At 51.9% G+C, this 142,102-nt stretch overlaps 2 protein-coding genes across 3 annotated transcripts; one reads left to right on the top strand and one right to left on the bottom strand.

The window, feature by feature from the left end:
• Positions 1-54,427: 54,427 nt before the first annotated feature.
• CITED4 (Cbp/p300 interacting transactivator with Glu/Asp rich carboxy-terminal domain 4) lies at positions 54,428-55,757 on the top strand. The gene has a single exon (XM_068537901.1). The coding sequence runs from the start codon at positions 54,671-54,673 to the stop codon at positions 55,214-55,216; it is 546 nt and encodes a 181-aa protein (XP_068394002.1). The 5' UTR covers positions 54,428-54,670; the 3' UTR covers positions 55,217-55,757.
• Positions 55,758-76,117: 20,360 nt separating this feature from the next.
• Positions 76,118-130,805, bottom strand: KCNQ4 (potassium voltage-gated channel subfamily Q member 4). 2 transcript variants are annotated; one of them, XM_068537899.1, is made up of 14 exons: positions 130,492-130,805; positions 98,075-98,165; positions 97,291-97,417; positions 96,908-97,083; positions 96,140-96,265; positions 95,617-95,727; positions 95,339-95,434; positions 92,356-92,444; positions 90,454-90,615; positions 83,417-83,637; positions 81,595-81,694; positions 79,314-79,445; positions 76,905-77,034; positions 76,118-76,330 (listed from the first exon to the last, which is right to left on the bottom strand). In XM_068537899.1, the coding sequence occupies exons 1-14, from the start codon at positions 130,803-130,805 to the stop codon at positions 76,118-76,120; spliced, it is 2,088 nt and encodes a 695-aa protein (XP_068394000.1). The 2 variants fall into 2 exon arrangements, with proteins under 2 accessions (XP_068394000.1, XP_068394001.1); XM_068537900.1 differs by lacking the exon at positions 90,454-90,615.
• Between the last annotated feature and the right edge of the window lie 11,297 nt (positions 130,806-142,102).

Genomic DNA, 142,102 nt, shown 5'->3' with positions numbered 1-142,102 from the left:
TCCCGAGCGGGAATGGTGAGAGGGGAAGTGGAGTGAGGGTACCAAATGACTCATCAGACCTGGGTGTGATTCTTGGTCCTGCCACTTACTAGCTGTGTTACACGGGGCAAATCAGTTCACCACCCAGAATCTCAGCTCTCTCATCTATGAAATAGCCCTAGTACTTATCCCAGAGTTGTTGGGAGGATGAAGGTTCCCCAAAACACCCTACCTCTTATGCCCACGTCCAAAGACCTGCAATGAATGATCCTGAAACAAATGAATAAATAAACCAAGTGATTTCCTACATTCTTTGAACTCTGGTGGCAGAGGAGTGCTGTTTTGTGTGTCTTTACATGGCCTGCATGAAAATGATAAAGCCTAGCATTTACTGAGCATATAATAGGATCTAGGAACTTTTCTGAGTGTTTTACAGACTGCAGCTGTTATGGACCAGAGCCAGGATTTGAAACCAGGCCATCTGGCTCCATGGCCCATGCTGTTAACCCTCCACTATTTCATTCAGGAGGCTCAGTATAAACCACTCTGTATTAGACTGTGAGATCCCAGGGATCATGAACGATGTCTTCTACAGGATCCAGGAGCCAGCTCAGGCCTAGCCCTGAGTGAGTTTCAGTGAATTCATTCATTCATTCACTCACTCATTCATTCATTCAATAAGAATCTACTGAGCACCTGTGATATGTCAGGCACTGTTCTAGGAGCTGGGGATACAGCAGTGAAGAAGGCAGAGAAGACCCCCTGTTCCCATGGCAACTATATTCTAGTGGGGATCCAGGTACTAATTAGGGAAACAAATGCACAAGCAAGAAAAATATCAGCCAGTGATTCATGCAGAGTTAAAATAGGATTATATGGCAAACAGGACTGGGTGGCTGCTTTTGATGGGTGGTCAGTGTTAGGCATTTTAGCTGAGCCCTGAATGATATGCGGGAACCAATCATCTGGGAACTAGGGAGAAAAGCATTCAGACAGAGGGAACAGCACATGCAAAGGCCCTGAGACGGGAACAAACTGGGCGTGTTTGGGGCACAGAGAGAAGCCCAGTACAGTCAGTGAAGGGGAACAGTGACACAGGGGCCACATCCTGAAGGTTTCATGAGCCAGAGAAAGGAGTTTTATTATCTTTTGTCATTTATTATTTTTTTTCAAGGTGTAATGGAAGCAGTTAGAGGGTTTTGAACAGGGAAATGACATGATCTGATTTTTTTTTCATTAATTGACTTTTTGTTTAAGAGTTTCAGGTTTACAGAAAAATTGAGTTGAAAGTACAGATAATTCCCATATATCCTCTCACCCCCTAACTCACGTGGGTGTGCACACACACACACACACACTTTCCCGTATTATTAACATCTTGCATTAGTGTGATACATTTGTTACAATTAATGAGCCAATATTGATACATTATTTTTAACTGAAGCCCATCCTTTACATTCCGGTTGACTCTTTGTATTGCACATGGGTTTTGGCAAATGTGTAATGAATGACATATATTCACTGTCACAGTATCACACAGAATAGTTGCACGGCAGAAAAAGTCCCCTGTGCTCTACCTATTCATCCCTCCCTCCCTGCAAAAGCCCAGCAACCACTGATCTTTTTACTGAGTTTTGCCTTCTCTGGAATGTCATGTAGTTGAAATCATACAGTATGTAGCCTTTTCAGACTGGCTTCTTTCACTTGATCTGATTATTTTAAAAGATCATGTTGGCTGGTTTGCAGAGAACAGATTGGAAGGGAACAAAAATAACAGTAGGCAGGCCAGTCAGGAGGCGAAGCAGGGGGCGGTCCAGGGGCTCAGACAAGCACGTGGCCAAGCTGGTGTGCAGAAGTGCATGGACTCGGATACCTGTGGAGGCTGGGCTCTTGGGAGCCGCTGATAGACTGACTGCAGAGGGAGGGTCAGGAGAGACTGAGGATTATACCACAAGGGTTAAACCAGGTCATAGTGGTGCAGAGTTTTCATAGATATGGCTGTGGATTATTTAATTACTTAAATATTCTTGATTTTCTCTTAGGACGGAAGAAACTGGTCCAGGGAGATTTCCTGGGGTGCCAACGATCACACAGCAAAGCGGAAACCAGATCTGCCTTGGATGGCGGACCTCCAGCCTCTTCACCCCAAGTTCCACCATCAGCTGCCAGCTCCCTGGTCCCTCTAGTGACTTAAGTATTTCCTCTGCTCAGTGGTCATTTTGTTGCATAATCAATAAACCACTAACAGACGTAAATGGCTTCCAGATTTTTACACTGCCTGGAAAACCATCCCCTTTGTCCTCCCTAAGACCCTCCTGGATTCTCATGGCACCCGGGGGAAAAAAATCCACCTGGAATCCACCTGAATTCAATTGAATCTCAGCAAAACTCATCCTGATCTTGAATCAGTTCAGCTTATTTTGGTGTCAAGTAGCTACTTTAAGCACCCCCCCAAAAAAAGGTGGAAGGGGGTTTGATGGATTTCTTGGGAGGCTATGGAGGCACCTCACAGATGGAAAGGACGAGGAGTTGAATAAACGATCAATAGGAAGGGTGGGTCCAGGATGCGGTGGAAGTCTGCTGCCCTCAGGGGACAGGCTGCCGTGACTCCAGATCCTGTGTCTCTCCACTCCATTCACGTGCCCAGAAGGTACTGGGTGCTCCTGGCTTGAGTCAGGAGTGCTGACTCACCCTTGCTCAGATCAATCAGACCTTGGCACAGGGGGACACTGCGCCATGTGGAACAAATGGGGCAAAATCCTCATGGAAGATGGAGCTGCTAACATCCTGCCAGGCAGTGTCGGCCATCCTGTCCCCAGTAATCCCATCACTCAATCACAGAGCTGCTCACACTATGTTGCCATCATTTCTTGACATGTGTTTCTCTTTCACTGACAGCGGGCTCTTCAATGACCGTGGCCTTGACTTACTTATCTTGACATCCTGCAGCAGAGGTCCCCCAGCTGCTGTCCTCCCTTCTTCTACATTAGCTAGAATTTTTGGCTAGGCTCATGGCCTCCCAAAGTAATGACATGTCCCATCTCCCTGGCGGCTAGGGGTGACCAAGTGACAAAGTTCTGACCGATGCATAAGAACGGGGTGGTGTGAGCAACTTCCAGGCACACCTTTCCTGGGAAGGGGCATGCCCTCCCCTCTCCATCCTGGTCCTGCTGGCTGGAATGTGGACACGGTGGTGTGCCCTACTGGACCATGTGGAAAAGGGTAACTCCCTTGGAATGGCAGAGTAACCAGATAGAGAGATACAGGGTCCCTGACACCCTGAAACTGCCACATCATCTTTGAATTGCTTACCCTCAGAATATTCTGAGAGGCGATAAAACCTCTTTTCTCTTTAAGCCTTCCTGCAGCCTAATGTAACCCACACTAATAACCACGCTTAACATGGTGACTGACACTTAGTAAGTGCTCAATAAATTATGGTTGAATTATTAATTCAGTTGCAAAAAGAGAAACCCTCAACTCCAGCACTTAACACATCGACTGTTTGCATATTCCCTCGCTGCTCTTCTCTACATGCAGTTGATATTTTTAATAGAGGTATAATTAGAACAGAAATAGAATTTTATATCCAGCCTTTTCCCTTTAATAGTAATCGCATTAAATATTTTCCATGTTAAGTCATGTTATCATCATTTTAAATGGGTGTGTAATTTTCTACCAAAGATCAACCATAATTTACTTAACCACTCCTTTACTGTTTGATGTATACGTTTGCTACATTTCTTGTAATTACAGAGAATGTTGCAAGGAAGTTGCTTATGACTCTAGTTTTTGCCCCTTCGTTTTGACAATTCCCTTGAGAATGGGATTGTTGCCTTTTCAATATCTTTGAACACCCTCTACCTTCACTAGCCACTCTCAAGCTTTATAATTTCCAATTCAGTTCTGAACAACGATCATGATGAGACTAATGATCACAGTAGCAACAGGTGCCCATTTCTGAGTGCAGACGACATAGCTCTGCCATACTGAGCACCTGTCACAAGTACGTATCTGCACATCTATATGCACTTTATCGAGTGCTTGCTACATGCCAGGCAAGGGGAATGGTGGTGAAAAGTGCAAATCCTAGAATCAGACTGGATTCAGCAAGACTTCTTCCTAACTGTGAGATCTTGGGTGAATTACTTCACCTCTCTGTGCCTCCATTTCCTCATCTATAAAATGGGGAGAATAACACTTTCCTCATGGGGTGGCTGTGAGGATTAAATGAGATAATAGTAACAGCTGGCATTTCTCCAGTGCTTACTAGGTGCCAAGCACTGTGCTAAAGGTTTTGCATTAGTGACCCCATGTGTTCTTCGCCAGAGCGTAGGACGGAAGTGCTTCTGACCCCATTTTGCAGACAAGGCACCTGAAGCCCAGAGCACAGACACACTGCACGGAGCAGAGCGATTCTCACACGAGTTAGTCTTTGACTTCAAAGCCCACGTTCCTTCTGAAAGGGTTTTTCTCTTTACTGTGCTCGTCAAGCCAGAGCCAGAACCTCAAAAGCCCAACTTCTTCAGCATAACCTCTCCCTCTGGGACCCCCATACCCACCCTACCCCACGCAGGCTTCTTCTCAGGCCTGCTGAGCAGGTCACAGTCACGGTCACCATTGCAGCATGGAGTACCCCGCAAGCTCAGTCAGAGACAATAAGCACTTATTGTCTTCCTCTGGGCCAGGCCCTGTGCATGGTGCTTTATGTCATTATTTCATTTAGTTGCAGTCCTCAAAACAGTCCTACGACATAAGCACCATTACCCCTGCGTTACAGGTGGGAAACCCAGGCTCAGAAGGGTAAAGTGAAATGCCCTGGATCACGGGGCTATTGGATTCAAGAGCTGAGAGTCGCAGCCAGGCTGGGAAAGGCAAGCCTAGCGTCTTGCTGTCCTCATTCGTCATCCTCGCCTGGGATGGTGGTTTCCAGGGGGTGGGGAGAATTGTGCTGTGATGGGCCCAGGTTGCCGCTGCCTGTCCCAGGGGGTGCCAGCACCGGGCCCACCAGAGCCACCTGGCCTCTCAAGGCCCAAGGCACAAAGGCAGAGCCAGGAGCCAAGATGGAGCTGTTGGGTGAGCTTTCTGCACTACCCCTGCAATAGCCCAGCTCCCCAGCTCCTGCTCTGGGAGGCGGCAGGCGGATCCCGGAATAGTTCTTTCCCACTGCAAGGTGACCTAGTTAGCAGGTTCCTCTTGTCATGTGAGGTTGGCTGAGCAAGACATTCACCTGCCTCTGCCTGCTCAGAGAAAGCCTGATCCAGCTCTTTCCTCTCCCCCTTCCCCCGTGCTGCTCCCGATTCTCCCGCTGTCCACTTATCCTAGATGGCTGGGGGATGGGTAATTATACCCTGAGTGTGGTGCTTCACGGCCTCAAAACATGTTCACAAACCTCACACTTCCTTCTCACAGCAGGTGGGGAGGACTTATTATCATCCCATTTCACAGCTGAGGAAATGAAGACGCAGAGAGGGTAAGCAATGTAAGCAAGGACACACAGCTGGGAGGCGGCAGAGCCAGGAGCTGCCTGACACCAAGACCAGTGTCTTTGCAGTGCCCTGAGCGTCCCTGGCTGCAGTGCTCCTCTCTAGGAGCCCCAGTAACTATGCCTTCCTCACCTGTCCAGTGCCTGGGATGGGGCTCCTGAAACCCGGAGGCAGACTTGGGTTGCAGAGGCTGAGATCGAGGACTTTGAGATCCGCCAGACCAGGGTTGGGGCTGGGGTTTGAACTGCAGCATTTATCAGTTCTGTGACCTCTGGTGAGTTTCTTCACCTGTCTGAGACTCAGTTTCTGAGTCTGTAAAATGGGAATAATAATCACACCTGCATCCTAGGGTTGTTACAAGGAATCAGTGAGATAATGTACACAAAATGCCCAGCAGGTTCCTCTCACTTTGCACGTCCTTGATAAAGTAACTATTATTGTTTTTTACTATTATTATCACTGACATCCCAAATTTAAACAAAAAGGAAAAGTTTAAGGCTGGTTGGTGCCAGTGAAGAGTTACCGTAACAAAGGCCTTTATGGCTTTTCCCACACCATCATGCCACATGCCTGGGAGAAACAGTTGTATTTACAATAATACAACCCTAGGATGTGGCAACTTTTCCAAAGTCCTGGGCCCTGGTTCTGCTATATGACTGAGTGGTCCTGGGGTGAGGGTGTTGGTTAGAGCGAGGTCTTTCCCTGACTCTCGTGGCAGGAACCCATCATAGGAGGGGAGAGAGGTGTAGGGGGCAGTGCCCACCCTTCGATGCCCCTGTCCCAGGCTGACACCTGTGGGGTGCTCATTACTCTGTGAGTGGCAAGGAATGCAGAGAAGGGCAGGGTGCCCACCCCGATGGTCCCTGGGAGGAGAGGGTCGCTGGGGAAGAGAAGATGGGGAAGGAGATCAGGGGCAGGTGTGGAGACCCCTGATTACCATCACCAAGCACCTCAAAGGAGAAGTAGCTCTGGGCCAGTAAGAATGGAGCTGGACTCGTGGAGTCAGACGCTATCCATTCAAACCCTGCCCCCACCACTCCTTCAATGTCAGGCCACAGATAAGTTGCTGAACCTCTCTGAGACTCAGTCTACCTATCTGTAAAACATGGGCATAATATGAACCTCACGGGGAGTTGGTGAGGGTTGGATGAATCACCCACGTGCAGTACCTGCATGGAGCCAGGCACAGAGCCAGTAATTGTTTGAGAGTAATTGTTTGCTGAGTAATTGTTTGAGACTCTGAACTTGAACAGTCCAGACAATTAAGCCTCAATCCCAGAGGTACCGTCTTAGGAATTTGGAAGAAGAGATGATTGTGGGCTGGAGGAAACAAAGAAGACTTCAGAATGATGGCGAGATTAGCACTGGGTCCTGAAATCCAAGTGTGACAGATAGCTGGAGAGGCTCTGGGAGTGCATGTCAGGCACAAGACCCACGGGACAAAGCCTGGGGTCAGGAATGAGCATGACACAGTAGCTTCCCATCTTCTCTGCAGAAGATGTCAGCTCTTCACTATGGCCTTTCCTCTGTGACTTCAAGTCCCACAGATTCCGTCACCAGCCCCATTTCACCTCAGTGGCAGCCTCCCTGTTACACACACACATCCCCTTAACTTGCGTGATTTTCTTCAGAGCTCTTATCACACTCTTTGATACTACATAATTTAGTCATTTGGCTCTTGTTATTGGCTGTCTACCCTAAAGAGACTGTAAGATCCCTGAGGGAGAGGACTCTGCGTCATTTCCTGGAGCATCCCCAGTTGCTAGAGCAATGGCAGCACATAGTATATGCTCAATAAACAGGGTTAAAGCAGGAGGATGAATAAACAGCAGAGAGTCCGGGCCAGGAGAAGGAGGGGCCGTGCAGGAGGCGGCTGGGTAGGTTGACTCCACACAGAGGAGGGCTGTGAAGCCCAGGCTAAGGAGTTTGGGTGACTTTTCAAGAAGAATCAACAGAACTTGTGACCAACCAGGTATCGGGTTGGTCAGGTTTCAGGCCGGTGACTGAGACTCTGAGTTGTCTCTTCTAGACCAAGTTCCAGGTGGGGCACAGGGGTACAGATATTGACAAGCCACGTTTCTTTCTCTTGACAAGCTCCCGTTCTAGGGGGGATTCACAGAGTAGCTGGTAGTCAAGCAGTGCCTGGAAAGGTGAGGAGGATTTTAACACTGAGAGATCTGGAACTGGCCCTCCCCTGAGTAAGGGCAGGGCGACCAGGGTGATGGGAGAGTGTGCAGAGAGCTTGTGAAGTGACAGAGAGGAGAGAGGGTAGGATGTGGAGGCCTCCCCCGGGGGCTGGGGTGGGAATTTGTCCCTTGCTTCCCTCTAGGGACCCTGGGGAAGGAGCTGTGGCCAGGCTGCTTCCTACCTGAATGCCTCTCCTGTGGGCAAGGACACAGAGAAGAGAGGGGCGACGTGCCCAGCAAAGGGTCATTCTTCTAGCCATGACCCAGAGTTAGTAGAGGCTTGTTTGCCTGCTGTCTGGGAAGCAGCCAGGCATGCTGGCGAGGGGACCTGGGCAGTGGGGTGGGAACATGGAGTCCTGAGCTTGGCCAGCCTGGAGCATTGTTCTGGCCCCGGGAGAGCCACACCCAACATCTTAAAAAAATGGGGGAGGGAGGTGCTCCAGAGAACACCCAGGGCCATCTTCACCTGCAGGTGGGGCTCAGAGAGCATGCCTCGTCCACAGTCACTCAGTGCATTTGCTGAAGGGCCTAGTTTATCCAGAGCAGCATCAGCTGCTTGGCTTCGGGAAGAGCATCGATTGGATCAGGAGCAGAAGACCTGAGCTAAGTCTCGGCTCTGTGATCTCTCCCAGCCTCAATTTCCTTATCTGAAAGATGGGACAAATAATACCCCCAGCACAGGAAGGAATGGTTGGGTAGATCCAAGGAGACAGTGTGAGTAAAAGCGCTTTGGAAACTGCAGAGTGTCTGCACAGGTTAGGATGCTGGGAAGAGGGTGGCCACTGGAGGACTCTGCAGAGAGGCTGAGCTTCTCGGCCAAGCAGCAGAACGGGGTCCGCACAGACCTGACCCATGTTGAGAGCCCGCTGCTTAGGGGAAAGGCAGCAAGAAGACAGCCCACCTCTCTAGTCCCATCTTCTCTCCTTGCTCCACCAGCACACATCCTATCTCTGATCAACGCTCCTTCTTTCCTGCACTGGCCGTTTATTTCAGACTGAAACTTCATAGGGTTGGAAAGAAACAGCCACCGCTATGAGAGTGCGCCATGCGAAGCACTTGGGGAGTGTGAGCCCCCTGAATCCCTGCAGCAGCCCATGCGCTAAGTCCAGTCGCTGTCGCCGTCTTACAGATGAGGAAACTGAGGTTCAGAGTCGTGAATGAACTTGACGGATGTCCAGCTAGAGAGTGTCTGTGCCTGGAACGAAACACACATCTTCAGACTCCAAGGTCGGCTAACGCAGCTCCTCCCCGTTCCAAAATTTGTCCCTCCCTGCTCACCCCCTCTGAGCGGCCAGCTCCAGAGAGAAAGCCCGGGCTTCCTCCCAAGGCAGCCTGTTTCACTGTCAGGGACCCAAAATCCACCCCTGGAGAGGACACTTGGCTCAGACAGAGGGTGTGACACAGGAGAGGGGAGGGGCAGGAGGAGGGGGAAGTCTGCAGCCCAGGCCAGCAGGGCCCACTGAGGGTGCTGAGGGAGGCCAAGGTGACCTTTACCTGGGCATCCACCTGCTGTAGATGCACCTGCATGGGGGGCTTCCTCTTCTGTCTCCCCAGAGGATGGGGCCCTTCTGGAAAAGCCAAAAAGGAGACAGAAGGACGTGAGGCTGGACTCACCCATGCTGATCTGTCTCACTTTCATTCATGTTCGCTCACCCCAGGTGTGTCCTGGTGCGCCTGGCAATGCCTCCACGTGTCCCTAGATCAGCCACTCACCCAGCTGACTACTTCCTACCTTCTACTCAAACCTCAGCCTCCTCGCCTAGTTCACTGTGAACACAAAAGCTAAAAGAAGAGCCTGACCACACCAGCATATCACCCCCGCCTGCATCTCTGCTCGTAATCTTAGCCTTCCCTCCTTCTGGGATGAAATTGAGCTCCCACAAAGTCAAGCCAGTCCCTGTGTCGACTTCAGAGCCCACCTTCTCACCTACACAGGGACACCCCTCAGTAATCCCCCTCTCTCTCCAGAGCATCTAATTTCCCCCCTTGACTGGGACATTCTCATAAGCCTACAAACAAGCTATTGTTTCTCTCATCTGCAACAAGGTGACCAACCATTCTTGATCCCACTTCTTTATGGAGACCCCTTGTTGGGGCCGATCTGCCCTTTAGGTCCACAGAGTGATCTACACGGGCTATCTCTAGTTCCTGCCCTCCTGCTCTCTCGAGCCCCCTCCCAGCAAGCTTCTGCATCCATCCACTGAAATACCCTTGTCTGGTTGTCAGTGACCGCCACATCGGCAAGGCCAGTGGTCAGTTCTCAGTCCTCACCCCCTCCTGGACACACCTGCTCCCCTCAGCCTCCTGACTGGTTCTCCTGGCCAGGTTGTGGGGAAATGGCCACCAAACGCTGGGAGGCTGCCCCTCACCCTAGTGCCCACCACTGAAGAGGGACCACTCCCTTCTTTGTGAAGGACCCTGCATGGTCCATCCCGGGTCAGGGGCCCACCTCTGCACCAATCATTTATTCCGGGGACAGGAACACATGAGACGATGTGGCAAACGAAGTCATGCTGTCAGCTGTGCTGCCCAATAAGGGGCAACTGCAGCCAAGAAGGCGCCCTATCTGGTGTCTACTACACCAGCACAGTGGACCCGTGAGAGCGCAGCTGGCCTCTGGACCAGGACTTGGGTGGTGGGTGGGGAAGGGGAGCAGTGGGTGGGTTCCAGAGGTATTTAGGAAGCAGACATTACGTGACTCAATGAGGGTTAGAAGAGGGGAATGAGGTTCAGAAAGGACCCCTGCCACTTCCCACCACATGCCTGACCAGACCAGGACAGCTGAGGTGAAGTGGGGACCCAGAAGGAGTCATCCAACAGCTCTGGGCCCATGATCAGCAATGCAAAATCCAGGTATGTACACTGGCCTGGGGGCAGCACCCCTGGGTTCAGTCATGCGGGTGTGGGGGATTGTAAAGGGGGGTAGCCTGAGACCAATCACTCAGCTTCTGGAGGCCTCAGCTTTGTCCCCCAGTGCTAGGCACTGTATCACCTGCCCTCCCAGGTTTTAGGGAAGGATGGCTGGGATAAAAAAGGCTTTTAACAATAGCGGCGATTGTTATTCTTCTTGACACAGTGATGGCTTTCTCTGATGCCCAAAGGAGACCTGCCCTGGGAAGACTGGGGCCTCTGCCTTGGCAGGAGTTCAGTGGGATCCCCTACCCACTCCAACACACCTCCGCTATCTCTTCCTAAAGTCCCCAACTCTAGAAATCAGTGTTCTTCTATGTTCCATGAGCACAGTACCTGAATCAGAATCACCTGTATTGCTCATATGAAAGGCAGATTTCTAGGCCTTGACCCAAACCTGCAGACCCAAAATCGCAGGGCCTGCTCCCGGAACCTGCCATCTGGTGCCCACTGGAGCATGAGGGCCAACTGCCATAAAGCCTTTCGCATCACACTCAGAGACCAGGGTTAAAGCCCACAGGCTCCTCAGTGGATGAATGTGGGTTGAAATTCGCATTCAAGTGTAAATGGCTGACAGCTGATCCTTTACCCAGACAGGATCTGGATAAAGGGGGAGAGGAGGGCAGATGGAAAGGAGGAGAACCTGAGCAAGGTAAAGGAAAATGACTCAGGAAGGGGAGGAGGGGAAGGTGGTAACCTCCAAAGGCTATTTACCTTCCCCACAATTTTGCCAAGGCTAGTGGTATCAAGAACTCGGGTAAGGTTTTGATTTCTTTACACTTCCTTGGTGCCTTCACGTCCATTAACTCATCTGACCCTCACCACAACCTTGAGAAGTAGACAGGAAAGGGATTATTGCCCCCTTTTACAAGTGAGGAAACTGAGGCAGAGAAGCGAGGTGGTGTGCCCAAGAGCATTCGTCCAGCAAACATTTGTTGACACCTGATCAGGAGCCGGTCCTGGGGCACAGCTGAATGAGGCTGAGCCTAGGTCACTAGACAGAAGCCAGGAGCCGGGCCCACTTAAGAATCCTGCTGTATGCTGGTGGAGGTCCTGTGCATGCCTGCCAGGTCCCACTTAGGCAAGAGATTATCAATTAATTCTCCAACCTTGCCTCTTTTGCCATTTTCTTCTGCCTTCAAATTCTAGACTCTGAGTTCATGTGTGATGCTTTGGGGGGAGAAGTGACATTTGTGTTTATAATGTCTAAAAAAGGGAGTAGAAAAAAATCTCCTTGAAAGGGAAAAATTATTTCTTTACATCTGCCGCAGCCCAAACCAAGAGAGTAGACTCCAAGGCTCCTAAAGAGGGTCGTCTGGAGGGAGGGGTGACGCTCACAAAGTAGGATGAGCCAGGTGGTCTCCACTTTGCTTTGCCCACAGGAGGGAGGCCAATGGGAAGACATGGATGAGAGTGTGGAGTGCAGCCAGGGGCGAGGGGGCAAGAGGAGATGGGGGCCGGCAGTCAAGAAGGACATTCTGGGGCAGGAGGAGAGGACAGAAGAGTCTACTCAGCATTTTTACCGAGCTTTGCTCTGTGGTGTCCGTGCAGCCCTATCTTCCACCTTCAACGAAATCTTCAGTGAAACTGACTTTACTCACTGAGGCTTTGTGATGTACTTGGATCGGCTTTTGGGGTCTTGGCTAAAGTGCTAGGCTCTCCTCAAGAGTGGATGCAAGTTGCCAATAGAGGCTGTTCTCTCAAAACAGGTTTCCATCTCCAGGTAATTTAAAAATGGCTCAGCATAAACCTGAACAGAAAGATCTTTTGTCTTGAAACACAATGAATAATGAAAGTCCCATTGTGTCCCAGGAGCGATCGTCCAATGTGATACCGCTCTTCCACAAGACTGGAGCTTTTTGGTGACAGGTTATTTTTCCTCCTAGACCTTCTATTTTTGCTGGCTCCAGACTCATCAGTAGAATTACCTCTCTCTGCTAACTCTGAGGACAGTGCCAGCCCAGGCCCTTCCAACTGCCTGGGCTCCGGCTCACCACACACAAAGGGGCTTTGTGGGTTCCTGGTGAATTAAGCCCAATGGGTGATGGGGACAAGAAAAACTTGGTGACCAGGAGTGCTGAGTCTTGCCAAGTCCCCATGTGGCAGGAGGCCATTGTTATCCTTCTGTAACTGGGAAGGAACTTGTGGGGTGTTTTAAAATTTTTTATCCAAATTGAATTTAAATCTTCTTGAGCATCCCCTGGCTAGATTAGCAGAGAGTCTAAGATCACCCTTTGTGGACAGTGCCTCCCCTCTCCCACCACCCTGACCTCTTTGAATCGTTCAAGAACAGCTAGGGCTTCTAAAATCCAAGAGAAGACCTGCTTGACTTTCACTCCCAAGATGGGGACGAGAGTCTTAAAGTCCAAGGGCATTCGTGTGATGCCACCATTCCTGCCAGGCAGCACTGCTCCTGGATACAGTACTCCCATTGCACTCCCTCTCTGTTAGTGGCTCTCGGTCCCTGCTCCAAGCACTGAGAGGCTGTGGGCATCACTCCGCCTGCATCAGGCCAGCCCCATCACCTCTCCGGCTGTGCCTCTTAGTGTCCCTGGTCATCCACTGTCTGAATCAACCACTTTCATTCTCGATCCCAGACCCCAACGATTCAGGAAACTCCTTTTGAACAATAGATCTTGAATTGCCCCGAAGCAGGGCCAGAACTTAGAAACTGAAAACAGTTCACTTGTGGGAGTAGAGTAGGGGTGGGTCGTGGAGGAAATACCTCCCATCCCACCTCACCCTTTGGAAGAGAAACAAGAAAGAATTTTTGACACCTTTTATGCTAAAGCAGAAAAAAAAATGTTCTCAGCATGTCACTCCTAGTTTTATTTTTTATTCAAGAGACGCCCGGTTTTTACTTTTTGCCCAATAGTTCGTTACCTTCAGACTTTTAGAAAGTTTTGTGAAATCTGAGAAAGTGGATGACTGGGCCGTAAATCTCGAGCGGGCACCCTGAGATCATATTTTGGGAAGAAGCACTGTCCATGACTGTTTCTGAACTGTTGCACTCTGCCTGCCAAGTATCATAAGACATTCAGTGTTTGTTTCTGGGTAACTGCGTGAATCTCTGTATCTTTTTATCTGTCTTCCTCTTGCTATAAAGTTATCAAAATAAGTACCAAAGCCTGCTGATGTCAGAAGTGTTTCGTAAGAAGCCAGAGGTCTTTCTCTGGTCTATAGCAAGAGCTCCCTCCCTGTGGGCTGTAGATTTCTGGAAGGCTTCAGAGTTATTACAAGGGCTTAGTGGGTACCCATGTCCCGCGTGTTTATCACAGAGGTGTTGATGTGAGGTTGCCTGTGTTTGAATCTCAGCTCCACCAACATTTTATCTTGCGTGAACTTAAAATGTGTTACTTGAATTCTCTGAGCTTCAATGTCATCATCTATAAAGTGGGGGGTGATACTAAAGGCACCTAACTCACTGTTATTGTAAGGATTAAAATTAATTCATGTGAAGTGTTGAGTTCTGTGCCTGACATAGTAACTTGTCAATAAATGTTTATCATTATTATTAATAGTATTACCATTTACCAAATACCTAGTATTTTCTAGGCACTGGACTAAAAACTTCCCTTCCATTATCTCAAATCCTTATAACACCCCTACTACTTTATATAAAGTGAGGTTCAGTGACTTGCCTGATGGTAGACTGTTCCAGAATTTGTATTCAATATCGGTTTTCAAAACCCGCTCTTTTGGGGTTTTGCAAGCTCTCAAGCCTGCTTTCTCTGAACTGAATTAACTGTACCTGAACCAAACTGTAGACTGATTAATATGTCCTGTGTAAATACACAAAACTTGGGTGCTAGTCAAAGTATTTAATAACCAGCTCAGCACAGGGCTGACCTTCAGAATGGAAGCTGTCTAACCCCAAGCTGGGAGAGAAAGGGGAGGAGAGCTGCAGTCCTGTGCCGAATATTAACACTTCAGTTGCTGGATAGTGTCAAATAAGCAAAATTGCCTGCAAAGCCCATGCTCCCACCCTACAGACAACCAGACAATATTCTCTTTTTCTTGCCAATCTAACAATAATTATTCCAGTCATTCTCTTTTCCCATAAAATGTCCCTTCCAGGAGTGAATCTTTGAATTGGCCTGCTAAAGACTTTTTCCCTTGCAGCAAGATTGTAACAAAATTTTGAATGTACTCATAACCAAAATGTCTGGAGAGTTTTGCTTTTTTTGTTCTTTTTTTAACTGTGGAGACATGAGGAGAGGTTTCCAAAGACTTGGGAAGGTGTGGGACTTGGAGCAGGGTGGAGGCAATAACTATTTACCAATGAGGGCAAAAGGATTTTAAAAATTCAGAGCCAAGGTGACTGCAGTGGTGGGTCCCAGCTCTGAATCAGCCCTGAATACAATAAGGTTTAAATCCATCTAGACCATGGAGATTTTATTGTGGTTTATACAATACAAAAACTGATTTCACAATAGCTTACTGACATTATGGATTTTCTAAACAATGGACACCATGGTATTCTTTATGCTGAGAACTGTTCTTCTATAGCACACTAATACTTGCTGCAGGCCGGATCCACTGATAAATGCTAAAAGAGTGGGTAAAATTTTAAGGAGAAATAGAATATTTCCCTAGCCTCAAAGTATCTTCTTCAAAATACTAATTACCATAGTGGTTTAAACAGACGTCCGCAAATTCTTTGATATTCCTCCCTCTGGGAAGTGGAGCTTAATTCTCTTCCCCTCGGACTGGACTTAGTGACTCGCTTCTAAAGAATGGAAAGTGGAGAAAGAGTCACTTTACAGTGAAGAAACCTGGCAGACATTACCTTAACCATGTGATTAACAACAAGGAAGGCATGTTGATATCACATGTCTCCAGATACGGTGTGAGGAGAAGGCCACCTCACCTCTGGGGTATTCTTCCCCCAAATCCATAACCCCAGTCTAATCATGAGAAACATCTGACAAAGCCTCAGGGACATTCTACAAAATACCTGACAAGTGCCCTTCAAAAGTCAAGGTCATGAAAAAACAAGGAAAGACTGAGAAACTGTCACAGAATGGCGGAGACTAAAGAAACATGATAACTACACGCAATGCAGGATCCTATGTGGGATCCTGGAACGGAAGACGGACATGAGTGGAAAAACTGGTGAAATCCAAATAAAGTCAGTAATTAATAGTGTTGTGCCAGTGTCAATTTCTTAGTTTTGATGAATGTGCCCTGGTTATGAAACTTAGTGTAACATTAAGGGAAGTCGGTGAACTCTGTACCATTTACAACTCACCTGTAAATCTAAAATACTTTCCAAATAATAGTATAAAAAAAAAACAAGGAGAAGGCTAAAATCACAAAGCCTTCAAAATTTCTCAAACAAGCAGAAGTGTTCATACAAGGATTGGGAACTGCAGCTTACATAACACTCAAATAGCTGAAGGAAAGAAAACCACAATACTAGCTAAAAGCTATAGGCTGTGTAGATGGTTCCAACCATCCCGATGGATGCACTCTGAGTGCAGTGGTGGTCCTCTTGTGGGTTGGCATTATTCACGCTCAGAGCTGTGACCTAGGGGTGGGGTCCAGCATGTACAAGACAGAAACTGTGAGTTTTCCCAGTGGGGCTGGGTGGGAGGAGGCAGAATATCCCAGCATGAACGGATGGAGATTGTGGAGACTAAAATAATAAACACATGTAAAGTGCTCACCCGTGTGCTTGCCCGAGTAACTGGCCAATAAACATTTATTATTATCATCATTATTATTGTTATTAATAGCATTACCATTGATCACATATCTATTATTGTCCAGGCACTGTGCCAAAAACTTCCCATCCTTTATCTCAAATCCTTACAGCATCCCTACGTTATGTAAAGTAAGCTCAGGGACTTGCCCAATGCTAGACTGTTCCAGAGCTTGTATTCATTACTAGTTTGCCTCGCCCCCACTTAGGCCTCAGTTTTCCAAAAGGTGAAAGGATAGAACTGAGCCCTGAAAACGATGTAGCACAGTGGGAAAAAGCTCAGGCTTTGAAGTCACAGAGACCTTTGCACTTTGCTCACAGGGCTGTTGAGAGGACAAATATGATGACGGCTGCTGAACTTAGCATGGCGCCAAGCACATAGTTAGTACTCAGTTCATGTTATTGGAGCAGGATAATATTTGGGGTTTCTAAACTAAGAAATGTTTCTTGCTGTTTAATGGCCTCATTGTTGAGGGGACGGTGGAGAACAGCCTCGGAGAAAGAAGTCATTGTTCAGCACTGAATATCAAACTGGACTCTTAAAAGAGTCCAAAGCAAAATTGTTTTGAAGGACCAGGCTTTCAATTGCAAGAGTCAACATGTATAAGAGAGAAAAATTTTTTTCCAGAATTCTAAAATCTTCTCTTTAAATAAACTTTAACATAAAACTTTAAATACAACTTGGGCAACCCAGCGAATAAACGTTTTACTGAAGTCATAGAGCAGGCAGTTTCTCGTATCAGATGAGGAACTCTTCCTAGCTGGATGGAGAAACTGAGAGAAAAAAAAACAAGAGCAGGGGATTCAAGTCTGGGAACTGCCCCCTGAATCTTCTGCCCAGGGTGCACGTCCAGCGGAAACAGATAACAGCAGCCCCCAACAGTTTTGGGACCAGGGACCAGTTTTGCGGAAGACAATTTTTCCATGGACTGGGGGCGTAGGGGGATGGTTCATGTAGTAATGTGAGTGATGGTTCAGGCGGTAATGCCAGTGACGGGGAGCGATGGGGAGTGGTAGATGAAGCTTCTCTCGTTAGCCCGCCGCTTGCCCCCTGCTGTGCAGCCCGGTTCCTTGTTCCTGCTGTGCAGCCTGGTGGGGACCCCTGAGACAGACGACCCCAGAGCAAAGGGGCTGTGCCTCTCTTCCCCCCAGTACTAGAGAAGACCCCTCCTCACAGAGGGCCCTGTGGGGGAAGCCCACACAGGAGATGCAATGGCTGTGGGCTTATTTAGGGAGAGAGAATCTCACGTTCCCTCTGCCCAGCTCCAGCCCATATCCCACCCCTCTCCCAGTGCCAGTCATTAAGCCCCAAACCCACCCTTCTATATTCTGTCTTGGGATGCTGGGGCTGGCACTGTGCCAGCTGTTTCCATGGCTCTGTCCATAGGGGGCACTAGAGAGTGCAAGACGGGACCAGGAAGAAAGGACGTCAAGCTTTCTGCTTGCTGTTCCTTCCTGGCAGCATCACCTCACAGTAGCCCTTCGCTCTGGCAGAAGCAATTGGTCCCGGTAGCAACTGGTTCCAATTTCCAAGTTTTATCCACATTCCCAGAACCAGCCTCAGCATGGCCCCTCAGGTATATCTGCACCAACCCCAGGCGTGCCCTCCTCAGGGGTCTGGGTCCCCATTTCTAGGTTCTAATAACCTCCACTTATTCCCTTGTCCTCCCATCCCTAGGGGTGGTATCTGTTTCCTGCAGTTACTACCTGTGATATCTCACTGTCTGCTTTATTACTTGTCAAATACGGCTTAACCAATTCCTTATACTAAATTTTCTCCCTTAAAACAACCCGTGTGATTTCTGTCTTCCTGATGGGACAGAGTCACGCAACAACCTGATTCCCCCAAGGCCTTTGTGGGTCGTGGTAAGCATCAAGATTTTCCAGTGGGGGCAGATCCAAGCACTGATAAGGCATGATTGTGAGAGGTTTGGGGTCAGGATGGGGAGGGCTGGAGGGCATAGGCTTGACACCGGAGGCCGTGACTGCAGAGTCATGCTCAGGCCCAAAGTCAGGCTAAACCAGTTACACCAGCAGAGAAGTGATGCGGAGGGAAGCTGACGCCAAAGACCCAAGAAGACAAGGCAGCCAGCAGGGCCATCAAGCCCAGAAGCCTAGGCCCGAGGCCATGGATGTCATGGAAGGCTCCTCTGCCACCAGATGTCATCCTGAGGGGTGGGAGGCGGGCACCACCATGAGTCGGAGAAATCCTAATAGAGAATTTGGATCCTGATTTGATTATTTTTCCAAAGGAGAGTAAATTTTTTTACTTAAATAATTTGTTTTTGTTTTTGGCTGCACCGTGCAACTTGAGGGATCTGAGTTCCCTGACCAGAGACTGAACCCGGACCCTTGGCAGTGAATGGGCCAAGTCCTACCCACTGGACCACCAGGGAATACCCTTACTTAAATTTTTTGCTTTGACAACATTTCAGATTTACAGAAAAGTTACAAGAATAGTGCAAAGAATTCCAAGATACCTTTCATCCAAATTCTCCAAATGTTAACATTTTACCACATTTGCTTTATTCTTCTGTGCGTTTTTTTTTTCTGAAATGCATGTGTATTTTTTTCTGAAATATTTAAAAGTTGCAGACATGGTGCCTCTTTACCCCTAAATACCTCAATGTGTATTTCCTAAAAACAAGGACATTCTCCTATATAACCACAGTAAAATTATTAAAATTGGGGAATTAACATCATATGGCACTATTATCTAAGCTATACACTTACTTCAGGTTTTACCAATTGCCCCCAAATGTCCTATATAACAGAAGAAAATGCAGGATCAGGCATTGCATTCAGTTGTGAAGAGAATAACTTTTCACCCAGAAATAAAAGGAGAGGGGAAAGGGAGCTGTGATCAGTTGGGTTTAGTTGCAGAAGAAATGTTTTATTTCTGCACATCTGAGCCATACAGTATAAATGCTGAACATGTTATGTTAACAATTAATAGTAGTGTTAATGATATTAGTAATAGAGTTCATGGCCCTCTCCATCCTGGGTCTTTCTGTCTTTGAGACATACCTGTAGTCATTCCGTATCAGCCAGTTACTCCATGAAAAAAGTTTTCCTTGAGACAGTGTAGCTTAGTGGAAAAGGCAGGAGTTCTGGAGTTGGACAGACCTGAGTTAAAAACTAGCTTTGCAAGAGTCAAGTACCACAATGTTCATTGCAGCTCTATTTACAATAGCTAGGACATGGAAGCAACCTAAGTGTCCATCGACAGATGAATGGATAAAGAAGATGTGGCACATATATACAATCGAATATTACTCAGCCATGAAAAGGAACGAAATTGAGTTATTTGTAGTGAGGTGGATGGACCTAGAGTCTGTCATACAGAGTGAAGTAAGTCAGAAAGAGAAAAACAAATACCGTATGCTAACACATATATATGGAATCTAAAAAAAAAAAAAAAATGGTTCTGAAGAACCTAGGGGCAGGACAGGAATGAAGATGCAGATGTAGAGAATGGACTTGAGGACACGGGGAGGGGGAAGGGTAAGCTGGGACAAAGTGAGAGAGTGGCATGGACATATATACACTACCAAATGTAAAATAGATAGCTAGTGGGAAGCAGCTGCACAGCACAGGGAGATCAGCTGGGTGCTTTGTGATCACCTACAGGGGAGGGATAAGGAGGATGGGACGGAGACGCAAGAGGGAGAGGATACAGGAATATATGGATACATATAGCTGATTCACTTTGTTATACAGCAGAAACTAACACAACATTGTAAAGCAATTATACTCCAATAAAGATGTTTAAAAAAAAAAAAATCTAGCTTTGCCACTTGCTGGTGGTGTGAACTTGGGTCCAGCTGGAACCTTCCTGAGTCTCAGGTTCCTTGCCTTTACCATGGAGGTGAGGTCAGCACAGCGGGACCTGGAGCCAGACAGATCCAGGTTCACATCTCAGCTCAGTGCTACTAGTTTTGGGACCCCAGGCTAGTGCCTTCACCAGTATGGATTTTGTCTACTCATCTGCAAAGTGGGGAAACACCAACAAGGCATTTTTCTGGGCTATTGAAAGGAGGGATCATTCTTGTATGGCATGGGCCTGGCTCGTAGCAGGTTCTCAATGAAAGCTTAATTCCTTTCCATCAGCCCTTCTGGATTTGGGCATGTGATTCTTTCTCTTGGGGCCTCAGTTTCTCCATCTGTAAAATAGAGCCAGGGGTACCATCTCTGGTTCGTGAAGAATGAGAACTGCAGGTGGAAAGATTTAGGACTCTGGAAAGCCCAGTGCCCTGTGGCCTTGGCAGAGCAAGCGATTGGCTGACAAAAACAGAAAGTGCTTTGGAATCCTGAGCCCTGCCAAGAATGCGGGCAAACCTGCTCTTCCACTTCCTGGGGCTCCAGACCTTCCCATCATCTCACCCCAGCTAGGTTCCCTCCTCCCTCCCCTGGTGCATCTGACACAGGGCTTGTCCTGCCTGCCTTCTTCTAGGAAGCCAGTCAGTCCTACCTCTAAGAAGGGAGGAAGGACATCGCCCTGTCCTGGGCAAGTTGTTGGGCAAGAAAGGGCAGCTCCAGCGCTGACCCACTGCTGGGAAGAGAAGAAGGAACCCGCAGCCCTGGCAGGTTTTCCCCAGAGGAGTCCCACTGGCTCCAGCCCCGCCAGTCTCCCCCTTGCAAATACCAAGTTCAAGGTCAGATCAGGAGAGCAGAGAGGCGTGGTGGAAAGGGCTCTAGCCTGGGAGGGAGGATGTTCACCCACCATAGCATTTGTAGGAACAAGAAAGGGCTGGGACAAGACCTCTTGGGGCAGGAGGCCCTCAGCCAGGGAGCCCACGCCACACCAGCCAAGGGAGGCGAGAGGGAGAGGTGGGTGTGTCCCTGGTGGGGAGCTGTCCAGCTCCTCCACCTCCTGCCTGGATGGTGGGACCAAACTATGTGCCAGGCCTTGTGCCAGGCTCTTGACATTATCCTTATACTAGTTATGGAAACCTCATAAGTCCCGGGGAGCTTGGGGTTACGATCATTTTTTGATAAAGAAGAAAACCGAGGCCCAGAATTTGAAGCCACCTGCTCTAGTTGCTCAGGGATCCAATGGATCTGCTTGATTCCAGAGCCCATGTTCATTGGGTTTGCTGTGGGCCGGAGGAAGGATCTGGAGCTGGGCCCAGGGCTGCCCTTACCTTTAAGAACCAACACCTCTCCGGTGCAGCCCTGTGCACCCACATTCCTTTCCTTGGACTGACACACTCTGGGGATTCCGGATCTGGCAGGGGCTGGCCACGTCACCCAGCACTGAGCAGAAGTGGCTGTCATCATGTTATACGTGCCTTCTCCCCCACCCCACTGAATGTGGGTTATTCCAGACACTGAGTCCAATTCCTCTATCTGCCCACATGCCAAGCAAATGCCAGGAAGGTAGTAGGGGTTCAGTAGGTGTTTATTGGATGCCCAAGGTCACTTAGGCCTGTTCGACTTCCATCCAGGGTGAAGTCCCCTCTATTACTCAGTCCACAGTTTTGCCAACAAGGACTGCATTTGAGGTTCAGAAGTCAAGAACCCTTCTGGTCCCTCAAGACCCTCCCCTCAGTAACATCAGGGACAAAGCCCCAAAGGAGCTGGGCAACTGGACCCTAAGACACTCACCTTAAAAGGTAGACTCAGTTGCCCCAAGGCTAGAATTTACTGACCTGGAAAATGAGAACAGTGTGGTAAACAGTTTCTCTTCCACCTAGTGACAGGCATAGTGCCCATGGAGGCTGGGCCTGTGATGATTCTCTGATTTGAAAGGCAAGGTCTGGGAAGTAATTCTGAGTCTACGAGTGAATGAAACCCAAAGATTCCACTGTTGCCCATTATCTATTCATTTATTCATTCGTCCGTTCACTCACTCACTCACTCATCTGTCAGTATTGTGTTTCCTAAACTTCACTCATTCCCAGACTACTTTCATCACTTTGCCTTATCCACTACAACCTATAAGCCTGTTTACTCCATGCTTGTCTATATTTGACTATGTTACTTCAGTAGATTTAGCTTCGGCCTAAGCAATAGTATAGTTCATTTAAATACAGTTACGATAACCACGCATTTGACCACGTGACCTAAAATCCTCTCCCGTGCACCCTCGGGTAACTCTCCTCTCTGCATCTCAATTTCTGCATCCAAGAGGTAGAGGGCATTGGGACACAATGACTTTCCAGTCCTGACATTCTAGGAATCTATGATTCAAAGAGTCACACCCAGGGAAGGAAAACACTGAGACCAGATGGAATCAGCGGGAGAGGGAGCTGGTCAAAAGCATCATGTTTATCTGTCATGTTTCCAAGGCTGAGCAGAGATTCAGGAGGCAAGACAGGAAATTCCTTGGGATTGGTCTGTAAACCACTGTTCAGGGACTAAGAAAAACAAGTAGGCAAGTCCCCAGGAGCCTTAATCAGCCCCCAAAACATGAGCTACACACTCTTCACTAGACTCTTCCAGAATTTTCTGGAATTTCCAGAGGCACTGGGATCCCAGATAGAGGAACATTACCCCTGAAGAAGTTTGACACTGAGAAATGATTGGCAGAAAAAATGACCCAGCTGGCCTCCTCTTAGTCTCCAGGGCAGGCAAGAGGAAAGTAGATTCTTTTTTGGGGACCTTCTCAGTCCACAAACCCCTTTTTGACCCTGACCCAGGGGGGTCTTGGGCCCGTCTTTGTTCTCTGCAGCCCAGCCCCTCCTTGACCAGCTGATTGGCCAAAAGTGGGCACCTGGCCAGATGGGGACAGTCAGATTCCTGAACTTTGGAATTAGGATGAGAAGAGCCTGGTCAGTTAAGCATGGGTCAGGCAAGATAACAGACTTGCTGAGGAGACCCACTTGGGACCCAGGTCTGAGAGAGAGGAAGGAAACCAGGGCTCTGAGAGAAGAACGGAGGCGGGGTGGGGGAAGCTGGGCACTCCCAGAGGGCCTTCCGTCCTGATGCCTCGCCAGTCCCAGGAGTGACGTCTTTGGGTCACTTGCCTGTCCTTGAGATCTGGAGATAGCCCTGACTCCTGATATTGAATTACACTTTTTGCTTAAACTAGTTGGAATTTGTTTCATGTAACCAAATCAATCACTATTATGGTGACGCTGGTTCTTCAGTCTCCTGAATTAGACTTTGCAAGCCAAGGTAACAATAATGATAGGAACGACTCCCTGCACACTGGATTGGTGCTTTATGACTGTAAAAGTCCCTAACTTGTGGGTCATCAGTTACAGCCTGAGGGGACTTGCCCCAGACTTACTCATGCCCAAGATTCCTCTCCCAAGAACATAGGGGGAATAGCCCAGGTTTGGAGCCAGGCAGACCTGGGTCCTGGTCCCTACTTATCCATCGCTTACAACCTGTATGACCCTGGGCAAGTTATTTAACCTCTCTGAGTCTTGCTTCCTCATTTCTACAAACTGGAAAGCAGGACAGTGTGGGCACTGGAATCAACTCCTCCTGGTTCTGCCACCTGCCGGCTGATGACCTTGGGAAAGTGATGTCACTTCTAAAAGCCTCAATATCTTCAACAATAAAGTGGGGCCAGTAAAGCCTATTTTAAGTGGTTGTTGTTAAGCTTGAATGAAGCACACCAAATGTTTAGTTCGTGAGGCCTGATCAAACTGTGCCTCAAATCTTACAATCCCCAGACATTTGAGTTACATGAGCCAATAAATTCCCGTAGCATAAAAAAAAAAAGTTTATCACAATATCTGGTACTTCGTAAAAGTGCTCAGTGTATGGTAGCCGTAACAGTAATTTATTATGCAAAGTACCTAGCATGAGTCTTGACACACAATTATTAACCAAAAGTTATGTATTGTAAAGTGCACACTGGTCAGTACAGAGGGTTTGACTGGACTTGGCTTAGCAGGATCACTTGCAAAACAAAGGAGTTTCAGTTGTTAGCAAGCTTTATGCGCGTCAACAGTAATTACCACAAAGCTAATGTAATCTTGGGCCATATTAAGAAAAGTATTGTCTCTAGAAGATGGGAGGTGTTTGTCTTATCTAGAAACGGGAAGAGGGTGGAACCTCGGAAGGGGGCATGTAACCTCTCACTTTCCAAGGATAATAAAAGATCTTCCTTGGCAAGTGTGCTTATTTAAAAATCTCTCTCTCTCTCCCCCCGCCCCCTCCCCCCCCCCCCCCCCCCCCCGCTTATCAGTCAGTTATGCTTTTGTCTTGGAGTACTTACAGTATGTTACAATATTCAAGGCAGTGATACTGGCATAAAAACAGACAAATACATCAATAGAACAAAATTGAGAGTCCAGAAATACACACATATGTACAACTGATTTAGACAAAGACGCAAAGGCACATCCGTAGAGAAAAAAGTCTTTTCAACAAATGGTGCTGGAACAATTGTTCATCTATACGTTAAAACACACACACACACACACACAAAATCTTCAATCTACTTGTATCATATATAAAAAGTAACTCAGAACAGATTCATAGACCTAAATGTAAAACCTAAACCTATAAAACTTCTAGAAGAAACATAAGAGAAAATCTCTGTGGTCCTGGGTTAGATAAAGATTTCTTAAATATACCATGAAAAGCATGGTAAATAAAAGTAAAAAAAAAATGATAAATTGGACTTCATAAAAATTTAAAATGTCTGCTCTTTGAAAGACATTGTTAAGAGAATAAAAAGACTACCTATAGACTAGGAGAAAATGTTTGCAAATGATATATCTGATAAAGGACTTGTATCCAGAATATATAAAGAACTCTCAAAACTCAATAATTAGAAAACGATTAACTCTGGGAGTTCCCTGGCAGTCCAGTAGTTAGGACTGGATGCTTTCACTGTTCAGTACCTGGTCGGCAAAATATTTGGACAGACGCTTCACTAAAGAAGATAAATGGGTGGCCAATAAGCACATTAAAAGGTGCTCAACATGATTAGTCATTAGGGAAATGCAAATTAAAGCTACAATGAGATGCCACTACATGTCTATGACAGTGGTTAAAGTTAAAAAGACTAAGCATACCGAGTGTTGGTGAGGAGGCAGAGGAACTGCAACTCTCAGATGTTGCTGGTGGGAATGTAAACTGGTACAACCCCCTTGGAAAACAGTTTGGCAGTTTCTTAAAAACTTAAACATACACCTACCATATGATTTGATTGTTCCAATTCTAGGAATATACCTAAGAAGAATGAAGGCATATGTCCGTAGAATGACTTGTACATGAATGTTCATGGCAGCTTTGTTTGTAATAGCCAAAAGCTGGGAACCCAACTGTCCATCAACAGAGGAGTGGGTAAATTGCAGTATATTCATGCAAAGGAATCTATTCAGCAATAAAAACAGAAAGACACTAGTAGATGCAACAAGATGGATAAATCTCAATATAATTATGCTGAGTGAAAGAAGCCAGACATAAAGAACATTTATTTATTGCATGATTCAATTTATATACAAGTGTCAAGGGCTTCCCTGGTGGCGCAGTGGTTGAGAGTCCGCCTGCCAGTGCAGGGGACACGGGTTCGAGCCCTGGTCTGGGAGGATCCCACGTGCCGCGGAGCGGCTGGGCCCCTGAGCCACAACTACTGAGCCTGCACGTCTGGAGCCTGTGCTCCGCAACAGGAGGGGCCGCGATAGTGAGAGGCCCGCGCACCGCGATGAAGAGTGGCCCCCGCTTGCCACAACTAGAGAAAGCCCTCGCACAGAAACGAAAAATCCAACACAGTCAAAAATAAATAAATAAATAAAGTAATTAAAAAAAAAAAAAGTGTCAAAAATGGAAAGCAGATTGGTGGTTGCCTGAGGACAGGGAAAAAGAGCTGGAGGGAGGGATTATAGAAGGAAGAGAGAAGTCTTTTGGTGGTAATGAATATGTTTGTTTATTATCTTGTTTATGGTGATGGTTTCACAGGTATATACATGTATCAAACATAAAATTCTGCACTTTAAAAACATGCAGTTTATTATATGTGGATGTAACACCTCAATAAAGCTGTTTTTTAAAAAACAACACAACAACCAAGGGCTTGCCCTGTGCTTCTTCTATCCAGGGCTTGCCACAGTTTCCATACTACATCCTAATATACCCATCTCATTGAGCGCCATTGTGTGCACTGGGTCAAAAGCCCCACATGGCCGAGTTGCCTGAACTGCAGCCTGCCCCATCTGGAAGCTTCTCTTCCTCTGGACCCCACTCCAAGCAGAAGCCTCGTGGATAACTTAGTCAATGGGTAGAAATAACACACCCAAATATGGAACACCATACCTCTAAATTCCATAGGCCCACCAGTGCCATGCTCCATTTTTAGTGGTAGGGATTATGGTGCAGCAACTTGCCTTTCACTTTGGAGGAGAGAATATGACATGCCCCAGACCTCTAGTCCTCCAAAAATATCACAAGGTACCAGCCCCTGAATTTTTGTGGCATTGACCTCCTAGCTCCAGCGTGCATGTAACTTACCAGGGAACTTAGGGTGTCTGCTACTTCCTGCTCAGCAAGTCTTATTGCATGGTATCATTAAGGTGGTGGACCAGCATGGTGCCCTGTGGGGTGGTGAGAAGATCAGGCTCTATCACCCTGACTTGTGGACCAAAGTGTCACCGTGTCTCCAGGGACTAGTGTTAACCTCAGGGTTAAGCTATCCCAAAGATCTGGATTTTTCCCTTTCCCCCCAGCACATTCACCCTAGTTAATTGTCCCAGTTCCCTCTGGGATGGCTAGAAAGAAGATGTAGAGCAGACGCTTGTGATGTTACTTCAGGGTCCCAGCTCAAGGGTACTAGGCCTCCCTTGAATTCAAAGAGCTTTTAGTCTGTGACTGATCTGATTCTAGAAATTGAGTGAAGGGCTTTGATTCTTATCAAGGTGACTCAGAATTACACAGCACTTAATAAACAGAATAGGGCAGAATCTGCTTAACAACCAACACCTACATGGCACCCACCATTTTCTAAGCCCTTTAGACCCATGACAGTTCATTTGGGCCTCATGAACCTCTATGTAGGTACACTTATAACCCTTATGTTATCCTACACATGAAGAAACGGAATGAACTAGAACAGAGAGGCATGGGATGGACCAGAGCAGAAGGAATTAGCAGAGGAGAAGCAGCTTGAACCCACAGCACAAGTCAAGGTACTTCAAAGCCAGCCCAGGTACAGGCCTGGCCAGGCCACTGTTAGTGAGGGTTACCTTGACCAGGAGTGACACAGGCAGTGTGCAGGGATCCAGCCAGTGGTAGGGAAGCTCATCACCTGCACAGAGCCCTGGGAATGCTCAGCAAATGACCCCCACCAAACTCCCACTGGCAGGAGTTTCCCAGTGGCAGTGTTTCCCAAACTGGGAAACATGGGAGAAGGGGACAAGGTAGTGGGATGAGGAAGGAGAGACAGGAACTGAGGTAGGGGTGGGAGAAAAGAGGCAAGAATTGCTCCCCACATTTTACCTCTGAGGGATCTGAGGGTCAGGGAGGACCCAAGACCTGCCTGGGTACCACAGCCTGGGAGAGTCAAGGTTTCCTAAATTAAAGCCCTGAGAATCCCTCCAGAATTTGGAATCTGGGATCCAGGCTTCAGAAAAGTTGCAATTTCCAGAGGTGAACTGTAGTGGGTGGCTGTCCCTGGAGTGCCAGGGCTGGGCACCATTGGAAACCTTCTACCAGGAAAGCCCCCATCCACTGGAGGAATTTCCCCAAAGAATATGTCCCCTGTCTTGGGTTTGCCAAGTCACTGAGCCCTTGAAAAGCTTTTGTAAATTAAATCGGGTGAATTGGACTTGGGTCCTGTGTCCAGCGGGAGCCAGAGATCCAGGACAGCAAGAAGAAGATGCAAGGCTGCGCCTGACCTTCCCTCAGAGGTCACGCAGCACCACTTCCATCACACGCTGCTGGTATCAGGGAATCACACTAAAGCACATTTCCTTTTTCTGAACTGACATTTTTGAGCACTCATTAAGCACCAGGCCCTCCAACCAGGCTCTCCAGGACTTATTAACTCTTCCTGCGATGCCCAGGAAGCAGTAAAATTTGCAGGACTGTGATGTGAAACTCAGAAGCCACTCCATCAGGGTGGACACCCCTTTCCTTCTCTCCCTAACCTGGGACCCTTCCTTTCCTGGATCAAGGGACTTGGGAAGGGAAGTCTGAGAGTTCCTTGATGATAGTGGGCAATGGAATCACAGCAAAGGGGAGGATCATCTTGAGGGAAATGTCCCCCACCCTGCCTCCTTCAATTCTTACGACAACCCGTATATCAAGTAAATATCTTTAGTTACATTTTACAGGTAAGGAAAACTGAGGCTCAGAGAGGTTAAGTAACTAGCCCAAGGACACATAGTTTGTTAAACTTCACAGAGTCTGGAATCCAACTTAGTCTGATTCCAAAGTCCACCATGCTCTCCTGCCTTCCATTATAAACTGATGCTCATTGGAATTACATTTCTGAACCTTGACTAAGGGAGAAATTCTATAATTTTTACTCTTTCCTTCCCAAATGTTATTATTCATTAAAAATCTTCTTTTGATTTGTTACCAGCTTTAACAAAGCCAGCTAAATAAACACTCCCTCCTGTCCTACAAGAAGCCGTCTCTGATTCCCCAGCACCCTGGGCTCACCCAACACAACACCAGCCCACAGTCTGTAATCGCCTGTTGACCTGTCTGCTCCCCTTTGTAGAACAAAATCTATGTCAGGGGCATAGTAGGTGCCAGTGAGCGTTTGAGGAAGGAGGAAGAGAGAAGGAAAGATTCTAGGGAAAGAATGTTTAAAACCCATAATAAGAATGAATACCATTTATTGAATGTGTACTCTGTGTCAGACACTGGTGTTCTACCACAGGCATGACCTCCGGTAAAGCATTCTCGAGCTTCACGTTCAATTTGCATTAGAGCAGAATAGGGTTTAGAGAGGGTATCTCCTGCCCAGGGCTGCATAGCAAGTAAATGACTCTACAGCCTGGGTTCCTTTTTTTTTTTTTTTTTTTTTTTAAACATCTTTATTGAAGTATAATTGCCTTACAATGGTGTGTTAGCTTCTGCTTTATAACAAAGTGAATCAGTTATACACATACAATATGTTCCCATATCTCTTCCCTCTTGCATCTCCCTCCCTCCCACCCTCCCCATCCCACCCCTCTAGGTGGTCACAAAGCACCGAGCTGATCTCCCTGTGCTATGTGGCTGCTTCCCACTAGCTATCTATTTTACATTTGGGAGTGTATATATGTCCATGACACTCCCTTACCCTGTCACATCTCACCCCACCCCCTCCCCAAATCATCAAGTCCATTCTCTAGTAGGTCTGTGTCTTTATTCCCGTCTTGCCACTAGGTTCTTCATGGCTTTTTTTTTTTTTCCTTAGATTCCGTATATATGTGTTAGCATACTGTATTTGTTTTTCTCTTTCTGACTTACTTCACTCTGTATGACAGACTCTAACTCCATCCACCTCATTACAAATACCTCCATTTCATTTCTTTTTATCAGCCTGGGTTCTTAATCACCACTTTGCAACCGTGGGGCCACTTCCCTGTGCTCTCATAGGAGCAGAGGAATTAATCAACAATGTTTGGCAAGAAATTCTAGATTGTGCCACTCCAGGTCCACTTGGCTTCTTTGGGGTAAAATCCTCAGTCTTTCGGGATTTTTCACTCCCCTCCCTCCCTTCTCTAGGAAGAGGCAGGGTAGAGGGGAGGGCTTGGATAACCTCACGGTGGGGGAGGGTACTTCTGGTTCCAGTGTTGCCTCTGGCCTCTGCAGCTGTGGCTGATGTTTACACCTCACCTGTCCTCTGGGCTGGTCCCCTGGCATCCACTGCCCGTGACTGCTCCTGGTCATAGCTTCCGCACCTTCTCCTCTGACCCCGGCTCTTCTAGCCCACTGTCCTCCTGGACATTTCTACAATACACCCCCATCTCCTGGAGTCCCGGAAACTCTTGGTTGCCCTCCCTTCTCCATACCTCCATCCTGGAGGAGGTGGGCTCTGTGAGGCCGCCCTGCATGGCTAGAGAAACATCCTTTACATCAGGGCTATTCAAAGTGTGGTCACCATCACCTGGGAACTTGTTAGAAATGCATCATCTCAGGCCCCACCTAGGAGCTACTGAATCACAAACTCTGGGGTTGGGGCCCACACAATGTGGGTCTACCCATATTGGAACAAGCCCTCCAGGTGATTCTGATGCCTAGTCAAATTCGAGAATCACTGCCCGACCTCATACCTTCCCTCCCCCTGGAGCTCATCGTGAAAAGTCCATGGTCTAACTTGGCCAGATTCCAGGTCTTGACATGTAAAAGGAAGCTGGGGGCAAGGGGGCGGTTCAGAAAAACTCTTTATCGCTCCCAAGTGTGTAGGTCTTTAAACTGAAATTGTGGATTCTGAAACTGTTATGTTTGTTCTACTCTTTCAAAATAGCCATTTAGAAAATCAAAGCTGAGGATTGTCAGCTGCTGAATCTCTCTCCCCTCTCCCCTAGAAGCAATAGATTCCTCAGTTTCAAGGGTGAGGAAGGGCAGGTAAATTGCTGGGAATTAAAAATTCATGGGATAGCTTTTCAAAAATCTTTCTTTTACTACATATACAATGTATTTTCCTTTTTTTTTTTAAAGAATCAGTTATTTATTTATTTATTTATTTTGGCTGCGTTGGGTCTTCATTGCTGCGCACGGGCTTTCTCCAGTTGCAGAGAGCTGGGGCTACTCTTTGTTGCGGTGTGCTGGCTTCTCATTGCGGCGGTTTCTCTTGCTGTGGAGCATGGGCTCTAGGCACGCGGGCTTCAGTAGTTGTGGCACGTGGGCTCAGTAGTTGTGGCTCTCGGGCTCTAGAGTGCAGGCAAGGTAGTTGTGGCGCACGGGCTTAGTTGCTCCGCGGCATGTGGGATCTTCCCGGACCAGGGCTTGAACCCGTGTCCCCTGCATTGGCAGGCGGATTCTTAACCACTGCACCACGAGGGAAGTCCCTACAATGTATTTTCAATTCCAGACTGATTTAAGCTTCATGTCAACCCTGAGAGGTCCCACAATATCAAGTTTACCCCCTGGTGCAGCAGTCAGCCCACGGACTCTGGAGCCAGCCACCTGAGCCCATCGGGAGGGTCCTCGTTTTCATCCATCCCTCTTCTCCATCCTCGCTGTGGTCATTGCCCATATTCTGGTCTCATCAGCCCAGCCCAATCACTTACTAGTGTGCGGTCTTGGGTAAGTTACTTAACCTTTTTGTGCGTCAGTTTCCTCATCTGTAAAATGAGGATTCTACATTCGATTTCAAAAACAATTTATTGAGCACCTACAATATGCCAGGCACTGGAGATATGGCAGTGAGGCCAACAAAAATCCCTGTCCTCATGGAGCTGACATTTTAGTGTGGGGATAAGAGTGCCTGGGCAGGGAAGGAAGGAGGGTTTTTAGTTTAAATAGGACAGCTAAGGAAGGTCCCACTAACAAGGTGACATTTGAGCAGAAATTTGAAGGAGCAAACTACCTGGATAGCTGGGGAGTCAGCATTCAGGTGGCGGGAAGGGCAAGTACCAGAATGCTGAAGCAAATGGGGATTTGGAGAGTTGGAGATTTGGCAAAGAAGTCAATGTGGCCAGAATAGAGTGAGGGAAGAGAGCATGGAAGAAGTCTGATAAGGAGCTGGGAGAGAGGGACGAGGTCATGGAGGGATCTAGCTGCTCTTGTCAGGACCTTGACTTTGATGCTAGGGAACTGGGGGCAGATTTTAGCAGAGGAGGGACCTGATGTGACTTTGTATGTTAAGGTCACACTGGCTGCTGTGTGAAGAATAGACTGAAGGGGCTGGAGCAAGGCCAGAGGCAGGGAGACCAGTCAGAAATGGGGCCACTGCCATAACCCAGGCAAGAAAGAGTGGGACCCAGCCCAGCAGGCAGCAGAGGGGACGTGAGAAGCCGTCAGACTGAGGAAATGTGCTGAAGTCGGAATCGACAAGATTGGCAGCTAGATTGGATGTGAGGAGGGAGAGGAAGGGTGCCAGGGGTGAGAGTCGGGCTGGGGGCAGAGTTAGACAAGGATGACTCCAAAGATTTTAGCCTGAGCAATTGCAAGGATGAAATTGTCATTGTTTATCGAGATGCGGAAAATGCAGAGAGGAGCAGGTTTGGGAAGATCCTTTTTTGACACGTGGAGGTTAAGATTCCTATTAGACATCCGTAGAGAAGCTAATGCTCTGTTGGACATATAGGTCCAAGAGAGGGGAGGTGCAGGCCAGAGATAGACCTATGGAAGACTTTCACGTATAGGTTGTATTTCTAGAAGGTCATGAGAGCACCTGCTTTGTATGGGTGCTGTGGGGATTAAGTGAGTTAAAACTAAAGGTCAGCATTTGGAACAGCACCTGGCACGTAGCAGGCACTCAGTAAAGGTTGGCTGATCACCAACATCATTTGACGTCACTTGTACTCCCCAGCTAGCTTCCCAACAGGCCTCCCTCTGCTTCCCACCGGGGCTACCTCCGTGCCATCCTCCACACTGCTGGTCAGAGCGATCTTTCTAAAGCCCGAATCTGACCATCCCTCCCTGCCCAAGCCTGCCATGGCTCCCTATTGCCTACAAGAAAAAGTGCAACAGCCAAAGGCCCCTCAAGGCCTTTCCTTACCCAGGCACTGCCACTCTCACCAGCCCCAATTTCTGCCACCACCCCCCACCTCCCACTTTGTCTTCCAGCAATAATAGGGAACCCTTTGTTCACAGCCTGATGTCTTTGAACATGCAGCTGCCTCTGCCATGACTTGTCCAGCAGCAGACTCCAACTGATTCTCACATCCTCTACGAAGCCTCCCTCCCCACCCAGGGGGCTGCCTCCCTTCCTTGTGGCCCTGCCTCCTACCCTCACTGGTGTTCCTTGCCCTCAAGAAAGATTGTGTTCCTTACACACACACACACACCTGCCCTGTTCCTTCCATCCCCATTCCTGCAGCGTTGAACTACAAGCCTGAGCTACAGAAAAGGGGCTTGAAGGAGGACAATTTTCCATGATGGGTTTTATTATTGTTACTATGTTTTAGATCAGCAAACAGAGGCCCAAAGAGGTGAAGTCACTTGTGCAGGTCACTCAGCTGGAAAACACTGTGGCCAGGAATGGCCTCCAGGCTTGTCTGATTCAAAGTCCTAGGCTCAAAAGCATATGCACACATGTCACAGACACACTGAATTAACAGTCTCAGGGCACCTAGGGGGTGGGGGAGTGGGGTAGGTTCAGGGTCCCTTGGTCTGTCAACTGTTCCCTACTTGGGAAGGGATCTAGGGCTAGGCAGAGGGTTAAAGATTTAGGCTCAGAATAGGCCTTCACTTGTTTATTCAATAAATTCATTCACTCATTCATTCTCTCACTCATTCATTTACTCCCTCATTCTCTCATTCATTCATTCACTCACTCATTCATAATCAGTTAATTGGTTCCACTTTCAATTTCTACTCCCAGCAGGCTCTGATCCTACCCTCTAAGAGCTCAGAGTCTGTGGAGAGCCTGGCCAGGGGACAAGATGGCACCTAAAGGGCTTGCAGTGAACCTCAAAAGGTAAGAGAAGTTTACCAGGTGGCCCTGGGAAAAGGACAGCCCAGCCTGAGGCTGCAGCATGTGCAAAGGTCCAGAGGCTTGAAGTAGCTGCTGGAGAACTTCAGCAGACCTTCCAGATGTAGGGTACCTGGGGGAGGGGATTAGAGGGTTGATGGGGGTTAATTGAGAGAGAAGGTTGAAGGCATGGGCAAGGGCCAAGGTCAAGATTAATCTGGGAGTTAAATGTAGAGGAGGGCTAAAGTATGGGTTGGGAGGAGGTTTGGGTTTAGGATTAGAGTGAGCTTGAAATTGAATTATTTCTTTTTAACTGCCTTTCCAGAAGGATTCTCTGTAATTTGTATCAGTGGTAAGGATGGTTATGATTAGGGCTGCCAAGAACCTAAAAATCAAGGATGGGCTTTAGGGTTGAGACTCAAGGTGCAGTAAAATCGAAGTACTGGAGGAAGCAAAACCAACATTTGCTGGGCATGGAGTCTTCATTTTCCTGCTCCCTGAAGCATGGATGCACTGGCTGTGAAATACTGGACACAGTCAATTAACCCCTCTGGGCCTTCCAATTCCCACCTATTAAACTGCTGGGCGGATTAGGATACTATGCTACGTTCTGAGCATCTTCTCTGGGCCAGGCACCACTGGCGGTCCAGATGTTCTCATCTGCTCCTGACAGTAGCCGGTGTTGCGCAGGAACGGGACCGCCTAGCCAACCACAGGCATCCAGTAGGTGCTCAGCAAGGCTAGTCCTCTTCCCTTCCCTCCTTTCCCCAGAGAGCAGACCTCAGGAGCGCCTTCTCGGCCCAGGCGGCCCAGGAGTGCTGACAACTCTTCTGGAGGAATGAGCCTCGCCAGGGGCTGGGGCGCCCCCCGGCCTCTGCCCCTCCCCGCAGCCTGGGGTCCCGAGCAGCCGCGGTTGGGGAGCCGCGCAATTACCCTAATTACAGCCCTGCCTCCGCGGCGGTGGCGAGCGCGGCTAAGCGGTCCCGAGAACGCCCCCAGCCCGGACCCGAGCGTGGGAACCTCCATGCCCTTAGCCGGGGCAGCGGCAGCGGCGTGGGGAGCCCGCCCGCCCGGGAGGCCGCGATGGCCGATAAGCCCGCGCGCCGCTCTCCCGCCGCTGATTACTGGGCGGAGCTGGGCGAGCTCGCGGCTCCTTTCAAGGGCGACTCCGAGGGCCCCGCGCCCCGTAATGCACATCCCCACACCTGAGCGGGGAGCGGCGGCGAGGCGCCGGGCCCCGATTGGCTGGGAAAGGCGAGGGGCCAAGCTCTTAGGCGGGTTCCCACGCGCCATTCATCCATTCATTCATTCACGCACCCACTCCCTCCCCACTCCTTCGTTCACTTATTCACCAAACAGACGTTAGTGGAGTACCTTGTGCTATGGCTGCCTTTTCAGTAAAATGGGAATAATAATGTGTCTCACGGGAAGGTTCTGAGGGTTAGGGTGGGCATGGAGAGGAAAGGGACGGCTCGTTAATTAAGAATCTATTCTGTGCTTCACCACTGCAAATACACACCAGCTCACTTAGTCCTCACAAACACCCAGAATGGGGTAAAACTCCGTTTTACAGACACACAGACGGAGGCACAGAGAGGCGGTGGGATTTGCGGAGGTCACACAGTAACAAGAGTGTCAGACGTCTGTCCTTCAAGGCATCTCCTAGGGCTCCACCACACAGTGAGTAGTACACAACCAATGCCTGCGGTGCCAAATAAGAAAAATTACAGCAGCTGACGTTTCTGGAGCACTTCTTCTGTGCCAGGCCCTGTGCTAAGTGCTTTCTGTGCATTATCTCATTTAATCTTCGCAACAACCTCAGACACTGGGCATTCGTATTTAATTCCCATGTTACAGATGAGGAAACTGAAACTGAGAGAGTAAGTCACTTGCTCAAGGCCACGCAGCTGAAGTGGCTGAAGTGAGGTTTGAACCCACCAAACCCAGCAGGGACACCAAAGCTCTCCACTGTGGAGCTGAAATAGAGCAGCCCATCTTCTCCCTTGTCCTTTCTAACCTCAAGTTCAGGATGGGCAAAATCCACTGAATGCCTTCTCTGTGCCCAGCTGCCTCCCACCCCAGGGACCAGCTCAAAATACTCAGGGGACAGTTTAGAGGAGATCTGATGCTGAGGAAAAGGCATGAGATATATACCAGCAACCTGAAAGTTTACACTCTCTGGGCCTCAGTTCCTCATCTATAAAATGGGCACAGCAGTCCCCATTCTGCCCCCGTCCCAGCACTGCTGCTCATTTGTTGTTCTTGAGTCCATTGATTGTGTTCATTCACTTAGGATACTTCTTGAGTGCCAACTACTGACTTCGTGCCAGGGCTAGAGTGATCAAGGGTGCTATTTGCCCAGGACAGAGGGATGCCCAGGCTGCAGGACTTGGAATGCTAAACTGAGATAGTCCTGGGCAAACCAGGACAGTTGGTCACCCTGCCTGTGCTGGGTGCTGGGGATTTGAGCCACATCAGAGCCTGGCCTGGTCCCTCTGAGAACTGGAAAGGCTCCTGCCCGTGGGGAGGGATGCCCCATGAGCTGTTGGCACTGGAACAGGGTGAGGGTGAGGTGCCCTGGTGAAGCGCCGTGCTCACCTTTTTCCCAGTTCCCTGGCGCCAGGTGCAGGCAGATACACCAAAACAATCCTACCCATTGCCTGGCTGGGAAAGCCAAGGCTGAGAGCCTAGCAGTGGCTTTCCCACAGCAGCTGCCATGAGTCAGCACCCAGGGGCAGGGGTGTCAATCTCACCTCTCTCTACCCACCCCCTCACTGTATGACCTTGAACAAGCCACTCTACCTCTCCGAGCTGCTTCCCATCCTCACCTTGGGGTGGGGTGTGGGGGTGACGGGGTATCTCCAAGCCCAGTGTGGGTGGTGACTCTTACAGGAGGCTCTTCTAGGTACCCTCTACTTCACCAGGAACTCCCAGTGAAGCAGGCCTCCCCAAAGGCGGGGGTACCTGCTAAGAACTTGGTCACTGCTGGGTTCTGGGCAGTAGCCAGGTGAGGATGTCCCAGGAAGAACCTAGAAAGATTGGCCTTTGAAATAGACAGAATGAACCTTAACCCCAGCAGGTCATTGGGCCTCTCTGAGATTCATTTTCCTCACCTAAAAGGGCAGAAATATCGCCTACCTCCCGCCATTGGTGTTGTGAATGAGATTCTGACCATGAGGTGCTCAGGACACACCAGTTCCCTTCCTGCCCCTTTTACTGGTCCCTGTACTCCCTGGCCCAGCTGGTCTGGACTCAAACTAATGTCCTCTTTTTTTTTTTTTTTTTTTTATTAAATAATTTTGTGTTACAAATCTCCAAATTCTTTTTTTTTTTAATTTTATTTATTTATTTATGGCTGTGTTGGGTCTTTGTTTCTGTACGAGGGCTTTCTCTAGTTGCGGCAAGTGGGGGCCACTCTTAATCGCGGTGCGCGGGCCTCTCATTGTCGCGGCCTCTCTTGTTGCGGAGCACAGGCTCCAGACGCGCAGGCTCAGCAATTGTGGCTCATGGACCTAGTCGCTCCGCGGCATGTGGGATCTTCCCAGACCAGGGATCGAACCCGTGTCCCCTGCATTGGCAGGCAGATTCTCAACCACTGCGCCACCAGGGAAGCCCCTCTTTTTTTTTTTTTTTGGTTGCGCCGGGTCTTAGTTGAGGCAGGCGGGCTCCTTAGTTACGGCATGTGAAATCTTAGTTGTGGCATGCATACTCTTAGTTGCGGCATGCATGTGGGATATAGTTCCCTGACCAGGGATCGAACCCAGGTCCCCCCGCATTGGGAGTGCAGAGTCTTAACCACTGTGCCACCAGGGAAGTCTCCCTAATGTCCCCTTCATCTGCTTCCCTCTTTCCCCTCCATCCACTGGGTACCCACCATATGCTGGTCTTCTTAGGACCTCAGGTGGGGCAGATATATAAAAAATGGAGTCCCCCTTCTTTCATGGGAAGCCATGGCAACTCCTAGGACCCCAGGTCGGGGGGAGGAGAAAGAATAACAGCAGCTATTGCCCCTGGGAAAACAGAAGACCAGCTCCCTCACACCTCCCCTCTTTCCGACTGTCACCCTCTGCCTGAAAGCTCTTTCCCTTCATGCCCTGCCCCCCATCATCCCCACCCCCCCACCGAGTTCCACCGCTCCTCTGCCTCTGTCCCACAGGAAACCTGTCCTGGTTGCCCCAGGTAGAGTTAACTGCTCTTTCCCCCAGGAAGTCTGACCTTTGTTTTTGTTTAATTTATTTTATAGAAATGTGGTTGATTTACAATGTTGTATTAATTTCTGCTGTACAGCAAAGTGATTCAGTTATACATATATATATCAATATATATCCTTTTTCATATTTTTTTCCATTATGGTTTATTACAGGATATTGAATATAGTTCTCTGTGCTATACAGTGGGACCTTGTTGTTTATCCACTCTACATATAATAGTTTGCATCTGCTAATCCCAAACCATGCTTCCTCCCCAACCCCACACCCCCTTGGCAACCACAAGCCTGTTCTCTATGTCTATGAGTCTGTTTCTGTTTTGTTGATAAGTTCATTTGTGTCATATTTTAGATTCCACATATAAGTGATACCATATGGTGTTTGTCTTTCTCTTTCTGACTTACTTCACTTAGTATGATAATATGTAGGTCCATCCTTGTTGCTGCAAATGGCATTATTTTATTCTTTTTTATGGCTGAGTAGTATTCCATTGTGTGTGTGTGTATGTGTGTGTATATGCACACATACACACACACACACACACACACACATATATATATACACATATATGTACATATCTTCTTTATCCATTCATCTGTCAATGGACATTTAGGTTGTTTCCATGTCTTGGCTGTTGTGAATAGTACTGCTATGAACATGGGGGGGGTGCATGTATCTTTTTGAATTATAATTTTGTCTGGATATATGCCCAGGAGTGAGATTGCTGGATCATATGACAACTCTATTTTTAGTTTTGCGAGGGACCTCCACACTGTTTTCCATAGTGGTTGCACCAATTTACATTCCCATGACCTATCTTTTATCTGCAACCAAGCACAGGGTCTAACTCATTGAAGGCAGCAATATGTATGAAAAGAAAAGAGAAGAATCAGAAGGGAGGGTGTGGGCCTGAGTTTATGTTCAGGTTTGAGGGGTCATCAAAGGAATTCCTGCCCACTCTGTGCCCAGACGTTCCCTCCAGAACAGGAGAAGGTAGCAGAGGAGAGGATGTTTTCCTCCTTCCAGGGTCTTCCCGCCTCTCCTCTTGCCCCTGTTTTACACCTTGATGGAGGCTGTCAGCAAACCATCTCCACAGGCAGGGGGCTGTTGGGATAGGGGAGTTATCTGACCCTGGGACACAGACACCCAGGTGTGGACTTCAGCTTTGCTAGGGGCCGTAGGTCACCTTGCGGAAAGTCATTTCCTTATTTGTGACGGGTGTGACTGGATGACCCTGAAATCCTTCCAAAGGCAATCTTAGGATACAAAAATTCTGAGACTTCCAGGTCTTCGCATCCAGAATCCATGGTGTAAAACTGCTCTGTCCAATGTGGTAGCCACTGGCCACACGGGGCTACTGAGCACTTGATGTGTGGCTCATCCAAATTGTGCTGTAAGGATAAAAATACATCAGATTTCAAATATTTAATATGAAAAGTGTGAAATACCTCACTAATTTTTATACTGGTGACATGTTACAATGTAATTTTGGATATATTGGGTTAAATGAAATTTGTTATTAAAATTCATTTCACTTGTTTCTGTTTCCTTTTTAAAAAAATGTGGCTACTAGAACATTTACAATTTCACACGTGACTCACACTGTATTTCTATTACACAACTCTGGATAAACAGCTGGTGGTCACAGCTTAGCCAAGATTTCCTCCCTGGGCACCAATCAGTTCTGGAGTTGCTGGGGTATATTCTCTTCCCAGGAGGGAAGAATCAGACCCTGATACCTTATGAGACAGTGCTGTTTCCTCCCCAAATGGAAGGTACCTCAAGTCTCCTGTTCTCCCTTGAGCAGCTGTTTTCTGGGAAAGTGAAGAGCCCAGCCCATCTTCCAATGGTGTGCTCGCTCCACAAGGAAGACAGAATTAAGACATGACTGGGAGGGCTTCCCTGGTGGCGCAATGGTTAAGAATCTGCCTGCCGATGCAGGGGACATGGGTTCGAGCCCTGGTTCCGGAAGGTCCCACGTGCCGTGGAGCAACTGAGTCCGCGAGCCACAACTACTGAGCCCGCGAGCCACAACTACTGAAGCCCATGCACTTAGAGCCCCTGCTCCACAAGAGAAGCCACCACAATGATAAGTCCACACACCGCAACGAAGAGTAGCCCTGCTCACCACAACTAGAGAAAGCCCGCGCACAGCAACGAAGACCCAATGCAGCCAAAAATAAATTAAAAAAAAAAAAAAAAAGACATGACTAGGAAATTCCTTTTCAGGCTGGCTTCCAGCCCAGCAAGAGCCAGGCCGACCCACCCTGAGGAAACCCCCAGCTGCCTCTTCCTGCCTGGCCCAGCTTTGTCCCCTAAGTCGGAGCCAGGCTCCGGGGGGGCCCCCTATCCCATAGTCTCCAGCCAGGCTAGGGATTCAAGGGGGCACATGACTCTCCCCCAGGGAATTTACACACCAGCCAAGGAGGCGGGTCACACCCACAGGGTAACTGGAGATGATCACAGCAGCCTCCATCTGCTGGAAAACAGCAGATCTTTACTGAGATATGGGCAGATATAGGCCCTGTTTCTCCAGCCCCACCCCCACCAATATTCCGCTCCACATTTTGAGAAGGAAATTAAGAACAGGACACAGTGGTTAAGAGTGAAACCTTAGCACTCCTTCAGGGATAAAGCCCAGTTTGGCCAGGTGCTTGCTGTGTGACCTTGAGCAACCTCCCTGGACCTCAGTTTCCTCATCTATGAAATGGGAACAATCCTAGTACATACCTTGCACGGTTGTTGTAAGAACTGAATGAAATAATGCATGTGTGGGGCCTGACAGAGAAAGGGCTCATAAAACATCGGCTACTGTTACTATTATTAATAAAAACAGAATCCTTCCTCATTCATAGACTTCTTTTCATAAAATCAGCCAAATCAAGGCTGCCATAAGGGCTTCTCAGGGATTCTAAGAACCAGTTGTTGGAAAGACACAGTTTTGACTGGAAAGGGGTTTTGCAGGGTGTCTGGTCCAGTCCTTCTTAAAGACCAGGCACACGAACCTGTGACAGTTTGAACGTCCCCTCTGCTGAGCGTTGGCAGGCCAAGTCCTCAAGCAGCATAGACTGGGGTGGCAGCAGGGCGAGAAGGACCCTGGCCCTCAGGCAACCCCTTCCTGTGCTCCCCCTCCCCCTAGCCCCCAGACAGCAGGGTCCGGCGGGGTGGAGTGATGCTGAAGGGAAAAGGGGCTGGAGAAACCCAGAAGCTATTTTTTCCTTAATTCCCCTCAGTTCACCGGCAAAATGAAATCACTGGAAGGGTATTGCTTCCATTTCCCTCAATATTCCTGCTTAAAACAAGATTTTCAACAATAAGTGGAATTTTTTTAAGTCCCCAAACGAGTCTGTTGTCCTAGCAATTCCAGATCCTCAAACAGAAAAACTCGTATCAAGAAAACAATCATATTAGCACATAATCATGTTGGACAAAGTGTTAGGCCCTAATTTTTCTGCCTGTAGATTGGTTTTTAATAAGTCCTTTGTTGGTCATGTTTATGCAAATTTGTCACCTGCTCATCCTTGAAAGAAAACAATAGTTTATTCTGAGATTATGTCTGTTTGGATTTTTTGGTGTTGAAATGGCTTCCCTTTTATGAAGTGGTGAAGTGGCTGGCCGGTAGTTGCTATTGGTTTGTTTGGCTGGCTAGTTGGGCTGTTTTATGTCCTGACTTGGCAAAATAAAAAATTAGCCACCTTACAGCAGTTGCTGTAATTTGGAAGGGGATGGTTTACTGATCCAAAGATCTGGGAACCACTGAGCGAGTCCAGCCTCCCACCCCCCAGAGCCTTCCTCTTGTCCTGCCCAGGCTGTACCCTCAGGGGTACAGGGACGAGAGAGGGACAGCGGGAGTCCTCGAAACCATTCCCTTGACAATGGGGCTCCTCCAACTCCTGGCAACGAGGCACTCACATTTCCAGAAGCTACCATACTACCCTCAGACACCTCTGACTCTAAAGAAGTTCCTTCCACTGAACTGAAACCCACTTCCCAGTAGTCCTAGGTTCATTTTCAGCGGTCACCCAGAATGTTCCACTCTCACTACCTAGAAACAGCCATTTTGAGACCGGAAGACAGTGTGATTAAGGCCTCCTGGAGGCTTCCCTTCTTTGGGCCAAGCCTTCCAGTTCCTTCCTCGGAGGGCCTCCACCTTGCCCACCCCTCAATCCTTTGGATCTCCTCAGGAGCTCAATCTGAGAGGCGAGTAGTGTGGTTGATAAGGGTGTGGGCTCCGGAGTCAGACAGTCTTGGTATGAATCCTGGCTACACCTCCTTCTGGCTTTGTGACCTTGGACAAGTTACTCCAGCTCTCGGTTTTCAGCTCCCTCTCCTCAAAACAGAGATATAACAGCTCAGATAGGATTGTCCTGCCCTATAATAGTGCTTGGCCCCACCCTGTGCTCAGCCTGTGTCATCTAGATGTGCTTTGTGATCTCGCCCTCCCCATCCCATCACTGGGCGGGGGTGGGGCTTGACCCAAGCTGAGCCAACTGGTCTTTTCCCAGGGACTTGCAGACTCAGGGAAAGCAGTCAGTTTTCCTCCATGAGCTAAAGGCGCAAGGTATAACACTCAGCTATATTTTCTACACCATGAAGAAAATCACTGTGTTGTGAAAGAGAAAAAAGGTAACGTTTAGAAAAAACCAAAGACAGGAGACACAGAGAGAGAGTGCTAGTTCCAGTTGCTCCTAAGACCAGCTCCATCCCAGCCCTTCCTACAACTTCAGTGTTTGTCTCAGTAACTTAGTATCTTACCTAGTAATTTAACAACTACCTCAAAACTTAGGGTTTAAAACAGCAATCATTTATTAGCTCCTGATTCTATATGCTGGGCTGGGCTCTGCTGGCATCTCCTGGGCCCATTCATGCCATTGCTGTCAGCTGGTAGCTTGACCTGCTTGGTCCAGGATGGCCTGAAGGTGACCTAGCATTTACTAAATGTCCGCCATATACCAGGCACTGTGAGAAATACCAGAGTGGAGAAAATCAATATTCACTGAGCTCCTACCTTGTGTTAGGCCCGTGATGGAATTTTAGATATATTATCCCACTAAATCCTCCTGACTGCATGATCACAAAGTTGTTATTATTACCACCCCCATTTTACAGATGAGGAAACTGAGGCTCGGAGAGGAGGAATAACTTGCCTAAGATTTCAAGACCCAGAGGGGCAGAGATGGAATTCAAACCAAAGACTCCTGACTCTCTGCAGAGCCCACGCTCTTGCACTGCACCATACTGGCCCATCCCCCATCACAGAGTAAAACTGGGCCTTACCCTCATGCTGCTTTAAGTGTCATCAAGGGGATCGAGTGGACACAATGTCCAACAGTGTAAGATTCAATGCCATTCATTCAGCAAAAGTGCCCCCATACCTCTTTTGTGCTGGGAACCATGTTAGGTACAGGGATGTGGAAATGACTCAGACACAGGATGCAGTGGCAGCAGTGTGGAGAAGGAAGTGATTAATCACACCTGCTTTGAGTTCAGCAGTGGCTCTTTATCAGCCTGATTCTTAAGGGATGGGCGATGTTGGTAAGGAAGTGCCACTGAGGCCAAGCTCCCCTTCCCACAGATGTGCAGGGTCTCAGGGTCCCACTTACACAGCAATCACAGGTCAAGGTCATCCTCAGGGGGACGGTCCAGGGCTCTGTGGCCATCCTTTGATCCCGGCTACAAAGCTTGGTACAGGCCATGTGTTCACAGGATATCTGTGGATGCCAGGTCAGAAGTAGCAGGTTCCAGGGTGAGGGGACACCCTTGCCACTTTCGAAGCAGCTTGGGAACTCCTGAGCCCAAGGAAGCAATTTCTGCCAGCCCAGAATTGGGATTCTCAAAGATGCAGCATCCACGTGCCCAGAGCCCTGTCCCCAGTGGGCAGGCATGAGCAGTGGAAGGAACCTGACCTAAGAATGAGCCAGACCCCGCGATGAATTCTAGCTGTGCCAGTTTCCGGCTGTGTTCTGGAAATAATAAGCTGGCGATTATAATAATAATATAAATAAATAATAATAATAAGCTGGCGACTACCCTTCCTGAGTATTCTTCTCATTCTCTGTAAAATGGGGACAACACTCCCCATCTGACTCAACACTTTTTATGTTTCTCGAGCTAGCTTAAGCAAAATCAAGACTGTCTCAGGAGACCAGGGCACCTCCTGAAACCCCAAGGCAGAAGGACACATGACACTCCCCCTGTAAAGCCACCAGAAATTCAGGCAAGACTCCCTCCCCATCTCGCCTCTCATTTCTCTTCCCTCCATGCTTGCTTCATTTTTCTCCCTCTGCAGATGGGTTTCCTCCATTTATCTGGTGCCTGTAGCCAAAGCTGGCTGCCCGCAGAGCTCACTCAGAGGTTTATGTGTGACAGTCCCAACCTCATTCAGTCTGGCTGCTGTCTTCGAGTTCCAATTCCAAACTACTGGGAGAAAGAATCTGGTCCAGCTGGGCCTAAGCTCCACCGCTCTGGTCTACGGCATAGGGGGCTCTGTCCAGCAAAAGTGGGTCATATAGCATAACGGGGACCCCCATGGGTAAAATGAGGAAGGGGGCACTTCTCAGAGGAGTGTCCCCCCAAGGGTTATTGTGAGGATTAAATAGGACAATGGACCTCAGCCCCCAGCACCTAATAGGCATGCACTTCAAGGGAGGGTCTTAGGTCAGATCCCCTAGAAGCTGAGCTCTCAGGAGAAGAGGAGTGAGGAAAAGAAAGGAGGGTTCACAGAAAGCTGGAGTTCCAACCTGACTCATGGAGAGCGCTGGGGCCATTGCCCTACAGAGTCAGTGTCACATTGAGGCAAGGAGACTTGTCTATTGTACCCTCATCAGTCAGTCCCTAGGACTGGTGGGGGCTGGAGTGAGGGAGGAAGAGGCTTCCATTGGACTGAGGGCAATTCTCAAGAGAAGCAGGCCGCTGTGATTATTAGCAGCCCACATCCCGGCAGCTGGCAGGCAGGTGCGCTAGCCAGGAAAGGGGATCCACGCGGGGTGCCAACAGCATCCATTACAGGGAGTCTCACGCCAATATACATGGGCACTAGTTGACTCTTGCCTTTACTTCTCCCTTTTGTGTGTTTAAGAGTAATATTAAATTATATTTTGAATATGTGTTTTTTCCAAAATGCATGATTTTTCATACACTGTATGTTACTACATATAGTACATACAAATATACCTATTATTATAAAGATTGAACATGCAAAAATGTACATGTAATAAGTTCCACAGGGGATCCTTAAGAACTACACGTGATTTTTGCCTTACATGTTGATTTTAGAACTTAATGGCCCCGCCCCTATTAAATTTGACTCCGCTATAAGTGGTTGAGCTCTCCCTGCTACCAATCCGCCTCTTCCACAGGGTCACAGGACTCTGGTCTTGATGGGGCACCTCCTGGCTCCAGTAACTTCCCATCCCACGTGAAACACACCCAAGCCCTTGACTCACCTCCTCAGCTGACCTGACCCTTGCCAACCTCTCTGATCGCTGACCCTCGGCTCACCAGCGTCCAGCCTCAGGGCCTTTGTTCAGTTCCTCAAATGCACCAGCTCTTTCCCACCTGAGCCTTTGCATGTGCTGCTTCTTTGCCCAGAACATCTTTCCTCTGTTCTTTGCAGAGTTGGCTCCTCCTTTTTATCAGGTTCAACCTAACGTCCCCCGCCCAAGAGGCAGGCCCTGACCCCTCTTCCTAAAGTAAGTTCAAATCACCCTGCTTGTTCCCCTCCTAGTCCTTGACAGTTTGTAATCATTTTGTTTTATCACTTGGCTCTTGTCTCTCCTGTCACTAAATTGTAAGCTCTATGAGGCCAGGAAGTACCTGGCACAGAGTAGGAGCTCAGTATTTGTTGAATGAAGGAATGAATGAGTGAGTGGCCGTGCCCCAGCAGTTTACCTCAAATCCATCCTTGTCCATTTCCACTGGCAAGAGAGAAAGTACCAACAGGAGGATCATCATTCCCCTGCTCAGAGCCCTTCCATGGCCCCTCCCTGCACACAGAGTTGCTGACAATCCCTTGCTTAAGCAGGCAAACATAGGACAGAAGTTAAAAGACCCAGGTTCAAGTCTCACCCTTGGCACTTGCTAGCTATGCAAAAGTAGCCAAATTGATTCCCCTCTCTCTGTCTCAGTTCCTTTCTGTGTGAAACACCTCCTGCCTTTTCTCTTTCTTGGGTTGTTGTGAGAAGATATAGAAACCTCTGCACAGATGATTTTCAGTATTATGAGTGCCGACTTTCAAGGGCCTTCATCATTCAGGTCTGATCTCTCCCTGTCCAGATACAAATGACCATTATTCTGGCCCCACCCAGCCACCTGGTACTTCCTGAACTTCACTGTGTACATTCATGCTTTGGTGTTTCCATTCAAAAGCTGTGCTCTTTGTCAAGAAAGCCCGTTTCCCTGCCTTCTCCATCTGTCCAGATCCAGCCCATATGAGAAGGCTCACTCCTCCATGATATCTTCCCCCACCTCACAGATCACTGCATCTTTGATGTTTGCTTTACACCTGGGACCATCTCCCTCCTGCACTCCAAGTTCCTTTCCCTGGTCCAAACTGCTAATCCCAAAATCACACTGCACTATTTTGTACAGACCAGGCCCTGTAGTGGGCAATGGGGCTTCAAAGTGGAGGGAGACCCCATCTCTACTGTAGAGGAACACCACCAAGTGGGATCAGAAGGACCAAACAGCCCTTGATAACTGATTTGCAGGCTAAGAGAGCATAGACGTTAGGTGCACTTGCACTAAAGTCAGATACACCTGACTCTGAATCTCAGGATGCCTGGAACAGAACCCTAACTACAGTGGCTTAACTAAACAGCGCATATTTTTTTTCAAATAGTAAGAAGACCAAAGTAGGGCTTTCAGGACCGCTACAGAGGCTCCATAGTACATGGAGGGCCCGGGCTCCTCCTAGACTCCACTCTGCCATCCTTAGCATATGCCATCATGTTTCTTCTTTGTACCAGTTTTCTCATCTATAAAAAGGAATAACTACCTTCTGTATAGGGTTGTTGTAAAAGTTAAGTGAGTTGATATATGTAAAGAGCTTAGAACAGAATCTGGCACATGTTAAGTGTTCTATAAATGTTAGTTGTTGTTGTTGTTGTCATTGTTGTTATATCCTCATGCTGAAAAAATGGCTGCTGCCCCTCTAGGCATCACATCCTCATCCCTGGCAGGAAAGGAGGAAAGGCAAAGCACAAAAAGTGAGCACTGGCTGAATCCATCTGTTTTTTCTTTTCCAATGGAGGTAAAATTCATATCACAAAATTAACCATTTAAAAGTGAACAGTTCAGTGGCATTTAATATACTCACCATGTTGTACACCACCAACTATCTAGTTCCAAGGAACCCTTGTACCCATCGAGCGGTTGCTGCCTAGCCTCTGGCAACCACCAATCTTCATTTTGTCTCTGTGGCTTTACCTCGTCTGCATAATTCCATCTATTTTTAAAGAGCTTTCCAGGAGGCCCCACCCAGCCTCTTCTGCTTATAACTCATTGGCCAGGAATGTGTCTGATTTTTGACTGGGCACATTGCTGCTCTCAACAAAATCAGCACTCGGTCATTTCATATTCTAATACTTAGCACCTACAATCATATTTTATTGATCTTCAGACACATGAATTCTTTTTTTTTTTCATGAATTCTTTTTACACATTAATTTTTCCAAAATAAGAATCGTCTTATATTGCTAACACAGTCGGCCTTCTATATCCGCTAGTTCCACATCTGCGGGTTCTGCATCTTTGGATTTAACGAACCACAGATTGAAAATACTTTTTTTTAAAAAATTAATTAATTAATTAATTTTTTTTTGGCTGTGTTGGGTCTTCGTTTCTGTGCAAGGGCTTTCTCTAGTTGCTGCGAGCGGGGGCCACTCTTCATCACGGTGCGCGGGCCTCTCACTGTTGCGGCCTCTCTTGCTGCAGAGCACAGGCTCCAGACGCGCAGGCTCAGTAGTTGTGGCTCACGGACCTAGTTGCTCTGTGGCATGTGGGTTCTTCCCAGACCAGGGCTCGAACCCGTGTCCCCTGCATTGGCAGGCAGACTCTCAACCACTGCGCCACCAGGGAAGCCCGAAAATACTTTGCTAAAAATAAATTTATTTATTTATTTTTGGCTACGTTGGCTCTTCGTTGCTGTGCACGGGCTTTCTTTTTAGTTGCGGCGAACAGGGGCTACTCTTCGTTGGGGTGTGCAGGCTTCTCATTTAGGTGGCTTCTCTTGTTGCGGAGCACGGGCTCTAGGCACGCGGGCTTCAGTAGTTGTGGCTCGCAGGCTCTAGAGCGCAGTCTCAGTAGTTGTGGCACACAGGTTTAGCTGCTCCGTGGCATGTGGGATCTTCCCAGACCAGGGCTCGAACCCGTGTCTCCTGCATTGGCAGGCAGATTCTCAACCACTGCGCCACCAGGGAAGCCCCTGAAAATACTTTTTAAAAAGATTCCAGAAAGTTCCAAAAAGCAAAACTTGAATTTGCCACATGCTGGCAAATATTTACATTGTATTTACAACTATTTACATTGTATTAGGTATTTTAAGCAATCTATGATGATTTAAAGTATATGGAAGGATGTGAGTAGCTTATACACAAATACTAAACCATTTTATATAAGGTCTTGAGCATCTGCAGATTTTGGTATTCACGGGGGTCCTGGAACCAATCCCCACGTGGATATGAAGGGATGACTGTATCACATTTTTTAACGAAATATAATGTCAGGCACTCTTCTAGGTGCTGGGGATAAATCAATAAATGAGACAGACAAAATCCCTGCCTGTGTAGAGCTGACATTCTAGTGGTGAGGAGATAAACAATTAAATGTAATAAATAAGAGTATTATTTAATGTGTTAGAAGATGGTAACTGCTTAGAAAAAATTAAAGCTAGAGCAAAATCAGGCCCATTTGGTAGATGGACAAGGAACTGGCTGCTGTAATAATGTATTAGTTATCTATTGCCATGTAACAAATTACCCCAGAATTTAGGAGCTTAAAACCACAGACATGTATTATCTCAGTTTTTGTGGGTCAGGAATCCACAACTGGCTTATCTAGGTTGCAAACAAGATGTCAGCTGAGGCTGTGGACATCCAAAAGCTGACTGGGGCTGGCGTGGTCCACCTCTGAGATAAATCACACATATGGCTGTTGGCAAAAGGTCTTAGTTCCTCACGAGCTGTTGGCAGGAAACCTCAGTTCCTTGCCATGTGGGCCTCTCCACTAGGGCTGCTTGAGTGTCTTCATGGCTTATCAACTAACTTTCCCAGAACAAATGATTCAAGAGTGAGAGCAAGGAGAAACCCACAATATCTTCTATGACCTAGTCCTGAAAATGACACTGTCATTTCTGCTATATATTCTATTTGTTAGAAGTGAGTCACTATGTCCATCCCACATTTAAGGAGAGGGGAATTTGAGACGGTCTCTTAAATAATTTGTGGAAATTTTTGGAAACCACTACAATTAAATGGAGTAGTCAAGAGAAAGGTAGTATTTGAGCAAAGACTCAAAGGAAGTGAGGGAATTAGACATGCAGATATGGGGTGAGGGAGCAGATTGTTCTGGCAGAGGGAAGACCTGGAGCTGTCGCGGCAGGAGCTTACCTGGCATGCTGGTAATGAAGAAAGAGAGAGTGACACTAGGAGGAAACTAGTGGCACTGCCACACTTCTTTCCTCCATTACTAGCTGTGTGACCTTGGGCAAGTCACTTCTCTGTGAAATGGGAATGATAGTAACTACCCACAGGTTGATTATGAGGCTTAAATAAAATACTACATGTAGGGACTTCCCTGGCAGTGCAGTGGATAAGACTCTGCACTCCCAATACAGGGGGCCTGGCTTCCATCCTTGGTCCAGGAACTAGATCCCGCATGTATGACGCAACTAAGGAGCCCTGGAGCTGCAACAAAGGAGCCCATCTGCCACAACTAAGACCCGGCACAACCAAATAAATAAATAAATATTTTTAAAAAAATACTACATGTAAGGCATCCAGTTCACGTCTGGTACATAGTAAACACTCAGTACATATTAGCTAATACTATTCTTGCTATGATCTGGTGCAGAAGCCACATTCTCATCATCTGAGCATCTAGTAGTGGTGCAAGTCACCATCTAGGGGCTCTTGGAGGACATGGCCCTTAGGGCATCTGCAGAAATATCTCCCCTGCTCTACAACCTTGAGGAAAAGCTGCAGAAGAGATGAACTTTGCCTGCCGGTCAAAGCCTGAAGCTCAGGTCTCAGAGCAGCCACCGTGGTTAAATGCCAAGTCTGCCAAGCTGCCCGGCGGGGTTGGGGACCCTGCTCAACCAGGGACTGGGGAGCCAGCTCAGAGGTTCTAGAGCGAGGTCTTCCCTAGGTACCACTCCTGAGCCCTCCAGTCTCAGGCAATCTTTGCCTCGGGTGCTAGAAAGGGGGCTGTCCGCAAGAGTAAAACCCAAAAGTTCTTGCCAACCAGCACCTGGGGTCTTTGAAACAAGTTGAAGCCACTTGGGGTGGATCTTTCTATAGCTCCTCAAGAAGAAGGACTGGACACAAGGAAGAAGGGGAAGAATTGCATTCTCACTTGGTGACACAAGATGGTCCCTAGGAGCTACTAGTTCCTTCTACTGGTGACCACTGACCAGTGCCCAAGTGGGTCAAGGATTAATGTGGCCCTGTCAACTCATGCCAGGTAGACTCAAGGGCTTTTCCCCCTGCTCCCCACCATGGGCTCATGAAGACATGGCTTGGGGTGAAAGCAGCTTGGATCAGTGGGGACTGCCCTGCTCCAGGACTACAAATGTCCCTTCCAGCCCTCACTCCACCACACACACCTTGTGACCTTGGCCAACTTCCTGAGTTATTTTCTGTGCTTCAGTTTTCTTCTTTGTCAAAAAAGATAATAACTTTCACTCTGCCTAATCTATTCATTCAATGAATACTTCAGTCCCTCCTATGTGCCAAGCACCATTCTAATGCCTTACAAATACGGTGCAGAACAAGAGAGGCAAGGCCTCTGCTCTCAGGGGCAGGGAGAGAGCCTTTGAAATAATGCCAAGTGGTGGTAGGTGCTGAAAAGAAAAGCAGAACAGGGTGAGGACATAGAGTGGGATAGAGGTGGTCAGGGAAGGTCCCTCTGAGGGGGGACATTTAGAAGGAGATCAGAACCAAGGGAAGGAGTGAATCCTGTGGATGTCTGAGGGAAGAGCATCCCAGGCAGAGGGAACAGCATGAGTCCCGAGAGATGAATGTGCCTGGGCGGTCCAAGCAGAGCAAGGAAGCAATTCATGGAAATGCTAGAAAGAAACCAGGTTCAACCAGTGCAATGCTTTCACAGCATAAGTTAGATCACGTCACTCCCCTGCCAAAGTCCTTACAGGGCCTAACAGGGCCCTTTCAAGGCCCCACATGGTCTTCTTCCCTCTGCCCTCTTTGACCTCCCCCACCCCAAGCTTCCTCTGCTCCAGCCACCCTCCCTCCTGGCTGTGGCTCACACCTGCCTCCAGGATTTACCCTAACTCATGGGTTCAGAATCACCTGCAGGGCAGATGGAAATGCAGGTGACTGGGCCCCAGCCATTTCTGATTCAGGTCTGGAGTGGGGCCCCAGATGTGCATTTCTAACAAGGTCCCTGCTGGTGCTGATGCCTCAGTCCCTGGTACTACAGCTTTAGCAGGTACACTCCAGTTGTCCCCTCTGCTGGAACCAGTTTGCCCCAGATACTGCTTGGCTACTGCCCTCTCCTCCTCCAAGTCTTTGCTCAAACCTTATGGTCTCAATGAGGCCCACCCTGACCATTCTGTGCAGTACTGCACGCTGCCCCCTGTACCCCCAATCTCCTCCCTAATCTGTTTTTCCTTTTTTCCATAGTGTCTACCACTTTCTAACATGTGAATAACTGTTTTACTTAGTTTGTTGTTAACTATATGTCCCCAAGTACCCAAGAGTGGTTCTAACCCAGACCCCATGAACCCCTGAGGACCCCCTGGATCCTCCAGAGATCAGCTAACTGCCAAATTTCTATGCAGTAGTTTGTGACCATGATGTCTGTAGTGCTAACCTAAAACAACAAAACAGCCAGTCATTTTACCAGCAAAACAGGTTTATTCAGGAGTAGCAAAGAATTGTAATTTGGGACATACAACTATGGTGAACCACACACAAGTCCAGGTAAAGCAATGGAGAGGAAACTCTTTTATAGAGGAAGAGGGAGGTTGGAAGTGTTGTTATAAACAAAAAGTCCATTGGAGGAAACTAGGAGTTTGAAGTATAGCGACTTTTCATTGGCTGACTTGTGACAGTCTCCAGTTGGCTGAGCTGTTACCAGGCAAGGAGAAAAATCTTTCTTCCTCTGCTGGAAAGTAGCGTCGCTTCCTGCTGGAGATGCAAGGTAGGTCTCTTCCTGTTAGGATCTGTATTGATGCCCCAGTGGTACCTTTGTGAGAGCTCCCCCTTCTGGGCTCCCAACTCCATTTTAGTGAGGTTTCCCTTTATTAATTTTCAGTCAGTAGCTTACATTAGATTCTCAAAGGCTTACTTGATCCCCAAAGCTTGAAAACCACTTGTAGATCAATATCTGGCATAGAATGTGTGCTCAGTAATACTTGTTCACTAAATTAAAGACCTTTTAAAACATGATTCACGCACACACACACATTTTTTTGAAAAAGGAAAACTGTTCAGTGGCACATTGGCTCCCAAATGTTGGTGTCCTTAGACAACTATGTCAGAATGACAGGGTTGCTTTTTAAAAATACAAATTTATGATTCCAAATACTCTCAGAGAGTCTGAGTCAGGGGTTTGGGTGGCGCCAGAAATTCAGTATTTTTCAAAGCCTCCTGCTTCCCTCCCACCTCCACCCCTCCAGGTGAGTCTGAGGTGCAGCCAGGTTTAGGAATTTCTGTATGAAATCTTTATTGGAGAAGGACTCAGGAGACTCAGTTCCCATGTGCAGCTTTTACACTTTGCAAAAAATGTGATCACACCCATGGTCACTTGTGACCTTCTCACAAGCTCTCAGGTGACCCGGCAGGGACTACAATCTCCCTTTCACTGAGTAGAAAGCTGAGGCCCTGGGGAACCAAGTGACATCCCCTCGTGACACCCAACGGTCATACTGCCTGTGGGTGGTAGAGATACAATTAGAACTTGGGCCCCTGGCCTCTCACTCTAGGGTTCTCCCCTCTGCACAAACTGGATAAACCCAAGTTCCAGGAAATCCCAAGAACACTACCAGGGGAGGAGAGCCAGAGAAGGGAGGGGCAGAGTGGCAAACACATGGAGGGCACGGTTCAGGAAGTTGTCTCCTGGCCACCAGGAAAGACTCCAGCTGCTCTAAGGACACAGGCATTCACATGCTAACTCTGGTTGTGTATGACCTCAAGACACTCACTTTCCCTTTATGTGCCTCAGTCTCCTTATCTGCAAAATGGGGCTGATAATCCATGCCCTGCCTCCAGTAAGATGCTTGTAGAATATATAGCATTCTAATGCCCAAGTTATAACTATTCGTATCAAGGGAAGGTGCAACATCCCCACTCAGAAGAGCTCTAGGGACAGAACTAAATCCAGCCTTTCATTCATTTGAGGTACATTTTTGAGCACCTACCATGCACCAGGCATTGTGCTGGACACTGTGCACGCATCACCTCATTTAACCCTCACCACAAGCCAGTGGGATTGGTGCTGTCGTTGTCCCGTTTTACAGATGAAAAAACTGAAGCTCAGGGGAATGAGTTGCAATTCATTCCATCATCTGTTCATTCATCCAACTTTTACTGAAAACCTGCTCTGGGCCAGGCTCTGGGCTACGTGCTGAGGACATGAAGATGAACAAGTCCTTCAGGAAACAAGCCCATAAATTAGTTTAATGACAACTCAGTACATGCTTCCACAGACAAGTGAGTGAGAGCCGGAGGAGGAGCAACTGGCTCTCCTGGGATTATGGGGACGGGCAGCTGATCTTCCGCGGGACCCTGCACCACCAAGGTGCCTGTGCCCTGTGTAGAGGTAGCAATCAAAAGGCCTGGGTTCGAGTCTCGCTTCTGTCAAGGCTTTACTGTGTATTCCCAGGAAACCCCTTCTGCCGCTGAGCCTTGCCAGTTTTCTTAATCTGGAAAATTAAGAGGTTAAGAGGTTGGGCTTGTGATCCTGCAGTTCTGGGGGCCTAAACCTCTGGCCCTCCTACTCCACTTTCTGGTACGTGCAAGCTTGGCCCCAGCCAGCCCCGAGACTAAGCGTAGGGCAGCCAAGACCAGACCATTTGAAAAGTGCCAAACACCCCGCTCCCAGACAGAACTCAAAGCCGGAGGCGCGGCCTGAGGGCCAAAGGGCGGAGCTCTGACAGAGGCGGGGCTGAGGCCTCCTGGAGGTGCGGCGCGACCCTCCCAGGAGCGTCTCATCCAGCCAATGAGCGCCCGGGACCGGGGCAGCCCCGCCTCTGGGTATAAGAGGGCGCCGAGTCCGGGGGCACGACGCAGAGGTCTAGCAGCCCGACTGTGTAGGTGTGCAGGGTCATTTCAGACCTGAGCTGGGGTGCACAAGAGCTCTGAGTTCGGTGTGTCCAGGGCTGCGCAGGAGCACAGGTCGGGTTCGGTTTTCCTTTGCCCGGCTGAGGTGCGGAGAAGGCAAGGGGCTCGGATCCCTCGCTGCAGAGGAACAGCTGGCCGGGACCCGGGGACGCCCGCGCTGACCATCGGCCCGCCGCCGCCGCTGCCGGCAGTCGTCCCGCCGTCATGGCCGACCACCTGATGCTCGCCGAGGGCTACAGCCGGGTGCCGAGGCCGCCGCCTGCCGCGCCCGCCCATGGCCCTCACGCGCTTCGGACGCTGCAGCCCTACTCGGGCCCGGGCCTGGACAGCGGGTTGCGGCCGCGGGGCCCGCCGCCGCCTCCACCGGGGGCCCTGGCGTACGGGGCCTTCGGGCCGCCGCCTGCCTTCCAGCCCTTTCCGGCCGTGCCACCGCCGGCCGCTGGCAGCGCGCACCTGCAGCCCGTGGCGACGCTGTACCCGGGCCGCGCCACCGCGCCCCCCGGCGCCCCGGGAGGACCTCCGGGCCCGCAGCCGGTGCCCGGCGCCCCGGCCCCGCCACTGCCGCCGCCCGCGCACGCCCTGGGAGGCATGGACGCCGAACTCATCGACGAGGAGGCGCTGACGTCGCTGGAGCTCGAGCTCGGGCTGCACCGCGTGCGCGATCTGCCCGAGCTCTTCCTGGGCCAGAGCGAGTTTGACTGCTTCTCGGACTTGGGGTCGGCGCAGCCCGCCGGCTCGGTGAGCTGCTGAGCGAGGCCGGGCGCCTGCTGGCGTGCCCGAGAGAAGGAGGCCGGCCTGCCCGCCGGACTCCGCACCCAGCGCCTGGACCCCGCACGCACCCTCCGTGAGGGTGGAGGCAGCAGTTAGTGCACCGAGCCGACGCCGGGCTGGGACGCCTGGCCTCACTCCAGGCCCTGCCTCCTGCAGAATGACAGTTTGGGTTCATCTCTGCCCCAGAGCCTCAGCGGTAAAGTGAAGGGGACTGGACGCCCCCTTCCGGACTCCCAGTTCTTAGATTCTGTGTCCTCTCCTCTCAGACCCTCCCCCGCCCCAACCCCCAATCTGAGCCATCCCAGGCCTCTGCCTGATTCCCCCTTTCCTTGTGCAAACCACTGTGGTCACTGGGTGCCTGGAGCCGCCCACCCGCCAGGCCCCCAGCCCGCTGCCTGGGCCCTGAGGTCGCTGGGCCTCCCGCCCTGGGGAGGGGCAGAATGTACAGCCCTCACCCCTGCGGAGTGGAGCAATACCCCATCTGACCTCCAGCACCACAATAAAACTGGGTCACTTTCCAGTCTGGTGTTTTCATTTCCTTATAACTCCAACTATATTTGGCTTCTAGAGTCCTGAGGCTGTTGGAGGCCCTGGGTGGGATGGAGGACACAGCCCCTGGCGGTGGTCAGGAGAGGAAACTGACAGTTTCTTTCGAAAATATCTGTGAGTTGCGCAATTGTTATGTCATAATCTGGAAGGCAGAGGCTGCCGCCACCGGGTGGCAAGGTAACCCAAAGGACTTCCCGGCTCCTGGGAGGGGTGGGGGGAGCTTGGGGGTGCTGCCCTCACTGTTTGCTCAGCATGGAGGCTAGAGGGGAGCGGGGTGTACCTGAGGGTTCAGGTTCTGGCTTTGAACCGGAGCTCTCTCTCTTGTTCAAGACACCATCCATTGATATTTCTGAAGCCATTTCCTCAGAGACAGATGGTCCCGGTCTTAGGTGGTTGTGAGGATCACATGCAACGTGAGGCCTTTAGCACAGTGCAAGACACCTAGGCAGCCCTCAATAAGTGATAATGATGATGATTCTACAATAATAATCATGCCCTCAAGGGGTCACAGTCCAAGTGGGAGTAGGGGGTGACAGGCCTGGAAATCAACTCATCTTGGTACAAGTAATAGCGGGATGAGGACTAGAAAATAGGTAGGACGGCCTAGTGGGCAAACCCAGAGGAGGAAGTGGTTTCAGCTGGTGCAAGGGGTCAGGTCCGGTCAGGTTTCAGGGAGGCAGTGGTATTTGATGTGGTGAGAAGAGCCTTGAATGATGAGTACGTCTTTAGGACTTGGAGAAGATGGCATGCAAGTGGAGAGCCCACTCAAAGGCAGGGAGGCATACAAGTACAGGGCCTGTACGGGAAGGCATGGGGTCTCTAGAAAGGTCTATTGGCTTTATGGGGACTTTGGGAGGTAGGCACCGTCCCTGTTCTACAGACGAAGGATGTGGTGCTGGCCCAGACCTGGTAGCGTGAGCTCTTGGCCACCCTCTGCTATTGCCTCTCTCTGGAAAGATCCCTAGGTGCTTCAGGGGTGTGGAAGAAAGGCAGGAAGAGAGGAAAGGAAAGCATGGAGGAGAGGCTGAGGACCGGGCCAGAACAAGGCAGTGGGGATGGAGAGGAGAGAATGAATTCCAGAGACCCTGTGGAGAGGAACATGGAGCTGTGACCTTCGGTGCCCCATGGTTGGCCTCACCCTCATGCCGAGCTTGTTGACATGCCTTTCCCTCCAAGCCTGTGAGCTCACCCAGAGCACACTGTCAGCACCAGCTCCCGAGCCACCAGGACAAGCATGGAGTGGGCAACAGAGGTGTTTGGCCAATGAATGAAGGTCTCCCCTAGGATACTGGAGGTATCCTCAAACAGGTCGGGGAGCAAGGGCAGAGAGGCTTCTGAGCAAGAACTGACCCGAGCTCTGGGCTTAGAACAGCCAGTGTTTGCTCCACTTTGCCCAAGATCCCAGGCCAGAGATAAAAACCAAATGGTTGGATTGGGATGGGAGGGTCTGGCCCTGGTCTGGCCTCAGTTTCTCCACCAGTAAAATAGGGCTAATAACCCTGCCCTACTATTTCACAAGACAATAAGCCTCATAGTAAGTGGGGAGCAGATTCAGGGGTGGGAGGATAAGCAGTAGGTAAGCTCTGAAGTGCTCTCCATATGGAAGGGGTTACAATGGAAACCCAACACCCGCCTCTTCCTAGAATTAAAAAGAGTAGAAGAGGGAGTCCAGCTCCTGAGCTATTTCCCACCCACCATCCCTCCCAGAGGGGCTGCTGACTAGTTGGATAGCAAACAGATGGACAGAGGAAAAGGCAAGTCTGGGGCAGCCCACCACCTGGATCCCCAAATCCCTGACACTTTGCAGGACTCTGACCCTCCCAGCTGGAGAGGAGGATGGAGTGTCCATCCTGCCAGGAGGCTTGTGGTCTGATAGCCTCGGGGTCCATTTCCAGAAGCAGATCCTACTAGCTGCCTGACCTCAAGTAAGTCACTTACCTTTTGAGTCTTGTTCTGCAACCAGCTTCCTGTGGTTTCAATAGGTACTTTTTACCTCTTACTGAGGTTACCTCTTAAAATAACCCATTGACCTCCCTGTCCCCCAGTCCTGTGGATTTCATTCTCCTACCTGGTCTGGGTCTTTGGGGTTGGGCGTCAGGCTCCCTCGGGGTTGGGAACTGAGTCATGGGACTGGCAAGACATTATTTCATCTTTTTTTTGTTTTGTTTTTTCCTTTTCATATAAAAGTTTCCCCAGGCTGAAGTTTGTTATTTTGAATCATCTTTCGGTTGACTGGATTTTATTAGCAAGTAGTTTTTTCCAACTATGACTTCTCTCAAACTCATCTACAGAATGGAGATGCTAATAGTACCTCTCTCATAGAGCTGCAGTGGAGATTAAATTAGTTAATTCCCATAAAGTATTTAGAACAGTGTAGCTTGTAGTTTACCATCTCTGAGCCCTGGCTTTCTGGCGATACTTTATATTAGAGTCTTTAGAAAGGCTGTGTTGTAACCAGCTAGGAAGAAGGGTTACTCCAACAGTAACACTGTTGCTGGTTGCCTGTAGCCAACTCTGAAATGATGTTTAGCCTGCAAGAATTTTATTAGGGAAGGAAGGGTCCAGAGCAGAAGCTAGCAAAGGAAGCTACGTGGCAGACCCATCAAGAGCCTTGGCCAACCCCACAGGGAGATCTGGAGTTGGAAGGGCCTTTCAGAGTTCTCCCGACCATTATACTCCTTTTTATTCCTTCCCCCAGCAGTCATCAGATATGGCTGCCCAGGGAAGTGGGGTGACGGTGGGCAGGGCAGCTCTCCCCTGCCGGAGCCATCCCTGGGGGAGTTGTGGGCGGGTGAGGAGGGGAAGACCGTCTGCCGGCAGCACTCCCAGCAGCCCAGGGAACAATTTAAAGGAAGCAGGGACTGGACAGCACATCACAGTGTCCACCACAAGCACTGGAGTGGGAACTAGGGTGAGGCGAGTGTCATAAGAGTGCCTCTTTAACTTTGTCTCTGGCAGCTTCGTTCGCCTCTCCCTAGTCCCAGACCTGACTAGCACCGTCCCTATTAGAAGGAAAAAAAAAAATCTTTTTAAGGAATATCGACCTTAATAGGGTTGATGTGCCGAGAGTCTATATAAATACCTGGTACATAGTCGATTCTCAATAGAGAGCTGCCATCATCATCATCATCATCATCATCATCATCATCATCATCACCATCACCATCATCATCGCCATCATTCCAGCTCAGCTAAGTGTTCAACAGTCATTTGTTGAGTAAATTAAGTGAACAGTCTGAGCCTGGTCTTTTCCCAGGAAGCTTAGATTGTTTAGCTGATTACTATGTAATCCTCTTGAATTCCTTAATCCTTCCTTGCCTAACTCTTTACGCCACCACGCTGTTACAAGTGCTGGGTCAGGATTACGGCTGACTGTGGGACTAAGTCAGACTTATTGAGTGCCTACTGTGTGCAGGCATGATGGGACCTAACAGCACACAGTAGGTGCTCTTTCTCTTCTAGCCCCTCCTTAAACTATCACCCAAGCCTGTATATAGCACCACTAGGTGGTTTTATTCCCATTCCAGATGTCAGAAAATGGGCTCAGACAGTGCATTACTCCTCTTAAGTCACACCCCAGTAAGTGATGGGGTGAGCATGCCCACTCCCATCTATCCAGGGCCCTTTCCCTCCCCGGACTGGGGCTGGCCAAGGACCTGAGCCTGAATGAAAGAAGAGCAGAGTCCCAGACCTGGTGCTGCTACTTTGTGTCCATGCGATGCAGAAGTCACACTGAGCCTCTTGCAGCCTCAGTTTCTTGTTCTGTACAAGGGGGAGAATAAGCCCACCCTCCGAGGTATGTGCGCAAGGATTCAAATGAGACTGGGTTTCTAAGAGCACATTGCAAACAGTGAAGCACTGCTTGGCTGGGGTGAGCTGGGGGTGAATAGCCATGACCTCTACCCTGCAGCTGGTCTGGAGACGGGAGACCTGCACACACTCTGGGACTTGAGATCTGGGCCAGCCTGGAGTGTGCAAAGCAGAGACACATGCCGGGGCTTCTGGGCAAGTGCTGCCGAGCAACTTGGACTCTGGGAAGCCCTGAGAACTGGTGGTGATGAAAGGGTAAGGTGTGGGGCACCTTGAGGGGGGACATCCAGGTAAAGACCCAAGGCCCCACGTGTGCCCTGGCAGATGGAGAAAATAAAGGAAGCTACTCTCAGCTCAGTCTTCTCATCTGTCAACTGGAGACACCACAGGCAACCTGTGAGAAAGAATGAAGGTGATGTGAAGTGCCTGCCCCCATGAGTGGCTCCGATGGGAGCTGTTGCTGGGAAACATGACCACAGGGACGAGGATGAGAGAGCCTTGTCCCAGCCAGCCTCCAGCTACCTCCCCACCCTCCACTCCAGCCACCCAGGTTCCTGATACCCGATGCTCCTTATGCCTCCATACCTCGGCCTATGCTGCTTCCTCAGCCAGAAATGCCCTCCCCGGGGCCTTTTCCGCCTGTGAAAGACCTATTTCATCACATAGAAGGATTGGTGGGGAGTCTTTCCCCCTAGACTGTAAGGGTCTGAGGAATCAGAACCTGATTCCCCTTCGCCTCCACCTCCACCCCATGTGTGGCTCGGAGTGGGTATTAGGAAGTGCTGGAGTGAAGCCCTGAGCTGGGAGCTGGGCTGAAAGATGGCCCAGGGCTGGCATCTGAGTTAGCACTGGGAGTTCTGAGCTCTAGTCCCAGTTTAACCACAAACTTGTGACCTTGGGCATGTCATTTGAGCTCTCCAAGTTCTGTATGAGGAGGACTACATTCCTCAGCCCTCTTGCCTCGAAGGTACTGGGAGGCGGTGAGGCTGGCCTGAGGGAGGAGGGCAAGGAAGTGCGATGCTTCCCTAGCATCGTGGTGGGGCAGCGGGCTTGATGTGCTCTCTCTCCTGCGGTCCTCACAACTCCGGGAGGCGGGTGTAGTTATTGGCTTCATTTTATTCTGCTGGCCTCATTCTAGGCAGCCGAGGCTCAGAGAGGTTAAGCAACCTACTTAACAACACACAGGCAGTGCAATGGATGGACAGACACATGGTAAACCAGGCAGGGCTCTTGAGAAGACCCTCTTTTCTGTAGGATGGGAGGAGGTTGGATACCAATAAGCGTGCAGTCCAGATACCCCTCAGGGAGCAGGAATGTGGCCAGGATGGGGCAGGGAGTCCTACACAGCTGATTAGAGGGTGGTCTCCAGAGGGACTCACTCCTTCGCCTCTTCCTGGTGAGCAGCTCTGGCTGGGGGCTCTGCCATAAAATTGGCACATCCGGCAGCAAGACTTCCCCTGGGCACCCCAGCTTACACTGGCTGCGGAATCTCAGAATCTGAGCCAATCATTGTTTGTTTGTTTTTAAAACAAACACCTTGTCTTTAGTCAAAAATAATATATGCTGGAGGCAAAATACTTTTAAACAATTTTGAAAATGTAAAGTGAAAAGTCAAAGACCTCCCCCAAGTTTTCACCCGCACACACATCTAATGAGAACATTATGTTATGTGTTACATACATAATATACATCTCTCTTTCACATGAATGGAATTATACAATTTTCTATCATTGGACTTTTTTCACTTAATGTATTTTGGAAATCTTCCATGTCAGTAAATTCCTTTTAATGACTGCACTGTGCATAATCTATTTACCCAGTTCCCAACTGATGGCGATTTAGCTTGTTTCCAAATTTTCACTGTTACAGATAATGCTACAAGGAGCATCCTTGTATATTTACCCTGGAACACTTATGGGAACATCTCTGTAGAGTGGATTCCTCGAAGGGAGATTACTGGATCAGAAGAGATGAGCAAATAAAATTGTGACAGCTGCTGCCAAGTAGTTCCCGAAGTGGCTGATCCCATTCGCCTTCCTGCCAGCTCTGTGACTGTGCCTATTGGCTCATGCCCTTGACCACACTGGACATTAGCAGTGTCTTAGTTTTTACCTTTCTAAAAGCAAAAAAAAAAAAAAAAAAGGGTATTTCATTTCTATTTCCGTGATTATCAAAGTTTGGACAAGTTTGCCTGTTCCCCCCTATATGTGATTCAAAATAAAATAATACTAAGCTGTAAAATTAGTGTAAGGAATCCCCCAAAGTTCTTCAGTTTTCCGTAACTATTTTGAAACAGCAATGCTTCATCTCCTCCTCCTCCTCCTTTCCTTCATCAAGTCAAATTCTTTCAGATTTGCAGCTAGTGCCCTAACCACATGAGCTGTCTGCTTGTTATGTAATCCAGTACTGACTCATAATATCTCACCTAACTCTCTCAGTGATCTGACTTAATCTATTACTCCAGGTCACATAGAGGTGAGGAAGCCGAGGCTTGTAGAGGTGAAATGACTTGCCTACCACCACACAGCTAGTCATTTATTGAGTTAAAGTATTTAATGTACTTAGGATGGTACACATAGTAAGAGATATTTAAGTGTTAGCTCAGCTTCTGTAACAAAGGGGAATTTTTTTAAGTGGCTTAAAAAGCAGAAAATATTTCATTCTAGTTCCACCCAGTCATTTAGACCCAGATTGCTTCCTTCTTGTTGCCCTGCCTTACGTGACCCCAACCTCAAGAACCAAGATGACAGCTCAAATCCAAGTTTGCTTTCTTTTTTTTGTTTCTCATTTTTGGTCTTTGTCTGTGGAGTGGAAGCTGGGTCATGTCCAGCTCTCAGGAGAAAGAGAGTGAGGAGATGAGCGCAACCAATATTTTAAGACCCAAATACACACATTACTTCCACTCAGATTCTCTTGACGAGAATTTATTCACATGACCACACTTAGCTGCAAGGGATGCTGGGCAATATGGCTTCTAGGTGGCAATCGTGTTCATCAACAACTCAGTTACTATGCAAGATGGGAAGGATGGCTTTTGGTGGGCAACCAACAGTCTCTACCATAGTGAGTGGCTCAGTTGAGATTAGAACTCAAGTCTCCTCTGTCCCAGAGCACTTGGTGGAGTGGGGAAGATGTCAGAGGCCTGAGTCATATATAAAGAGAACTGAGTTGGTATCAGGTCAGTCATCACTTGTAAATGTGCATCTTGGGTAACTCACTTCCCTTCTTTGAGTCTCAGTTTCCCTATCTGTAAAATGGAGATAATAATGGGACTTACTCTCAGTTTGCTGCTGAGAAAGCACTTACCAAAATTTTTAACATACTAGGTGCTCATGTGGTAGAATGGTTGGGGTAGAATTTGTATATGAGCACATGAAAGAAAGAAATTCCAGGGGAGGTGACAATGTGTGCAATGGCCAAGTGGCATGAATGAATAGGACTTGATTGGGAAAGGCAACAAGGAAATGTTAGCATGTGTGGTAGATATTCAGAGAGGCAAGGGATATACTTGAAGTTGGTAAGGGTCAAAGAAGGATAACCCTTGAGTGGCAGGCTGAGGAGCTTGGACTTGATCTTTTTGGTAATGGGGAGCCCTGGATTTTATGAGCAGGATGGAAAAAGAGTAAGATTTGTGTTTTGGAAATCTTCATTTCCAATTTGTGCTGTGAGTAGAATGGATTTGAGAGGGGCACATTGGAAAAATGGAGAATGCTGAGAAGGCTATCATACCAATTCAGGTAGAGATAAGGGCCCTACGACAAGTGGTGGCAAGGTGGGGTAGAAGGGAGAGATGGTAAAGACAGAAGTCATAAGCCTTAAGGGAGATTTGGTTTGAAAAAGAATGGAAGACAAAATCTGGTATAAGAAGACACGCTTGCTGAAGGAACTCTATACCTGGGTTATTTAGGATTAGGTGTGTGCCTTTGAGTGACAGAATAACAGCAGCTTAAATGAAATGAACCAGGTAGGTGGTCCAGGACTGGTGTGGTTATCATATGTAAATATCCACACTTCTTTACCTTATTACTTTGTCACTCATGAGTCAGACCTCATGGTCCAAAAAGGCTGCCCTAGCCACTGTATCAACATTCCAGCCAGAAAGAAGAAGAAAAGAGAAGGAGAAGGGCACATTCTGGAAGGTGCCCGCCCCCAACCATAAGAGAGCATCAGAAATGTGGTCTTTATTTTGGGTGACCCATGTGTCTAAGTAAACTTTGGAGGTTCTCCCACTAAGGAAGAAGATGCGGATGGATATCAGGGACAACTTGCAGTCCTAATAATGGCTTGTTGAAGTGGAGGCTACAGGAAAGAGAGGAGCCAGAAATGATTCCCAGGAATGGAATGTGGGTGGAGGACAGGACAGGTCTTCCCTGAGGCGGGACCCAGGAGAAGGAACAGATTGGGGAGAGTGGGATAAGGTCAGAATGGACATATGGGGTCATCCTGGGTTGATGTTCAGGTAGAGGCAGGCCAGGTAAATGCACCAAGCGCTCAGTAGTGAGGTCTGGACTGAGAATAAACACTTTTTGTGTTATTAGCATATCCGTGCTTGCCATAGGGATGATGATGGCGAGTAATAGAAGCAAGTGGCCAAGGAGAGAACACAGACATTTAAGAGAAAGGAGGGATGGAACCTGAGAAAAAGCAGCTGGGGAGACAGGAGGAGAATGAGCAGAGAGGTCCTGAAAGCTGAGGTCGACGTTTCCCAAACGAGGTGTGGTTGGCAGTGTCTAATGCTGCTAAAAAGTCAAGTGAAATGAAGGCTGAAAAGAGGCTGTTCAATTTATCAACCAGGAAGTGAAAACTGACTTTGCCAGAGCAGCTTCAGGGGAGCGGAGGGCCAGAGTCAGGCTGCAGGGGGTCAGCAGGAGGTGGGAAAGAGGAAGAAGAATCAGCCAGGGTCCATGGCTTGTTTAAGTCATCTCTCCCACCTCAGTCTTTTCGTGGGTCAAGTGACCCATGTCTGCCTGGGTTTGGCCGAGACGGTTCCAGCTCGAGATAGGGTGCAATACCCCCTTTGCTCAGGAGGTGGCAGCACCACACCAAGCGACAGCACCTGGACCGACACAGGGCACGTAAGTATATTTCCAGGGAAGTAAAGCTTAGTTCCCTGAACACCAAAGCTTTGTGGGAGGAAAAGGTCGCCATCTTGGATGAGAGCCTTGAGCAGAGGAAACTGAATGGAACTTTAGGTTCAAATCCTAGTTCTTGCTTATTGGCTGTGTGACCTTGAGCAAGTCCTACTTCCTGGCTGGGAAACTGGGGATAACTAGCCCGAACCTACCTCTGGGGTCACTGGGAGTCTCTAAACGACTATGGTCGTGTCTGATGGTCTTGTGGGCAGCGGGGACAGGCTCAGGAACCGAGGTAGGGAATCCAGACCAGATGAGCCCAGGCGGGGGTGCGGTGGAGGCAGTGGTGAGTGTGGTCCTACGAGGACTGTCCTGGCAGTGATTTTGGAGTCAGGAAAGCTGGGTTCATATTTTGCCGTTGGGGGAACCGAGGCTCATAGAGAGGGGAAATGACTTTCCCAGGGTCACGCCCTGCAAGCAGGCAAAGCAGAGGCACCACAACCAAAATTTGGAAAAGAATTTGATGTCTAATATATTTTTTAAAAGCATCGAAGTTGTATCATGGGGAAAATCAGAACTCCGGGACTTTTCTACCACGATAATGTGGTTCTGTGTTTCCCGCACTTGGAACTATTGAGTGTCTCTCTCCTCTGGTCCCTGTTTGACCCTCACATTCTGAGAGCACCCCGACGTCTGCTCCTTCCCCCCGAGATGACACGCGAGCACGTTAAGGACCTGAGAGGAGGAAGGCCACCCGAGGACAAGCCTGGAGGTCGGGAGACGCAGACTCAGTTTTGGGCTCTGCCCTGTCTTACGGGGCCTCAGTTTCCCCATCAGCAAAATGCGTCTGTTGGACCAGCCTAGCCCCTGGGAGCCTTGGCAGCTCTGATGTTTTTCTGAAGGCTCTTGCTTCCACCTTGAGCTTCCCCACCTGCCCCCGAAAAATTGCTCCCCCTCAATGTTGTCACTATCCCATTTCCTGTTAATTTTTCTTCATAGCTCTTATCGCTCTCTGAAATTATCTTGTTTTTTGTTTATTTTCTGTCTAGACAGTAATCTACTGTCTACTCCATGTGAGCAGGGGCTTTGTGAGTTTGGGAGAGCCGCTTTGACCTTGGCACCTCAAACAGTGTTTGGCACGTAGTAGAGATGAACAAACGATTGTAGAATAAATGAGTGAAGGACAAAGAATGCAGCCCCTGACTCTCTAAGGCAAGTCCTGGAGTCCCCGTTCAGCTCTGCCATCTCTCGCTCTCTCTCTCTCTCTCTCCCCCAGACACACTGGCCCTAACTACTGGGCCTTCATTGTGGGGTGCCCTGGTGCCAGAAGTCCAGCCTCCCTCCTGGCTCCAGACTGGCACTGCAACACCAAGCCAAGGTCTTTACTGACGCCTTGTGGCCATGGGGACACATAACAGGGGCTAGGAGGATTCCCATGGGAAAGATGATCAGTCCCAGGTGACCCTGCTTCCCTCCCTTCCTGCCAACCAGCATCTCTTAATCACCTTGTGATGGTGATGACTGGAGATGAGAAGCAGGTGTGCTTCTTGCCCTCCAGGAGCTGAAGTGACACCTGGGGAAGGAGAGGCGGGGAAGGGGGTCATAAGATCCAGGAGAGGAGCTATGGGGAGTCTAGTGGGAGTGAGGGTAGGAGGTAAGTGCACACCCCACCCCGGTTCTGAGCAGGCAGGGAAGCCTGCATCTCGGGCCTCAGGATACTCCTCCCAGGGTATCTGTTCTCCAGCAATCTCCCCACTTTCTTCCAGGAAATCCTCCGTGTCTCCTATCCACTTTAGAGGCTGTGTAGGAAAAAGAGAAAGAGAAGAGGAGGTGTCTGTTGCCCAGAGAAGCCATTTGGGACAAAAACAAAGATGTTAGAAGAGAGTATAAAGAACATTCTGCGTTGTGATGGGCAATGTAAACCTTCCACGGCACAGCTTCCTGTAAAATCCACCTCGCCAGCTGTATTAACCAGGTCTTGCTGTGATCATGCTGTGAAACAAGCAACCCCCAAATCTCAGGGGCCTACAAAATCAGAGATTAATTCACACTCCTGAGCCTTAGATCAACTGCAGTTTAGCTGACGCTTGGTGGACCAGGCTGGACTCCTGACTTTGAATCTGGCTCAGGTCTGTTCCAAGAGTCTGCATTCTGGACCCAGAATGAAGGAACAACAGCTATCTGAGCCTTCTCATGGTGGAGGAAGGAAGCACCAGAAGGTCTGGCAGAACTCACCAGGCCTCTTTTGGCCTTACCTTGGAACAAGCACACTGTCCTTTCTCCCAACATTCCATTGGCCAGAGGAAATCCCATAGCCAAGCCCAAGGTCAATGGGATGGTAGAGTGGAGGCTGTGGTGCTCAGATCCCCCCCCTTCAGGGACTATGCGCTCATTCCCCAGCTGCTGGGAGTCGCCACTGCTGACTTACAACTGTCAACCTCTGGGAACTGCCTCATCTAAAGCCACGCCCCTCCCAGAGGCTCATGACCAGTGATTGTCTGATGCATGGAAACAAAGGCCTGCCTCCTTCCCTCAGTTTGGCACAACTGAGCCCTGGAGCTCCTGAAGATCTGCAGATGCCTCAGCTGAAATCACATTGCATTATCAGCTTCTCCCTCTGCCTGGTCCTGCCTTCCTGACATCCTTCAGATGAATCTCCTAAGAACACTCCCTGATAAACCTTCTGCACACCACTCTCTGTCTCAGAATCTGTTTGTAGGAAAGCCATTTTAAGACAGGTAGGGAAGTACACTCCACCCAAAGGTAGCCATGGTGATGATGAGGAAGAAAGGAAGCCTTTGGGACAAATAATACAGTCTACTATAAGAGTTAAAGAATGCATCTTGGAGACGGATCTGATTTATTTTGGCTGCAACAAAATGCTGGGCACATGCTCAATGCGTGTGTGAGGCGAGAATTGGGGCCACATCTGAGAGGTCCCATTTTTTGGTTGCACTGATTTTTATCTTCTATATTAGGGTCCCATATAAGGTTATGTTGTAGCAAAAGTTCTGCGGCTTAAAAAAAAGGTTTCCAAACCACTGGGTTCCATGATGTCTAGACGTGTGTCTGGATCTGTCCAGCTGGGAAGGGGCAAGCCCCAGAGTAGATCCTCAGCTCTGTGCACCTTGAGCAGAAAGGGGGCCAGGTAGGTGGGTCAAACCCCCACTCCAGGTATTATGGACTGAATTGTGACCCCACCCCAAATTCATATGGTGAAGCCCTAATCCCCAGTACCTCAAAATGTGACTGTATTTGAAGATAGGGCTTTTTTTTTTTTTTTTCTGGTTGAGTCAGGTCTTCGTTGCTGCACGCCGGATCTTTCATTGAGGCTCACGGGCCCTCTAGTTGTGGCACGCGGGCTCAGTTGCCCCACAACATGTGGAATCTTAGTTCCCCGACCAGGGATTGAACCGGCGTCCCTTGCATTACAAGATGGATTCTCAACCACTGGACCACCAGAGAAGTCCCCAAAGATAGGGCTTTTAAAGAGGCGATTAAGTTAACACCAGATTGTTAGGGTGGGCCTTAGTCTATTATGACTGCTTTCCTTATGAGAAGAGGAAAATAGGACACAGAGAGAGAGAGAGAGGAAGATCAGACACAAACACATGCACAGAGACACAATCATGTGAGGAAACCGGAAAAAGACGTCCATCTACAAGCCAAGAAGAGAGGCCTCAGAATGCAACCAACACTCTGATGCCTTTATCTTGAACTTTCAGCCTCCAGAATTGTGAGGAAATAAATTTCTGTTGTTTAAGGCTCCACTGTCTGCAGCATTATTTTTTTTTAATATTTATTTATTTATTTATTTTATTTTTGGTTGTGTTGGGTCTTCGTTTCTGTGCGAGGGCTTTCTCTAGTTGCAGCGAGCGGGGGCCACTCTTCATTGCGGTGCGCGGGCCTCTCACTGTCGCGGCCTCTCTTGTTGCGGAGCACAGGCTCCAGACGCGCAGGCTCAGTAGTTGTGGCTCACGGGCCTAGTTGCTCCGCGGCATGTGGGATCTTCCCAGACCAGGGCTCGAACCCGTGTCCCCTGCATTGGCAGGCAGATTCTCAACCACTGCGCCACCAGGGAAGCCCTGCAGCATTTTTGATGGCAGCCCCAGCAAACTAATACAGCAGGTAGCAGCTTTCAGGACCCTCTTGCACACAAGAGGTGTGGAAGGGAAAGAGACATCCCTCTCAGATGGAAAATAAGAAGATGTTTCAACAACTGGAACCGTCCAAAGTACATGAAATAAGTTATCCAAATTGGGAACTATGTGGCATGGTTTTCTTTGATCTGCAAGAGTGTAAAAACTGTAACACATACAGAGCACCCCGGATCCTAGGTGACACCAGCAGAACTGCTCAGCATTTGAGACCAGCTCAAATTGCTGACCCACAGAATCAAGACTAAATAAAATTGTTGTTGTTTTGAGCTACTGAGGTGTAGGGTGAGTTGTTACCTAGCCATAGATGAGTGACACACCAGCTAAAATCATATCTGCTCTCAAGGCCATATTTGATGACAGTTTGGGGACTCCCATAGCCACCTGCAAACCCTCCTTGCTGAGCCAGACAAACTTAGAAGATAAAGAGTGGCGTGTGCATTGGGTAATTGTGCATCTGTTTCCTCCAGGGGCTGGATGACCTCGGGGCCATAACTGGGTCTCCTGCGTCTGATCATCCTGTGCATTGTGCTGAGCCAGGGTCTGACATACAGCAGGTGCTTCATACACATTTATTCAATTAGTGAAATGCCATGGGACTTGTCTAGATTACCAGCATCTCCTGCTCAGATTACTACAGCAGTCTCCTCACTGGTCTGCCTGCAGCCAGGCTTACTTTCTCAAATCCATCTTTCACCCTGGGATGAAAACTTTCTAAAATGCAAATCTATCCTTGTTTGATCCCTGGTCAAAATCTTTGACTGACTCCCCATTGCCCTCATGTTTAAGTCTTATCTCTTTGGAATGATTTGTGGATCCTATAAACCTTGACTCCTGTCTCATTCTAAAGTCTCATCTTGCACCACTCTCTCCCTTTCCCTCTGGGCCCAGCCAGGGATCTCTTTCTTCCCCACTCATGTATCACATGAGTGTCGCTGGACTTTTACACGTGCTATGCCCTCTAGCTGGAACATTCACCATCCCTGTTCCCATGCCTGGCTAAATCCTACTCACCCTTCAGTACATTGGGTCACCCACTTTGCCTGGATTGAGAGATGACAAGAAGTGTGGATCTACCAGCAATCCCACTCCTGGGCAAACTACAATTCAAAAAGATATATGCACCTCTATGTTCATAACAGCACTATTCACAATAGCCAAGACATGGAAACAACCTAAATGTCCACCGACAGATGAACTGATAAAGAAGATATGGTACATATATACAGTGGAATACTACTCAGCCATAAAAAAGAGTGAAATAATGCCATTTGCAGCTACATGGATGGATCTACAGATTATCATACTAAGTGAAGTGAGTCAGAAAGAGGAAGACAAATACCATATGATACCACTTATATGTGGAATCTAAAATATGACAGAAATGAACTTATCTACGAAACAGACTCACAGACATAGAGAACAGGCTTGTGGTTGCCAAGGTGGGCTGGGGAGGGACGTGGGGGAGGAATGGATTGGGAGTTTGGGATTAGCAGATGAAAGGTATTATATATAGAATGGATAAACAACAGGGTCCTACTGTGTAGCACAGGGAACTATATTCAATATCCTGAGATAAACCATAATGGAAAAGAACATAAAAAAGAAGGTATATATATATAATATGTATAACTGAATCACTTTGCTGTATAGCAGAAATTAACACAACATTGTAAATCAACTGTACTTCAATTAAAAAAAAAAAAAGTGTGGATCTACATTGGTTTCTGAGTAGTAGCTCACGGTTTGGCTAGATGGTCAGGACTCAGAAAGCACAGAATTGGTGGATTGCAGATAAGGAAGACTTGGAAAGAGGTATTTAGGTGGACATTCGGAAATGGGCGCAGGGTGTGAATATATTTCTATCCCAAGGAAAAATCTCACCAAAGGGCATCCATGGAGAGCAGGCTCTGGATATTCAGAGGCTAAGACAGCACATCCTGTGGGTGTCAGTCAGCCTGTCTCCGGAGTCCCTCCAGTGCTTGCTCAACACGCTCTTGTATAATGTGGTCATGGCGGCAAGAATGAGACTACTTATGGGTTCAACGATATGGACTTACCTCACCGAGGCTGGTCTGGCTAAGGCCACAACTGTATGTCCAACCAACCATCAGCAGGGACAGGTGCTGAATACCCAAAATATCACCATTCTGTGGGAATTCATCAAGCCACCTGGTACCAGGTTGATCCCACTGGATCTATTCTCTCATGGAGGAGGCAGTGGTTCATCCTCACTGACATAGCCAGTATATGAGGCTCCAGGAATCAAAGGAAGGTAAGTGAGAGTGGCGTCTCTCATGATTACACCAAGTAACCCTCAGTATTAGTTTCCTGTAGTTGCCATAGCAAATTCCTATAAACTTGGTGACTTAAAACAATAGAACTTATTCTCTCACAGTTCTGGAGGCCAGACGCTCAACATCAGCCTCACTGGGTCTAAATGAAGGTGTAAGCAGGGCTGCACTCCCTCCAAAACTCTAGGGAAGGATGCGTTCCTTGATTCTTCCAGCTTTTGGTGGCTGCTGGCATTCCTTTGCCGAGGCCACATTACTCCAATCTCTGCTTCTGTCTTCATATTGCCTCCTCCTCTTCTGCATGTGTGAGATCTCCCTCTGCCTCTTTATTTATTTATTTAAATAAAGTTATTTATTTATTTTTGGCTGCATTGGGTCTTCACTGCTGCGCGCAGGCTTTCTCTAGTTGTGGTGAGCGGGAGCTACTCTTCGTTGAGGTGAGCAGGCTTCTCATTGTGGTGGTTTCTCTTGTTGCAGAGCACGGGCTCCAGGCAGGCGGGCTCAGTAGTTGTGGCACGTGGGCTCAGCAGTTGTGGCATGCGGGCTCAGTAGTTGTGGCTCGTGGGCTCTAGAGCGCAGGCTCAGTAGTTGTGGCGCACGGGCTTAGTTGCTCCGTGGCATGTGGGATCTTCCCGGACCAAGGCTCGAACCCATGTCCGCTGCTTTGGCAGGTGGATTCTTAACCAGTGCACCACCAGGGAAGTCCCTCTGCCTCTTTCTTAAAAGGACACTGGCAATTGGATTTAGGGCCCCTGGATAATCCAGGATAAGCTCCCCATGTCAAGATCATTAACTTAATCACATCTGCAAAAATCCTTTTTCCTTATAAGGTAACATTTTACAAGTTCCAGAGATTAGGACCTAATATCTTTGGGTGGTCATTATTCAGGCTACTACAGCCGCTCGTGAAACTTTTGCTTCATGTCCCCACGACATTGGCCTCCGATAGTTTGGAGGTCTCAGTTATCAAGGGAAGAAGGGAAGCAACACAGTTCTCGTTGAATTGGAAGCTGAAACTTCTAACTGGCTATTTTGGGCTTCTCATGCCACTCAAACAGCAGGCAAAGAAAGAGTTAACATGCTGGCTGCCGGACTGATCCTCACTGCTAAAGGGAAATTAGGGTGCCGATATACAGCAAGGGCAAGGAAGGGACCCGGGGGATTCTTGTGGGTCCTCTGAGTACTTCCATGTACAAAAGTTAACAAAAAGCTATGGCACCCAAAACTGTGCAGGACCACTGAAGCTTCAGACCCTTCAGGAATGATTATTTGGGTCACTCCACCATGTAACAAACTCCAACTAGCTGAGATCCTGGCGAGGGCAAAGGGAACATAGAAGGACAGTGGAAGAAAGAAGTATATATATATATATATATATATATATATATATATATATATATATATATATATATATATATACATTTCACTCAATTAGTGAAATATATATAATATATAAAGAGAAACATTTACTCAATTGAATGTATCTATGTATCTATCTATGTATCTATGCATCTAACAACTATGGCACCGTGATCAGTTACCAGAAGGTCTATTGCAGCTATGCATATGTTCTTCTTTGCTTGGGGTATGTGTGTGTGTGTGTGTGTGTGTGTGTGTGTGTGTGTGTGTGTGTGTGTGTGTGTGTGTGTGTGTGTGATATTAAGTGATTTTTTTCCCTCCCCTCTCCTTTTCCCTTATTATTTTAAGATTGTAAGCAATTGCTAACTTTACTCTTCAGTTGCAGGTGCAACTGTGACTGAATTAGAGTAATTAACATCACTCTAATATGGATTCAGTGACTGACTCCTGGAGCTGGATACATCTATTGGATGTTGGGACTAATTGTTTTTCTCATTTCCAGGGAGTGAGTTAGAGTCTCTTCATTTGTATGCAGGATAGTTGTTAGATGGACCTTCAAACGTGTGGATTGACATGTATGGATACTGAGTGTCCAAAGGGGTGGGCGGTGCCAGGTGTGAAGCTACTGTCTTTTCACAGATTCAGATCTGTCAGATCAGACAGATCTGTCTTTTCCAGATTCAGCCTTCTGTACTGTGCTCTGTGAAGCTGGAGCTGGGACTCTGAAAACCACATCAGCTTTGTCAGCTAGTTTTGACAAACTGGGGAAACACTGGAAGGCAGAAGGAGTGGAGACTTTCCTTCTTCCTTTGCTTACTAACCTCATCGGCAACAGCCTGGTAGCCACAGCTGCTCCCAGCCCTCAGCTACTTTTCTGTGCTCCCAGACAAGCTTCACTGTGTCCCCTGGGAGGTACTAGCATCAGCCAGACAGCACCCCCTCTCCAGACCTCTGAGCCCGAGCACTTTAGGGTTCCCCCAGTCAAGCCTGTAGGTTCTGCTAGCCCCAACGTCTCCCCTGTACTCCTGCCTTAAGAGTGGGAGCTGCTTCCTGCAGTGGCTCTGTTTGTTCTTAACAGTCCACCTACATCAGTGTAACCCATTCCCTAGAGTAAATTCTTTGTGTTGAAAAACCTAGTGTAGTTTCTGTTTTTCTGACTGGACCCTGACTGATACAAACTATTAGAAAAGTGGTACTCACTTTTCACTGGGGCACTAAACCAAAAGAAAGTAAATTTGGAAGTGCTGGGGGTCATCTTGAGAGGTCAGCCTGCCTAAGAGGAGAGCTGAGACAGAAGAGAGATCCCTGACACATTTAAGCACCTAGATCTAGCTGTGCATGAAGCCAAATCTATCCCCTGGACTTCTTAGTTATCTGGGCCAATAAATTTCTGCCTCCCTCCCTTTCCTTCCTTCCTTCCTTCCTTCCTTCCTTCCTTCCTTCCTTCCTTCCTTCCTTCCTCCCTCCCTCCCTCCCTTCTTTCCTCTTAAGGCTTATCGGGTTGCGTTTCTGTTGTTTACAACCAGAGTCCTGACTAATCCAAATCTCCTCGTCCTCCTGTGCAGCATTGGCGGTATAGTGGTGAGCATAGCTGCCTTCCAAATCTCCTCATCCCCACCCCTAGACCAGGTGCCCCACTCCACAGGCACTGAACAGCCAAGACCAACCACCTCCTGCTGAAAACTTTAATGAAATCAATAAGTTAATAAGTTAACAAAGTGAGGTACTTGCATATCCGAGAACCGGGTTGGTGGGGAACCTTGATCGTGGAAGCAGGAAGGGCTTCTTCCCAAGTCTCCTTTGGTCATAGGATAATCCCATTCTCCTGCCCCTCTCCACAGCTCTGTCTCTCAGGGGGCGGAGGTGTGGCTCTCTGGGGACAGTGCAGTGCAGGTGAGGTGAGCCAGGATAGGCTCCATCCAGGGCATGACGGTCACATGCAGAGGGCACGTGGGGGCAGAGGCTGGGCACCATGGGGCTGAGCAAGATCCAACCCCAGCCCTGGCGCTGGTGCATGCAGGTCCCCAGTCATGAGATGCAGGCAGCTGGGCCTGAGCCCCTTATTCCCTGGTGCCCCACAAAGGGTCACCATTGGTCCACTACCCATCACCCTCCTGCCACCTGCACTGGCTTTGCAGAAGAAGGACGAAGGGGTAGGGATACCAAAGAGGTGCTGGGGGCCTGGAGTGGATGGGGGCTTATGCAGTATGGGGGCTGCCAAATGAAGTGAAAAGTGGAGTATGGAAGGAGGGGAAACAGTGCACGTGAGCGCCATATGCACAGTTGGTGCCTGACAAATGGTACTCGCTAGATGCCTTATTATTCTCTCTGGGAGTGAGTTAGAGTAACTAGGAAGAGGGCAAGCCTAGATGGAAGTGGGCCTGATAACCCTGGGGAAGGGTCTGTGGTCTTTCCAGTGCTGTCCAGGCCCCGGAGGCCTAGGCCTGAGTTGTGCTGTGGGGACGCTAAGGAGGGCCCTCGGGGGCAGGCAGAGGCAGCAGTTAGGGCTCCTGGACCTGTGAGGAGTAGATCTTCTTGAGAAAGGGGAGCTGGTAAAGTTCTGGAGACCTGGAGTCACATCAGAGCTCCCTCTCCTGCCTGGATGTAGTTGGTAGGAGTGGACATTGCCCTGCAAGGCCAGTCCACTGGCTTCAGCTGCAGAGGCCCAGGAAAGGCTGAGTGGCTCTGCGCTCAAGTCTCCAAGTGTGGATGATTGTGTGTGTCAGCACGAGTGTGAGAGACTTCCTGCAGTTTCCCGGGGAAACTGTAGGGGCATGTTTGTGTGACCGTGGGAGTATTGTCTGTGGGAGGTTGGGGGGAGAACACAGAAACTTGTGCTGTCGAAGGTGTCTAGGGCCAGAGGGGAGTGAACATTGGCAGGAAGAGGGAGCCCCTGGGAGGGGACACCTGCAAATGGGAAGAAAGGCCCAGACACTGCCCTTTGGGAGGCAAGGGAGAAACAGGCCCCATGCTGGGAGGTGAGCAGTTGATAAGCCAAAGAACAGGGATGGGGGTCATAGCCAAGCAGCCTGAGACCAGCTACTGCTGGGGGCCCATCTCCCAGTGGGGGAGGGGCAGAGGGACCCCATGGGGGTCCCCAGAGTTGCATATTTAACATAGTTTGCATATATGGTGCCCACCTGCCTTGCGGCAGGGTCCTGTGCTTGTGGATACCTGTGTGGGCACCGTGGGCCCACCCCCAAGTGGGGCGGGGACTTGGCGGGAAGGCTTCCCTGCTCTGTCCAAAGGGCGGGCCAAAGACCTCACCTTGCATAGCTGGAAGCTGAGTCAGGGCCCAGGGCCCCAGTGCCCCGCTCCCACTCCCGGAGCAATGCCCCTGCCCGGCGGGCCGTGTCGGGCCTTGATGGAACGGGCAGGGCACTGGGGGGCCCAGAGGCCGCGGGACAGCCGCCGCTGCTGCCCTCCGTGCGGCCTGGCATCTCACACTCCTGAGGTGGGGAGGGTCGCTGGCACCCACATCGGGTATCTCGCCCACCCAGGCAGCTCAATACTGCGTGTGGCCTCTCTCCCCACGAGGGAGCGAGTTCAAGTAAGAGAGGAGTCCGGAGGCCTCAGAGGGAGGGTCCGAGCGCCAGGCCGAGGGGCTGGCCGTGTGCTACCCCGCCCCTGAGAAGCCCCTCAGTCCATGTTGGTGCTGACAGAGCGGGAGATGCTGAGCGTCTGTGCGGAGACGGAGATGTCCTCGTGGTCCACAGGGCTGTGGTAGTCGGAGGTGATGTCGGGGTCGAAGAGCGGCACTTGCACGGTGCCCAGGCTAGCCGAGGTGCCAGAGCGCAGGCAGCGCGAGTAGAAGCCCAATAGCAGGTCCAGCTTGTGCTCGATGGACTGCACCTGGGGACGGGGCGCGGCTGGAAGCGGGGCCTGGCCGGGACTGGAGGCGGGACTTGGGGGCGGGACGCGGCTGGGAGGCGGGGCTTGCCCGGGGAGGGTCACATCTGGGAGACACGACTCCTCCGGGAGGGAGTGCGACAGGAAAGGCGGAGCTTGGCCGGAGGGCGGAACGAAGCTGGGAACCTGGGGTTTATTCCCCGCCCCGCCCCCCATGAACGAAATTTAGTTGTGATTGGTTGGGATAGTCCGGGTGATCGACAGAGACAAGTGAGGAGGGGGTCAGATGAAGTAGGTGGGACTTCGACGGGCTTATCTGAGACGCTAGCAACGTAGGGCGGGGCTTGGCCAGAGGGGGTGGGTTTATCGGGGTCATTTAGCAGGAGTGGGCGGGCCTCCTGGGAGGCGGGGCTTATCTGTAGGGCGGGGTCGGTCGGGCAGTGGATGCCTGCCCCGCGGGTGCTCCGGGCTGCTCTGAGAAACGCACCCTCCCCTTGGGCTTGACCCGGGGGCATTCCAGAGCTTCTTGGTCGACGACTAGCTCCACCACACCAGCGAAACTCCCTCCGACACTCACCTGCTTCTCCACCTTGACCACGCGTCCCATCATACTGATTTCATCCACCGCCTCCGTGTCGGAGGGCCCTTTGTCGCCCTTCTCCCGGGCCTTCCGGTCCCCGGGGCCCCGGCCGACAATCTGGTCCACCCTGTGGGGAAAGGGAACTGTCAAAGGGCCCAGGCACTCGCCACAACTCTCTCCTACAAGAATTCGAGTTTGCCTGCAGAGAGGGGAAAGAGACATCCTGCACGGTGGGAGCAGGCAATCTGAGGGAGGGGCCAGTTTGATCTGCCAAATGGAGGCCGAGTTAAACGGAGGTACCCGGCCGCTGCTTTGAGGGTTTTCCAACCAGGCGAGCAAAGGCACCACACGCAAGCATGACAAGTAAAACAGCTGCCTGACGGGAGCACAGGCAGGCAACGGTGGACTGGGTAGAGGGAGAGACGAAAGTAGGAATGTGAGTTATAAGGGGGACAAGGCTGGAGCTGGATGCACGTTATTTTTCTACTCCTCTTTATAGCAAAATTATTGGAAGTGTTAGCTCTATCCTCTATCTTCAATTTCTCTCCTTCCTTCCTCTCCAAAACCTCCCCAATCAGGCTTTCATTCCCACCATTTCACCAAAACTACTGTTGTCAAGTTCCCAAATGACCTCCACGTTGTTAAATTTGATTCTCGTTATACTTGGCCTGTTAGCAGTGCTCGGCACATCTGATCACCCCTTCTTCCTGCATGTTCTTCATCTGGACTCCCAAACATCAGCCTCGCCCAGTTCTCCTCCTACCTCACTCACCGCTCCTTCTCAGTCTCCTTTGCTGGTTCCTCCTTTATCTCCACAACCTCTAAACATTGCAGGACCCAAGGCTCATTCCTGAGACTTCTTTTTTTCTATTTACTCTCACTCGCTAACTGATGTCTTCAGTTCCAGATTTTCAATTCCTCTATACACTGTTGGCACCAAATCTATATCTCCAGCCTATATCTCTCCTCCAAACTCCACACTCCTCTGCCAGATCAACACTCCATTTAGATGTCTGATGCGCATCACAAACCCAACATGTCCCAACTTTCCTGATCAAAACTTGCTCCACTCATTGACTTCCCCCATGTCAATAAACAGCAACTTTTTTCCTCTTGCTCAAGCCAAAACCTTGGCTTTATCCTTGATTCTCTCCCTCTCTCTCTTTTATTCTCTTACACCCCGTCCAAAAACCCTGTCAGCTCTACCTTCAAAATATATCGAGAACATGACCATTTCTCCCCACCTCAACTGCTGCCACCTGGTCCAAGTCCCCATCATCTCTTGCCTGGATGTCTGAAGTAGCTTCCTCAATGGTCTCCCTACTTCCACCCTAGCCCCTTATAGGCCATTCTCAACACAGCATCCAGGGTGATCCTTTTAAAATATACCTCAGATTTCATCAGTCCTTTGCTCAAGGACCTCCAATGCTTGCATCTTACTCTGATGAATGCCAACATCTTTGCAGTGGCCTACAGGGCTTTATATAGTCTAAGTGCCATTAGCCTTCTAACCTCATCTCCTGCTTCCCTCGTGCCAGGAGAGGCGCACTGGCCTGCTTGCTGTTCCTAAATCATCATCCCAGGCACCTGCCCATCTCAAACCCTTTACACTTGCTGTTCCCTCTGGAAACTCTTTATTTAAACAACAACCATGGGACTGTTCGCCTCACCTTCAATTTTTTTTTTTTCTCAAATGTCACCTTCTCTCTTATTTAAAAATCACAAATCCCAACACCCTAACCCTTATTTTTCTCCTTAGCCTTTATCATCAATTGACATATTCTAGTTTCACTTACTATCATCTGTTCTCCTTCCACTGGCATGAAAGCTCCATGAGGGCAGGAGCCATTTGCTTTCTACCATATCCCCACTGTCTGGTAAGTAACAAATAAATGCCCAATAACTATTTCTTGAGAGAACAAATGAATGGGCAGTGAGAATGCAAGCCACAAGAGGAAAAGGGCGAGTTGTAGGTGATTGGGGTCTTGGTGTGAGAATCTTCCTATACGCTGGGTGGAGAGAAGAGGTGCTGGAGGATTCCAGAGGCAAGAGGTGAGCAGTATTGAGGACAATTTGCCTATTCCCTTAGGAGATGGGAGGTCACTGATTATCTTAAGCCTGTTACTTCAGGACGAGAAAACAGTCATCTAAAGACGTTCCTGAGACAAGCAGGTCAGTAGGGTTCGCAGGGAGGACCTGCGGCTTGGCGTTTCTTCAGGTTCAATAACAGGTGCGGGCTCTGGCTGCAGCGCGCTGCAGGCCAGAAACTCCAGCTCCCGCAGCGGCCCCTAGGGGGCGCTTGGGGCTCCGTTCGGGCACCGGCAGATGGGCTCCAAAGGACCTCGTGCGGGGGTTGGTGCCGCAGCCGCCCTGCCCCCCTCCCCCGTCGGGGGCCGGCTCACCCACCGGGCCTGCAGACTCTTGATCCGGCCCAGCATGTCCAGGTGCCCTGCGGAGTACTGCTCGATGACGTCCTTCACGTCGTATGGTCGTAGCGTCTCCTTGAATTTCCTTTTGGCTACCAGGAACTTCAGGATCCTGTCGGGGGAGGGGGTCTCAGAGGACAGGGATTCTTTTCCAGCCCCCTCTCCGTCCTTTGCTACCTTGTCCAGCACGAGGGCAGCTCCTGCTTGGGCCACCGCAAACAGCCACTGCCGGGTGTCCAGCCTGCCTACCTACCCACCGCGCTTCTGCCCCGGCCCCCTAAGTTTGTTTGGTATTCTTTAATGTGCCTGTATCTGCAGTCACCTGGGAGGGCAGGGACTGGGCCTGGTTTCTCTCTGCTGGGTGGGACACAAGGTAGGCATCTGTGAACACTGCTGCTGATGACAGCTTAGAGGAAGACATTTTTGCATATGCCTGTTAGCACTGCTGTGCTGGACCCTGGGCACCCAAAAGGGCATCAGATCCAATCCCTGGCCTCAGGAACACTGGTCTGGGGTGGGAGACGGAGAGGACACAGACAATTATGGGGTGACAAGGGTCATGTCAAGGAATGGAGAAAGAGGACTGGGGACCATGAGAAGGGAGAGCTTGGGTGGGGAGGTCAGGGGACAAGTCTTAAGAGTGATACTTTGCAGTCCCAGGGCAAGAGGAGGGGAATGAAGGGAGGCTTTCTGGACATAGACAGGCAAGGAGATGTGTGAGTGAGAGTCAGTTCAGAGTAGCTGGAACAGGATGTGAAGGAAAAGGGTTAATCCATGGGAGGCAGGGGAGGTGTGTGTATGTGTTGCGGGACTGGGGTGGGGGGTTACTCTGAAGAGCTCTGAATGCCCGGCAGCGACTGGGCACTGGGAGGTCGGGGCAGTGGGGACGGCCGTGTGGCTTCCTCTGCTTCAGCATAACCATCCTCTGCACGCCTGTGTGGAGGATGCCAAGGACGGGCAGAGTCCCGGGTGGGAAGACCCACTGCAGGGGAAGAGCTGGGAGAGAGCAGTGGGGTGGAGACACAGGACAGCTCTGAGCTGTGCAGGAGAGAGGACTGAAAGGCTTCTGAGTCTGAGTCCAGCACGACCCCATGGCTTGGGCACAGGGTGGATGGCGGTACCACTGCCTGACATGGGGACATGGGAGGAGGAACAGGATTGGGGCATGCTGGGTGTGAGGCGCCAAGGAGAGCTGACCTGAGCCAGGGGGCAGCTCAGGCGTTGTGTTTCAGAAGCTGGGCACTTGGAGGGGAGAGACAGGATGTGTAAAAAGTGGGTGGGGAGAGGCCTCAGACTCTCTGGGAGGAGGGTGTCCAGGCAGGTGCATGAGGCAGGGAGGAGAGGGCGTGAGTCTAGAAGGCCTAGGGGTGAAGCTGGAGCGTCAGGGTGGAGACAGAGACTAGGCCAGAACTCCATTCCAAGGAGCTTGGGGCCAGATCCCTGGCTGTACGGCTAAAGGGCTCAGGAGACTCTGGCCCCCCCTGAATTGTTGAGGGAGACAGCCAGTAAAGCCAGTAGGGCAGGGGCCTTCAAACTTTTTGACCAAGACCCATCATAAGAAATACAGTTTACAGAAGCTAGTATACACACACACATACACGCACACACAACTGAAATAGAAGTTTCATAAACATTTTTATTCTTACTATGAGGGATGCACTCTGATACTTTCTATTCTTTTTTTTTAATGTTGACCATGGCCCCCTAAGTTGATTTCACTAAGTTGATTTCAAACTGTTGTGACCTGTGGTTTGAAAAACACTGCTCTGGAGGAAGTCCTGGGGGAAACAGACAGGCAGAGGTCAAGACACCCAAGGAGAGACAGTAAGTCTGAGTCACAGAGGCAAGAGGAGGATGAGACTGAGACACAGAGATGGAGCAAAACTGCATGTAAGACAGAGACCCAGGGAGAAACAGGCAGATGCCGATACCAGCTAGGGAGAGAGAAATAAAGAGAAGAGAGCCTGACATGAAGTAAGAGAGAAGAAGGGGAGAGAAGCAGAGAGGACACCGCAGGTGTGAGCAGAGGGACCACGACGGGCAGCGGTGCCCACCGCCCCACCCGGCCAGCCGTCCAGACACGATGTGTCTGCACAAAGCCTGCTGGGAGCCATATGCCACCTCTCCACCCCGCCCGCCTTCCACTGAGGGTACCAGGCAGGCAGCAGCTGGCGTGCTGGGAGCTAGGCCAGGCCTGGCCATGAGAGCAGGCCCCAGATGGGGAGCAGCAGTGGGCGGCCCACCTCCAGCCTCAGCCTCACCTGACAGAGCGGATGACCGTCTTCACAGCGGGCATGACGTCATCCACTGTGAGTTCACACTGGTAGGTCTTCTCCTCTGCCACTTCCTCCGAGGGGCCCTCTGAAAAGTCGGGGGCAGAGGGACAGGTGGTGGCAGCAGAAGGGGCCATGCCCAACCCCTACCACCACCCTTAGAGGTACGGAGAGGGAGACAGAGCCTCAGGAAGGGCCCAGAACCTTCCTGGGGGCACAAAGCAGACCAGGTTCCTGCCCCCCTGGCTGTCCTACCCAGAGTGAAAACCTCCGTTTGCTGCATGCCCATCTGCCCCGTGTAAACATCTGCCTGGTGGCTGGTGAGCAGGAGCTGCTTTAGGGCACATGTGGTCTGGCCCGGGGTAAAGCGCACACAGCCCTAGAGGAAGTCCCACCTGTCCCAGCACGCAGGCCGGTGAGCCCCAAAGACAAGGGGCTCGAGGCCTCTGCACACAATTGGCGCACACAGCCTCATCCTTCAGCCTGGAGCCAATCAAGGGGCTGGCTCCCACCCCCAGCTCTGCTACTGACAAAGTCCCTAAACCAAGTCATTCTCCCTCCCGCCCCCATGAGAGAAACACCTTCTCCGAGGCTGGTGCCCTGCACTGCACAGACAGGTAATGCTATCCTGGCCTCACAGGGGCAGGAGGGGCAGGAGGCCAGGCAGCTTCTTGGCAGGGAAGAGGAGGCCCCGGGCACCAGCCATGCCCAGACTTCCAGCACCTCCCAAAGACTGGTTTGTGGGGTTCTGTAACTTTCCAGGAAAGGGCTGCCCGAGTGGTCAGCCAGCAGCATGTTGGGGGCTGATACAGCACGGACAGAGGCAGCATGGCTGGGTCCCCTCCCTCCGAGGTTCCCGTCCCCAACCTCCATCCTTGTCTACCCCCCCAACTCCTTTTCCCACCCAGGGCCCTGAAGCAGGTCAAAGCTGGGAGAAGTCTTCCAGGGGACTTGGTCCAACCCTCTTGTATTCCAGAAGAAGACACTGAGGCACAGAAAGGGGCAGTATCCTACCTAGGTCATGGAGCTCGAACTCAAAAAAGTGACCTCTCTAACCAGTTAAAAGCAACCCCACCAGGTTTGCAGCCTCACATCCCCAGGCTGGGCTGGCGAAGAGGGCCAGGGTGGGGAGTGTGGGCCATGGAGCTGGACAGACGTGGATGAGGATACCAGCTCTACCACTCACTAGCTGAGAGAGCTCAGTCTCCACATCCATAAAATGGGGATAGAGACAGACCCTACTTCCCAGGGTTGTTGAGAGAAGTAAACGAGATAATCCAGCATGGGGCTGTACACAGTCAGGGCTCAGTTCAGCAAGGATGGCTTCCTGCTCCTTCCAGAGCATGTTTATAATACTTCTAGCTTTTGTTGAGCACTTACTATATTCCAGAACTCTTCCGTTCACCTACTGTGGATAATCTCATTTAATCCTCACAACAATCCTATGAAGTAGATATGCTTCTTGTTCCCATTTTATAGATGTGGAAAATGAGGCCCAGGGAGATTAAGTTACCTGCCCAAGAAAAGTGACAAAGCCAGGATTCAAACCCAGGCAGCCTGGCTCCAAAGCCTGTGCTCCTAACTACTACCAAATGCCACCTCTACATTCTCCTCTGATTCTCAAACTGTCTGGAGTATCAGCAAAGCAGGTATTATGATGTCCATTTTACAGACCGGAAGACTGGTGCCCAAAGATAGTCAATCTGCTGCAAAGCTGGGGCTAGAACCAAGTATTTCCACCCCCAGCCCAGACTCTGTGTCCGCCCTGCCACCCTCAGCAGGTCCTGGCCCCAGACCCGCAGGGGCTCACCCTCAGTGGAGGCGCGGGGTTTGAGTCTCAGGGATGCCCGGAAGCGTGTGCGGTCGTTGAAGCTCCAGCTCTTCTGCACCTTGGTGGGGCTGCTGGCCTCCCCAACCTGCTCGCTGCTCGGGGAAGTGGGCATCGGTGGAGGTGCTAGGTGCTGCTTGGAGGGGCCTGTCCGCCGCTGGGAGCTGCCCATGCGGATGCGGTCTTTGATACCCATCCGGCTGCTGGCACAGCAGGTCGGGTGGGGGAGAGAGCCGAGTTAGCAGGAGCTGGGGGCCGGTGAGAGTGGGGACACTGCTGACTTAGGGCTTGGGGGCAGCTACTGGGGCTGATTCTCCACCAAGGGGAGACTTCCTGGGATGGGACAAGGGTGTGGTGAGGGGGGCCCTGACTCCTATGAGAAGCTGATCCAGGGTCAGTCTGAACAACTCCCCTCCCCACTCCCACCTCCCACCCCTTGTTGCCCAGACAGATAAGGGGTGCACAGGAGACAGATGTCAGAGTGGAAAGAGTGACAGAAACCCAAGAAGGGAGTTAGAGACAGACAGGGGGACGGGGAGCTGGGCCTGGCCCAGGCAGGTGGGTGGGTGGAGGTGGTGACCCCTTTGAGGACAGACAGGCTGCTGAGGGATGGAGAAGCTCACCTGGCCATGCACACTGAGTTAGGCCCCCAGCTCCTCCCTGTACACAGGGGCGGGCTGTGTGGAGTTGAGGGCATGTGCATGTGTAGGATGTGTGCTTGCATGCCCACAGGTGCCAGTGTGTGTACCTAGGTCAGCATGTGTATACACGTGTCAATTTATATTTTCCTCCTTTGTCCACCGCTGGAGCTATCTGACCCCACACTGGTCAGGTCAGGGCATTAGGACCTGGTACAGTTGTACAGGCAGTGCACTGCAAAATTCCAAAGTCTCCATCACTCAGACTTCAGTGAGAATGGTGCCCCTGGAGGTGTGCAGTGCACTGGCCTGCTGGGGTTCTTGGCCCAGCATGGGCCCACAAGTATGCCCAGACCATGCCTGGTGCCCCTCCTCCCAGTGAAGGTCTATAACCTGTTCTGTGGTCTCCCCTGCCTGAGCTCTGCCCACCCAGACGGACGTCCTGCTCATGTGACCCCCCCCCCCCAGCCTCCTGAGTCTGCAGTTCAACAGCATCTACGTGTCTGTGTATGTGTGAACACACGTGTGCGTATCTGTGTGTGTACTCAGACTTCCCTTCCCACACCCAAACTCCTCACCCATTCCCCAAATCTTGGAGGAAGACAGGTGAGGGGAGGCCTCAGATTCCCCGCGACAGGCCCTGCTTAACCAATACCTGGTAGAGTAACTCTGTGTCCAAGAGGTTCAAGGACCACGTTGTCGCTGTCTGAATAGGACCTATGCAAACATCCCCACCCCATGGCCTGTGGTGTCACCACTGCCTCCCTGCTGTGGCTTGCCACTTGAAGGGCCCCCTTCAGACACGTTTGGGGCCCTTCCACCCCAAATGTCCAGGGCCCTGGCTCAGGAGAGCACCAGCCAGTCTGGGAGGAATTCTGAGATGGGGCCGGGGCTGGGGGAGGACACTGTGTCACCTAGTCTCTGGAACTTTCAGATCCAGGGTTGAGGAGAGGACAGATTCTGGTTTCAGGGCAGAGTGGGAGCCATGGTCCTCCATGCCCAGGGCATGGGGGACAGAGTATAGAGCCGAGGTGCTGAGGTGAGGGAGACCTCGAAACCAGGGGCACCTTCAGCAGGTGCCTTCAGGAAGGCAACTGGGATGTAGGGCCATCCTTAGGGGTAGGAACCTCTGCCCAGAGGGGAGAGGTTACAGGTCAAGGATGGGGGCCCTGAAGATATCAGAAGAGAAGGACAGGGCGGCCCCTGCAATCCAGCATGCTGTTTGCTGGCCCAGGATCCCCTCAGCACATCCCAAAGATTCCAACCAAAGTTTGAGGATGGCTCTCCCAAACTTTCCTCCGCAGAGCTGTTCCTTCAGGCTCTCCTCATGCTGGCAAGCACCCCCAACCCCATCCGTGCAGCCCCTCCTTCTGTCCTCCACTCTTCCAAGGGGCAGAGGAAGAGAGGGGGGTGGAGAAGGCCCTGACACTCAGCCAAGTGTCAGAACGCTCCAATGGTGTTCTGGGGGAAGGGGGTGACCTCCCTGTCACGAGAAGTGTGCGAGCAAGACTGAGTTTGCACTCAGCAGGACTGATAAAGGAAGGGGGTGGGGGCTTGCCCTAGAGGTCTTGAAAGGTCCCTCTCCAGCTCTGATTCTGTGATGGTTGAAGGAGCTTCCAGCGTGGTTTGTGGGGTTCTGTAACTTTCCAGCCAGCCAGAGACCCTGGGCTCCTCTTCAAGGTAAGAAGGCACTGTTTTCCCAGGGGCGGCCCTGGATTCCAGCTCCTTGGGCAGCGCCCAGAAAGTGGCTCATGTCAGCCTCTTTGGAGCCTAAAAGCTCAAAGAAAATGGAAAGAAACCTGGCACACAGTGGACATCGAAAGAGCTCCTTCCCTCCCCGGCTCCTCAGAACACACAAGGTCCAGTCTGACTGCCTGAGCCTTTCCAGCTCTCAGCCACTTCAGGTGGCGGGCTCCAGAGTTACCACCCCTATTTTACAGATACGGAAGGGGGTGACTCGGCTTCCAGGTCGTAGAGCTCCTCTGGGTGGAACGAGGCCTGGAACCCAGTTTTCTGTGACTGCAGAGGCTATGTTCTTTCTCTGGGACAAGCCGCCAGGATAGGGTCTCGGGCAATGATACTCAGGTGGGGGCTGTTTTGCTCACCAGGGGACATTTGGCTGGAGACATTTTTGGTTGTCACTCTGGGGGGTGCCCTAGCATCTAGGTAGAGGCCAGGAACGCAGCTAAACATGCTGAACAATGCATGTGACAGCCCCCAACAATAAAGAATTTTCTGACCCAAAACATCAATGGTGCCAGTGAGAAACTGATTGCAGCGTCTGTTGGTGTCTGGGGGACAGATGTGTGGGCTTGACTGGGGCTTCCCTGTGCGAGAGGGTAAGCTCGGGGCACTGGCTGCCCTCTGACTGCTCTGCTGGACCCAACCCTTGTGCTCACTCCCACAGGGATTTCTTTAAGGACCCCATCTGCCTGCCGAAGGCCAAGCTCGGCGGTGGAGGCGTGGTGGGGAGGCAGCCTACCCCTTCTGGTGCTGCATACAGCCCCTCTCTTCAGGACTGGGAAACAGCGCGTGGCTGGCCTCTCCACCCTGGCCTCGCCCTTCCTGCCCACCACACCCACACAGCCCAAGGAATCTTGCAAAGGGGCAGATCTGGCCCAGAGACTCCTCGGCTTTATCCTCCAGCATCTGCCCGTGTCCTACAGGCATGGTTTCCAAGCTCATATCATAACATACCAAACTGCATGAGGCCGACATTTATATAGCACTTCCTCTGAGCCAGGCACAGTTTGAACGGAAGCAGACCCTACGATCGTCCGCATTTTACATGGGAGGAAACGGAGGCACAGAGGGCTTATGCCCGAGGTCCCCTAGCCAGGCTCAGATCCAGAACCCGTGTTTCTAAGAAACACTGCTTCTTGATAGAGCAGCCAGGAGCTCCGTCACCCATCTCCTCCTCATGGGTCCCCTGATCCTCAAGGCTCCTGAGGCACTTTGGAAAACCCAGGACTCTGTAAGCCCAAGCTGCCAGGCAGTGCCAACAGGATAAAGCTCACACGGGGCCCTTGGGTTCTTCGTGACCCAGCCTCAGCTCCCGACCTCCACGCTGGGCTGCCTGTTCTTTGCCAAAGCCGCGCTCTCTCTCACCCTCTCCCCTTGGTGCGCGCCGCTTCCTTGGCCTGGAAGGCCCTCCCTCACACCCACTCCTTTGGGGGCCTTCTCCGGGTGAAATGCCTGACCCAAACTCCACAGGCCCTCTGCTTCTGCCTTTAGCTGTGCTCATCACGCCGAATAGCAGTTACTCGTTGCAACTCTCTAGGCACAATGTTTTATTCATCATTGTGTTCCTAGTGCAGGGCCTGGCACAGGGCAGGTACCAAGGGATGTAGTGGCTAAATGAGGCAGCTAGAGAACTGGGCTCTGGAGTTAGTGAAGGAGGTGCCAGTCCCAGCTCCTTCAGGCATCTGCTGGGATCTAGGTGGGCAGCGGGGAGCCAGGAAGCTAAAGGCCTGGCAAAAGTCAGAGTGGGAAGGACCCTCAGAGAGCCTCTAGTTCAATCTGCCCATTCCATAGATGGGAAACTGAGGTCCAGAGAAGGGAAGCAATTTGGCCAAGATCACGCAGGGGGGGTCAGCGGCAGAGCCAGAACTCATCCCAAGGCTCCTGCAGGTGTCCCTCCTGGCAGACTGGGCACCAGACCTGGCAGACTGGGCACCAGACCTGGCAGAGGCATCCCCAGGAAGGCGAGGGGCTCGTCAGGGCCCCAAGGCAGATGGCAGGCGGCAGGCACATGCACCTTGTCTTTGGCCCATCCTGTCCCCCTCTCCAGCCCCAGAACTGGGTGGGGCAAGGAGGAGCGGGAACTGGAGGAGCAGGCGAGGGGGTACCTCGGTCTCCAGCTGGCGTGGATCCGAAAGAAACTCCGTTTATTACTAAAGATCTGGCTGGAAAGTTGAGAACAAGACACAAACAGAGGTTAGTGGGAATGAGGCAGGTGGGCAGAGCATGGGGAGCTGCCAGGATGGGGCTGGCCTCCTGTGGCTGGTGGGAGAGAAGGAACCCCCCCAGCTCAAATCATCCTCCAGCCCACATGCCCAGAATGCAGAGGTTCTCCGGCTTTGCACAAGGATCTCATGGGGAGCACGTTAAATATGCAGAATTCTGTGCCTCTTCTCCAGAGATGCTCATTCCGTGGGCGTGGGGAGAGGTCCAGTATCCCTGCGTTTTGAACAAATGTCCCATGGGATGCCGATGCAGGAAGTCAGTGGGCCATGCTTTGAGAACCACTGTCTTAGCACCTCAGCACAAAACCCACAGAGAGAGGTCCTGGCCCTGGCAATGCCACCCCTCAGGAAGTCCTGCTCCTTGTGCCCCTGGGAACATGCTCAGCCTGGATCCACCCACAAGCACCACTAAAGGTGTGGCCAACCAGGGGTGTGTGTGTGTGTGTGTGTGTGTGTGTGTGTGTGTGTTTGCGGGGGTGATCCTGTCTTGGGCACCCACCCTACAGGGCCCAGAGAGCCAAGATTAAGGATATGGCCATTTGGCCTGAGGCTGGTGCCTGATCTCCTAGAAGTCCCAGCTCAGCCCCTGGCGTCCCTGGGAAGAAGGGACACTCCACCACCAGCACCATAAGCCCCAGCCACACAGACACTGCAGGGCAGACAGACACAGGCTGGGAGTTAGTGATGGCCGAGCTCTCGGCAGTCATCTGTTCCTAGGCCTTGGGGGGCCAGAGACCCAGAGCAGCTGCGGGGGGTGGTACCGGTGCTGGAGTCCAGGATAATCTCCATTTTCAGTGTCTTCCCACTCAGGCAGAGTGAGACCAGAGCGAACTGAAGCTACAGAGAGCCCTGGCTCAGGCCGTGGGCCGTGGTACTCAAATGCCAAAACTTCTGAGTTTCTACCTGTCAGCTGTGGTTGGGTGGGTGTGGGGATAACACTGTAGGACATTCAGATAGTGACAAAGAATACAAGTGGGGCTGCACCGTGGACCCTCTTCCAGTGAACTCCCAGCCTACCCTGGCCAATCATGCTTCCCCTCCCCACAGAGACCTGGAGGGGCTCTCCCTCTCTACCCACTTCCTGTTCAGCCCCTGGCCAGAAGTGCCCTCACTGAGACCAGAAAAGGAATTCTGCTCCCAGCATCCTCTGCACCAGAACCCCCTCCTCCCTGTTCCCCAGGCCCTTTTAGCCCAGAAACCCAGAGAACCCAGAGCCCCCCGATCAGCCTAAAAACTGCTGATTTTCTGCCCAGAACCCAGAGGCTCAGAGTGGCCTGATGACTTTCTCAAGGACACACAGCACCAGGCAGCAGAGGCTTTCACTGCACCTCCTCCTTCTGATCCCCGAGTGGCTCACCTCTTCTCCCCTCCCTTGTTCTGGGCCTGGGACTCAGAATCACACCTGAGGCTCAAGGCCCAGATGTCCACCTGGCTGATTCAGGGATGATATGTAAAGATGAGACAAAACAAAGAGATGGGTAGGCAACAGGGGGTGATTGTGACGGTGGGGGGATTGAATCCTTGACCTCAAAGCTACACCTCTACAGGAGAAGCCGCTTTCCCATATTGTGAGTTAGTGGGCCTCCCTTATCCAAATATGCCTGAAATTCCACTATTTATGAACATTTACATGAGGGTAAGCATTGTTCTTTCTTTGTTCTTCTTTCAAGATGCAAAAGCTCCAGGAGAGGCCGGTCAAGGGGAAAGAGACTGTTGGGACGGCAAAATGTCCCTCTGTAAGGAAGAAAGGCATTGTGGGAGAATCCCAGTAGGACCCTCTGGGATTAGCAAAGCTGTGGACAAGGCTTGCACAAGACAAGAGCATTAGTCATTGGTTGAGTTTACATAGGCCCTACAGCAGTTCTTAGTCACAGAGCTCTCTTTCCAGGTGGCATCTAGTTCCCGAGAGGCGAGTTCAGCGTCAAGCCCCTTCTAGAGGAACATGCTGGGGGAAGGGGGGTCCCTGCCCTCACACCCCAGTATGGTGTCCACGATTACCTGAGCCGTAAGCACCTGTGGCCAGCGGCCTCCTCCTCTCTCCAGCTTCCCGGGAGGGGTGGGGGTGCAGGGATGGAAGAGTGAGGGGGACGTGGAAACAGAGAAAGAAAGAGGACAATGGAATGAATGGAGGAGGTGATGGGAAAGGATGGTGTGGACATCTCCCCCACTCAGACCCTTGGAACCCAAGGTGACAAAACGATGAGTCCACTCTGGCCTCTCCAGAGAGACCCTCATTCTATACCTGTCAGACACTCTGATGACAACTGGTCCAGGCCTCATGACAAGGTCTGGGAGTCCCCAGCACAGGCCCAGACACCCACATAGTGGCTGGAGACAGGTCTGAGAGAGGATGAGACAGAGAATGGAAGAGGAGGAGGAGAAGCAAGAGGAGGTGGCAGCTCCGGGGGGCCCCTACCTTTCCCCAGGGCAGAAGGAGGTGCTGCCCGGCCGGTGGCAGGTGGCAACGGGCGGGTAACGGGAGGGCGCTCCGTCGGGTACTGGCGCCCGCCGCACCTCCAGGGGCCGTAGGCCCCCATTGCGGGCCCGTTGAACGTGCTCAAACAAGAGGGCCAGCTCTCTGCAGGACAGGGCACCGTCAGCAGCAGGCAGGGCCCTGGCACTGCCCCCTCACCTGAGGGCACTGAGCTCCTGACAGATCTTGCCAGGCCCTGCCTCTCTGGAGGTGCTCGGCAAGCACCCCAGGCCCGCGTGGGCAGGGGTCGGGGTGGGAGACAAGCCTTCCTCCCTCTCTCTCTATACTCAGCTCCTGGGAAACCCTCAAGGGTGCCAAGTATGACTGTGCAGGATGGGCGCCACTCGAGGGCACCCTCCCAAGGGGGCAGGTGGGAGCTCAAATCCACCTCACTCTCTGCTCAGCAAGCCGAGCACCTGGACGTGGAGCTGTGCCCACGCGGAGGCCAGCGGCAGCCCTGAAATCCTCGCCCTCCGGATCCGACTGGATTTTAGGGGGAAACTGAGGCTGAGGAGGGAGACTTGATAGGGCAGCCCAGCTTCCTTCTCCTGCAGCATTCACTCTTGCCGCTGGGCTCTTGGAGACTAGATTGAGGGCTCAGCTTCTTCCTAACTCTCAGGCCATTTCTTGTTTCTATAACCCAAGAAGGATATCTCCCCTCTTTGTCCTCTTTGTCTATTGTATGGATGAGGAAACTGAGGTCCAGGGAAAAGGAGGATCAGTGGACCCAGAACTTCCAAACCAAGCTCTGTTCCTCTTTCCAGAGGACCCAAGACCACCTCCCCAAATCTTCCCTCCCCATCACACACATCATATTTCTAACAAACCAGCCCCTGCCCCACTCCCCAAGGCCTGGCCTTGAGTCCTTAGGACTACTTCTAGAAAGGACGGCTCCTTCTAATCTAACCACCATCCCTGTCTCTAAGGTGGGAGCTTGCCTCTGCCAGGTGGAGAGATGGGGGGAACCAGTGTGATTCTGGGAGCCCCTCCTTCCCAGCCCCTTCTCTCCTGCTCCTCCCCTGGGAAGCCCCTGGGGCTGAGAGGGAGCGGGGATGGGGGCAGCCAGGTGCAGGGGTGAGTGGGATCACGCAACAGCTGCTCTTGGAGAACTAATGAGGCAAAAGAGGCACTGGCAGAAACGCTGAGCGCAGCAGCCTGGCCCTGCCTTGCTCACTGCCCGCCTGCCCACGGGACTGAGCCGCTCTCCAAGGTCTTCATTCCTGCCTCAGGGCCTGGCCAGGCACCTGGCCACACGAACCTTGGTGATGCTATTAATGATCCCCTGTGTGGAGCCACCCCCGTTCAGTCTTACCCCAGCCTGGGCCAGTGGGGCAAACCCGCTTCTGGGCCCTAAGGCTGCTGCCTGGGACAGTAAAATCAGTTACGCATGGGGGTGCTGGGGTGGGTGCTTGTACCCAACATGGCACACACGTTCTTGCCCACACCACGCTGTCTCTACCCAGCTGCAATACGCCAGGCTGGCAAGTGCTCACATTGCCCCCAACTCAGACTGTGGGGAGTGAGCTGCCTGGGCCACTGCCCTGAGTGGCAACAACTCTGGGTGAGCATGTGGCCTGCCAACACCCCAGGACCCAGGGCTCAGCCAGCAGGGCAGGGTTCCACCCCATGCCCTGTGTCCAGTGTCACCGCATTCCCTGGCATAGCAGAGTGGGAGAGAGGACGTTCCAGGCTCTGGGTGACATAGGATCTACAGAGCCAGCCCCAGATGCTCCCCTGGGAGCTGTCACCCCTTTGCCCCCCTCCAGGGTTGAGTCCCAGCCATTTGTCCCCAAGGGGCATTACTACCAGCCACCCACCTCCCCTTCCCCCTGCAGTAGGACCTACCTGAAGGACGGGAGGATGCTGTCATAGTAGTACCAAGTGGCTGTCAGGTAGGCCCGGCTCGTGTCGGTGGAGTACAGGCGCCACGCAGCCTGGTGGTGTGGAAGAAAGGGGAAGGACGTGGTGGGGGACAAGGCATCAGAGAGGCCTCTCAGCCCCCCGCCAGCCCTCTGCCCCCAAAAGAACCCAGTCCTCAGGCCAGTTGAAGGGTACTCAGAGCCAGAGGCCAGTTCCAACTCCATAGCCACCAGCAGGGCTAGAAGGAGGCCTGGAGAGAAAAGCCTTCCCCAAGGTGACGCACAGTCAGCATCAGAGCCAGAGGCCTTGGAGCATGGGAGTTAAGGGCTGCGGTTTTGTCACCAGGTAGAAGTGGGTTTCCAATCCCAGCTTTGCCACCGACTCACGTGGGCAAATTAAGTAAATGTGCAGAGCCTCAGGTTCCTCATCTGTGAAATGGACATAATACTACTTACCTAACAGAGTGTTGTGAGGACTAAATGGGCAAATGTATATTAAATGCCAAGCGCAGTGCATGGCACATAGCAGGCACTTAATACCAAGTTCCCCCTTTAAACACTCCTGTTATCTCCTGTTACCACAGCTGATAAATATCTATTCATTGTGTATTTGATTAATGTCTTTCTCTCTCCTTAGTCTGTAAGCTGTGTCTTGGTCAGCACCGTATCCTCTGGCACCTGATGGGTGCTCTGCAAATGTTTGGGGAATGAACACTGACAATAAACCATTGTTACTACTAATAACCCCACCCCCTCCTTCCCAGCTGCCTGTCACTGCCCATGGGATTGACGAGGGGAGGAAAGAGCATCACCTACCAACCCCTCAGCATCCATGAAGTTGCAGGGTTTCCTCTGCAGCAGGAGGGATGACGGTCAGACAAGAGGAAGGACAGTCCCTCTCCCCACAGGTAAAGAGAAGAGCCAGGTAGGGACTGTGAGTGGGGTGATCAGCGAGGGCAAGAAGGCATGGGAGGTGCTGGGCAGGAGGAAGCAGAACTGGACCCTTCTTCGGGTGCCTCTTGTCCTTAAGGGACGGCCCACTGCTGACCTCACTGGCCAGGCACCCTCCCAAGACAGGAATATTTTTACTTCCTGCTTGCCTAGGCCCCTGGCTTGGGCTGGGGAGCAGCTGCCAGAGCTGTCTCATTAATTATGGGCACCACAATACCAGCTGTCTCTCGGCCCGGCCAGTGCCAGCCACCTGCCCCTACAATGCCCCTCGGAAGGCCAGCTCCCAGGGAACAGCAGCCATTGTGCCCCAAGGGATGCTAAGAAGGAAAGGTTGGGCTGGTGGCTGGAGATAGCAGAGATGGGAGGGGGGTTCCACCCTGGGGAGGAAAGATAAGGGAGCGTTGAGTCAGACCTGGGCTGGGGGGTCAGAGCATGGCCAGCTGGGGAGCAGGCCGAGGCGGGCTGTGCATATGTTCCCTGAACTATTTCTCGCAGAGGTTTCTCTTGCACAAGGCTGAGTCATGGAGTCACAAAAAAATCAGAGTTTTGCCTCAGCCCGTGCCCCATCGGAATGCCTCAGACAGTGGGGGAAACTGAGCCCACACACTCCTGCTTTTTTCCCACCCCTCTGGCTGTTCCTTCTCTGCTTCCTTGGCTGGCTCAACTCTGCCCACCCAGCCACGAAATGCTGAGGTTCCTTAAAGCCCAGCTCTGGACCATCTTCTCTCCTCCTTCTTTCCTCTCCCCACTGGGCAAGCACTTCATTATCATCTGCACACAAGGCCCAGCACATTCCTCACCTCGGCTGCACACCAGTACATCAGTGGCCTCTTCAACATCCCCCCTCAGGGGCTCAGAGGCCCCTCAGACTCTGCATGCTCCAGCCAAACTCACATTCTCCATGCCCCAAGTCTGGTCCCCCTCCAGTGAGGAGGGTCATCGACCATCCAGTCAGGCAAGCCAGTCACCCTGCCATCTCCCTCTCCCTCACTCCTGATGTCACTAATTTCACCTCCTAAATATGCAGAATCTGCCCATTTCTTTCCGTCTCATCTGTTGCTACCCTAGTCCAAGTCACCCGCCACCCCGCCTCACCCAGACTGTTCCCAGAGCCTCTTATCTGCTCCCTCCACACACCCGGGTCACCCTCCAATCCACTCACCACTTTTCAAAACACGTATCTGTGATCATGTCACCCCTTCCTCCTGCTCCACACCTGTTAATGGATCCTCATTGTTCTTAGGAAAATGTTAACTTCCTCTCTCTGGCCCTCAGGTCTAGGCCTCGCCCACTTATCCAAACCCTTCCACTGTACACTCCTCCTTGAGCTTTCTGTTCCAGTCTTAACTAGCTTCCTTCCGGGTCATCAAACACACCCTGCTCCCTTTCACCACGGGACCGTTGCACACGCTGTTCCCTTACCTCGAAGGCTTCCCTCTTCACCTCTTCACCTAGTTAACTCCTACCCATCCTCCAGCTCTCTGCTCAAGTGTCAGCTTCCCAGTGTAGTCATCCCTGAGTTCCCCTTTAAGGTCAGATCAGGCCAGGTCCCCTGTAAAATGCTCTTCAGAGAACCATTTCTTTCTTGCAAGGTGTTTCTCTCGGTTTGTAGCTACAACATTCACTTGTGGGAGTGCTTGCGGGGTGAATTAAGGTGTTGGGAGTAGAACAGGCTTACTGATGACTGCACAGCTGATGGGTGGCAGGACTGGGTTTCCACTAGGGACCTAGGGCCTCTTGTCCAGGCTCCACTCCACTTCAGGCCATGTAGAGTTGGGGTTGCAGTGGGTCAATGGGACAGCTCTGGCTAGCCCTGAACTGGGCATGTGGTGCAGGGAGAAATTTCTGACAATCTTAGCCAGCATCCTAGCTCTGTCCCTGACTTGGCATGTGACCCCAGAAAAGTCACATCTCTCTGAGCTTCAAAGTGGAGTCATAGTTGTGAAGCTGGGACACAAGGGTCACCATACAGAGCTGACACACCAATTCAGTTCAGGGGCTTCCTGGGCGTCCTGTACCTGGATGAGGTTGGCTGCTGGCATCCTCCGCTTCTCAAAGTGCTTCTGCCTGTGCTGCTCCTGCACCTTCAGGGCAAAGCCGGAGCCAAGGATGCCCTAGGACGATAGGCATGGTTCGGGGAATATGGTGATGGTGGGGACAACAAAAGGTGCCCCCACCGCTGCCCATCTGAGGTGCCCGCCACCACCCATGCAAATGCTGGATGGGGCTTAAGCAGGATCTGTCCCCAGGACGCCCCCGCCCAGGGCTGGGCCATCCTAAGCGGAGGGGGACTCACGGCAGGCAAGGCAAAGAAGGAGATGCCTAGTAAGGCGAAGCCAGCAGCCAGGACCCTGCCCAGCCACGTGTGTGGCGTCTTGTCACCATAGCCAATGGTCGTCAGTGTAATCTGGGGACACAAACAGGTTACCTGCAGGGCTGGTTACGGGGGCCACCCACAGGAGCTTGTTGGGTCACAGGCAGGTGGGAGCCTGATCACAAGGGAGGGGGCCTCCATGGTTGCCCACAGGGACTGGTCACAAGGACTTGTCACGGGGGCTGGTTAGAAGCATAAATGGATTCTCCCCCTCCCCCGTGCTGGAGGGGGAGAGGGGTACAGGTCACAAGGGCTTGATGTAGGGAACTAGATGGGTTCACATGCTGGTTCACTGGGGAAGTTGGGGGACTAACACAGAGGCTGGTCACGAAGGTCCCAGCCTTAGTCGAGAGGACAGGGACAGGCTCCTAGGTCGGGGTCACGATGATCAGGCCTGGGAGGGTCCCAGGGAGAGAAGGGCGGCCCTGCACAGACCCTCACGCACCGTCCCCCACCAGAGCGAGTCGGCGTAGGAGGAGAAGTCGGAGTTGGCGTCCTTCTCAGCCAGATAGACCAGGAAGGAGGCGAAGATGAGCACCAGGAACCCGATATACCAGGCGGTGATCAGCTCCTGCGGGGTCAGCAAGGGATGAGACCACACACCTGGCACAGGTGGGGAGGTGGACGGCTCCCAGAATGGCCTATGGGAGGCGTTCTGAAAGGGAATAAGAGTACCCACCTCTCGGAAGTCCCCGGAGGTGGCTCTGCCTGCCTTTCTTTCTCAGCAACTCCCTTCAAGGAGACCCTGCCCCACCTTCACGGAAGAGCCAGGCCCTCACAAAACCTCAGAGCACGCCCCGGCCCTGCCCTTGACCCTCCAGGTTCCATGCTCAGACCTCCGCCCACAAGCCCATCTTGCACCGCCCCCCAAGCCCCACTTTCAGGCTTCCATCCCGCCCCACATCCTGTCCCGCCCCAGCCCCACCCTCAGACCCCGCTCCAGCTCCCCACTTCGCTGTAAGCGTAGACCCCCAAACCCGGAAGCTTCCAATTGAGACTCTCAAGCCCTGCCCTTCAGGCCCCGCCTCCTGGCCTGGTCCTGACCTCCCCTCCAGACCCCGCCCTTACCCCGCCCCCCGAGGTAGCCCCTGTGGCCTCGCCCGCGCTGGGTCCCTGGTCTCCCCTACCACGGCCCCGCCTCCGCTCGGCCCCGCCCCTCCAGCTGCCGCACCAGCTCCGCCCCGGACACGCCCCCGGACACGCCCGGCCTCACCTTGCTGTGAGCATAGACCACCGAGCCCAGCAGCTTCCAGGTGCCGCCGCGGCGGTCCATGCGCACCATGCGCAGGATCTGCAGGAAGCGCATGCTGCGTAACGCAGACGTGGCAAAGATGTTGCCCTGCGTGCCGGCGGCAATGACGGCCACCGAGGCCACGAACACGATGAAGTCTGCAGGGGCGGAGAGCGGGCGAGGTCATGGCCAGCGCCGGGGAGCCAACCTACCCCATGCCTGGACCCGACGTTGGGGGTTCCTGGGGCCGAGGGGGCGATTGGGAAGGTCTGTTGAGTCTGTGTCAGCAGCCAGGGTCCTGGGGTCAGGGTGTTAACCCTGGGGCTTGGGGTCAAGAGTCAGGCGGGGCTGGGTAGGCCCATTACCGATGACACAGAAGGGTTTTCTGGCAAAGCGGAAACGGCCCTGCCATCCTCGGTAGCGGCAGCAGCATCCAGCGGACCAGATGCGGATGATGTACTCCAGACCAAACACCACGATCATCACGAATTCCTGTGGGACCAGGGGCCTGAGTTCTGGTCCCCACTCTTCAAGACCGGGGTCTAGGTCACACAGCACCCACCCAGCCCGGAGTCCCTGGGTTAGGGGGACTAGGATTTCCTCAGACCACCTCTCCTGGAGGTTCTTAAGCCTGGATGGACCTGAGGAGGATTCCAGAAGGAAGTGGCTTCTTCCATGTCTTCCAAAGAGACTGAAAGCCCAAATCTGTCCTCCCTTGCTGTCCCCATGAGCTGTCTGGGTTTTTCTTCTCCTCATCCCACCCTCCCCCTCCCAGCCATCCCAGCCTCTGTAACCCTGACCAGGTGACATAAGGGGTGGTTGGTTGTCTGTCACTGTGACCCTCCAAGGTGCTTCCCGTTAGGGGGAAAACCCCCATCACACCAGGAGTGGTGTTAGCAGTTTTGATCCTGAGAAGGAGTGGCTCTCCTCTGGGCCCACCATAAGCCCTGGCATAGAGGCGGGAGCTCTCCCAACACCTGCTATAAAGCAAGGGATGAAGCCCAGAGAGGGGCAGCCACCAGGTCAGAGAACACAGCACAGCAAGCCACTCTCTGAGCCATGGTATGAGAAGCCTCACTCCACCTTCACCCTCAGACCAGAGGTGCTACCCCGACACAGCCTCCCTCAGACCCAGACTCCGGCACTCACCAAGATAAGGAGACACTCGTTGGCAAGTTCCTGGTGCTCCTGGATAGTGGACAGCACGGACAGCACCAGGCAGCTGAAGACCAGCAAAAATCTGCAATAGCAGCATGAAGGAGAGGGTTAGACTGCTGGATGGACAGGGCAGCCAAGGAGCCTCTGGCAGGGGGCTGCAGAGTCAGAGGAGGAGGAGGAGGGAAGCTTCACTTGGGAAGAATAATCTGGAAAGCAGACTAAGAATAAGAGTTCCCTGGAGCTGTGGCTCGGTGCTGGACACCAAAGGGAGAAGCCCCAGAGCTCCAGGAGGCTGCTGAGCTCACAGACACCTTACAGCCCTCTCAATTGCCCTTGAGGCAGCTGCCGCTCACAGAGGTGGTCACTGAGCTGTGGGTGGTAGGTCTGTCTGGGCTGGCCGAGGGAGGGACCCAGGAATCCCCCCTTCCCTATGAACTCCAAGACGGCAGAAGCATGGTTTCACCTGCAGAATGAGGACAATTGCCTCTGCCTTCATGGGTTTTTTGTTTTTTTGTTTTTAACATCTTTATTGGAGTATAATTGCTTTACAATGGTGTGTTTGTTTCTGCTTTATAACAAAGTGAATCAGTTATACGTATACATATGTTCCCATATCTCTTCCCTCTTGCATCTCCCTCCCTCCCACCCTCCCTAGCCCACCCCTCTAGGTGGTCACAGAGCACAGAGCTGATCTCCCTGTGCTATGCGGTTGCCTCCCACCAGCCATCTATTTTATGTTTGGTAGTGTATATATGTCAGTGCTACTCTCTCACTTTGTCACATCTTACCCTTCCCCCTCCCCATATCCTCAAGTCCATTCTTTAGTAGGTCTGTGTCTTTATTCCCGTCTTGCCACTAGGTTCTTCATGACTTTTTTTTTTTCCTTAGATTCCATATATATGTGTTAGCATACTGTATTTGTTTTTCTCTTTCTGACTTACTTCACTCTGTATGACAGACTCTAACTCCATCCACCTCACTACAAATAACTCAATTTCGTTTCTTTTTATGGCTGAGTAATATTCCATTGTATATATGTGCCACATCTTCTTTATCCATTCATCCGATGATGGACACTTAGGTTGCTTCCATGTCCTGGCTATTGTAAATAGAGCTGCAATGAACATTTTGGTACATGACTCTTTTTGAATTATGGTTTTCTCAGGGTATATGCCCAGTAGTGGGATTGCTGGGTCGTATGGTAGTTCTATTTTTAGTTTCCAGTAAGGAACCTCCATACTGTTCTCCATAATGGCTGTATCAATTTACATTCCCACCAACAGTGCAAGAGGGTTCCCTTTTCTCCACACCCTCTCCAGCATTTATTGTTTCTAGATGTTTCTAGATGTTGTTTTTGATGATGGCCATTCTGACTGGTGTGAGATGATATCTCATTGTAGTTTTGATTTGCATTTCTCTAATGATTAATGATGTTGAGCATTCTTTCATGTGTTTGTTGGCAATCTGTATATCTTCTTTGGAGAAATGTCTATTTAGGTCTTCTGTCCATTTTTGGATTGGGTTGTTTGTTTTTTTGTTATTGAGCTGCATGAGCTGCTTGTAAATTTTGGAGATTAATCCTTTGTCTGTTGCTTCATTTGCAAATATTTTCTCCCATTCTGAGGGTTGTCTTTTGGTCTTGTTTATGGTTTCCTTTGCTGTGCAAAAGCTTTTAAGTTTCATTAGGTCCCATTTGTTTATTTTTGTTTTTATTTCCATTTCTCTAGGGGCTGGGTCAAAAAGGATCTTGCTGTGATTTATGTCATAGAGTGTTCTGCCTATGTTTTCCTCTAAGAGTTTGATAGTGTCTGGCCTTACATTTAGGTCTTTAATCCATTTTGAGTTTATTTTTGTTTATGGTGTTAGGGAGTGTTCTAATTTCATACTTTTACATGCGCCTGTCCAGTTTTCCCAGCACCACTTATTGAAGAGGCTGTCTTTTCTCCACTGTATATTCTTGCCTCCTTTATCAAAGATAAGGTGACCATATGTGCGTGGGTTTATCTCTGGGCTTTCTATCCTGTTCCATTGATCTATGTTTCTGTTTTTGTGCCAGTACCATACTGTCTTGATTACTGTAGCTTTGTAGTATAGTCTGAAGTCAGGGAGCCTGATGGAATTAAATACTGAGACAGCTACGGAAGGAAAGGGGATTGGGGAAGACAGGTAGGGAGGGAACATGCAGAGGGGGAGAGGGTGTGTGGAGGGCAATCAAGCAGCAGGGAGCCATGCCATCCAGGCCTGGAACTTCCCGGAGGGCAGTGGGAAGCTACTGAGTGGCCCAGAACCAGATGGTTAGAAATGGAAGGAACTTTAGAATCCAACTCATCGGACACTTCCCTCAACCCTAATTGCACACATGAGGAAACTGAGGCCCAGAGGAGGAAAGGGATTCACCCAAGGTCACCCAGGATGTCCAGGACAGGGGTGAGATTAGAGCCAGGGTTTCCAACTCCCCAGTGGATGGGAAGAGGGGAAAGGGCGTGAGGAGAGAAGCTGCTGGACTCAGGGAGAATGTGAATATGTGAGGGAAGACAGGATGTGGGGCACAGGCTGCAGATGCGGCAAAAGGGAACGAGGCTGGCCTCCCAGAAGCACTCCTCCTTTTGATGGGGGTGTTGCTCCTGAAAGAGACTCCAGAGGGAATGGGCTTCTCCGGAAACGCATAGACCTACAGCCTCTCCAAAGTGTTCCCAGAGTGTCCCCACCTGGGACTGCTGACACTGCATTCTGCCTGAAACGACTCACGACACACCGCTGGAGCCTGATGAGATGCTGCTCATGCTCCCCTCGCCCCAACCCTCCTGCTGGGATGCCCCCATCCCACTGTTCCCTCAGAACGCCCGCTCCCAGTGCTTGCCTCCCAAGTCACTGTCTATGGCGCTTTATTTGTGTTCATATTTCATCGCGGCAGGGGCATGGGCTCCGAGTCAGAGAGACCCGGGTTCAAATTCCGGTCCTGCTGTGTGCGTGACCCTGGAAAAGTCACCTACCTTCTCTGAGCCAGTCTCGGCATCCGTAAAGTGGGGGCTGACGCGGGGATAGGGTGGGACATGGGAAGGGCGTGGCTCCACCCTGGCCCACTTACACCTCCCTGGACAGGCTGCGTGGAGGGCAGGTATAGGGCTGCAGCCCAGCACATGCCCCACGGGGGAGGACGTAGGTGGTAGATGTCAGTAAAAGGTTTTGGTTGAATGAGTGAGGAAGAGGAGGCCTCCTGTGTCAGTTCCAGGCAGGAGCTGAGTCGGCAAAGACGTAAGGCACAGGGAGAGGTGGGGGAGAACACCAGCTCCTCACGTTCAGTAATTAACCACAGAAAACGCAGCGAACCCAGCACCACATCCACCGGGAATGGGGACCACCACCGACACAGGGCTCAGGGCGGAAGGGTACTCCTGAGATTATTCCATCCAGCCCCCTCCTCTGGGAGGGCTGCAGCCAAATTTTGATGGGCCTTCACCCCAGCCCTGGACAGAAATCCTTCAATCCCACTGCTCAGCTGACCTCAGAACCTCAGGTAAATGGGTCACGTTTGGGGCTTCCTGCTGAGTGTTTCAAGAATTTTTTTTCCTCACCACCATTCTTTCCATGTCGATAGTACACATCTCTAAAATGTCCACTTCACAATAGGTTACGTGAAAAAAGCAGATTATGAAACCTTAAAGCAATGTGATTCCAACTTTTAAAATATAGATTTTTTTAATACACATACCAAGAGTCAGCAGGGCTGATCTCTGGGTGGCAAAATTAAGAATGATTTGGCTTTTGTTTTGCTTTTTGCTTATCTTCATTTCTTAGTATTTTTAAAGAATAAACATGGGCTGCTTGGGTAATAACAAACTAACATCAATTTTAAAATGCATTTCCTTAAAAATACAAACGGGGGTGGGGGAACCTTTAAATTCTGTCCCCACCCCTTTACCACAAAAGCCTTGGCCATTTTTTAAAAATAAATTTATTTATTTATTTATTTGTTTATTTATTTTTGGCTGCGTTGGGTCTTTGTTCCTGTGCATGGGCTTTCTCTAGTTGCGGTGAGCGGGGGCTACTCTTCGTTGCGGTGCACAGGCTTCTCATTGCAGTGGTTTCTCTTGTTGCAGAGCACGGGCTCTAGGCACATGGGCTTCAGTAGTTGTGGCACATGGGCTCAGTAGTTGTGGCGTACGGGCTTAGTTGCTCCATGGCATGTGGGATCTTCCTGGACCAGGGATCGAACCCATGTCCCCTGCATTGGCAGGCGGATTCTTAACCACTGTGCCACCAGGGACGCCCCCAGCCTTGGCCATTTAGCAGGTGTGAGGGTGTGGCAGCCTCTCCCCGAGTCCAGTTCACCTGTCAACGGCCTGCTCAACATCTCTTCTCGGTTGTCCAGGGGCCTCTCAAACCCAACGTGTCTGAAAACAAACTCTCAATTTGCCCTAAAATCTCTCTCCTCTCCGGTCGCCTCATCTCAGGAATGGCACCACCTTCCATCCAGGGACTCAGGCCAAGTATCTAAGAGTGACCCTTGACTCTTCCTTTCCCTCACCCACCACATCCTGTCCTTTAGCAATTTCTATTGGCTCTAACTACAGAATGTAGCCTTGGACAGACTAACCCCCATCATCTCACCCCGACTGGTCTCCCTGCCTCCACTCTGGCCCAACTGGAACCCTCTTCAAAGCAATCAGTGTGATTTTCCTACAAAGCAAAGCTGGAAACCAGGACTCTCCACAGAACTCTCCTCTGATTTCCTATGGCACTTAGAGAGCGGCAGTCAAATTCCTCAGCATGTCCAGCAAGGCCCTGCGAGATCCGGTCCCACCCAGCCCTTGAACTTGATCTGCTTCTCTCCAGCCCCTCCATCACTGTGCTCCAGCCATTCTACCTCCCTGCCATTCCTGGAACACATCAAAAGTTTTTCCATCTCCAGGCTTTGCACTTGCTTTGCTGTTTCCTCTGCCTATTTATTGCTCCCGTACTCATCCAGATCTCTGTTCAAACATCACTTCCTTGGAGAGGCTTTCCCCAGCCACCCCCTCTCCAAAGTAATGGCCCCATCCCCGCTCTCTCTCCCCTGAATCTGCTTTATTTATTTTTTCATAGACTGAGTAAACGAACAGCAGAAATTTACCTTAAACAAACCTCAAAACATCATGTCACCAAAGCCCCCAGTTTGTACCCACTGCAGAGGCTCCCAAAGTTCCAAGCACATCCATCCCTGACCCGTTGGGCTCCCAGCAGCCTTCCTGAGAAGCGAAGAGAAGGCAAGTCTCCAACCTTGACCAGCTCTATTTGGTAGACACTGTTTAAAAAACCCCTGAACTTCGCCTCCTCCTGCCTTCATACACTGGCTGGGGGTTAGATGCTCGACACAGTTGAAAAGATATACTTAGTTTGTCAGAGAACATCTTGTGTTCCAGGCAGCTGAATAATTATCCCCATCTTCCAGTTGAGGAAATGGGCCCAGGGAGGGACAGACTTGCTCCAGATCACTCAGTGAATCCATGGCAGAGCTAGGGCCCAAGCTGCCTTGGCCTTCCTGAGAGGTCCTCACACAGCCACCCATTCTTGGGACAGCAGAGAGAGATCATGTCTGGAGCTTAGGGATGGAGGAGACAGGGAGAAGGAGCCCTGAGCTGGGATCTGGTCGTGTCTGCCAGAACCAGCGTGTGACTTCATTCATACAACAAATAAGGATTGTCTAAGGATTGTCTCTGGCCCCTTCTGAGGCTTCAGTTTCCCCATCTACAAAGTATAGATGGTACACAGGAGCTGGCTTGGGCCCTCTAAAATCACTCCAGCAGAAAGGCCAGGCTGGCAGCCGCTTACTGGAGCATCTTTACCCAGCATGCCCGGCTGCAACTTGGGGCCCATGTTCTCCCTTGCCCAGCCCAGCAGGCAGAGCTGGGATGGGTGGGTGATGCCTGGCTGGCTCTCCCTGGTTAGAGCTTATTGTGAGACTTACTGCAAGCCTTCCTCCCCCACTCACCCATTCTGTGACTATCCCACTCATTCAGGAAGGCAGCAAGGAGATTAGGGATGAATAGGTGAATGGTTTGCTTGGATCCATGGTTGTCAAACTACAGCGGGCATCAGAATCATCTGGCGGGCTTATTAAAATACTGATTTCTGGGCCCCATCCTAGAGCATTTGATTCAGTAAGTATGAATTGGGCCCTGAGAATATGCATTTCTACAAAGTTCCTGGCGATTCTAATGCTGCTCCCCCAGGGACCACACTTTGAGAATCACTAGGTTAGTGAATGGGAGTGGTTGTGGTTGACTCAATTATTAGCCAACTCAAGGCTTTTTTTTTTTTTAAATTTTTATTTATTTATTTTTGGCTGTGTTGAGTCTTTGTTTCTGTGCGAGGGCTTTCTCTAGTTGTGGCAAGCGGGGGCCACTCTTCATCGCGGTGCGCGGGCCTCTCACTATCGCGGCCTCTCTTGTTGCGGAGCACAGGCTCCAGATGCACAGGCTCAGTAGTTGTGGCTCATGGGCCTAGTTGCTCCGCGGCATGTGGGATCTTCCCAGACCAGGGCTCGAACCCGTGTCCCCCGCATTGGCAGGCAGATTCTCAACCACTGCGCCACCAGGGAAGCCCAACCCAAGGCTTTTTAAACAGCTGTAATCATTGCCTCCCCCACCCCACCCCCGCCCCGCCCCGTGGCCTTCCTCAAATTAGTGCCAGGGAACCCTAACCCTAACCCTAACCCTAGCCACAGTGTAAGAAGGCAGGGGGGTGGGGTGGGGGGAGGAAAAGCCTGCTGGGGAGGTGGGTCTCATGCCAACCTCAGCTTCACCCCGGTTCGCTGTGTGACCCCATAACTGGTCCTGCTGGCCAAGGCTTCCTGTTGGCCAGGCCCTGGCGGAGCCCTCCATGTGCATATTCCTAACCCCTCCTCCCAGCACTTCCATGAGAGCAGCACCACAGTCACCATGGCCCATCAGTGAGGAGACAGGCTCCGAGAGGTGTACGATGATGGCTGCACAACTCTGTAAATACACTAAAAACCACTGAACTGTGCACTTTAAAAGGGGGGCAGGCGGTTATGGTATGTGAATTGTATCTCAATAAAGCTGTTACTTAAAAGGAAAAAAAAAAGATAGAAAGAAAGGTATACTAGGTTGTCCAAAGCCATAGGGCCAGGACCTGAACCCAAGTCCACCTGGACCACCAAGGCATAGTGCCTCTCTGGGCCTCAGTTTCCCTGTCCGCAATATGAGGTGGGGAGCGTCAGCCTTACGACTCCCCAGCAGTGGGGTGGAAGGGAAGGGTGAGCCATGAGCTTAGTTCCAGACTCTTTGGGGATGTCCCTGGAGAGACAGATGCTTGGAGGCTGGAGAGATGGGGATATGGAAGGCAAGAGGGCTGGGGTGGGGTGGGTTAGGCAGCAGAAAAGAGGTTATCGCCTAACCTCTCTGAGCCACAATTACTTAAGAAATGTTCATTGCAGGGACTTCCCTGGTGGTGCAGTGGTTGAGAATCCACCTGCCAGTGCAGGGGGTACGGGTTCGATCCCTAGCCCGGGAAGATCCCACATGCCATGGAACAACTAAGCCCGTGTGCCACAACTACTGAGCCTGCTCTCTAGAGCCTGCGAGCCACAACTACTGAGCCTGCGTGCCTAGAGCCCGTGCTCCGCAACAAGAGAAGCCACTGCAGTGAGACGCCCACGCACCACAACAAAGAGTAGCCCCCATTCGCCGCAACTAGAGAAAGCCCGTGCACAGCAATGAAGACCCAACACAGCCAAAAATAAATAAATAATAATAATAATAAAAAAAGAAATTGCTCATTGCCATCCACACTCAGCCAGTTTTATTGTAAAGCCAGCAATTAATCATACAGGCCCCCAAGAAATTAACAAGTGTAACACAGTGGTGATATGATGAATGAAGTGATAACAGTGTACCCAGAGGTTGGGGGGAACCCCAAGATGGCTTTAGCAGAGCCAAAGTAGAGGGATCAGTGAAGAGGTGGAGGTGACGAGGACAGGGGTGGGGTGCCCCAAGCAGAGGAAGCAGGATGTGTGTGCAAGCAACAGAGATGTGGGAGCCTGGAGGCAGCCCAGGGCAGCCGGTAGTTCTGGTAAGTGCAGGCCTAAAACGAAGGGGCAGAGGAGAAACCAGAGACGGCCAGATCAGGCACCCTCAGACCTTATGAACGTTACCTAAAGGCAATGGAGAGCCATTGAAGAGGTTTAACGGGGGGAATGATATGGTCTGATCTGTGTTTCAGGACCACAACTCAGGGGCAGTGGGGACCATGGATTAGAGACTGATCAGGAAAAGCAAGTAGGAAGCTCCACGATAATTCAGATGAGAGATGACAGTGGCAACACGAAAGAGAAGTGAATGGACTGGAGAAAGTGTTAGAAAGTGTTAGGAAGTAGGACTTGATGGTTAATTGGAAATGGGGACAATGAGAGAGAATAACTCATATTTCTGGTGTCGGGACTGCATGGATGAAGGTGCCATGACTGAACTGAGATGGGAGAGCCCAGTGGAGGAGCTGGTGTGGGGGTGATGAGCTTCGTTTTAGACGTGTTGAGATGGAGAGGGCTGGGCAAACACTCTGGGTATGAAGACAGAAACCTGAGCTGGAAATGTGGATCTGGGGGACATCGAGGGAGAGGTGGTGACTGAGGCCATGGGTGCGGCTGAGACAGTCCAGAGAGCATGAGGCAAATTTAGAGGAGGAACCGATGGAACCCCAGAGGTGCAGAGGGTGGAGAGACCCTCTACCCAGACTGGGAAGGAGCAGCCAGTGAGATGGGATAGAAACCAGAAGAGAGAGGTGCCAGGCCAGGAGAAGTAAGTGTTTCAAGGTGGGAGTGTGGATGACAGTGTCAAATGCTGCCAAGAGGTCAAGCAAGTTAAGGCCTGAAAAATGTCCACTGGATTTGGTGACACGTTGGTCACTGGGTACCTTGGCAAGGCCAGCCACAGAGGGCGGGGAGGGCTGGAGCAGGTCTAGATGGGATGAGAAGGGGAGAGGGGCAGTGAGGAAGTGGAGACAGTGAGTGGAGGTATAACTGTTTAAAGAAGTTTAAAGTGTAGAGGCCGAGATCGGTAGCTGGAGAAGGATACGGAGCACAGGGAATAAGCCATTGTTCTTTTTGTGGTTGTGGTTGTTGTTTTAAGATGAGAGAGCCAGAGTGGAAGGACCCAGGAGAGAGGGAGAAGTTGAAGATGTGAGAGAGAGACGGAGTGATCAATGGAGTGAAGTCCCCAGGGCAGCTGGGAGGCTGGGATCCAGAGCAGGGGAAGGGCTGGTGCTGAGCAGAAAGGACCCCGCCAGTTTCCATGGTGACAGGCGGGAAGAGGGAGAGACCAGGTGGGAGAGGAGACTGGGGGACAGATGCAAGAAGCCTAGAGAGCCCCCATCAGGGGACTCGACTTTCTCTGGGAAGAGGAGGCCAGATCTACTTTTCAGTAGGGAGCAGAGTGGGTGGGGGTCTAAAGAGGGGGAAGAGGTTTGAAACCGCAGGTGTGGAGAATGGGAAAGTGAGCTGACCAGGCCCTGGAGAGGGGTTCAGTGGGAACACAGGACCCTTATCCCCATAGGGCAGGATAGGAGAAAAGACCTAGAACATCGCAGGTGCTCCACACACGCATTTTTGGTTTGGCTTGGGTTGGGTTGGGCTTTTTTTGGTTTTTAAAGCTTGATGATTCTGAGGGAGGAAGGAGTCTGTGTGGGATGAGGGGACCTCCCCGCTCCCCACAAGGCCAAAGTAAATGCAGTTCCAGGCCCTGCCCTTTCCTTCCCACTGGGTCTCCTTCCTTCCTTCCTTCTCTCCAGTGTCCCTCCTCCCACACTGAGCCCTGCCAGGGTCTGCCCCCGGCCTGGCCACCAGCCGGCTCTCTCATTTCTGCATCTGGCTTTGGGAGTGTGTGACTCTTTCCTTGCCTCCCAGACCAGGACCCCAAATGCAAGGTTCTACCTTCCCTTGGCTATGGAACCCTGGGGCCAGTCTGTCCCCATTCAGCCAAGGTTCCTGGAGGGCAGAGGCCATGACCCCCACCACCTTCCAGCAGAAGAGGGCTTCTTAAACCCCAAACCCAAGCTGATACTGACGAAGGAACTTCAACTAGACCTGAGAGGCACTTCCTGACAGAGGTGCAGTGTGGCCCAGAGGGTCCCAGGCTCCTCTGGGGAGAACAGGCTTGAACTGTCTCTTGCAGGGGAATAAAGGGTAGGGGCAGTCAGCCAGGCCTCAGAGCGAGGCTCTTTCCAAGAATCCTCAGGGGCTGGGACGAGAAGTTTCCCCTGATCCAGCGATTCTAAATATGGCAAAGGGAGCAAAAGCACGTGACCCAGGGCCCCGCACCAGGGCTGCTGCCGCGGCCGCCGTTTCTCTGGGCCAGAGGCCTGCGCTGGAGCTCAGGGCTAAGGGTGAGGTCTCAGTGGAACCCCAGTTTCCCCATCTGCAACATGAAGGTAGGGGACAACTCAGCGACGGCTAAAGTCCCTTTAGCCTTACAACTCTCCAGCCGTGGGGCAGAAGGGAAAGGGCTGGCCTTCAGCTCAGTTCCAGATTCTTTGAGGATGTCCCTGGAGGGACAGCAGCTGCCAGTACATAGTACAAACTATGAAAAAAATGCGCCCTCTTGGAGGACCAATTAGAAAAGGCATTCCCTTTAGCCTGAAAAATGATAGAAATTGACCCTTCCAAATGACCCCATTAGAACGAGGCAACCCTTGCTCTGGGCTGATCCACCCTCAAGCACAGGCTGGATTCGGCACCACTCACCCTCTCAACCCAGCCCTTTGCATCGTACAGGGCGCACAGGACATGGGGCAGCCCTGGAGATGGCCCTGACAGCCACCACAGCCCTGGAAGGGCCAACCCCATGTGGTACCACGTGGCTCCGTGCCCCTCTCCCGGCTCCCGGGAGATGGACACTGACCCAAGAAAGCCGCCCCCCCCATAGGTTGGGCTGAGCCAATCAGATTGTTTCTCTTAGGCATGGAATTAAGAACCACAGAGGGCTACTCAATATTCTGTAATGGCCTATATAGGGAAAGAATCTAAAAAAGAGTGGGTATCTGTAGATGTATAACTGATTCCTTTTGCTGTATACCTGAAACTAACACAACATTGCAAATCAACTAGATTCCACTAAAAACTTTTAGGGCTTCCCTGGTGGCGCAGTGGTTAAGAATCTGCCTGCCAGTCCAGGGAACACGGGTTTGAGCCCTGGTCTGGGAAGATCCCACAGTCCGCGGGGCAACTAAGCCCGCGCGGACAACTACTGAGCCTGCGCTCTGGAGCCCGCAAGCCACAACTACTGAAGCCCGCGCGCCTAGAGCCCGTGCTCCGCAACAAGAGAAGCCACCGCGATGAGAAGCCCGCGCACCGCAACGAAGAGTAGCCCCCGCTCACGGCAACTAGAGAAAGCCTGCACGCAGCAGCGAAGACCCAACACGGCCAAAAATAAATAAATAAAAATAAATAAAAATTTTTTTTAAAGTTTAAAAAAAATTTTTTAAAGAAATAATACATGAATGAATGAAAAAAAAAATAAAAGATTACGTATGACTTAGGAAAAAAAAAAGAACCATAGAAGCACGTTGGCGGAGGTGCAGAGAGAAGTGGAGATGAGACTGTCGCTCCAGAATCTCATCTCCCCCCTCTCGACTCCACGAAGCCCAGATGTGCTTCCTGCTATGAAGCCTCTACAAATTCCTCCCTCTCCTTCCGGTAGGTGTTCTCCACCTCCACATGCCAATTTTTCTTGAGCCAGTGTGAATGGTCTTGGTCCCAGGATGGTACGGAAGGCGGTGTCTTCTCAACAAGGTGCTTTATGAGTCACAACCTCGTACCCTCCCACCTGAACCAGCTCCAAACCCTCCTGCTTGTTCTTGCTGCTTCCCTCTGCCATGCCAGCTAGACTACCTGGTGCACCAGGTAAGTGGGCTGAGCAACATGTCAAGGGTGGCAACGAGGAAGGAGCAGGGGCTATGCATGTGTTCAGGGCTGGCCAGGCAGCGCTGACTCCTCAAATAAACAGGGAGCGTGGCCTCCCAAGCAGGAGGCCAGCAAAGTGAAAGCAAACTAAGGCGTGGAATTCAGGCAGCCTGAATTTTGGAAACTTAAACAAGATGGCCAATGGAAACTTTCCCCTGGTTCTACCTGAGCAGCTTGTGTGGATTTGGGTGACTCAGTTTTACATGCTGAGCTTGGCATAAGATTTCATTTGAACAAAGAGCTTTGCTGCTTTTTTTTGTTTGTTTAAAGTGTGAAATCCACCGACTTGCAGGCTCAGGCCCAAGCACCTTAAGCATGGTTGCAAGGCAGGCCCTTACTCACGGGGCCACCTGACTCTCCACCACTCAGTGCCCCACCTGGCACACAATACTCCATTGTCACAGCTCTGTTCCCCCCAAAAAAGCAAACAGAGCTTTTTTGCTCTGTTTTTTCGCTCCTCACCTTTGCTCATGCTGTATCTGCCCCTCCTCCAATCTGGCTGGGTTAGGTGGGAGCCCCCACTCTATGCTCCCTTAATCCCCCATCTCCAGCTCTACACTCACCTCCATCATGGCATTTGCCTCAACACATGAAAAGCACTGTTTGAGTACCAGCCTCCTCCCCTAGACCAAGAGCTCGTTGAGGTCCTGTCCTTTTCACTGGAATGCCCTGTTCCCAACTCAGGATGGGAGCTGGGTAAAAGTTTCCTGAAAGAGGGGACGACCCAGCACCAGACCTCTGACTGGTACTGGTACCCAGTGTGCCCACACCCTGCTGGCCGCTCCCAGCTCCACACCTCAACCCTCCCCGCAGCAGATGGGATTATGAGGGAACTGGGGCGGGCAGCAACACCCAGGAATCCCACAGTCCAGAGCCACAGAGCATTCACTCACTCATTCAGTAAGTACGTATTTAGTGAGTGCTCACCGTGAGCCAGGCACAAAGACCGACAACATCCCTGGCTTCATGGAGCTTACGTTCTCATGGGGGGAGATGGATAATAAATAAATAAGACAATGTTCAAAATGTCAGATGATGATGGAGAAAAATAAAGCGGGAAAAGGGGACAAAGAACATTGGTATGGGAGTCGGGAGCTATTCTCTAGAGGGTGGTCAGGGAAAGCAGCATTGAGAAACGGACATTTGGGCAGAAGGAAATGAGGTCTGAGAGAGGTGCCTGAGACCTGAGCCAGAGGGTGCCTGGTGTGTTCCAGAACCATCAAGAAAGGAGTGCTCCCAGAGCGGAGTGAGGAAGGGGGAGAGTAGTAGGCAGTGGAGGGAGGTGGGAAGCAGAGCATCTACTGGCTAGTGTGAAGATTTGGGCTTTTAGTCCAAGTGAGATGGGGAGTTCTGAGCAGAAAGTAACATGATCTGACTTATGTTTGCAGAAGATCACACAGGAGGTTGAGTGGAGAACAGACTATGGCGCGGAGAGGGGATGGGGAGAGCAATGGCATTCACCCCTGTCTTGAGTTGAGACGCTAATGGTTAATCCAAGCGACAGGTGATGGTGACTTGTACAACGGGAACAGAGGTGGCAAGAGGTGAGCAGATACTGACTATATTTTGGCACTGAAAGAAAGATCCCTTAGGGTCAATGAATCCTCTCTTTATAGTTGGGAAACTGAGTCCCAGAGAGGGGCATGACCTACCTGTGATGATACAGGAGATCAGTGGCAGAGCTGGGACTGGCACCCAGAGTTCCCTATTCCTAAGGTAATGTTTTTTGATTTCTCCTCTTTCTGTAGAAGGACCCAGGCACCTGTCCCTCATCCCCACCTTGAAAATTCCTTCATCCTGGCGGCAGACTGGGGCCCGCCCCTGCCATTCCTGCTGTATGTGTCAGGGTGGCACTGGGTTCGAGGATTACCCAGGCCTCCAGCCACTTGAGCCTGGCAGGGGTCAGGGTCACCTCTTAGAAGCTTTCTGTCCTCTGAATCAGCAGAACTTGTGCAAAGGGGGAAGGGGGAAGGGAGGGAAGAGTCAAAAGAGGGGAAAGAGAGCTTAGTGCCCGCCACTTGGTTCTCCCAGAGCAGAGAGGGCACCAAGAGCTGACAGGGTGGAACAGGAGCTTGGGGAGGGCTGGGCCCCCTAGGGAGGACAGCCTGGGAGTCCTGCAGACTCAGCCATTGAGGATCTCACCCAGTGGGAGGTTTAGGGGGATTGATAGGGCGGGAGCGTTTGGATGCATTTGCTACCAACAAGCAAAGCAGCATGCAAACACACAGGCCACACCTGGGGCAGTTGGTTACAGCTGCCCTGAGAGCATTGCTCACCATGGGAACCCCAAATCCAGGACCAGCCAGACTGAATTCAGCAAGACTGGCTCCAATGGGCCCTGACAGCTGGGAAAGGCTTGCTGAGTGACCTTGGCCTGCTCCACAGCCAAGGTGGAGGAGTGGTGAGGAGAGTCTTAGGCTGGAAGCTGGAAGCACATCTGCAGACATCTCCCCCCGCAAGTTTCCTCGGCCTTTAAGGGGAGAGGTTCCGCCTGATTCAGAGTCCCTTGAAAGGCAAGGCCCTGCTTCGTGGCTCTGAGAAAGGTGTCAGGGTTGGGGGCAGCAGACGGGGAGGCACAGGATGTGGACACAGCTAGGAACCTGGGTCAACAGGCTCTCTATCCTGAGTCTGCCACCACTCAGGAGGGGTTGGAAAGCTGTCTCTGAGTTACAGTTTACTTCTCAGGGAGAGGAAGGGGTTGAGTAAGGGTCTCCAAGAGCCCCATTTTTTGCTGATCCATCTGGGACTGATGATTTTGACTTCCCAACGGGAAATGAATGAGGCAGCTCCTGAAGCTGCAGTCCTGAGGGACTTTTAGAGTCTCCCAGAGGTGGAAGGTCTTTTACATTTCATTTGCATGGCACTCCTGTGCGTGGAAAGTCTAGAGAGACCTCCTTCTACCTCCAAAATTCCCCTATGATTGAATAATCATAGCAAGGAGGAGTCAGGGTAGACCAAAGCAGGACTTCCAATAGCTCATTAACCACAGAAACAGTGCTGGAGGTCGGGGGAAGGGGACAAATTGCACCTCTGGTCCTGAAGCCCCCTCCTCTTCTGAGGAAGACAGAACCCTAACTGTTTGAGAGCGAAAAGAACAGGGCTTGAATTCAACTCCGATCCTGACCCCTGCCAGGCTCAAGAATTCAGCCTTGGCTGCATGACCTTGAGCAAGTGAACTGTCCCTCTCTGGGACTCAGTTTCTCCGTCTGTCCAATGGGGCCAATGATCCCTAGTGCGGCAGCCTGGAGGCAGGGGTCTGGCCCCGATGAACCCCGCGCTGAGGGGTTGCAGAAAGGCTTGGGTTCACTTCGGGACGCAGAGGAGGTTGACGCCAGGCCGGGTTCCTCGGGAGAGGGAGGGATTCCTGGGGAGGAGGGCTCCTGGGGGACTCCTCCCCCGGCACGGCCTCCTCCCCTTCCCCCTCAGGAGCCCCTTCCAGCTCAGGGGTCCTCGGGGCTGTCCCCGCCTTGTCAGCACGGGGAGGGGCATACTGGAAGGGGCGGGACGCGGTGGTGGGCGTGGCCCCGTGCTGTCCCTGGGAGGGGCGGAGCGTCGCCGACACCCGGCACAGCTCGCGAGAGGGGCGCGGGCGGCGCTGAGGCTCCGGTTACCTCCCTGCGGCCTCCCCCGCCCCGCCGGCTTCTTTTTCCGTTTCCAAATTAACAATTGAAAACGCGGCGGCCTGAAAGGCGAGCAGCGGGCCAAGCGGAAAGTGTGAAGGTGCCGCCGCGTCCCCGAGAACGGGGGCGGAGATGGGGGCGCGACACCCCGACTGCCCGCGGCTCGCCCACCCACCAACGCTGCGTGCTGGGGACTGAGCGCCCCAGGACCCAGAGGTGCCAAGGACCCTAAATCGGGTCCTGGCCTGATCCGGCCCCTGATACTGCCCTGGCCAGTGTTGTAGGACCCAGTGCCCAGACTCGGGGTGGTGCCAGCCCCCGAGGGGGGCGGGGGGAGGCGCTAGGGCTGGGTTACTACTCTCGAGGCTGAGTGCCCAGGAGGGGCAGGTGCCAGGCAGCACCCTCATTGCACAGTCCTTAAGGGCTCCCAGAGTCAGGTAGTTTCGCACGTGAACTCAAACAAGTCATTTCACCTTACTGAGACTCAGTTTCCTCATCTGGCAAATGGGGAGGGAAGATACAGCGACCACACAGAGCTGGTTGTGGGGAATAAATTAAAAGAGAAGATGCATGAGGCTGGCCACAGTGAACACAATAGATAGTAGCTATTATTATCTTGGGTTGATAATGATGATGATATTGAGCCCTGGGCACACCTCCACCTCCACCCACAGCCAAAGGAGCTGTCCACCAACGGGGAATACTGGAGTTGACAGGTCTTTCCCTCCCCTCACTTCCTCAGGGCCTCCCCAAAGCCCCACTTGACAGATAAAGAAACTGAGGCCAGGAAGGTTCTTGTAAGGGGCTCAAAGTCACATGGAAATGAAAAGGACTAGGGCCTGAGCCCAGGTCCTGCCCCCAGGCCCGGGCTCGTCTTATGGAGATGGGTGGTTCCTGGGGTTGGGACCCTGGACCCCCTTCCTCAATGTTCTGAAGATGGGTGCTGATACCAGGGCAGCTGGGATGAACGAGTGGGCAATGGAGAGAGTCCCTGCTCCCAGGTATCCAGGGGTATGGGCCAGAGGGTGGACACCAGGGAAAGACACAGTTTCTGGGCCCCTGGCCCCCCATAATGTAAGCTCCATGAATGCAGTGACTTATCTATCTTGTTCACCACTATCTCTCCTATACCCAAAACAGGGCTTGGTGCAAGAGCAGATTATTGATAAATATTTGTTGAGTGAATGAATGAATGAGCAGGTCCCCTCTTATACAGCTGTGGCCTCACACTCCCCACCTATTTGGGGAGGGGGGTTTGGGAAGAGGAACTCCTCTCCCCAGCATGGAGACCCAGGGCAGCAGAATGGTGGGAGACAGGCAGGAACCAAGACAGAGCGAAGGAGGACATAGCAAAGAGGTTCCAGAAGGCAAAGTTGAGATCAACTCTTTCTTCCTAGCCCCCCTACTCCTATCCAGTCAAGCACTCACCCCATTCCTCCTCCCTCCAGCACCTCTTCACTGACCACCACGATTCCAGCACCATCCCCATCCTCACCCCCAGTCCACTTACCTTGCAGTCTGTGCACCCCTCCCCCATCTACAATCCTACAGTGGCTTCTCATGGTTCACAACCTGAGGTCCTCAGCCCAGAGCTTGAGGCTGTGCACACGCTAGGCATCAGCCACGCTCCACCCCTCCATACTCTATTTCCACCCTGGTGACTTTCATGCTCTCTCCTCTCCTTGGGATGTTCCCCCTTCCTCCCCAAAAATCCCTGATCTGCTTTGAGGAGAAGTGCTCCCCCAGCCCCTGGTTGGGATTCCTGGCCCCCTCTGGGCACCCCAGGACCTCTTTGTGCTGAGATAGTTCCTACCTCTGTCCACTCCCCACCCCCCACAGGCTCATTAGGATCCATCCATCAAGGGCAAAGCCAGTTCTGACTCCTCCACATCCCGCGGGCTGGCCAGTACATGCTCAGACAGTATCTGGGAAGCAACAAGAAGGCCCAGGTCTCCAGGGCCTTAAGCATCAGTGAGTCAGGAATGTCCCACTGTCCTCTGAAGCCCAAGAGTTCTCAGCAAGGGCATCTTGGGGTTGCTACAGAGGTGGGTGGGTGGGTGGGTGGAGGGAGGGCCAATGCAAGCCCACCTCAAACTCTGGTGGGGCTGGGAAAGAGTACAAATGGAGACGCACACACTATAAGTCTGAATATTTAAAAGTTTAAATCAAGCTAACAAGCTGTTAAATAAAATATGATCTATGCTTCCTGACACATATAGCTTCATAATGATCTGGAAGGCTAGGCTTGAATTTAAAATCTTGGACTCCTTGGAGTCCCATGTTGGAATCTGGCAGGGAGGGGACAGCCAGCCGCTGCTACCCTCCAGTCCCTGGCCCATGGTGTGCCCTCTTCTCTTCCCACACTGGGATCATCCCTCACCGGAGGGGGCCTTGGATACATTCCTGTGGCTGCCCCCAGCCTGCTCTCAACTACATTGGCTGCAAACAGCTGCCCTTGGGCCTGGGAGCACTCACACAACAGCGGCCCTTGGGATGGCGAACCAGCAAAGAGGTCTGTGCAAGGCCTGGAGTGGGAACTCCAGGGTCCCCTGGAAGGTGTTCTAGAAGAAGGAGGGCCGTGCACAGGCTCCAGGTTGGTGGTATGCAGGGCCATAGAGTGAGCGGGCAGAATCCTGGACCCCCGCCTTTGACTCACCTAGAGCAGCCCTGCTTTAATGTATTTTATATACTGTGTCACTCCTGTGCTCCTGTGTCACATTTCATTTAAAGAACCAGATCTACTGCTTAAAAGCTTGCAAAGCACCAGTCAGGACCCTTCCCTCCTACTGAACAATGGGGAAGCTGAGGTTACAGGGACCACAGTCATGCAGCAGTTTAGAGCAAATCCAGTGCTCGATCCCAGGGCTCCCGCTTCCTGGCCAGGCCCTGGCCTCCAGGGGCACATTTCCGATCAGTAAGACCCAGTGCCTCCAATGGACATGCCACTGGGAGGTGGTGAGTACCCTGTCCCTAGTGGGGTTTAAGCAGGCCTGCTGCTGGGGCCTCCTGCCTTGACGGGGGCTGGACCCTCCACTCAGGACGCTCAGCTCAGGAGTGGATTGAGAGGCCAGACCAGGCCCAAGAAGGAGAGGGAGTCCTGGTATAAATAACCGTGGGGGGCCGACATGTTTGGGCCTGTCTCCTGGGCGACGGCTGTGTTTACCGCCCAGCGAGGGGGGGCATGGCCCACACATTTGCCTCCCTGACTTGTAGCCAAATTTCTCCAGGAAGAGGTGGCCCAGGATTAGCCCCAAACACTCCAGCTCTGTACCCCTATGAGGTCTTCCCCCTAACTCTGCCCCAACATGGGCCCAAAACCTCCCTGACATTGCCCCCATCCTTCAGCCCCAAATCCTGCATGGCACTGCATCTCCACCAGCCATAAATGCCCCAGCATTTGCCCCCATAAGTCCCAACTCTGCCTAAATCAGTGGGGGGCTGGAGGGTGGCGGGAGCGTGAACAGGGCAAGGGAAGGCCCCAAGCAGAGTAGCTGGGTGTGTGCCAGGGATCTGAGCTGGGGCCACTGGGCACGGGGGCACAGACAAACCTCTCCCACGGCCCTGGCCAAGACAGAGGAGGGCTGCGGCCCCCAGATTAGGAAAGTGCAAATCCCTTTCCCCAGCCCAGTGCCCACGCCATGCCTGTCATGTGCAGGGCATTAGTTGGCCAGACTCCATCGTGGGAGGGGCTGGCAGGTGCCCTGTTGGTCATCCCACGACCAGCTCCTCTCCCCAGCCAGCCAGGCCAAGAGAAAAAAAACCTCAATGCAGGAGGGCAAGTGGAAAGGTCCCCTTCCCCGTGGGGCAGCAGCTGCAGCCTGGCCCAAGCACAGAGGCACAGGGGTTGATGTGAGCTGAGTTCCAGCCTGCAGGCCAGGCCAGCCTAAAACACACACACACACACACACACACACACACTCTGCCCAACCGACTGATGGATCTTGCTTGGGACACCAGCTGCTTTTCACTGAGAGCTCAAAATAGGAGCTGTGTCCATCAGGGGTCCTAGACAGGTGCCCAGACACCTGGGCTCCAGTCGCATATCAGCCACTTCTCAGCTGAATGCCCTTGGGCAAGTCATTTCTCCTTTCTGAGCCTCAGTATAAAATAGTGTAATAAATATCTTCCTCCAGAGTTATGAGAATTCAATGGGATTCATTGAGTAAACATTAATTAAGCCCCACAATGGGCCAGGCATGCCTTAAAGCATCAAGTGGGAGAGGCGATGTTCTTCCCAGTATGAGGCAGCATTTTGGACCCAGAGGCTGAGGCTCAGGGATGTGAAGAGACCTACCCAAGACAACACAGAGGGGACCGAGCCCAGGCCAGCTCTGCAGGGAGGTTTTCACTGTTATTTATTGTTGTTGGGGACAATTGAGACTCTTGGGCTGAGCCTAGGCTCTGCCACTGACCTAAGTTTGGTCTATGCCCTGTTCTGGGCCTCAGTTTCCCCATCGGTAGAGTGAGAGGGCTGGGTGGGATCCGTGATTTCCACACCCTATTGAGCTGGCAGACAGGGAGGGAGCAAGGAGCTCGGCAGGCTGGGCCTCCTGGGCTCTACCCCCTCCCCAGGGCACCCCGCCATCAACTGGGCCTAACCCGGTGCTTTCATGGGGCTGCTCTAAGGTCACTGTTCTGGGGACCCCCTTAGACCCCAGACCCCCTTTGCAGGTAGCCTCAGGGCCTGCACCCACCCCCTCTGCCTCCAAGGCCTCCCTCAGCTCATTCACACACACCTTCCCCCAAGCCAGGCTTTGCATAAGCAGCTGAACTTTCCATACAGGCAAAATCCAAGGGCTTCAGGCCAGGTCTGGCCAGGCCCTGGCAGGGTTAGTGGGCAGCTCCAGAGGAGACGCTCAGGGGGCTGGGCCATGAGGGGAAGGCGAAGGGAAAAAGAGGCCAAATGGCTGGCATCCCCAGGGCACCCTGCTAGAGCCTTCCCCCAACCATCCTCCTCGCCAGACCCAGAGGGGTGTTTCTAAAATACCAATCTGCCCATGGCACTCCCGTCCTCAGTTCCTTCCTGAACTCAAGCCTCCTCCAGGAAGCCACAGCTCCTCCGTCTGGCCTTGCTCACGTTCCAGCCCCTTCTCTGCACACCTCCTGCCCCGTCTAGGCTCCCACTCTCCTGCCGTCTTTCAGTTCTTTGCAAATGTCATGTTCAGACCCACCTCTGGGCTCTGCCCATGCTAGTCCCTCTGCCCGGAATGCTAGTCCCTCCTCCTGTTTGCGTGGTTGACTCCTACTCCTGCTCACGTTTCAGGTCTCAACTGAAACCTCTTCCTCTGGGAAGCCTTCCCAGCCACGGCCAGTTTGGGACTGGGCCAGCCCCCAGAGGACTCCACCCAGACAGCTGTCAGCCTCCTGGTGCTTCTTCCCCCAGGGAGCACGGGAGGGTCTGATTCATTGCTCTGTCCCCAGCACGTGGGATAGGGCCTGGCCCCCAGGGACTGCCAGTCAAGGCTTCCCAAATGAGAGAGGAAGAAAGGAATGAGTCTCCAGTGTAGAACTGGGGTGGAGATAGGACCTGAACCTTAAGGCTCAACTGGTCCTCACAGCAGCCTCCCAGCAGGCAGGCCCGTCAGGGCCAGTTAGGCATAATATGGTGGAAAAGATGACAGCCTCCAGAGCTGGACTTGCGGGGTTTGAATCCTGGCCCCACTACCTACACCCAGGCAAATCACTCAACCTCTCTGAAAAATGGGCATAACCGCAGTAGCTACCTCCTCTGGTTGTTGAGAGGAAAAAGTGAGAGAAAAAGGGCAAGTCCTCAGAGCAGCATCTGGCGTACAGCAGGCGCTCCATAAGCATCGGCTGTTATTGTCTTTATTATTATTGAGAGCCATAGCAGCGGGGGACGCTAAGCCTCCGAGAGGGAGGTGACTGCCCAAAGCCACCCAGCAGGAAGGTGTCTCTTGCTTTCCCACCCTAACCCACTCCCCCCACATACACTGCGAGTGCCCCCCACACCAGCCCGCCCACGGTGGCCCGGCAAACCTGCTCCCACCCGCTCACTCCAGAGTCCCTGCACACTCAGGCTTCAATTCCATCCTCCTGGACATTCACCGCTTAGTGGCTGCATGACAGGGCATATGCTGACCATTTAAACTTCAGTGTCCTCTTCTGTACAATGGGGTAATGGCAGTGCCTACCTCCTAGGGCTCTGAGAAGGATTAGATGAAGTAGCATGTGGAAAATACCCCGGATCTGGCACCATACCCCGTATAGGTTAGACTATGAAACTCATTACTGTGTGAAAACCATTAGAACTCTTGAGCTTCTGAGCCCCCAGGAAGGTGGTCACAGAGCCCCGGCCGCTGTGCAGGGGGCTCCTGAGGAAAGCAAATGCCAGTCTGGCCGATATGCTCTTACAGGACCTGTATACCAACCACCCTCCCCCACAGTGTCCCTTCCTCAGGGCTGAAACCAGTGCAGGCCAGGGCGAGATGAGGGGTCCAGGACCCAAGAGAAGAGGGAGCATGCGCTGGGGGGCAGGGAGAGTAAAAGCACAACAGGCCCTCTTCTCTTCAAAGCACTTTGTAGTTCATGAAGCACTTGATGCAGGCAGCGGCCCTGGGAGGTGGGCAGGTGGAGATGATAATTGTCATTCTACATGAATGGAAGCTGGAGCCTCAGAGAGGTTGAGTCACCTGCCTGGGGTTACACAACCTTTAAGAAACAGAGGCGGGAGCCAAACCCCAGCCTGCTGACAGCTGGTTCAATGTTCCTTTAACTGCGGGGTAAGCCCTGATTCTGGGTGACCTACCCCTCATGCCCCGGCCCCGAGAACAATCTTGGCAAGAGCCCTGGGCTGGTCCTCACTGCACTCCAGGGCAGGCAGGCCCTGAGGCCCAGGAGGAATAGACCGGGGAGACTGTCGGCTGCCCCATCCCTCTAATCCTTTCATCCCCACCCAGACTCCTCCCACCTCTGGCCCCAGAGCTCAGGAGGGAGAAGGCAGGATGGCGCCCAGACTCAGGGATTTCACGCACCGGTAAAATTTTCAAAAACAATTTAGGGACTGCATGAGGTTGTCAGCTTTTTATTTTGCCAAGTAAGGACATTTTTTAAAAATTCCCAGGCCCATCATTTCATAAAAGAAAGGACATAATCTCAGACTAAAAGAAAGTCCTTTAAATGAAATAAATTTAGCTTTGTGAAAAAGTCACCACGTTGTCCTTATTTCTCTCAGTTTTGCCTTAGGCCACTGAAAAAAGCCCGGGTCTGCTGACGCGTGTGAGAACCATTTTGGAGCTTCGGCTTGGGAGTCACACAGAGATGGGTTTGAATCCTGACTCCACCACGGACAAGTTGTGTCATTTGGTGCACATTATTTCCCCTTTCTGAGCCTCAGTTTCCAATCTACAAAATGGGAACATGAATAGTGCTGCCACACAGTGGTACCTGGAGAGCTAAGCGGTCTAGAGTTTGCAGAGCACTAGTTCTGAGACAAGATCAATCAAGGCCAGGCTCCCAGCCAGCGGCGCCTCCCTGTCCTGACGCTGCCTATGGCTCCCCGTCGTCCACAGGGTAAAGCCCACCTCTGTAGCCTGACCCTCTGGACACACCAGACTCTGCAGATCCTGGGGCAAAGAGGGTAGAAGAACAGAGTCCTGCCTCAAAGCCTTTGCTCTAGCTGTGGCCTCCACGTGGAGCGCGCTCAGGACAAAAATCACAAGGGCTTCCAGCTCACTGCCTGCACCCAGAGGACCCAGGGGTCCTTTTTCCACTTCTCTCTAGTCGGCAAAACCCTTCTCATCCTAACAACCAGCCTCAATGTCACCTTCATTCCCTGGCTCAGCAAACATTCACTAATTACCGACCACGCACTGTGCTCAACCCCACCATACAGAAGAGCTCAGAATACACAAGGGAGGGTGAGTAGACATCAGGGGGCTCCGAAGGGCCCCCAGTCAAGCCAGGGGTGGGGGGGCGCAGGGAGCGGTTCCAAGAAGAGGTGGTGCTCAAACTGGGATCTGAAGGATAAATAGGAGTTCGCTAGATGATGGGGTGGGCGGGAGAGGGGACGGACTGTGGGGTGGAAGGAAAAGCATCTGGAGTATTAAAAGCACACCTGGGGACACTCTAGGTTGTTTCTTAGACAAGGAGCAAAGGATGCTCGAGAGAGGGGTTCCTGACTTGGGCACTGCCGGTGGAGGAGTCACTGTTGGGGGGAGGTGGATACGTTTGGAGACAGATGCTGAGTTTGAGGTGCCCAGGGGATGAGAAGGCGAGGCGTCCACAGGAAGCTCAGGGATGAAACTGCAGAGGGGGAGGCTGTCATCACAGAGTTGAGCCCCCAAAGTCACAGGAGTACGTGCACACACATGGAAACTGTGCATGGAGAGGAGGACAGAGTCCCCAGGAGACCCAACATTCAAGGGGAGATGGAGGGGGCAGAGCTGCTGACAGAACCCAGGGAAGAGCCAGAGGCGGGTTGAGGAGAGTCAAGGGAAGGGCGTGTGCTAGCAAGGAAGGGCCCCTCAGGAAGCAGCCCGGCAGCATCCCAGGAGCCACAGTCTGGGTTCAAATCCTGTCTCTACAACTTATTAGCTATGTTGACTTTGGGCCTTAATTTCCCTATCTGTAACATGGGGCTAATTTACTTTTCGACAAAAAGGAAGATAAAGGGCATGGAGGGAGGCTTGGGTCACATGTTCCCCCCGCCCCCATCCTGGGTCTCTCCCACCAGACTGGCAGCAGTCCCCAGAGGCCAGAAGATTGGATGAGTGAATGAAATCAGGGGCTGCCCCCCTCCCTCAGAGTAGAGGGTGGAATGGGAAGCAGCTTTCCTCGGTTCTCGGCGGCTCCAGCACCACTCTCATCTATCGCGGAGGGGAGGTGGAGAAGGCCCCAGGAGTGCTGTGTCCTTCCTCTTGGCCTCAGTTTCCCCATGTGGGAAACAAAGCCATGAATCTGCTTGAGCTCGGAGGCCCTTCTGCCTCTGATGCTCTGTGGCAGGACGAACGGAGGAAGGGTGAGGGGAGAAAGACCTAGTCCAGACCTACTGGTCCTGCCCCAGGGGAGGAGGTCCCACAGGGGTCTGGGTCCCCATTGTCCCCAGGGACTGGTCCCTCCAGAAGAGGGTGGCAGCCGGGCCAAGGAGGGCAAGAGCAGAGGTGCCAGGATTGTGCTGACAAAGCTGTTCCTTCTCCCCTCCTCTCTCCCTACCCCTCCCCTCCCAGGGGACAGCAGAGCCCGGCAAAAAATAAACCCAAAGACAGTGACCTGGACAGGCCTGAGGCTCCCAGGGCGGAGTGGCAGGGAAGCAAAGATGGAGGAGATGATCACCGCCCCACAAAAAGCAAAAGGGTGCCTGATCTGATCCCCCCCTGCCCCCCCACCAACAGAGGGGCTCAAAGGGAGCAGCTCCATCCACTCTCCTTCCATCACACTGGGAGGGTTGGGTGCCACCTGCTTGATAGGTACAATGAGCAGAGTAAATCTTGTTCAGGCCAGCTAGACATGGGTTCCCAAGTTTTGGAAAAAGTACCCCAGGGAATCTCACTCTACCTCCTGGTTTGGGGCAGTCAGTCCTTCCTCCTGTCTGACCTCTATCTCGTCTGCTTCAGTGGGCCCATTTATCTCCAGCAAGCTGCTCTCCCCCTGTCTCACCTGCCTGGCCTAGATGTCTGAGGAGTCTCAGGAGAAAGCGTTCCCCAAATTTCCCTGCAGGGATTGCGGAGGGCCCCTGGGCCGGAGACCCCGCTCCACCCACTGTTCCCCAAATCTTTGAGAGGAAGGTATCGCTGAGCTCCCTGCTCCCTTGCCTCCCTCCCTCAGGCACTGCCCAATTAGTCTGCTGCCTGGGGCTGCCCCTCCCAGTCTCACCTCCCCAGGTGCCAACCCCCAGGGCACGCAGATCCTGCCCTAGGGACAAGTTGCCCAGAAAGCCTAGAGTCCTGGGGGGAGTGCTTGACAGAGGCCCCAGAAGTGTGACCAGCACCCTCTCCCCAGCCCCTCAGAGTCCCCGCTGGGGGCAGGCAGCCTTCCCGGTGCCCTTCTAAGTGCTGCCCAGTCCTCTGAGGAGCTCAGGAAGAAGGTGCTGGAGAAGAAGTGCCACCACCCCGCACCCCACCCCTACCCCCACCCTAAAAAACTCAAGGTCTGAGACAGCGGCTCCTCCCATGCATGCAGAGTCCCTCTGGGCCAGGCAGCCCTTAGGATCCACTTTCCTGTTCAGCCCCATTTTACAGAGGGGGATAGTGAGGCTCAGGGATTGGGGTAGAGTAGGGGTGGGCACCTTCCCAGTAAGTGTTGGGACTGAGACCTCTAAGTCTCCTTTGGGATTCCCTGTCCCTATTCCCCAGAACGAAAGGCTCAGGAGAGAGTGGGGGATGGCCCTCCCCTCCCAGGAGTCCCCAGCTGTCCCCCTGGGCACCACGGCTTCACTGCCACCTGCCTGGGGCCAGACCAGCTGCAGAGTTTGATAACGAGGCCCACATCTCAGCCGTACAGCGACACCCTCACATGCGCCCTCCTCCCTGTACGCACACAGACACGCTCACGCCTACTCCGTCTCTGCAAGTCCCTGGGGAGGAGGCAGGAGAGCCCAGTGGTCCAGGCAGCCTCTACAGCCTCCTCACTGGGCAACCCTCCCCCCGCACTCCGGAGCGGAGTGCAGGCGTGCTCTGTCTCTCCCTCTGCCTCCCCAGACCTGGTACAGAGTTGACGCTCTTTAACTCTGTTTGTCAAGTGAAGGGAGGGACAGTCAGTGAGATCCTAGGCACCCAGGTTGATGTCCCGGTGCCACCATTACGCTCGCTGTGTGACCTTGGGCAAGTGGGCGATGTCTCCTCAGCAGCCCCACTTTCCTCAAGCGTGAAATGAGGATAATAATAGTGCCCACCTGATGTAATGGCTGTGAGGGTTAAGTGAGAGAATGCCGGGAAGAGGCAGGGCACGGAGCATCCTAGGTGCACAGAAACGCGTCCTCAGGCTCCCCGCGCAGAGCCGCTCACCCCGTGACCCAGGCGAACGCAGCTCCTGCTGACTCCCAGGTACACCCAGACACACTCACCATGCTGACGAGGACATCCGTCAAACCGCTCCCCAGGAAGGGGCACGATGATGATAATAACGATAATAATAATAATGGTGATATGATAACGGCTACTATTTGTGCCCAGCATGGTGTCAGGTGCTTTCACTCACTTGGCCCTGACAATTCCAGAGGCAGGTATTATTAGTCCTATTTTTCAGATGAGAAAATGGAAGCTCAGAGAGGTTAAGTAACTTGCCCAAGGACACACAACTGCTAAGGGTGGAACCAGAAATGAACCCAAATCCGTCAGACTCAGATCCCATGCTCTTAACCCCCTGAGGGGCAGCCTCTGGAGAAATGAAAAGTAGCCCCTCTTCCTCCACCTCAGCCCCACAACTCCCATACCGGGGCCTTTAACAAAGGGGCTGCCTACAGGTCAGACACAGCATTCCCCGCTGGGCCCCCTAGCCCACAAGACGGTAGGCCCTGGCCAAAGACCCACATGGGTGCAGGGGAGGAAGGGGGAAGAGAAAACCTCCAGCTGGCTTCTCCAAGTCTGGGGAAGTTCCCTGCACAGCCTCCTCTGGGGGCAGGGCCTTGGCCCGCTCTGCAGAGCCTTCCTCTCTCCTTGTTCCCCAGACAATTTCAGCTCCCTTGACTGGCTCAGAGAACCTTAAATTAATCACCCATTCAAACTGCTGCCATCAGCCCAAGAATAATCACCTCTTGAAACTCTCCTGGCTCCAGCATTCTGAGAATATAGGCTTCTGCAGCAATAGAGATTGAAGTTAGACAACCAGCAGGGCTTCCTCGATGGAAGGAATGAATGTACCATGGAGTTGGGGTGGGGTAGCAGACAGTGAGAATTCCAACCTGCTCCAGTGACCCCAAAGGAGAACGTGGAAAGGAAGGAGCAAAGGGGGTGTAAGGGGTAGGGAGAGAGATAGAATAAGGGCTAGAAGCCCAGCAGGATGGTCTCTCCACTACGCCCTTCTTACAAAGACCAAACAAAAGCACCAGGACTGAAAAATAGCAGCACGAAAAATTTGGGTCACACCCCAAGACTTTCTCCATTGCAAAGCCAAGTTCTTGGAGCAGTCTTCCCTATTGGCTGGGGGAGGAAAAATACTATCTAAAGTCCTGATCTGGGAGGCAGAAGGCCTGGGTTACTGGCATAGTTCTACCACCGACTCATCGGAGGTGACCTCGGACGAGTATCTGCCCCTTTCTGTGCCTTGGTAAACCCAGCAGTGCACCGCAGGGCTGGACAGAGGACCTCGGAGGGCCCTTCAGGAGAAGCAAAGGCCAGCAAAGTCCTAGGAAGCCAGCCACCCACTCCCATAAGGGTCTGGGGCTGCCCTCCAAGGCAGATGCACAAACACACACAGATCCATAAGGGCAGACCTGTAGCTGTGAACAGGTGGAGGCAGAAAACGCAAGAGATGGGGCCGACTCAGCTCCGTCCTAGAGGTCTAGGCTGGGGCGCAGGCCCAGGTGTGCGTCTGTGAAGGCAGAGAAAAGGTGGGAGCAGCTGTGCATTAGATTTCTTTGCATTGGATGTATGCTGTGTGTGCTCTTGTGACATCTCTGGGCAGGTGTGTCCAAGTGGCCAGGGGTGCGTGCACGAGACAGACCATCGGGCATGCAGCAGGGATGTGTGTGTGCAAAGCCGTGCACAACAAAAGTGTGACTGCACTGGGTGAGGCTGGGCAGTTTCCACCCGATTCCACAAAATTCTGCCGCTGCCCACCCCCTCCCCCCCCACCAACAGCCTGTGTGCTGGGGGCACAGAGGGACAGTGACGCAGGAGTGTGGCTCCTGAGGAACCCAGGGTTGGGGTGCTGGCTGGAGCTGAGGTGCAAGAGGAAGACAGCACCGAGGCAGCACCAGCTCTGGGCTGAGGCTCCTCCACGCTGACTGGGGGGACCTCTCTTGAGCCTGTCTCCTCACCTGCAAATAAGGAGGGCCCCAGCACCCGCCTTACCGGGCTGCTGAAGGACACAGTGAGAGTGGTTTATAGAGGGCACTCAGCACGGTGCCCGGCACATGGCTGATGCTCCACGTGTGATCAGCAATTTCAGTTCAAACTCCAAGAGCCAACCCAGGCAGCCTCAGGGAGCGGCGGGGAGGCCCTGGACAGAGAATCAGGAGTCTTCGGCCTGGGCCTGCATCTGCCACTGATCCACTGTGCGATGTTAGTCTCCAGAGCCTCAGTTTTCTCAGAAACAAAATGGGGCTGTCAAAATGTGCGGACCCATCTAGCAGGGATGCCTGCCTGGGGGCTCTGGGCACCTTTTGCTGGGATTATTTCCAACGCAGGTGATGTTCTTTCTCAGACGGTCAGGGTGGGAGCTTGGTCGGGGGCACCGGGGTTGGGAGCCTGAGGGGCCCAGGAGCTGCTGCTACCTCCTCTCCTCTCCATTCCCACAGCTTCTGACCCCAGGGACAAGGCTGACGAAGGATGTTTACAGAGCACAAACCTTCACTTAGAGAAAGTTCTCGGGGCAGCTGGGGGCTGGGAGCTACAAGAGTCTCACAGCAGCGGCAGGCGGTGTGGGGAAGATGAGGGGAGATGGGGCTTTGGTCTGTACCTGTCCCTTCCAGGCCTCTGACTTCAAAAGGGAGGCCAGGGTGGCCTTTGACAGAGTGCAGCAAGGAGGCGAACATCCCTCCCAAAGGCTCAGAAGCAGGATGGGCAGCGATGTGGTGTTTCTCAAAATTCAGGGAGCGGGGCCTGTGAAGGGCTGAGGGCTGAAATCAGGGACTGGGGCACGGGGGGTGTGGTAGGGGCTTGGTGACAGGACCAAGGGCCTAAAGAGACGAGGGAGAGCTTGGAGAGGGGCCAGCAACCCTTCCTTCTGGGTCTCAATGAGAAGAAGACAGGAGTCAGCGGTTCCCACTTCCCAGAGGCCTGTGGCTGCTGGCAAAAGCGGTGGAACTGGGGCTGGTCCTCTGGGTGATGTTCCACACCTCGGGGCCAGAGAAGGTGCAGGTTCTGGGTGGGGCTCAGAGGGACATGGCTGGCAGGTGTGAGGGAGGTGTCCCCTGGGGTGAAGGGACCCGGCTCACCTCAATTCCCTCCTTGCTGAGTCCTTCTCTGGCAGGCTTTTCTGCTGGGGCCCCTCCCACCAGGGCCTGAGTCTCTGGGAAGGGGGTCCTAGCTACCTATGCACACTGGACTCCCCTCGCTTGGACTGCCTGTGAGAGTCACTGGGGATGGGGGAAGGATTTGACCAAAAGTGCAATAATCAGGCTAGAAGTCCAACAGCAGGAAGCACGTCCTGGCTCGCCCAAGACCCTGCAGTGAGTGACTGCAAAGCCCCACATCTGGAGCTCCTCAAGAACAGGAGAGGCCTCCTGTGCGGCCCCCTCCCCCAGGCCCAATAATAACACCAACCCCTCACACTCCCACAGGCCCTTGCGGCTCACCAAGTTCTTTCCCACCCATTAACTCGTCCAAGAGGGAGGCCCGCAAGGCTGGGGTTTCTACCCACTTTGATGGCCTAGAGATCTAAAGCTCAGAGAGGCGCAGTGATCAACCCAAGATCGCACAGCATGCAAGAGGTGGGGTTCCTGACACCTCAGCCCACTCTGACCTCTAAGATGAATGACCAGTTCCCCGAGATCCCCAAATGTCTGGACGTTTTCGTGCCACATTTCCTCTCCCAGAGCTCCTGAGAGATGCCTCAGCCCTGGGCTCCTGGGGACAAGTGGTCAGAACAACCATGTCCCTGGCCAGGGCATTTCTGGCATCCAGAAAGGGCAGGATGTGGGGCAAAGGTACTAGCGGATTTAGCTCCTGGAGAGGAAGGAGAGGCCCCTCCAGAGGAGGTGAACACAGTGCTGGCCAGAGAACACAAGGCGAGTCCTTCACCCTCATATGGGCTGAGAGGCCAGGCCCGGGGACCGAGGACCTCCACCTCAGAGCTCTATTGCTTCCCAGGCCCAGCCTTGCCTCGGAAAAGTCATCTCCCAAGAGGAGCCCGCGGAGGATGCAGCTGCTCCCTGCGAAGTGTCTCAGCCTCCGTGGGCACCCAGGCTGCAGGGTGGGCAAGGGCGCCTCAACGCAGCGGCTCTTAATTAGCAGTCCCCTGCCCCTCATCCCCAACTCCACCGTCCCTGCTGCCCCAGCAGAGAACCCGCAGCACTCCAGCAGCCCTCTCTGCAGCGAAAAAGATTCATCCAGGCCCTGCCAATGGGCATTGGGGGTTGGGCTACTCCTAACCATTGACCCTGACCCTAAGTGTGACCTCACGTCCAGAGCGATCTCAACTCTCTGCCCCCGCCACCCCCGGCCCACCACAGGAGGTCTCTGCACCGAATCGTGGCTGCTACCTTCAGGAGCATACAGGCTGAAAGAGTTCCCTTCCGCTACCCTCCCTGTGGTCAGGGGGCTCCTTTGCCAGCATTTTCCTCCCCTCCGCTCTGAAATTCTGTGGGCCAGCTAGGATGGGGCAGAGGCAGGCAAGCAGGCAGCAGAGGGTCAGGCAGGAAGACAGACCAAAAGACAGGTGGAAACAGACAAGTAGAAGAGTGAGATTCAGGTGGACAGGTGGATAGACAGATGGACAGACAGGCACACAGATAACTGGACAGGCCAACAGAGGGATGGAAACAGACAAGCAGAAAGACTGTTGGATAGTTGGAGAGATGAAGAGACAGGACAACTCACACACAGGCAGAAACTCACTCCAGCAGAGGGACAGCCAGACAGGCAGAAGGACTGTGGGACAGTCAGGTGGACAGGCAAGGGGACCACCCAGGAGACCCCAAGACCAGAGGGCCCTCTCTGGGGGCAGCAATAAGGGATTAATATCAGCACATTTCCCAGGGACGAGAGGTCTCTCTCTCGGGCACCTTCGAGCGTCCGAGAGCCAGGCCCAGCCCTTCAACTGATATCTGCGGGGCCTCTCATGTTCCCGGCTGGGCCAGGCCGTCCCCCAAGACTGAGCTCTGAGCTGCCAAAATTCGCTCTTTACATCCAAGAAGGGTCAGTGTTTTTGAAAGTTGTAGGAGCCTGGTGAGGGGGAGGAGGGGGCCCGCAGCGTGAGTGTTTCCAAACCTACTCCTCTCCTCTTTCTTTTCCCCCAGGGTGCCCAGAGCCAGGCCTGGTGCAGCGGCCAGCAAGCTGGGCAGGCTAGCTGGCCGAGCCTGCAGGGCAGGCGGCAGGGCCCACTGCTGCCGCTGGGAAGTTGAGGGTGGAGGGGAAGACTGAGTGAAGACTCAAAATCAGACAGCACACGCCAGTGTCAGAACTCTGGTGGCTCAAGGGGACCCCCAAACACCTATAATTGGGGACCAGCCCTCGGCTGGGGTGGAGGTCGTCCCTGGAGAGGGACATCTCCGAAGGGAGTCCAGGGGGGAGGCCACTGTAGCTACAGAACTGGGGAGAAGGTGACAGTGTGCGGGGGCCAAAGGGCCCTCTGTGTCTGGGACACAGGGAGACAGAAGTGAGGAAGAGAAAAAGGGAGCCGCACTTTAGTGGCTCCCGATTGGAGAGAGATGGGGAACAAGAAGCTGGACGTGGGGCGTTCCTGGGACAGAGAAGCAGGGGTTGGAGATCAGGATGGAAATCAGGAGTTGAGGTGGGGGAGGTCAGAAGCCAGGTCAAGCAGGGGTCAGGACTTGGAGAGAGGGGGGATTAGGGTCAGGCTGGGGGGGAGGGGGTGGATCGGAAATCGGGTTCAGGCCTGGGGGCAGAGCGATGAGGGTCGGCCGACTCGGGGACTGGTGGGCAGGAGGCGGAGCCAAGGTGGGGCAGCCGTCCCCCGGGACCCCAGGCTCCGGCAGGGGCCGCGCGGGGCGGCAGCGCGAGGGCACGGTCGGGGGCACGGGGTAGCAAACTCACATGAAGACGTGGTAGACGAAGGCCCAGCCGCGGGGTCGCTCCAGCACGTTGTAGACCCAGTTCTGCAGGCGGCGGTAGCGCTTGTGCGCGGCTGAGGAGCGCTGGCCGCAGGCGGAGCCCGAGCCCGAGCCCGGCCCTGGGAGGGGCGCGCCCGGCGGCAGGGGGCTGCCCAGGAGGCCCAGGCGGCGCGGGGAGCCGCCCCCGCCCGCCTCGCCCCGCTCGCTCTGCACCGCCGTGAGCGCCACCAGCTCGGCGCGGGGGGCGTCCGCGGGCGCGGGGGCTAGGCCGAGGAGGCGCGGGGGGGCCTCGGCCATGGGCGGCGCCGGGCGGGGGGGGGCCGGGGCCCGGGTCCGGTCCGGGGCGGGGGCGCGCGAGGGGCGCTCAGCGGCGCATGGCTCGGACCCAGGGCCGGCGGGGCGGCCCGAGGCGGGCGCGGTCGGCGGGGGCTAGGGGTCGGGCCGGGGCCGCTCCGGGGCCGGGGGCGGGCGCTCAGAGCCGGGGGGCCGCCGGAGCCCGCGCTGACCGCCCGCTTCCCCGGCGACTGGGGCGGCTCTTTCCGACTCCAACTCTCTTATTACGCGCTCCATGCCGCTCGCCTTTCCACCTGCCGCCGGCGCGCCGCTCACATGTCAGCCTCCCCCGCCCCGCCCCTCCCCCGCCGCCCCCACCCGCCCCGCGGCCGCCTTCCCAAATCGGGAGGGAGCGAGCGAGCCGGCGAGGCCGGGCGGGGGGAGGGGACGTGCGGAGAGGCGGCGGGAGGCCGCCCCCGCCGCGCGGGCCGCCGAGTCGGGGCGGGGACCGGACCGCATGGCGGCGGCCCCCGGCTGGTGCGAGCGGAGCGCCGGGCTGCGCGGGGCTGCGTGGACCCGAAGGCCGGGCTGGGGGCGGGATGCCTCATGTGCGGTTGTGGCGAGTGGGGCGAGGAGTCGCGGCCGCCGTCGCGGATGGGACCCGGGTCCCGCGGAGTTTAAGTGTGAGTGGATGCAGAAGTGCCTGCTGTGTGGGCGCAGTGGGTGGCTGTGATGGTGAGATTGAGTGAGGAGGTGCGGTGTGGATGGGCGTGCAGGGTCCGGGCCGCTGGCGGTGGCGGCGTCAGCGAGGTGTGCCCCGTCGGGCCGTGCCCCGTGCGCGTGGGGCGGGGTGCGCTCGTGCCTGAAAGGCCTGTGTGTGTAGCACAGTGGGCCTCAGGTGTGTCTGCTCTTCCGCCCACCCCACCCCCGCCTCTGAGCGTCCGTTCTTCAGGATGAGGGAAGAGCCCCCGCTTAGGCCACTCTGCCCCAAAGAAGAGTCTCCTCTGATCAGAGGGGCCTGCTCCGCACCAGCCCAGTCTGAAGCGCTCCCTTGCCTCGCTTCCAGGGCAGGGCAGGGTTCAGGGCACACAGGTGTTGGGAAGTGAGCTCTGAACCAGCGCGGAGGCCAGGCAGCCTCCTCCCCAAAGGCTCACAGAATCACACCCAAAAGCGGCGGGACATTCCCCCACGGCACTCCCTCTCCAGCCGGAAAGTTCCTGGTGCCTGACCTACTCTCTCTAGCTTTGGGGAAGGCCTTTCGTTCCCTTTAGCCCCGTTGGCCCAGCACACGGTGGTCATTTGGGTTTCCCGATCCTCCTTCCTTCGTCCCCTGACGAAAGCTTCGGCCACACCAGCAGCTCCCGCCGCAGGCCCTGCCCCAGGGTGAAGCGCTTCCGCAGCAAACTCTTCCCGGTTCCTCCGGGAGGATCTCGGGGGACGGAGCTGAGCGGGAGGGGCGGGGGACGGGGTGGGAAGGCGAGCTCGATTCTCAGCTGTCAGCAAAGGCAGCATTGATCTGCTGAGCGCCAGTGGGGGAGGGAAGGAGGCAGAGCTGCCGGCGTGCTGGGAGGGGGCTGCAGGGACCTGGGGGACCCCAAACTGGGCTTGACAGCCGTTTACACCCCTACCCCAACAGTGACCCTTTTCCCTCTGCGTAGCAGAGGCTGCCTTTGGGGTCCGACCTGAATCCCTCTGGCTGCTCCTGGCTCCAGGTGTGCCCAGGGCCAGAGCCCGGTGCCCCTGGGCAGTTTATGCCCCTTCCTCACTGGTAGCTGGGAAAGGTTTCTGGACCCCAGGGCCCAGCTATGGATGCACTGCCCCGGCTGTGTTAACCCATCGTCTCCCCATGAGCTGAAGCTAGCACTCCCTAGATAGGCAGCACTGCCCTCCCAGATGCTATGGGACTGCCTGACTGGGCTTCCTCAGTCAGGGGTCCTGGGGGGTGGACTAAGGTCTGGGGACTTGAAATGGTGGGAAGGAAAGCAGTTGTAAGGGATCTGGGGGGTGTTTCTTGGGGGTCTTTTTGAGGCTCTTCTTATGTGCAGAAATGGCACTTGAACACAGGTTGCCCTTTATCAACACCCAGAATATCTGAAATTGGGTTTGTTCTGGGAAAGATGATCATCAAGCTCAGCATCACCCCTGGATGCCACGCCTCTCTTCCCATGTAGGGGACTGCAAAAGACCCTTCCTCTCCTTGTGAGGAGCCCTCACTGCGAGAAGAGGGTCTTTCATCATCTTTCCCAACTCCAGCTCCGGATGAGCCCCTCAAAGGCAGCAAGAGGAAGAAAGAGACTGTGGCTGCAGCTAGAGGGAGGGAAGTTAGATCTCAGGAGGGAGTTTCATGGGGCACAGAGGCCCGTTTCTCCTGTAGGTGTATGTGTAATGGGACAGGCCCACCACTTTTTAAAGTGGGGAGTTGTGGGAGTTCCCTGGTGGCCTAGTGGTTAGGATTTTGGGTTTTCACTGCCGTGGCCCGGGTTCAGTCCCTGGTCAGGGAACTGAGATCCCACAAGCTGCGCGGTGCGGCCAAAAATAAATAAATAAATAAATAATAAAGTGGAGAGTCATGGAACTCTTCCTAAGGGGTGGGGGGATGGGGGGATGGTTCTAGGAGGATGAAGCAAAGTTAGGTTGGTGTGTGTGTGTGTGTGCATGGGAAGGTGGAGGAGGCAGAGGAGAAAGTCCAGTTCCAGAGGACAGGTGGCCACTCTGAGGGTCACCCGGCGGCCTTCCTGCCCCGTCCGGATTCCCGGGACATGAGCATGACCGGGAGGAAGGCCTTTCCCCACAGCAGCCTTTAGTGACTAAGACACTTTTCTGAGCACACAGCTGTCTCAGGCTCTCTCCCTGCTGGGGGGTGGGGGGGGGCGTGGAGCTGTGGTTTCCCACCCTCCTCCTTCCCTCTCTCCCACCTGTTCCCTTCACCCCACCCTCAGCAGCTTCCTTCCCACCCATCCCCACCAGCCGCCACACCTCTCCCAGGTAACACTGCCAAAAAAACATCCCGCTCTGCCCTGACTCACTCACTCTGTCCCACCTGGGCAAGTCCATTCCTGGCTCTGGGCTTCAGTTTCCCCATCTGCCCATAAGGAGGGGGTGGGGCTCCAAGATCTTCTGTAATTCATCACTGTCACTTTCATCCATCAATGAAGCGAGTATTGACTGAGAGGAAGAGTGGGGAGGGAGAGAGCTCCCATTTGCTGAGCACCAACCGAGGCTCAGAGACATGTGGGGACTCACCTAAGGATACACAGCCAGTATCCAGAACTGCCTGTGACCTGTCCTCTCCCCTGGCTGGCACCTACCCACTGTGCACTGGGTCCTGGGATCAGTACTGAGGGGAACCATAGATGGCCCCATCTTTGTTCTCTAGGACTTATTCCTGCCAGGGGTGGAGACTCCTAGGTCTGAAAGGGTTGAGGTCTAGAAGTGGTGGGGACCTTGCGGCCAGGTTCAAGCCTGTCATTGACGGCCTGCCAATGTGACTTCAGGTCAACCAAGGATGCAGATTCCTTTCTTGGAGTGGGAAAGGGGTTTTAAGTCAGTGGTTTTCAGACTTTATTAGCAATGGAATCCTTTGTACAGACAGAATCTTAAGGTAGCACCCCAATATGTAAAGAGCATTCAAGCAGAGGTGTTCTGGTTGAATTGAGGTGAGGAGGTCAAGGTTCCACCCACCAGACCTCCCCCTCCTTTCTCTCCACACCCCAGAAACTGTTTTGGTTTTCTTTCTTCTTTTTTTAAAATTAATTAATTATTTATTTTTGGCTGCGTTGGGTCTTCACTGCTGCGCGCGGGCTTTCTCTAGTTGCGGCGAGCTGGGGCTACTCTTTGCTGCAGTGCACAGGCTTCTCATTGCAGTGGCTTCTCTTGTTGCAGAGCACAGGCTCTAGGCATGCGGGCTTCAGTAGTTGTGTCACGCGGGCTCAGTAGTTGTGGCTCGCGGGCCCTAGAGTGCAGGCTCAGTAGTTGTGGCACACGGGCTTAGTTGCTCTGCGGCATGTGGGATCTTCCCGGACCAGGGCTCGAACCCATGTCCCCTGCATTGGCAGGCGGATTCTTTTTTTTTTTTTTTTATAAATTTATTTATTTATTTGTTTATTTTTGGCTGTGTTGGGTCTTCGTTTCTGTGCGAGGGCTTTCTCTAGGTGCGGCGAGCGGGGGCCACTCTTCATCGCGGTACGCGGGCCTTTCACTGTCGCGGCCTCTCTTGTTGCGGAGCACAGGCTTCAGACGCGCAGGCTCAGTAGTTGTGGCTCACGGGCCTAGTTGCTCCGCGGCATGTGGGATCTTCCCAGACCAGGGCTCGAACCCGTGTCCCCTGCATTGGCAGGCAGATTCTCAACCACTGCGCTACCAGGGAAGCCCGGCAGGCGGATTCTTAACCACTGCGCCACCAGGGAAGCCCCTGTTTGGGTTTTCTTATAGCTCTGAGTGTCGCTAGAAGTCAGATGAGGGAAAGTCTCCACTGGCAATGGCAGAGGAAGCTTTCTTGGGCACAGGAGTAGGGAGGACTTGGAGAGGTGCAGAGAAGTGCAGCCAATAATGCCTGCAGCTACCATGAATGAGGCCCAGAGCCTCGTGTAGGATGCCTTAACTGCATCTTCTATTTCAGCATCCCAACAGCCCTCTGAGGTAATCCTATTCACACCCCCATTTTACAGACGAGAAGGCTGAGACTCAGTGAAGAAACTTGCCTAGTGTAGCTCTTTACCCCTGTGCTATAGTGAATGTGTGTGTGTGTGTGTGTGTGTGTGTGTGTGTGTGTGTGTGTGTGTAGGTGGGGTGTGGGGATGGGGAAGATGTTACAGAACATGGGGGAGGAAAAACAAGTTTGACAAGGGGGACAGAAGGGACCTTGAATGCTGTGCTGAGGGTCCAGTTCGGCCTGATTGGAAACAGGGAGACTGGCTGGGGCTGAGACTGAGCATGCCACAGAGGCTCGGGCTCTGTAGGAGACAGCTCAGGACAGGAAGAGTTGGAGGTGCCAGTACCCAGGGAGGTCGGCAGTTGGGGGGCGGGGACAGAAAGATCACTGAACAACAGGTTATGTCTGGGCTTCCTGGCTCTACCTTTGGACTAGTTGGTGACCTTGGTCACTCCATCTCTGCCCCAAATTCCCTGGCTATCGGGAGGACTAAATGCAGTAATACATGAAAAGGTCACGACCGTGCAGGGAGCTGGACAAAGGTGAACCATTGATCTTATCACCCTTCAGGTGTGTGTTCGGATGGGGCTGGGAGATGCTGTGAGAATTCCCTAGTCCTAGCACCTCTTCTCCTTGTGGGAAGTCTTCCTAGCAGGAGGGGATTGGAATGGAGGGTTCTCCTGGGTGTCGGCATCATGTGCATTATTTGCCTCCAGAGATCCACCTCCACTGAGAGCAGGAGGAATTATGAGAGAAAGATCGAACCTGCTTCATTTTCCCAATGAGGCCAGAGAGGACAAGAGACTGAGGCCACCTGGCAGGTAGAGGTGCTAGAGGGGCCCAAGGAGTTTCTCCCCCCTATCTGGGTGTGCCACTGAGCTGTCCCTAGCCCAGCCCCTGCTAGGCTTCTGGGCCAGTCAGCTCAGAGCCACAGAAAGCGGAGGGAGCAGTGTAGCTGAGCTCAGTGAAAGTGAACCCCCATTGATCTTCAGGGCTGGAGGGGGGCCCACAAGGCCCTTCTTGCACTGCTTCTCCTCTGCCTTCAGGATTCTTCCTCTATGACCCCAACTCCTGGAAGACCATGTAGAAGACAACACTACTGCAGCTCTGCGGGCAGGCTCCACGTTCTCAGTGAGAGCCACTGGGACAGTGGAGTTCCTTGGACAATGAGGAGGAAGGCCTTTTCTGAGTTGCTGAGAGTACAGTGGGAAAAAGCTTCCCTTCTCTCTGGTCCCATGATCAGAGAAACCTGGAGGAGGGTTCAGGGAGGGAGAGGACGTGAGTAGGAGGGATGGCAGATGGAGTGTCAGGGAAGGGGGCTCTGAAAAGGGATGAGACTTGGTAAGGGACATAGAAGTTCCGAAAGGAGAATGGGGGCTCAGAAGGGAGGCTAGGGGCTCAATGACAGGGATAGGAGGCCCAGAGAGCAGGACTGCCAGGTCAAACTCTTTTTTAAAAATAAATTTACTTATTTATTTATTTATTGCTGCGTTGGGTCTTTGTTGCTGTGCGCGGGCTTTCTCTAGTTGTGGAGAGCGGGGGCTACTCTTCGTTGCAGTGCATGGGCTTCTCATTGCGGTGGCTTCTCTTGTTGCAGAGCACAGGCTCTAGGCACGCGGGCTTCAGTAGTTGTAGCACACGGGCTCAGTAGTTGTGGCTCGCAGGCTCTAAAGCGCAGGCTCAGTAGTTGTGGTGCACGGGCTTAGTTGCTCCGCAGCATGTGGGATCTTCCCCGACCAGGGCTCGAACCCGTGTCCCTTCCACTGGCAGGCGGATTCCTAACCACTGCACCACCAGGGAAGCCCTGCCAGGTCAAACTTGATTGAACACCTATTAAAGTCCCTCCTCCTTAAAATAGTAGATACACAATATAAATGCTGGATAATTAAAAACGTAAACAAAAACACGTATCCAAGTTCAAAGGCAAGAATGAGAAATCGCTAAGGGCCAGAAATGAGAGGGAATTCCGGTGGTGAGCAGGAGTTGCAGCTGTACCTCTGAGGAGGGATTCAGCATTCCAGCGGGGTGGGAAGTACACTTGCAGACCCCACTAGTGGCAAGGGCTGTGGTAGGCTCCCTGCTTAAAGCTGGGCCTGGGAAAGTGCTGCCTGCCATAAACAGGACTAAAATATCTGCCTGCGAGCTGCCTGGTCCTTGCTTTGGGTAGAAAGAGTACCCATATGATTAGGACACCTTAAGCCCGTTCACATGGAATGCGGACTCAGAATCTGATATTCACGACATATAAAAATCCCAAAAGACACTTATGTAAGAGCTAGTTTGGGGCTGGTGCTTTTCTACAAGGCTTGGGCAGATACAGCTGAGAAAGTGCCCCAAAGGGTGGCCTCCATATCCCAGGGTACAGTCAGGAAAATGTGCTGAAACTAACTATCTCAAGGATAAACTTCACAACATATAAGAAATACAATATTTTAAGAGGCACCTCTCTCATGGAAGAATTCATATTTAAAGATCTAGAGATAATGGAGCAATCTGAAAGGAAGTTTTAGTTAAAATCTTCAAGAAGATAAAGGAAGGAATAACATCTATAGAACAAAAACAGAAAGATATCAAACAGAAACATGTAACAGATATGAACAGAACTATCTAGAAATTTTGGAAATAAAAATCAACGTCACTGACATTTAAAAAAAAAATCAATAGATGGGTTAGTAAATACAGCTGAAGAGAGAATAAGTTAATTAGAAGCTATAACTGAGGAAATCCTCCAGAATGAAGCATAGAACAATAAAACAGTTAAACATATGAAAGAAAAGAGACAAAGAAGATTGAATGAGAAACTCCAGCATACATATTATTACTTCCAGAAAAAGATACTGGAAAGAGTGACTAAGCTCTTTCCAGAAATAAGACATGAATTTCTAGATTTAAAAGGCCCACAGAGTGCCTAGTAAGATAGCTTTAAAAACAAATCAAAACTACATCTAGACACCTTGTAGCCAAAGTGCAGAATAACAAGAATAATGAGGAAATTTAAAAGCCACCAGAAAGAAAAAATAGCTTATCTACAAAGGTCCAATAATTGAATTGACAGTAAGCATCTGATCAGCAACAACAGATGCCAAAAGACAATGGAATAGTATCTTCAGAGTGCTGAAGGCAAATAATTGTGAACCTAGAATCCCACACATTGCCAAACTGTCATTTAAATAAAGGGCAAAATAAAGACATTTTGACACATTCAGTATCTTAGAAAGCTTCTGTCACACGGACCTTCGCTGAAAGAGAGAGGCACAAGGGCTTGGGAGCTGGAGAGGTGATGTGGCTCAGGGCTGCGGAGGGAGACTGGGCTCTGTTTTGGACCTGTCTTCAGCACCAGCCAGCCTGAGGAGCTCAGCCCAGCCTGTCTCAGCCGCGGCCCAGCTCAGGTTCTCCCCTCCTGAGTGCCAGCCTTGCTGTCCTCTTATTCCCCTCATGGTAGTGGCCCAGCACCCAAGCTGGGGAGTACAACTGCCAGTCTGGCTCAGAGGCCTCCTTGAGGAGGCCAGGCCCAAGTTTCTCATGTGACCAGGTTTTGCCTGGCCCTCTACCCTGGGGCCCTCTCCTCCTGGGAGGTCAGTGAGCAATGGGACAAAAGCTAGGTCCCTATGCAGGAGTTGGGGGGCGAGGACTTTCATTCTCTGTAGGAAAAGAATCACTATCAGAGGGGACGAGACCTGTGGGGCTGAGCCGCCTGGGACAGGAGACTTCTTGGAGCATCTGGCTCCACTCAACCAGCTGGTGCCCTTGGGTAATTTCTTAACCTCTTTGAGCCTCAGTTTCTCACTAATGAGCAGGATACCTACCTAATGAGGATGTGAAGATGAAATGAGATAATCCATCTAGCTTTAGATGTATTTTCCTACACAGAAATTTCTTAGAAGAATAATCTCCATTGAATACCCCTGCCTAGCATATCATCAGTGCTCAGTAGAAAACTGTTCCCAACAAAAAAGTGACAGTGAGAGCCAATGAGCAGGGGTAGGAATGTGTGCAGTGTTGGAGGCCCCATCTTCAGGGAAGAGTTCGTGTTTGTTAATTCACTCATCAGTTACTGTCATTCTCTTGGTGCCAGGCCCTGAGCTGGGCTCTGGAAGCATGGAGATGACCCTGAACTGGAGGACCATCGGTGAAGAAGACAGCCAAAACCAGAAAGTTCTAACAGACTGTTCAGAGCCTAACTGGTCTTGTGTTTGTTGTCTATCTCTCCCCTCCCCACTCCCACCTCTCCCCCTGCCCCCAACCCAATATAAGCTCCATGATAGCACAAACCTTATCTGGCTTGTTTTCAGCTGTCTTCACAATGTCCAGAACAATGTCTGAAACACAGAAAGTGCCAAAGAAACATTTGTTGAACGACTGTGTATATGAGCACTAATAATAGAGGCTGTAGAAGTTGCTGCGAGAGCATCAAAGAAGTCTTCGCTAACTCTGTCCTAGGAGTTAGAAGTTTCTCAGCAAGGGCCATTTAAACTGGGCCTTGATGTATGTATAGGAGATCAATAAGTGGAAAAGGAAGTAAAAGGACATCCAGGCGTTGGGGCCAGTTGAAAACAAGGTGAGTTCAGGGACCAGTGAATAATTGAGTGTGACAGGAATGTAGAGTGCAGGGGGGAGGAAGAGTGGAAAGACACAAAGCTGGGGAGATAAGAAGGGCTGTCAAAAAGTCTCCTTATTAAAATCTAACCACCTACCTTGATGTAATACTCTGGAGAGGATAGTGTTTCCAGCCCTCGCTGTTGCCCCAGGAGGTCCCCTCCCTTCAAAAGTTAAGGGTCTTATCAGGAAAGGGGTTAAAGGTCTAGTACCCACTGAGAAAGGGGACAGTCATACCCCATAGTTCCTAGAGTTGTCTGAAGTTGGGGTAAGGGTGGGACAGGGCACCTCCCAGATTTGGGCAAGTGCTACATGCTGCTCCCTTGTGGCCTCAGCAGAATTAAGCAGTAAGGAGGCTGGCCAGGTGGTCTGTTCATAATCCCAAGGGCCTCCAGCCCCCAGCATCGCCTTCTGGGAAAGTTATCCCAACCACCAGCTGTCCACAGACCAGACCTAATTGCTCTATTTATTCCACGTATACTCAAGGCTGGGCCAGTGGGTTTGGGGAGGCAGAGCGAAAGGAGACAGTTCGTATTTATAAAGCCCTGTCTCTCTCTCTCTCTCTCACACACACACACACACACACACACACCTTTGGCCAGAAAGCAACTATGTATGCACAGGGGGTCAGGAGACCAATGTTTTGGTTTCAGCTCTACCCCTATTCATGGAGTGACCTTGGGCAAGTCACTGCACTTCACTGGGCCTCCTATGTCTCCATCTGTAACACAGGGATCACCATCCCTCTTCCTGTCTCCCCTTGCAGGGTCATTGTGAAGATCATTGGGAGGACAGATGCTGCAAGTGCTAGGAAAAATGTTTAAGAGTGCTCCGGATGTAAGGGGATCGTGCTGGGTATTAGATAGGGGCTCTCTTGGGCAGCACCAAAGTGTTTGTTTACACCCGCATGGGCCCTGCTGGCGGGGAAATTTAAAGGGAACGTGCTCAGTAAGGCAACTGATCAAAACATCTCCAAAATAAGAATGGAAGTCTGTAGGAAAATGGGGACCCACTGACTGGTCTGAAATTTCAATTATGCTTGGGTTTTCAGGAATGGGTGGAAGAGCAGCAAGATGGGACTGTGCAGTGACCTCAATATGAGAGGTTAGCCAGGAAATGAAAAGAGCTGAGCTTCTGCCTTTTCTGAGCCCAGCCTCCCTTCTGGGTGCTTCTCATTCAGAAGTGCTCTCTTGAATCTTCTCCACTTGGGGCTGGGCACGTGCTGTCAGTGAATTACCTGCATGTCTCACTGAGATGTGTTTGGGTACAGGACAGTGGGAAAGGCCAGATGATCCCCTTCAGAGAAAAGTCCAGGGCTAGAATGAAGGGGGCAGACCTGACTTCTCATGGTGACAGTATCACCTGCTTCATCTACCTTGACGACACTGGAGGGGTACCATGTATCCGAAACCTTACAGCTAGGAAAGTCTTTGCTTTTGCTAAAGAATGTTACCTTTCTTTCTTTTAGATGTGAATCTCTTACCTGGCCCCATCTCTCTTTTTGCTTTGGTGGTCAGGAAGCTCAGGATCGAACGTGAAACCTAATTTTAAGAACTCTGTAGGTCTTTGCAGCCAGAATATTTGTTCTTGTTTTCGATGATCCTGATTTCCTACTCAACAGTATTCTTCCTAATTCTCATCTGTCATATTTTTTCACTGTGTATGTTTTCAATGCAAGCCGTCTTTATTTTTTCTTGTGGAGTAAGGTAAGGTACACTTAGGTAAGTAACTGAAAATGAAACAGATGAGACAGATGTCCAAGTGCTTACCATGGTTAACAGTGGGGGATATTCGGTGAGGGAATTATGAGAGCATCAGGGTCAGACTTGAAATAACTGAATATTAAAGCCTCTTCCCTATCTCTGCCTCACACTGTAAGAGAGTCCCAAAAAGAAGGGAGCTGCCTAAGGTTTTATGACATATTACTGACTGAGAAGAAATCAGTACTTTTCCTGGCAGCCAGTTCTCTGCTCTTCCCATGACAACAGGCCTCATTCTGGCTGTACATGGCATGGTGAAGGGAAGAAAGACGGCTCACCACTGGCCTCTATGGCCAACAGAGCCCATGTGAAGA

The sequence above is a fragment of the Eschrichtius robustus genome, chromosome 3 (assembly GCF_028021215.1).
Source record: "Eschrichtius robustus isolate mEscRob2 chromosome 3, mEscRob2.pri, whole genome shotgun sequence".
Classification (NCBI taxonomy): Eukaryota; Metazoa; Chordata; class Mammalia; order Artiodactyla; family Eschrichtiidae; genus Eschrichtius; species Eschrichtius robustus.
This window is presented reverse-complemented; position numbering and strand designations above follow the sequence as displayed.

Bases quoted from the DNA above. Each gene is read 5' to 3' on its own strand.
- CITED4 (XM_068537901.1), top strand. From the start codon at position 54,671: ATGGCCGACCACCTGATGCTCGCCGAGGGCTACAGCCGGGTGCCGAGG.
- KCNQ4 (XM_068537899.1), bottom strand. From the start codon at position 130,805: ATGGCCGAGGCCCCCCCGCGCCTCCTCGGCCTAGCCCCCGCGCCCGCG. The intron at 81,695-83,416 runs GTGAGCCCCTGC...CCGACTTTTCAG, and splicing joins ACCCCGCGCCTCCACTGAGG to AGGGCCCCTCGGAGGAAGTG. The intron at 79,446-81,594 runs GTGAGGCTGAGG...CTCCCCCGACAG, and splicing joins ACGGTCATCCGCTCTGTCAG to GATCCTGAAGTTCCTGGTAG.